The sequence below is a fragment of the Carassius auratus genome, unplaced genomic scaffold (genome assembly GCF_003368295.1).
Source record: "Carassius auratus strain Wakin unplaced genomic scaffold, ASM336829v1 scaf_tig00000492, whole genome shotgun sequence".
NCBI lineage: Eukaryota > Metazoa > Chordata > Actinopteri > Cypriniformes > Cyprinidae > Carassius > Carassius auratus.
This window is the reverse complement of record NW_020523304.1, coordinates 96,355-240,533: the sequence shown is the minus strand read 5'-3', so window position 1 is coordinate 240,533 and position 144,179 is coordinate 96,355. Positions and strand designations below refer to the sequence as shown.

The window sequence follows — 144,179 nt, the reverse complement described above, 5'->3', positions numbered from 1 at the left end:
CTTGAAAGATGGAGCAGTTCCCTCTTTGTCTGGAGAAGGCGTTGTTTATGGACCACAACCGGTAAGTGTATTTTATTATTTAAGTTGGTGCATTTAACAGTTTCTGTAACTTATTACACTAAGGGCAAGGCTGTTAGGTTTGTTAACTAGATGTTAGGGCTGTGCAAATAATTGAATGCAATTTTCATGCGCATATCGTCAGTAAAAATGCTCCTGTGATTATAAGTACATCTCCAGCACGTGCGTTCAGATCAGGATTGCCAGGTTTTCAAAACAAATCCTGCCCACTTGCTTCTCAAAACTAGTCCAATCGCTTTTCCAGGAGGTCAGCCTGCGCTCAGCTGCTGTCGAATCACAACACAGGAACCGCTGGCCCAATCAGAACTCGTTACGTATTTCTGAAGGAGGGACTTCATAGAACAAGGAAGTCTTCAGCCCGTTTTTATGACAGTGAAAACAGCGGTAGAAAGATAAGTGATTTGTGTAAAAAATTCTGTGTTTTTACATGCGAAACATGAACACGTGTTATATTGCACACTGTAAACACAATCAAAGCTTCAAAAAAAAAAAAAAACATGAAAAACTGGACCTTTAAGATCCTGATTCTTAGGCATTTCCTAGGAAAAACATTTTGGAAAATGTAATGAAACGTCTCTTATGAATGTTCAAGGTTAGGTTTGATTATCCAGATTTTAAGGCAATCTATTTGCAATTTGCATAAATTGGCATTTATACTTTAAAGAAAATTTTATGCAGCAAACTATTTTGAAGCAGAGATGATGTTCACTGACTGGTACACACAAAGGCATGTCAAGCCGCAGTTAAGGCTTGTCGTGACCTATGAAAATAAATTGGGGGTTGGAAAAGGACATATTACCAAAATGTAAAAACCCCTTTCAGTTTTTAATTTTAATAATATTTATCTCTAGAAGTATCCATATATGACGGACCTCAAGCAGCTGTTAGTACTCAAACAACGAGATGTACTTGAAAGTACTTGTAATCTCAAAGTCAACTATACCACAAGACAAGACTGTTGTCTAGCAGGAAAAGGTCACCCATGTGAACGCTCGTCAGCCGCTATGCTAATATTGTGCCAAATGTTTTGAGGTCTTACCCAACAAGAACTTCATAAAGGTCAGGCCGCATCTAGACATCCTCAGCATTTCGTCGTCTTAACCAAATGCCAGCAAAACACATTTCTGATTATAACATGAGATTATGACAACATCAAAACATGCAAATAAAAAAAGGGTAGAAGAAACTCACATTACTTTTAGATTGTGTAGGACATCTTGTAATCTAGGCGAATGTCAGGATATATGTGTGGAAAAAGTCACTCACTTTCCTGGCAAATGTTCAAGGTTTTTAGCACTTACAGTACATCAGCATATGCACACAAAGTAGCACACTTGAGTGAAGAGGAGCAGAAGAAGTCATGAAGTGCTTTTGTTCTCTATACTGCTGAAAATGGTAATGAATTCAACCCTCTGTCTGTCTGCCTTGTACTGCAATCCTCAAGTCTGAACCGTAAATCTGTCTGAAGAATATGCTGCTGACCTTCGAAAGAACTTGAAAAAATCAGGAAACTATGGAAAGTTGAAGTGGACAGTTTTCATGTATCATAAGAGTCTCTCAGTTAGTATATATACTTGATTATGGAGGAAGGTGTGTAATAATTCAGGGTACATCCTTTTTATTTTTATCTCATTGTAAAATAATGTAGCTACTGATTCACTTCAGGAGACAAGCAATAATTTATTTTTTGGCAGAATGCAATGTTGATGTGATTTATTATTTATTTCGGTAGTTATTTAGTTGTTGCAGATGCATAATAACTTCTCCTATTCTAGTTTAATCTAGAGACCACCATACAAGTAACCCACTAAAATGTATCTTTATTTGTGCATCTGAATCACCCAAACTAAAGCCAATTATTTGCCAATCAATTTATTCCTGTGATGGAAAAAGTTGAATTTTCAGCATCATTACTCCAGTCTTCCATGTCACGTTGTAATACAATGATTTAATGCATGAGTAACATGCATTTGGTGTAATTTAGATACATTTAATGCCATAAATAAATAAAACAAACAACAAAAATTTGTCCTTTTTTATCAGGACAGAACGTTTTTCAAAGTTTTTCATTGTAGTTATCAAGAAAAGTAAATGTTTTTTAATCATCCATCTAAAAAATATATATATTTTTTTTACGAATTTTAGTTTCATAACTCCAATTAGGTTTTATAACTAATTATTAATCATGCATGCAGCACACAATGTCTCAAATGTTGAAAATGGTGTCCTAATAATAAAAGTGTGCATACAGTGGAACACCTTTTTGCAAACTGTTTTTCACAGAAGAGAACAAAATCCAGATTTTTGAAGTAAATAATACATTTCAAGGCCATTAGAAAGACTTATCAGCTTGGCAGTGTGCTAGCTGTCCTCCCTGTTTATGAGCAGAGAGAGCACTTAGTGACTGTGCCACTTTGAAACCTTTTCAGTATCCCTTCTGGCCTGGTTGTCCTTCATTACTCTCAGAAAGACACTCAAACCGACAGACATCAGGAAAGATAAGTATGCACGCAAATGCACACATTTATTTTTTTCTGTTCTTATTAGTAATGATCTCTGTTCCCCTTCTTTGTAATTTATTGACTGTTCCAAGCACACACACACACACCCTTTTCTTTACTCTCCATCTTTAAGTGTTTCTTTCCTTTTTTTTATTTTTGCACTTGGTTTTATGTGTGCAAGGTTGTGAAGTAAGAATTTTGGCAACTTAGTCCATAAAGCCCTAATTTCACACTCTTACACTTTTCCCCCATCATGCCTTTTTGTGTGAGCGAACAGCTCTAATGAGGAAGGTACCATGCTAAGTGCACATTCACTGAACCATTCATGACCTACTGTGCGTCCAGCACCAGCTGCACATAAATTCTGGCAGGACACCTACACCTGCTGGGTCTTACACAACATTTCCAGAGGGCAGAGCTGGATACTGCAATTGGAATTCTAAAGGCTGTTAATGTACATCTGTGTCCATATTGCTGCTCTTGAATTTCAATCAAACAATGCAGTAGGACAACAGAACCCTTCAAATATAAGAGTTCTAAAAGTCTGAAAGGTTGCAAATAAGAAAAGATCATGAAAACTCCTTGCAAAGAAAAATGGACCATTGACAGTTGAAAGGTTTTGGCTATTTTCTTAAGTTCCTAAGGCTGAAGTGTATAATTTCTGTGCCAGTAGTCACCAAACAGTATTTATTTGCTTGTTTATTTTAGCACTGTCAAATGATTAATCGCTATTAATTGCATTCAAAATAAAGGTTTTTCTTCACATAATACATGTGTATTGTGTACATTTGTTATGTGTATATAAATGTACATACAGTAAATATTTTGAAAATATTTACGTGTATTTACACACACACACACACACACACACATATATATATATATATATATATATATATATATATATATATATATATATATATATATATATATACACAGTATACTCCATATTTTATATAAATATATTGATCATATAAAAATAACATATTTTCTTACACACTCATTTAAAAGCACTTTTATTTATTTATTTATTTCATTCATTAAAATTTTATTCAAATGATGATGATAATAATAATAATAATAATGTTCTTTTATAATTTGAACAATGCCTGTTCATTCTTTGTATCTTTACTTCAGCAATAAAATATGGAATACATTTAAAATGTAAAAAGCAGTAGCTGAAAGCTTAATGAAATCAATAACATCATGCACAAATGTGAAAACTGGTAATTGTGAAAGACAGGAATCTGTGATAAGTATAAACACCTATACAAATGCAAAGACAAGTAATGAGAAAACAGTAATTAAAGGCTTAAATAGAAGCCCAGTTTGGTCTGACCAGATGTTTCTCTGCTGGATGTAAGAATTAAGTGCTCAGATTCATTTTAGAGGACACAAATCCAATCAGAACTATTACCTAATCAAACAGAGACAAATACGTCCCATTACCCATTATATTTGGTCGTCTTAGAACAGCACACAAACAGCTAAGACAAATTGTTTAGACGTGAGCAACATCAGCAAGGAAAAAACTTGCCTCTGGAAATGACAGTTTTCACATCAGAGTAGTTTAATCGCTGAAAGGGTTTTATCCTGCCACACGTTGTATCATTACACAGGGTCTCGTCTGTCCCTACTTCACTTGTATTGACACTGTAATGTGGATCTTATCTGCAGTAATGGGATTCACAGACAGATACACATATGAGAACTAGTCTGCAATTAACATCTGACCTCAATCAGCTCTTATAGTTCTGAAAGCTGATCTGCAGCTATATGCAACAGCAACAGAAGCAGCTCAATGACCATCTTAAACAAAAGCCGAATCCCATTACTAGAGATTCAGTGTTCCAAAGGGGACAATCCCTTCTCCTATTGACCTGCAAAGGCCAGAATTGGAACCTATGTGGTATAAAATTGAATACATCCCATATACATCAATTGAATTGTAATGCATTTTCCTCTATATGCCGCAAATAAAACATCCCTGCCGTCTCTAGCCCCACAATCAGAGGGGTGTTTGTCAAGCAAGTGCTGTGGGAGAGGCAGCCAATCATAGAAGGCCTCCAAGTAGAAGCATAGGTTATCCGCAAGACATCTCTGCAGTGTGAATTGATTTAAGGGTAGACTGGAGGTTAATTAAAAAGGCGAGACAAGGGCAGAGAGAGGAGAGAGGAAGGAAGATGTCTGTGTGTGTATTTGTGTGACTGACATTATGCTGGCAGGACTATCAGGCCGGTTGGCAGCGAGCAGTGAACACAAAGCCCAACAAAATATTTGCCATTGCATATCATTTTTTTGAGATGCGCCTGTATATATATATATATATATATATATATATATATATATATATAACTTATCTGTCCATAAAGCCTATAATTAAGTTATTCATATTAAGTCATGGTCATTTTGTAGCCATTTTTTTAACCCAAGCAAAGACTCTGCCGTTCTGGAAAATGGTGGTGCTAGAGACTAAATGGTTCTTGATGGTTTTACACCAAATTCTTCAGTTTAATTTTTAATACTTTTGAAGTGTCTTTTCCTCTCCACCTGTATTTTTTTCTGACCTCGCTGACCCAATGGGCATTTTGCTGTCCAATGGCCATCTCTTTACTTTGCAATTTCTTAGTTAAACCTCTTTTTTGCCTAATTTTATCATTAAAAGAAAACAAGCCAAATAATTATGCACACCTGATTATAAGGAGTTTTTCACTTCCAGCCTTGTGGACAATTATATATCACTTATAAATAATTAAATGAAAAATCAATAGTAGCTATAAAGATTGAGGTGGTTTGGAATTGGTAAAATTTGATTGGAATAAATGTCATCAGAATATCAATGTGCCTAATAATCATGCATGCGGTATATACATATCCACAAAAATATATGCAATGTGCATATAGAAATCTGCATCTCAGGTCCCTAAAAAGTAATATGGAGTCTTTTTTTTGTCTTCTTTACATAATGTGTCTTTTTATTTCTTATATCAAAACATACATTAGCTTAATCCATATCAAATGGACAGGGATCTCAAAATGTGAGGAAAGTCAGCATGAAAGGTTTCTAAGTGCCAAAAGCCAAACAAAATAATATTAGACACAGTCAAATTTCCCTAATACCCAAAGCGTTTTGTTCGATGACTTAAGACGGGCCTAAATCATTAGCATGTATTATTTCCTGCTGTTATAATGAGTTTGAACAAATGAACTGAAAATGTTTTAATCATAATGTATTCTTGCTCAAATGTGGGGTTTTTTAAACACTTTGTGTCACCATCATTTTAAGAAACCCAGTAGCCTACATATTGTTCAGTCCTGCTTAATGATATAGGGCCAAGTACACAAGATGCATTTTATCTTGGATTGAATGGCCATCTGCCATCTGGCCTTGCGCAGAGGGTTGTAACAGTTCAGATCATGTCCTGTGCGCAGGCATTGATTTCAGCTGATGGGATCAATTGTATGAAGCCACTGCCACTTTGTCTTCATTGCAGGAGACTCAGAGGGACAGCTGTGTTTGTGAGTTATTCTACACTAGCAGCTGACATTGCCTTTGCCTGCATGTAGTCAAGCTGAATGTCAACATCTGAATGCGCGACATCTTGCGGTTATTGACTCGGGTATCCTGAGCACACCGGAGCATAACCTCAGATTTCGATACTTATTACCTGTCAGCCAGCGGCTGCTTTCTTTTTCTATGCTTGATTTCATTTGATTCGGCCCCTGCGGTCAGCTACTCCTGTATCTATTTGTCTTTGTTTTCTGCTGCCAGAGAACCCTCTGCAGGGTCACTGAGTTTGTAAGCTATCTTAAAGCTGAGAGTCTTAAACACTACTGCTGAACACTGAGAGCTTTGGAGCCAAAGTACTGCAATTAAAGTCCAAATGTGCTGCTAAGAGTGCATTTTTTATATAATTAAGGATTTCAAATAAATATTATACTGATGCCATTTACTAAAAAAGGTAGTTAATGTTATAATGATATAATGAATCTGACTGGGATTAATTTTTAGCGAATGAAGCACATTGGTTAAAAGTTTGGGGTGTTGAAATTTTAATTCAGTAAGGGTGCATTAAATTGAATAAAGGTGACAGTAAACAAATTGGTTGTTACAAAAAAAGTTTATATTTCAAATAATTGCTGTTCTTTTTAAGAATCGACAGAAATATTAATAACTGCTTGAGCACCAAATCAGTATATCAGAATGATTTCTGAAGCATCATGTGACACTGAAGACTCAAGTAATAAATTAAAATGTATTGCAAGAATATATTCAATTTCAAACATTTTCAAATAGAACAAATGTTATAAGTAAGGAACGTACATATATGATATATATGAGAACATATAGAATATATATTCTCAACAATCTCAAACGTTTGAGCAGAAGTGATTAGGAATAAGCTTTAAATTGCTCTACCAGGGCAAAACATAATTAAAAAAGAATGTTAACAAATTACTTCAATAAGTTTTTCTTTTAACTCTTCCTGAGGGTAGCACTTTTTCGAGGCCAGCGCATCCATGCATTTCAGACATTATACATGCACTGCCAGGGGATTGTTTATTAAATGCCATTTTGCTTTATTTTTATTTTAAATAATTCATGTAGCAAGCGAGGTTAAGCCAGGCTAGTTCTAGCCACCGATGAAAACACGACACAGCACAAGCCTCCGACCCTGGTGATGTCAAAAGCATCAAAGCATGTCAAAAAGTATTTATTTCTTTGTGGCCAAGATGATTTTGTAGCCAAGCGTCTTGCTTTGATGCCACTCGACAGACACAAGGTGGGCGCTGGAAAGATTTTCTGCCCTGCCGATTTCCACATCGCATTTCCTGTAACCCATGCTGCCGACCCTGTCTCTGTCAATCTTGCCAGCGGTGGAGCGCTGGCATGTTTCTTCCCGCTGCGCTTGATCATGATGGCAGACCGCTTATGCAACCCATGATGCACGGCCGCGCTGCTGCTGTTGCTGTCAGCCAGGAAATCAATTTGCCTGGTGTTTCAGCAAACTACCCCATCACCTCTGCGCCAATGCCTTTCTTTTGTGTTCATTTCACATATCTCTTTTTTTGATCCGTTAGCTTAGATGCCTCTCTCATTCCCTCTTCTGAGAGAAATTCTCAAATTATGCTTTAGTTCCAGACTGGTTTCTAAAGATTGTTGTGTAGGTGTATCTGATTTGCTAAACCCAGACATTTTGATTCTTTCACACATATTTTGTGAGAAAGAGTCGCCGCAGGCATTAAAGTGTCACCGATCGATCTGGGTGGTTCCTGCAGGGCAATGGCATAGATTTGGCCACCTGTTTCCCGTCCGACTCTGAAGCAGGTGAGAGACACATGCAGCAGGTGAACAAGAGCATTGCCAGGACAGACATGCAAAAAGAAATCCTCCTTTGAATTTAGGAACCGTGTTCGTGACATTTATTTGACCCCAGGCAGAGTATTACTGGCCGTGGTGACCTTTCCTTTTTGGTCTGAAGGATAAGATTTTCATCTTTCATTATGTGACAGCTCTCTGGTGAGATGTAGACATCTTTTGTCACAAAAGGAACATGCAGGACCTGCCCTTTAAATGTACTCTATATTTGCATAGGACTCATATCTTGCTAAGCTCCTTGGATAATCAGTCCATTTTTATTTCAAAAGTTCTAAAAAATATAATAATTTTGACTAAAATGTAAAAAAATGATGTATGTTCACATGAGATAAAATCTTGAGTTATCAGTGCTCTAGAAGAAACTTCAGTTTCATTCACTTGCCTCATCTGTTGGCCACCCTTTTGAGATCACATGACCTGTTGAATACTAAAACAAACATACAACATTTTTTATTGCACCTTTGAATAATACAAAATGTTCCTGAATTATCACCTCATACACTGAAATAAGTTAAATATAAATATTTTTTAGAAAAATGTCAAAACTAAACAAAAAGACAAAAGCATACCATTTAAAAAACTAAAATCAAAATTAAAATGTAACCCAAAAAAAAAAAAAGCAAAAAGTAAAAGTTAATTCAAACATTAACAAAATAAGCGAGGAATTAAATTACTGAATTCAAATGAGTTTAATCTAAAATTATTACCAAAACAAAAGTATAAATCTAAACAGACATTAAAAAGTGCAAAGGCACATAAAAAAAGGAATTCAAAACATTAAAACAATAATTAAAGAGTAACCGATGAAGGGCCATTGAATTGATACCCTAAAAGCTAATGCATTATTTTTCAACAAACCTGGAGCTACTTCTCAGCTGTGAGTTCACTGAAAAATAACTGCACACCTTGTAATGTTCATCAACCAATTAAAATCAAGAATTCAACAGGTATAATATATAACAAGACAAAAATTATTTAGATCAAATCATCATAAAAATGAATTTAGTCATCATACTTAATGAGTTACAATTCTTCCTGTGAATTTTTCTGCTGCTGTCCTTCTCCTCCCAATCAGGTCTGAGCGAGTCAGCTGGGGTGGAGACCTTTTACAGATCATGTAAAACATGCTTCATATGCATGCAATGCACAGATGAACTGCACACATCATCCGGTGTGCCAGCACCATTCACAGTCCTGTTCTATTATTCATGTCCGTGTTCCAGAATATTCGGTGCTCGAGGGAAGAAATCAATTAACGTTTAGGGCAATAGGAGAGACATTGCCCAGCTTGAGAAATGGAAATGATTCCAAAGGTTTGATGGGTGAAACCCCCTGGCACAGTCACAGTTATGCTTTTTCATGTTTGCTTGTGTTTGCCATTCATCTGTGTGACAAAAACAAAAATGAGTTTCACAAATCATGTCTGTCTCTAATTTGTATAATTGCTTTACCTGTGCTTGCAACACATAATTAAAAAAAAATCTTTTGGTTTTGATGTTAATGTGCAATATGTTTTCTTGCATGAACAGAAGATTCATGCATATTTTTTCTGCACTAGACATAAGGCAGCTTGTGAAGTAAATACCTTGCAGTTCAAAAAAGCCTTGAAAAGAGGCAATTTTCTGCTTGGCTGTAATGAATAACATCTGGCTATGGGTCACCGCCACTGTTTTGAATATTAGAGGGTAGCCAAAAGCCAGGACAAAGACTGCTCATGCAGGTTGTTGATGCATGCAAAACAGGTTTGATTCAATTATGTGAGGAACTCAGGAGGAGGCTGACAGATGGAAAGAAAGACTCTACTACACTTGGCATGCTAACAAATAAAGAAAATAATATACAACCAAGCCAACACAAGCCAAATGAAAAGAGCTCATTGCACACACGCACACAAGAAAACGTTTTTGGTTAATGGAGTACAGTGTGATTATTCCTTTGAATAAAAGTTTGGGTAACACTGTTCTATTGTTTTACATCTTTACAACAAAACAAATTATTTTGCCTCAAAGTGATACTTTATTTAAACAAATGCCACACTTTTATGTTCAGTTATCCAATACTATGGCATTCATACATTTTAAAGTATTGTTTAAGTGGCTTAGAAAATGGAGCATTCTCTGAACTGCGTGTAAAATCTTCACTTTGGAAGCATCATTACTGCATTTCCATATTTTTAACAAAAAGTGGAACTTTTAAACAACAAATGGCTGAGAATCTCTGTAGCTGCTATCCAGCTAGTGCCACACAGGTTTAGGTTTTCTCTTTCTGGGCTCAAGTGTGTGCTCAGCAGCTCTTGACATTATGTCGGCTTTGAGAGGGTAATTTCACACTGTGGATAAATCAGATAACTTTCTGGCACTGCTAAAATAAAAGATTTGACACACCGAATAGAGGTATATGAGCAAGAACACGAGAGAGCTTCCTCTCAATTTATTTTTAGCTCCATTTCCCATCCTCATAATCTTTTACACTTCAGCCATGGAGAGGGTTTCTCTTGACCACAATGTTACAATGTGATTAACGGAAGGGTCTTAACATTACTAGTGGCACACTGACATAATTAATAAGAATTGCTGCTGATATCCCATTATGGCATAGCATATGATGCTGTATGTAATTTCAGAAAAATCCTGGACCTTATCATTCAAACCTACTCCTACTTCTGAATTATATGCAACAATTTACAAACATTTATGAATACATACATATATATATATATACATACATACATACATATATATATATATATATATATATATATATATATATATATATATATATATATACACATAAAAGCTGTCCTTGATTTATAAATAGTTTGCTTTCAATTTTCCTTAATCCCTCCCTGTCTAGTTTATACTAATCTGAATGATGTCTAAAACTTTGTATTATGAGCACTGTGTTTATTTGCCTTTTTATGAAGAATCACTTGTTGTATTAATCAATTTTAAGCCGCTTTGGATAACAGCATTTGTTAAATAAATAAATAAATGTAATCACAGAAATCATTTCTGACTTCCAGCCCCTCATAAAAGATGGGCACTGGTAAAACCTCTATTAGAATCTAATGAAAAAATGCAATTTACTATAGTTTTTTTTTTCTTTTAGCAGACTGCATGGCTGATTGTGAATTGCCATCATCATTTGAGAAAAATGCTTTTTGGGCATCAGGTCATGCTAAGCAAAACTTTGGCCTTCCCTAAAGAAAGTCTATTAGCTGTTAAGCACTTAAATGTACTAAAGTTATGGCAGATATCTGAAAAATAAGGCTATTCATCATCATGTGCTGAGTATACTGAGTATAATCTCTTTTAAAATGGGATGTTGTGTCAAACAAGGCTCGTGAATTTTTAATATTGATGTATCCTTTGCATTGCACAAATGTTTCTTTTTAATGGCAAAGGTTTCTTTAATTAAAGTGTTTTCCACAAAAAGAAAAATGGCTCTTTTAAGAACTGTTCACTCAACAGGTTCTTTAGGGAACCAAAAAATGCCATTCTATGAAACCCCCTTTTATTGAGCACATAATACAAATATTCACATATTAAAGCTGTGAAACCAGGTCAGCTCTCATAAACACAGGCATATTATAATGCATATAACAGTTCTCTGACTCACAATCTTTGCCATTTCCAGCATGTTCCATGACCCAAATATGATAACCGCTTTATTTGTTGGAGAAATTCATAAACAATGCAGCCTTGGAGGGGATGAGACAAGAGCTCATGAAATTCAAACTACATCACCATAATGATTCACAGAGCTGATCCAAAGCTCAGAAAACCATGACTGACACTTCAAAAAAACATCAGAGGACTATGAAAGAACAAAATCAATCAGTGTAGTTTACAAAAACAAAAACATTTTTTAAATACTTTGAGTAATTAATTTGTCTGTTAACAAGATTTGTTGTGGGTTTTAACATGTTATGCTGAGAGTCAAGCTCTTGAGTATCCTCTAATCCACTAAAGGGTCCAATTAAACCAGTGAGACTCTCACTGTCACTAGAGGAAAGAGAGCAAACACACAATGCTAAACTCTTATTTGGAGCAGCTATCAGGAGCCATTACTGATGTCATGCTGGCTGCCTTTTTCAAGTCCGCAGTGCTCAGTCGACACACACTTTTGCTTTTGCTCAGAATGCTCTCCTAAACGCAGAACCTCCCCCATGCCGGAGGTGAAGTTAGGACTCCCACCGTATCAGGTTCCAATCAGTTCTCACAGCAGGCCTCTTTTCACCAGCTCCAATTCATATTGCTTTCATGCAGAGATGCTGCACTGAATGCTTTTAACTTTTATAAGAGGCAGTAATATCTCACCTGTGCATATCATGATCTATCTCTTAAGGTACCATGTTTTATATCGATTTTCACTTAATTGGAGTTTTAACATCTTATCTCTGTTTTTTTTTTACTAGAAACCACTTAGATTACACAGCATTGATTTTTTTAAGCTTATAATGTTGCCCACTTCGATTGAAGAGCTCCATGAAGGAAATGCTAGAAACGAGGCTTCAATAAACAGTTTGCCACATGAGGAACAAAAGGAACATGAATGGAAATGCAAGAAGTTGCGACTTTCATTTGTGTACCAAACATTTACAGTATAGCGAAAATACATTTTACCAGCAGAAGATCAAAACATGACTTCAGAGGTCACACAAGCTTCTCAAGTAATTTTGCAAGAGTATTACAGTTTGCTTGCAATAGTAAGACAACGCAAATAAATGCTATAAACAAGACCAGCTGCAATTTAGTATGCAAATATTACAGTTATTGGTTAGATACTGGATACTAATTCAATTTCATTATGATTATTAAACATCAGAATTATTATTAAACATCAGTATACATGGGTTCTGGTTTTCCTTGCTGTAGTAGATACACATTATCACCTTATGTGTTCATTGAGAATGTTATGTTCCTTGCGCATGTTCAAGGTCTCTTTCCTTCAGTTTGTGCTGTTTCCGAATGAACAAGCTGTTTCTATCAGTGTTCTCATGCTCTGTGTTCACAATACCAGCAGCGAGGAGAAGCGCAGAGTGAGAGCGTCCTGTCCCAGACATTTTCTGACTGACATTGTCTGTAAATTAAAAGCCTGGTCCATTTATCTCCTGTCAGCAGCAACCTTCAGATCTGACTGGACGTGAGTTTAGAGAAAGTGTGACAGCTGAACGCTGTGGGATAAATATCAGATCCAAATTTTATTTCTTTTTACATTCTATCTCAGCAAGGGATAAGAACTTGAGAACTAGCTGAGCTATTGGTTCAATCTGCAATGTACCTATAATTTTTTTGTATTGATTTTGTGCTGTTGTGCCGCTCAGTCTGACTTGGCAGTGATGTTGTTTTGGTGACCTCCTGCCATCCAGATACAGACATCCTTCCAGCCATCGATCACCACAACAGCTTATATGACATTTGTACTGTGAACTACAAGATATAATGTCACGTTTAATGTGCACTCCCAAAACTACCTAGATATGACATTCTTTAAGATTGTTATTCTTATTATTTTCAATAGATTATCTACAAAAAGGCAAGTATGAAACATATGTGCATTTAAATGCAAGCGGCTATGCTAATTCCCCACTCTTTATCTGCTTCTGTTTGTCTCAGTGTCTCAGTATGAACAAGTGTCTAGATAAACCGGAGCGAGCAAACAGATAAAGCTAAACAGGAGACCACAAAAGTCCACACCAAGATAACAGGCTCTGCACACCTTTGGTTTCCAAACTATTCAAAAGTGTCTCACTGTCAGGTGTGACATGCCAGCTAGAAGGAAAAGGTCTGATAACATCGACAGCAGACCCAAAAGGGCAGCAAGCACATAAAGGGCTGTGGTGGAACATGTACAGCTGCTGCCAGGTTATTCTGGTCACAGATCACCCACAGAGAAGCAGCGCAATACATTACATGCATAAAAAGAGAAAGGCTCCAGTCTAACGACAAGCGCACACTGAATGCTGAATGATTTTAATGATTTTGCACAGGCTTTTAAAAAACACATTATGGCTTCAGAATCCATGAAAATTTAATAAAATTACATTTTCTTGGTTGACAATCAGGTGAAACAGAATTCAAATAGAACACATGGATACTGTGAATATTTCTAAATTACAAATTAATTGCAAATTATAAAATGCATACATGGCTGGCTTTGATTGGTCAATATGGTGTTCTAAATGTCCTAAAATCCATGATATGACATAAACATCTGTGAAAAGAATCTGTATTTGCTGTATAGTAATGTCACAACCCATTGGACATAGTTGTGTTTTCATTCCCTATGTGCTCTGTGACCTAGTTTGTCGTCTGTGTTTGATTGTGTCATTTTCAGGTGTGAGTTGTTAATTATCTTCATTAGCTTCTGTACTTATAGTCCAGTCTGTTCCATTAGTCTTTGTCCAGTATTGAATGTAGATGCTGCAGATGTAGATGCCATCTTTGTTTAACTATTTGCCTAGGTTTGCCCAGTTTGGTTACTGACATGTTCTAATAGATTATTAAAATGACTACTTGTTGAACCCACTGTTTCATCTGTCCAGAATATGAGGAAGATGGACCACAGATGACTGGACTCTATACATTTCTTAAGCCTGTGTGGAAAGCAGCATCAGTGTTTTCAAGTAGGATGCACAGCAGAACAATGAGATCAAAACATCCCTAATCCTGATCATCTGTTATCCGCTGTTCATTCACAGGACATCTTCCCCGTAGCTATCATTCACTCCTGTCCTGTGATCTTATATAAGGTGCTCTTACATAATCCAGTGTGCCTGATTACATAAGGTGTAGAGATAACTTTTAAACAGTCTCAGAACCACCATAAATAACACGCACCTCTCTGTCACAGACCTGCTCTCAAAAGCCTCTATTGAAGCAAAGCTATTTGGACTCTCTTAGTGGATCTGGTGGTGGGTTGGTATCAGTGGAAAATGAATGAAAATATTTTCACCCTATAAACTGGCGCTGAGTGAAGGTTTTAAGAGGCATGGATTTGCTAGTCACGACTTGCACTGTAAAAGCATTACAATTCTCTGTTATACAGCCACGCTTGACCAAATGTCTCAATGTTTCAGATGAATGCTTCTGTCAGATATCGTTTTCACAGAATATAAAAAATAAATAAATAAAAAATCCTTGAAAGAGCACTTTGCCGTATACTCAAGACTTAAAAATGTATTGATGTCATTGCTTTATATAATACAATCAAACCAAGTGCCATTTCTTCTAAAGAAAATCAACACAAGCAAACATTTAAAGCAAATAAAATGTTTCAGCTGCTAAATCGATAGACCTGTAGCACAAAATATAGACAAAAAGTATTTGGACATTTTCTTGTTGTCAAATGAGAGAGAGGAATAGTTCATGTGATAAACTACACCAGCGTGAAATTTTTAACCATTTTTATGAACCGCAGGTTTTGTCATTAAGCCAGTAGGTGGCTGTCTGTAAGGGTGAATCATTCATTCAACAGATTCATTCAAAAAGCTGATTCATGAATGAATGAATCAAGTGATCTTTTCATTGAATCATTCAGTCAAACAATCCGTTCAAAAGCGCTGATGCATTCAGTGCTGCTAGCAGACAAAACTGTTACTTTTGTCGTCAGTTTGTTTTCAACTATTTGCGTGGTGAGTCAAAAACCAAAACATCAACTGTCAATTATACTATTAAGTTCTTGTTTATGGAACTGTTCAAAGTAACATCACCCTCGCAAGCACGCTGTTTTCCTTATATTGGTTTTGTAAGGCATATTATTCAGTAAGCAACTGACCCACAATGTAAAAAAAAAAAAAAAAAAAAAAAAAAAAAATTATGCTGATAATATAATACAAAATCTACAAAGACATGCTGCCACTTATAGGGACCAGGATCACTCTACAATCAGGAAGAATCATTACTCTTGATTACCTTTCTTAAAAATCAGATGCTGAGAGGATAATAACTACACGGCAACTTTGGAGACTATCCATCCATCCATCCATCCACCCATCCACCCATCCATCAGATAGATAGATAGATAGATAGATAGATAGATAGATAGATAGATAGATAGATAGTATATACATACTGTACATGTAAGATCAGTAAGATTTTTTATGTTTTTTAAGAAGTCTCTTCTGCACATCATGACTGCATTTATTTGATAAAAAAGTGTAGTATTCTTGTGAAATACTATAACGTTTAAAAAAATTTTAATATACTTTAAAATGTAATTTATTGTTTTATTTTGAATAAACTCTGTTCTTTAAAATTTGTATTTATTAAGGAAAAATCACAGGTTCAAAAAAATAGTCTAAAGACTAATAAATTATATGTTGATTATTTACATATAGAGAACAATTATTCTATATTGTCATTTATATTTTACAACATTACTGTATTTACTGCATTTTTGAGCATAAGAGACTAATTTAAAAATCTTCTGGTGTAAATATACAATATAAGAAAGCTCTGATTTATTATTCGTATTATTGTTTCCACGGAGTCATCTGAGGACACTACAGAGAATTATGTGAGAATGCAGATAAACAATCACTTTTACAAGCTGTTTCTTCAGCATAATAAATATGGCAATGTTTGCCTCCAAGTCAAAGATATGAAGCTGTGAGGATGAGGGTTTAAATTCTCACTGACTGAGGAGAATGAGCGGGTCACTGGAAAGTTACTGCTCACAGACATCTTTTTTTCCATCGTGTTGCCTTTAAGCTTCAAGCTAAGCTACTCCATGGAGGTCTCAACCTGCAACCTGCCGGCCACATTTACAGCTGTTTTAAAACACCAAATTGCCAGTTTCCCGCAAATTTCCCAGTTTCCTCTGTAAATATTTCCATTAACCGATCAGAAGCAGTGCAGAGCGACTGTCACTAGTTTAATGTGGTGTGTAACAGGGTTTGAACACATCCATTATGTACACGTGCAGCTGGAGTGCTCATGCTGAGACACTCCCGAGATCGTCTCTGCCCACCGCTTTGTTCAAAAAGCCGATGGGCGAGAATAGCGGTGGACGCTCTGTCTAATTGGAGTTTAATTATAGCCCATCTAGGTGTTAGGGGAGACCTTCACTGGCAGTCCCCAACCAGTATTGACTGGCGACGGGGTTGCCTTGGCAACGGGGCAATCAAAGAGCAAGGCTGATGAATGGTGAACGTCTGTTTGAGAGTAAAGCTGTGGTCCAGAGCATTCTTGCATGGGGATATTCACACACATGCACACATTACACCCTTGGGAGATTTGTGAGAGGATTTCATACTGATTAACACTATATGATTTCCTTTACGGTCAGTGCATGAAATTAATGATAGGGATATCTTCAGATTTGTGTATTGACATACCAAAACACACTATTAACAGACCTTATGCTTAATAATCATTGTAACACCGCTGTAACAGATCTGTTTGTATGCACAAATCTCCGTTGGTGCTGAAAGAGATGTTGTCAACATAATTACAATAAAAAAGCATCGTATTGTCATTATAATCACAGATTGTTAGAACAATCTAGCTATACATGGTCAAATATCAGCTAGTAAACAACCAAACATGATTGTAACAGCCTGGACATTTTTCAATTTGCTCTGTTTTGACATTTTAATGTCATTTGTTTCCATGGTGATCCTTGTAATGATAGCTCAAACAAAAAGATGCAGGAACTGGTTTTTCTACGTCAAGCTCTCTCCTTTGGATTACTTCCTTTTGGACGATGGGGGAAACAGAGACATAAAAATTGATTTTTTTTATTTTTGAAAATGGAAAAACAATTAGTACATTCAGGTAATTATGTCAATTACTAGAATAAAATATGGCGTTTTGCTTCTGTAATGGCTGTGCTATCAAATTGGTCACAAGTACAATAATAACTGCTGGTATAGGAAGTGGTTTTAAATGAATCAGGAAAATATGCATTTTTCACTCAGATTTTATTCATTTATTTTGATATGCTGAGTTGTATTATAAATGAGAGTACACTTGACTTTGGCTATTACATTATAGGACATATTGTAATAAAATTGTATTTTAAAAATTATCCTGAATACACACATTCACATAAAGTAAAAAAAAATCAGACCTTGCTGTTTCAGGAAAAGAAATTGCTTGGAAGAAGCATACTACCAAACAATCGCTATTGGGCATTTTAAATCAGAATGTGACTGATTAGACATGCAATACAAGAACTGTTATGCGAGAAGTGACTCTTTTATGAATAATGACTTTCCAGGGGGTGTCTGGAGGGTTAGCCATGCGGAGGTAATCACTCAGAACAGCCCAGTATGAGGCTCTCACTAACCTCCACTCATCTTTAGACCAGTCTATGTGTATGCGTATGAATATGTGGTTGTGTGTGAAAAACGACCAGAAATTTTTTAAGCGTGTTGTTGAATGTGTGCTTATATCGAGGTTCTCTATTGATAGAAAAGCAGTTATTCTGAAAGGACAACTAATATGCCTTTGCTGATGTATTTACAGTTTTTCTGGCATGTGCATTCAATGTATTATTGCCTTTTTTGTCACTGAATTAGTACCTGGATGCTAGAGAAACACAGAAAAAAGATAATTGTAAGCAGTGGCTTCGATTTAATGGGGTTCTCTTTTACAATCAGGATTCTTGGGCAATGACCCATTACACAGATGAAGAATTAATTTAACCTTTAAAGGAATGAGAAGTGATGTAGCAAATTATACATGTGGCCCTAGGATACTGTCTGTTAAGCATGTGATTAAAGGAAAACAACAGCTTCTAATTAGTGGTCCATCAGTGGCGGGAGAAACAAGGAGTCTATTTTAACTTGGTTAAAGGTCAGCTTTAAAAGTCACGCTTTTTTGAACCGCAAAATGGCTTAAATTAATATTTTATCCAAAATAAAAATTTTTGGATATTTACTTGCCATCAGCTCATCCAAGATCTAGATGAGTTTGTTTCTTCATTGGAACAAACTTGGAGAAATTTAGAATTCAATCACTTGATCACCAATGGATCCTCTGCAGTGAACTGATATATAATTTCTGTTCTGATGAAAAAAACTAATTCATCTATAACCTGAGGGTGAGCACATTTTTAAATCAAATGTTTCTGATTCTGCATGACAAATGTAAACATGTATTAACTGTATACTTTGTTCAAAAACTACATATTCTATTGCTGCTAACAAGCTACAACACAACAACATGTGAGGACATGTATTAGGAGAAAAAAAAAGTAGTTGGAAAAGTGACAGAAGCAGAATTGGTAAGATAAATCATAAATTCAAAAAACTACTGTAGTTCATAAACCCAATAAAACTTTTGTGTAAATGCTTGAAATCTGCCAACATTTTAGAATCAGTCCTTGCCCATTGTTTTATGTTTTATCTCCCAAATAGTCTTTAATGTCATGAAAATAAATCTAAGTGATATATCCGCCATTGTGAGAGTGTGATATTTTCTCTGTAAACAAGGAGCTATTTGAATGAGTAATTTGGGTTTCTGCATCTTCCTACTGCTAATGGAGGTTTTTGGACATGTGAGCCATGGGAGCATCTGTACTTAATGGCGTGCCATAGGAACCGTGCCACTGAAATGCTAATAGACATCACTTATCATAATATACTCATTATTTTATATTAAGCTATGGAAGCAACACACACTGTTTAATGCTGTATAAATACAGTGTTTTGACTGATCTATTGAACCAGCCATTCTGCTCTTACATGTGCCAAATGGTGTTAGCGCAAAATAAAACCAGAAGCTGCAATAATCTCTATATCCATCAACATTCAATTAATTTCTTTTATTACTGAGAACAATGTACATACTATAAAATGTAGATGATTTTATTTTCTTTCTCTTCTCTCTTTTACTTTATACTGTCACTTCTGGTATAAATATAAGTCCACAATCCAAAGTAACACTTCCTTCCTTTTGTTGTCCTCCCACATCACAATCCACTGTCATTGTTTAGAACTATTCACTGCAGAGGATCCACTGGTGAGCAAGAGATGTAATGCTAAATTTCTCAAAACATGTTTTGATAAGGAAACAAACTCATCTACATTTTGAATGGCTTGAGGGTGATATATTTTCTGCAAATTTTAGTTTTAGGGTGATCTATTCCTAAAATGTGGAGAGATACCTGCATTTATCTATGTTGATATGAGAAACATATTTGTAATGCTACATTTATTACATTAATTTTGCACAATAACATTAATCTGAAATTTATCCAGCACAAGAGTGGTTCTAGCTGTAAGTACTGCATTTTCTAATTACGTTTCAGCACCATGGACAGCTCCTATCGCTAGCACACTGAGGAGGCTTCACAAATTAATAACATGCTACTTAAGCCTGGGAGTAAATACTGTTTGATGACAAGCTTTTTCACGGTTGTCATTCCAGGAAAGAGACATTCCCAGCGCATGGCACGCACTCACCTCTAAAAAACCTGGTCAACTTTTTCTAGCATTATACTGTTATCTTACTCAATAAATGGAATGGCAGAAAAATATGGACACATACAAATAAAACAGAAGCAAGATCTGATGCATCGTATGATGTGATTTAAATTTTTCCTTTCTCTTTGGAGTGTTACAAGTTCTTGGTGCTTAATGCAGATCTGTAAAGTTGCAAAGACAACAGTCTCAAATCCAAAGAGATATTCTCTGTCAAAGTTAAAACTCCCATAAAACGCCTTGTTTAAACATGCCCCCAACATATCTACATCACAATTGAGGAAATTTTTGTATAATGCCGCCCAAATGTTCACAAAGAAAGAAAGTGTGGTTTCAGTAACCAGGTAAGTGTTGAAGCAGCCATGTCAAGGAGATGCTGTCTGTATAGGCGAAAGCAAAAGCAGTTTATTTGGCTTTCCAACAGTATATGCATATAGGAATCTTTAAGATCACTTAAAACAGAACAGCAATGCATTTATGGACAACCGTTTCGTGAACCTAGGAGAGGAGGTATTTCTGACTTTTCTATGACAATCTGGCTCTTCTGAATCAGCTACTGTAAGAATGTTTTGTCATTTGTTGAAGTATTTGCTATTGACCGTTCAAATGCGGAGTGGAGTCAGCTGTCTTAACCATCTGCGGATTGCGTACTGCAAACACATACGAGCTTCATCACGGTGTCTGTTACGCCACTCTGTTCCCCTTTCAGGCTTGAACTGATGGTAAAACTAAGGACATCATTAAAGTTCTTTATATTTATTTTGAAAGAAGAAGCTCGCGATTATGGAAACGGGCATTATATTTCAGATGAGTGTTTTCGGTGTTCTGCCAGTCACAATGCACTGGGTCAGTTGGCCAATCAGAGCAGACTGAGTTTGTCGTAAGGAGAAACTTTATAGAAAACGACGTGTTTGCTGGGCATAGAGGACCTACAATAATGTACAGTATTTGAAAAATAATGTGTTTTTTGAACATTAACCTGTTAAATGTCACCCCGTCCCGTATACGGGACGCCTACGTTGACTATACTACAATCAAATTTAATCTAATCTTGACAAACTATATATCGTTGGAAAGGTCTAAGACTCCCAAATATATATTTTACCAATATTTTTTGTTAAAAATTATGTCGGAAAAGTAATAGATTAATTTATGACAAGAGTGCACCCTCAGAAATCTACATTACAAAAGGAGCTTTGACCTTTGTTTAAAAAATAAGACTTCCTCGTTGCCTTTTTCTCTATCACATTTTAGAAATCATCAGAAGTTATATATCACTTGAAAACATAAAATCTCAAAATTCATCCTTTAAAACCCATTTTAAAATCAGACATTGCATTACCATGTAAATGGCACATCAAAATCATGTTACAAAATGTTTTCAGTCATGAATTATAAAAATGTAGGTTTGTATCATGCACATTCAAGTCTATCTTCAAAATCGTGAGTGACAGTTATCAGGTTTAAAGCATGTCAACATATTCCATTACACCAAATACACGAAATAATGATCTTTAAAAAACATAATATGACCACTTTAATGTTAAAATAATAATAATAATAACAATAGACTGCACAGACATCTTTAATTATTGTCATTAATTCAGAATATATTTGTATAATAAATCTGCCCCACGCTAGGTCAGTCAGGGTTTGAGTGAACCCAGAAACTTGTTCTGTATCCATTCTGCCTGTATAAATCACCCAGGCAAAATATGCGCATCTGTTTAGTATGAGACAAGCGCATTTTCTGAAGCCGATAGCCTCACAGGGCAAAGCCACATACACATGGGTCTGCATGAGGATGATGCCTCAACTGCTCCCCGGTTTGCATTTGGTTGTCAAGGAGATTGTCAGACTCTATGAGAAAACCCGAGCCAAGCACATAGCGTTCTCTTATCATCAGACATGCATTTCCAGACCTCTTTTGTTCTATTAAACAAAATGTCTACTCATATTTGACTTGTTTTCTACATCTGAAAACACGTTAACATTTGGAAACTCCTTTTCATTGATAACGGAATGCTTTGTAAAATAAAGTAAATAATAATAATACAAAATACTTCCAACAAACTATTACACAAGACTTTAATAACTTTAAAGAAGAGCATGATGTAAATATAGGTAAAGTTAAGAATCACTTAAAACAATGAAACTGAAATAAGTAATAGAAATCGTTAATCTTATTAAAAACTCTAATAAAAATGATTCCATATTCTTATGTCACATATACATATATTTTTGTATGCATTATATATTATATGAACAAAGATATGCATATCTAATGTTTACATGCAATGTTTATTTCATGAATATCACTAGACTGTATTATTTATTTCAAGAAAGTTATTTAAAGTGGTCATACTTCACATTTATTATTTTATACACTGCTTTACATCTTCATCTTAAGTTTGAAAGATACGGACAACACTTGGTAATAACTATAAGCAATATATTATATACAATGTCAGCTCAGTCTCTGTCTTTTTGCTAAGAAGAAAATGCATGTTCTATTGGAAGAATTTAAATAATGAGAACATAATGTATATTTGTGCCCTGTTTATGATCCTCCCTCTCTAGACAACGCGTGTCTCCTATTGGGCAGTGTAGAAATGCCCCTACAATGTTCCACCGTGGCAGACAATCTGGTGCGCCTTTGCGCGGAGGACATGGACTTGGACGCACCATTCTCTTTCCATTCCCTTACGCATCAGCTGCACTCCCCAGCTCACATGGTGCCCCAATGAACCCTCATCCTCACGCACCGTCCAACATACGATGGATTAACAAAAAAGAGATGAATGTCCGCACAGAGGACGGCATCAGCCTGTGCCAAAGGGCTCTCCAAATAGTGACGGAGCTGTGTCTTGCCGGGCACGTCGACCGGGAGAAATGCGCGGATATATTTCCACTGGAGAGCAACATACCAGGTAAAGGAAGTTCAGGTAAATTTAACTTTAAAAAATGTTTTATTATCCTCTCACAAACATATTCCCATGAACTCTGGTTAACGAGTTAAGGAGACTTTTTCTAAGCACGAGTGCGCGGAGTTAGTATACTGAAAGTTTGAAAAGTTCGTTCACGGGCATAGAAACTTACTTTATATTCATAACATTATCTGAAATAAAAACGGTTCCACTTGTTGATTACCAGTGCGCAACAAGTGTGAAAATGGCAGCTGAGTTCGTTGTCTCAGTTTTATTTCACTGGGCGGCAGGTACAAAAGCTACAAGGTAGCTACATCTTTTTTATACCCTTTTCCCCTAAGCGGTACATATTAGTACCTGAAGGGTACATATTAGTATACGTTTTCATAGGGTTCCGCCACACTTTTTTTATGATTGTGTACAATTATAATCGTCAAACGTTTTGTATTGCGTGAAAAAACTCGCGTGTACCACACGTCGACAATGCACATAAACCTGCATGTTTGTTTTTTTTTTGTTAATGTTTATTTAGCCCTGTAGTCCAGAGCAAATCAAAATGAAATACAAAACTACAAGTTGCATGGGTTTACAGCTAACAAAACGTCAGACAGTAAAGAATGTGCTTCGAACAGTGAGGACCAATGTGCGTGATATATTCACAGTAAAGTATGGCCAAGAGTGCATTGGAAGATAGAAATCAAATTACACTATGACATGCTTATGCAAATGATATAAATATATTTTTAAAGTCATTTTCCTATATTTTTTAGTGTCCATGTATGAGAGTGAGTCCATCCCTGAATCTCATTTCTAATTGGTTAGTCGCACCATTAGTATGGTGGTAAAACTCGATCCATTAAACAGCAATCAACTATAATTATGTGCTGCATTGTGCAGTCCATTAAGCAGCTGAAACTCTTGCACCTGTTGGACACGTATGAAAGTTCAACAGTGCCACTTTTTGCATCTTAAATTGACATTACGAGATATTTAACATTTAAAAAAAATAGCTCATTAATGCCTATGAAAGGACTGTTTTTAATCTTTGGACCACCAAACCGGGGAGCAAAATGACTCTGCTGATCTCTGCTTTACTAAACAAGCACATTTCAGTCTTCTTTTTTCTTATACCTTGCCCTCTCATTCTTTTCTTTTTCTCTCTCCCTCTTTCTCCTGTTTGTCTGTCATGCATCATTTATTATTGCTGGTCTTTGTCTGTCTCCATCTGGTGTTCATTTATCTCTTTCTCCTATCCTCGTCTCTTTTCTCCCTCACCTTCTGTTCTTTACGATCTTCTCAACACACTCTCCTTCCAATCTGGCCTCTTTTTCTGCACTCTCTCTTCTTCTTGTTGCCTGTAGACATCTCTGTAAGTCTCCTAGCTCTGGTCGTAGGTTTCTGTGGCTCGCCCTTTTGGTAGTCTCTCTCTTTGTCTTTTGGAAGCTGTGCTGGCCCATTTGGAGAAGCAAGGCGCTCTCATCCAATGCTGACAGCTATCCGCTGGGGGTGCATCCCGAGGCCCCCCCAGCCCCGGCCCCGACTCCGGTGTCTCGTTCTGTTTCAACTCATCCAGAGACCAATGCAATTGGAAATGTGGGAAGGCAGCCATCGCACATCCAGCACGAGGATGAGGAGGATAAGAAGAGGAAGGTACCAGAAGTAAAGGTCAATGGACGGAGCTCGGTTAAGATTTTGGAGGCGGCCATGAAGATCAGCCAGACGTTGCCAGACATCCCTGCTGAGGTGCAGCAGGCTCTGCGTGACCGTCTGAGCAAGCAGGCCAAAATCCAGAGGCAGACAACTGAACCTACCTCATCCTCCAGGTGATACACACATCTGAATGCCAAACAAATGATAAATTACAGTACACGGAGATCTCTCTCTCTCTCTCTCTCTCTCTCTCTCTATCCCTCTCCCTCTCTCTCTCTCTCTCTCTCTCTCTCTCTCTCTCTATATATATATATATATATGCACTGTAAGTCGCTTTGGATAAAAGCATTTGCTAAATACATAAATAACTAAATAATGATCAAATGATTGTTAGAAAAAATTTATAATATTAGTAAAAAATAATATTGGCATACTACATATATACTAGTTTACTATGTACAAAGGAATTCATGTATAAAATTTGTATATCACAACTTTTATTTTGACATATTTACCCTGTTGATAGGTGATGTCTCATGGTTACTACATACGCCCATTAATCATTACAGTTCACCAATCAGAGCCCTAGAGTCACATCGCCATGGCAACAGCATTAAACGTCCCCAGCAATTAAACAATCAGCTCTTCTTCTCTTTGTTTCATGCGGCTCCGTGTTTAAAGGAAGCAGGGATGTAATTAGTGTTGCCACACAATAGAGCTGACATGCTGCGACTGTTTGTCCGACTGGGGAAGTGAGGAACAGCTGTGCTCGGTTCCTTATGGAATCCGCTACTGACAAGCAACAGAATTGTTATTAAAAACTACAACATGGTGTAACAATAAGGTGTCCTTATAAATCGCACAATGACGAAGTGCATGAAAAGGCCAGGAGAAGTTACTCAAAGGGCATTGTGAAAGACTAGTTGACTGGACTTGGGTTGACACATTTTTTTCTTGTTTTCCTATTCTTCTGTCATTTCTTTAAATATTACCTTATCTGGAGTAAGAGGTGATAAAAGAATCAAAGAAACAATAAATAAATAACCAGATACTGTATGCTTTGAGATAGTTGCAAACCATGTTCAAAAGACTTTAAAATAGGCTAAATGTGACGCTATTTTCTTTGAAATGGTCATTTCATGCTATACCATCAATTGAAATTAACAAATTGAGCAGAACTGCTTTGGAGAAGCTAGTTCATCTATTTCTTATGAGTGAATGCACTATTGTTTTAAATCATTTAGTTTTTAGGGAAGAAACTGAAGATATATATATAACTGCTATTATTATATAACTTATTGTTTTACAGTGACTCAAATGAAGATTTCTAATATATGATTCACAGTCACAACACATTAGGTGCAGTAATAAATTCTATATTTTTTTTCCACATACCAAGCAAAAATATCCATTACATTTTTTTATATTTAATATTTAATATTGTAATATTTAAGATGGAATTCAGTTCCATTTCTATAGTCCTAAAGGGCTCGTGAACTCTGTCCGGTGTTTGTTAGTTTTTGTTTTTTTTGTACTGTGCTCTGAGGTCTACTTATAATGTTATCAAGATTTTTACATAAAAAAGCATAATAGTTTATTAGAAATAAGCTATTTTCTGTCCTGTTACTAACCCCTCTCATCAGAATGCATAGGCATGGCTGACTATTTTACCATGGTCTGGAATTTCATTAAAAATAAAGTTAATCCACTGCCTTCAATATAAGCTGTTTTTAGAGTAATGACGAAGTTTTGAATTCGGAAACTTACAGGAAGTTTATATAATACATTGACCTCTTATATATCAAATGATAAAGGGGATTTTGTTTTCTCAGTTCATGACCCCTTTAAAAATTGTAACTGAATTACTTTATGCATAATTAATTTAATTGCATGAGCATATTACACATTCCTGCAAAAAACGAACTTACTTTTGCTGTAAAATGATAAAACACTCTTATTAGATAGCTTGCATAAACTAAAATCCAAAATATAATGAGTAGAGAGGAAAATTTTATTTCACGTGTAGCAATCAGTCATCAGTGTAGAGTGCAACAGGTAACAGACGTGTCTGTGAAAAACAGGAATTTAATATTTCCTCTACAATCGCTTATATGGGAGAGTACAAACACAAATTAAAATCTGGCACTGGCTCACAGGTTCATTCATTATGGTTGGCAAGATGTTTCAGAAACATTGCCATCAAACACTGGATGGCACTTTGAAAAAAGTGCTCTTCAAAACATCAGAAGACAGAAGTTAATTACTCTGTCTACAATTTATCATTGCATTGTGATTGGATGATTGTGCAAACTGCAAGACATGATGTGCAGCAAATGTGCAGGTGACAGACAAGTGATGGACAAAATAGAGAGAGAAAGAGAGATTGACAGTCATTATGAGATCACGTGAGAAAAACTGCAAAAACAATTCTGTGGAAACACACAATCTGGTAAATATTATGATTAATATATCACAAATTTGTTAATGATATAATCCATCACTTTTTTGGTATCATGCTGTCATTGTCATTTGTTTGTTGTCATCGTCTTAAAGGTGCTATAGTTGCTAGGAAACACCGAGGATAAGTAGAGAAATATGATTTCCTCACAGGAGCCAAAATGAGGTTTTCTATAGTAAAAAGATCCCGACCTAACTATTGTTAATAAATTATTGTGAAGTCTAGAATATAAAGGGTTCTAAAAATTAAATTGCGGTACTTAAGTGGTTGTTTTCCAGTGCTAGGGAATAATTAAGTAAAAGGAACCTTTGCATTAAAGGATAATTAGTCAAAAATATGATTTTGCTGGAAAGTAACTTACACTCAGACCTTCCAAGTTGTAGATGAGTCATACCCCCCCCCCCCAATTAGAACAGATAACAGAAATGTAGCATTACATCACAGTCTCACCGATGGATCATCTGCATTGAATGGGTGCCATCAGTATGAGAGTCCCAACAGCTGATAAAAACATTGCAATAAATGTAATTTTATTAATAAGATTCGGGAGGAGCGCGTCAGAGACTTAGCCCAACCAACACAGGTGGACCATAATCAAGTAATCAGTCCCATAGTATAAATATCGCTGACTTACCTCTATCCATTGACGGTTTATCAGCATCCCTCCTCCACCCCATCTCCTCACTTCAAGTTCACTTTATAAATAGACGGGGAAGGGGGGTACTCTAAGTTCGGGCCATTCCCGAGCTCGGAGCCCTTCCCCGGACAGCACGCCAAATACGCATACCATACCTCAGCTAATTATATGCAAGCGTGAACTAGTGAAACATCCTGATCAGCAAAAAAAACGCTTGTTTGCAATTGAACAAATCCACTAAAAAATAATTACCCTTCTTATCTCATAATATTTATTTTTCTTGTGGAAAAGTCATCTTGTCTGAATCAAGAGAGAAATATGCACAAATCACAAACATTCAGCTTTTAACTTCAAAAATAGTTTAACTGATGGACTTGAGTTTACATTATTGCGTTGTTTTCATCAGCTGTTGGAACTTTCATTCTGACGGCACCCATTTAATGCAGAACTTCCAATATACATAAATATTTTGTAACGACTTCTCTTTTCACAGGCACAATTCTTTCCGCCGACACCTGCCACGGCAGAAGAATGTGACCAGTGTGGACTTCACCATGGACGCTCTACCTGTGCGCCAGTCTTCTGCAGTCAGTATCGGTCGTATCAAACCTGAGCTGTACAAGCAGAAGTCTGTGGACTCTGAAGAGGGCGCCAAGGAGCCAGTAGAGACGTGTGGCAAGCTGAGCTTTGCCCTCAGCTACGACTACGAGGAACAAGCTCTAGTGGTTCGCATTCTAAAGGCTCTGGAACTGCCTGCTAAAGACTTCACGGGCACCTCCGACCCCTACGTGAAGATCTACCTGCTTCCAGAGCGCAAAAAGAAGTTTCAGACGAGGGTCCACCGCAAGACGCTCAACCCCATGTTCGACGAGACGTTCCGCTTCCCTGTGGAGTACAGTGAGCTGTGCAATCGCAAGCTACACTTCAGCGTTTACGACTTTGACCGCTTTACGAGTCATGACATGATCGGAGAGGTGGTGGTCGATAACCTGTTTGAGCTGTCTGACCTATCACGTGAAGCTGTGGTTTGGAAGGACATCCTTGCAGCCACTACAGTAAGTACAGTGCGTACAGAAAAGCAAAGGTCATAACCAGTACTATCCTCAGATCCCTCATTGAGACCAGATTTCTGGCAGGTTTGAATTTTTGGATTCATTTTAAAGGTAGCAATCATGATGCATAATTTAAATGTGTATTTATGGGAAGTAGAATTTTAATTAAAGAATGTTTGTCAAGAATTTGTTGAATGGTGGCTAGGCAAAGATTTGTTTAAAAGATGAATGAACGAATGAACGAACAGAAATACAAGGACAACTGTATTCACTAACTGGTTACATACCTCTGCTTCAATCAAAGGAAATCTGACTGCACAAATGTGAAGGTCTTATTAACGGATAGATTGATCTGTTATGTAAAGCCAGGTGTCAGCAAGGGCTCATCTCCAACCTGACTCACCCTTTCAGGGCACCCACGTACCCCTTCCAAAAATAGATCCAATTGCCAGTTTCCAGAGCCACAGGAAGCATGATTATCAAGTCAGAGCCTTCAAACGTCAGCCATGACTAATCCAACAGGTGTGAAATGGAGTTTGTCCTATACCGTCCCACTGACTACAGAGTAGAGGAAGAAATGGTAAGGTCTCTGCACACTGAGTTTAAAATTTTTGTATGCATATTCCTAAAAATTGGTCACACACAGAAACTTAGCTGACTGAGTCAAATGTGTATTAATTAATATGTTGCGGAAAAATATTGCAAAACTACACTACATGGAGTCTTCAAGCAGAAGTAGAGTTCCCATTCAGGAGCATTGGGATCATCCCGGGTGATTCAAAGTTTACTTCAGGATGTCAGTGGCTCCGTTTGATGCTTTGCTAGCGATACATATTAAAGCCACATATTAAAAAAAGCCCACCATTTTCTGTGAACCCAGTGTGCAAGGATTGTTACGGTGCTTTGTGCTGCAAGACAAAGTAGACAAACTTAACAATCGCCTTTCTGGATTTTGGCGTTTGCTTGTATGGTGGCTCTGAGCTGTCAAAACACATCTGAAAATGCTTGCTACAGATGCAAAAAAAAGAAGAAAAATGAACTAGATCCGGATTTTTTATGACTGACAAAAAATTTGGAGGGATTGCGTAAAAGTGATTATAATAACGTGAGTTCGTATTTATTTTTTAATGTGCAAAAATTTCGTACAAAAACAATCTTTACCGGCAGTATACATTTATGACAGTTACCATATATATATATATATATATATATATATATATATATATATATATATATATATATAATTATTATTATTTATTTTTTTTACTTTCTTTTTAGGTTCCTTAGTCAGATTGGCCCTCATGATAATGAAGCCTACTCATTATGTCTCAGATACATTTTTTATTTTAGTTCACCTTAAAATGAAAATTCATAATTTACTTACTCTTTAAAATCTGTATGACTTTCTTTCTTCTGCAGAGTATGGATTGTATTTTAAAGATTGTCACAACAGTTTTTGTTTACAGAACAGTTACTATACCATTCAATGGGATCCAAAAATATCCTCTTTTTTATTTCACGATTAAAGTCATATAGGTTTGGAGTGACATGAATAAATAATATATATATATTTTTTTTATTAACTATCACTAATAGTTAGCACTTGAATAATATTGAGGTATTTAGCCTTATGATGAGCATACTAGCAATCTGAAAGAAAAAAAAAAGTTATAAAGATTGGGCAAAGAAAAATGTTTTGGTACTTAGTTCAGAATCTATGATTTCTCACATCACCTGAAACATTAAACCCTAGTTTAAGTGGTAATATGCACACAGGTTTGACTTTATATATTATTACATAGATACTGACTTGTTAAACTGCTAGATGATCTGTAGAGGTGAAAGGCATCATTCGTCACACTCACCTCACTAACAGTGAGTGACTCAGAAGCATTTAACAATGCAGTGTATGGAGGTGCATATGGGCCCGAGCATATTGGGGGGCCAGCCGAGCTGAGGGGAACTTTTAATTGAAACGAGGAAATGAATTTCCCTGCAATTTCCCTGAATTTCTCTTGTCCAACAGTTTATCAGAATTACCGAGACAGGAGCCCATCTCTTTTTTCTCTCTCTCTTCCACATTACACAGCTGCTGTTGCAGCCATTAAAATAGTTCAGTTTTGGTTTTTAATGGCAAAGTGGTAATATTTCTTTGCATTTTTTTTATTAATTTCATTTAGAAGTATGTTTGGAACATTTTATGTTTGTTAAATTAAGGTTTTTGTTTTCTAAAGGAACAACCAAGTGGCTGGCAGCAGACAGTGAGTTGAGTGTATGTTTGATCAATTTAGCCTTTTCAAATCAATACGTCGACATAAATCACTTTGTGCATTTCACAGTATTAATTAAAATTGTTTATCTAGATAAATGTGCATATCCATTCGTTTGTGCTGAGAGTGGAAGCTGAATTGCACTTTGAAGGAGATAGGAGGTGCATGTGCGATAACTAGCATTTTTTTTAATAACACTGGAAGCTTTAAATATGACATCATTTTTAATACCCCATTTGAAACTGGAAAGTCATCCGTCATACTTCACATTTAACATATAAAACAGCAATAAAATGTAGACTTATTGACGTTTTTTAAAAAAATTTGACATTAGTTTGTATTAAATTGTTCAGATTCGTTCATGCCCACATTCAAATATTCATGTTTATTTCGTGCTGCAAATATTAAAGAGGAAAATATAACTGATTCATATGCCCCTTGAACTGAGGAGAATTATCTTACAAAACATTAAAGAGAAAACACATTTATTGTTTGCATTTTATCATAAAATTGACAGAAGCACAAAGCTGAGATTATTGGGTGGCTTGCATGCCACAAATAAGGAATGGACTTGAAAACTTTAAATAGAATTTCCAAGCATTCAGCCTATACCGTAAAACAGTGTGTGAATAGTAACGTTTAACGTAACGTTATTTAAACGTTAACAATAGGGAAAATCAACAATAGGGCCCAAGTTAAGTGTTGAAGTTTGGGTGGTGGTGGGGTGGGGATTTGCATATGGCCCTGGGGTTTACTTGCTATGCCACTTGTCCCGTTGCCTTCTGCTTCAAAGACAAAGTGAATGGTGACAGTTTCATTTTGTTCACCATAGAGAGAAATCTGTGGTGACTCATTCCTGTTTGGGAAACGCAATCTCCTCCTCCTACTTGTTAGATGCATCAGTCTCTTTAGGGCTCATTAATTTCCTGATTGTGTTTGTTGTCAGCATATTTATTCATTTCCCTGTTGTTTGCTCGACCGGGATGCACATTTCTGTGCCTGTCAAATCACTTCTGTTGTGTTTTGCTAACATTTGGATTGCTCTCATGCTATTTCCTTCTCATTCTCTTCACTGACTATTGCTTTGCCTCATAGCTACAAGACAGAAGTATTGATGTTTGGGCTTGGAAAGGCGGTGGAGAGACTTCGACTTATTGTGCTCCGTTATGAGAGCATGAAAACTGCCCTTTAGGGACAAAAACTGACTCTCAGAACCAGACCCGCTGCTCTTAGGCCCCTGACTGCGGAAAGAAGCTAGTAACTCTCAATTCCTAAAACAGTCAGAGCCATAGATTGCAGCCTTGCTCTGTTACACTTCCGACTGCACATTGAAACCCTATGTTTTATCTTAAGCTGACATGAGAAGGTCTAATTTTGTACATTGCTACTGTGGCACAATGCCATTTCAGATCTGGAGGAGAGGAAATTGGCCAGCCAAAACAGGAAGGGTATTATTGCCCCAAAAAGATTTGTGGATTTCTTTGGACACGAACACTGATAGGAGACGTGACTCTAGAACTAGCCCGTGGCTCTCTGTATTCAACAGTTGTGCTGTGGATAACAAGAGCAGTCAGAGGAGGGGATAGGACGTGACAGAAATGGGTTTTGACATCATATTACAACAGAGTAGGTACCACATCCTCATCTGATATATAATCTGTGTTGATCTTGTCAATTACAGACAACAGTGTTTCTAAACAAACTTTTTTTTTATTAGATTTTCTTTTTTTTATTAGATTTAAAATAAAAAAAATATGATTACTATAATGAAATGTGCCTCATGATAATGACAATTAACATGTACAATATTGTTGGCAAAAAATTCTAGATTATTTTTTCTCAAATGGTTTGGAATTCACTTTATAGAATGATAAAAAATTGTAAATTATACCTAATTAACAAAAAATTATTAAATATTTGGTTTCATTTTGCACTTTCTTGGTAACTAAACCATTATTTTTATTGACTAAATGTACTTTACCATTGAAAAGTTTGGAGTCACCATGACTTTTATTTAGTAAGAATGCTTTAAACTGATCAAAAGTGACAGCAAATACATTTACATTGTTACAAAAGGTTTTTGTTCCAAACAAATGCTGCTGTTTTGCCATCAACTGTTTTTGATAAAAGAAGAGATATATTTCCGCACCACATCAGCATATTAGAATAATTTCTGAAGGATCATGTGACACTGAAGACTGGAATAATGATACTGAAAATTAAGCTGTCAGCACAGGGATAAATTACATTTAAAATATATATTAAAACAGAAACCAGTTATTTTAAATTGAAATAATATTTTACTGTTTTGCGGTATTAAATTAATTCAGACTTAGTGAGCATAAGAGACATCTTTCAAAAACATTAAAATTACCCTAATCTTCTGAACTTTAGATTGCCATTGTAGAGTAAAACTGAATTAAAGTAAATCAATATGATGAAATATTATTTAAACAATAAAAAACCACCAGACAAAAACTCAGTGATCAATGGTATTGGGAAAATGCATTGCTTTGGAAGGCTAGAAAACAGGCATGTGGTACACCTGAAATTTAAACAGTACAACAGTGGTTAAATATGTATGTATCTCCCCATTACGCAATCAGTATTTAATCTTTACTTGGACAGATTAATCACTATCTTTAGCTGCCTTTGAGAGAATAATGGCTGTCTTATTCCAGGAGTGAGAGGCTGTAAATACCAAAATACATACTGGCCTTTTAGAATAATCTTTACCGCCTCTGCAAAGCTAATAAAGGTCAGGGAAGCTAGATTTGTCTCATTCAAAACTGAGTTATTTAATCGCAACAAAACCAGCCACCCAAACTATACTTCCCACAGTAACACTTTCTCACACACAAACACAAACACAGCCTTTATGAAAGTCTTAAAGTCTTTCTGGAAAAGCTTTCTTTCTTAGAAATCATATTTCTTTGTCACTGAGTTTTTTTTTTCCCTGAAGTTTTTTTTATAGACATATCCTCTCTCTAGATTTAATATAGAAAAGGGATGTGTTTAAACCTGATGAGCAAACATTAGTCCAATATCTCACAAAGCTATGTTGTTGATGGCGAGGCAAATAAAAGTCTATTTGGAGAGTCAGTCAATAAGGATTTTGTTTGCAGTCGCATCAAGTGCTCTCTAGAGATGCTCTCAAGCGAAAAATAATCTTACAATATATGCTGAAGATCCTGCAGACCATTTTATAAATCATTTTTAATGCTATTTTAGGACACTGATGTGCAGACATTACTTCTCTCAGCATCCGACTATCCAAAGTTTTCTATCAGATATACAATATCTCAATATTTTTCTTCTCAATATCCTTCTCTCTCTTTCTTTTTTTTTCTTTCAGGAGAGTGTTGATCTGGGTGAAATTATGTATTCCCTTTGCTATCTTCCCACGGCTGGTCGCATGACCCTCACCGTAATCAAGTGTCGCAATCTGAAAGCCATGGACATTACCGGCTACTCTGGTCAGTGTTAACCCTTATTTCCTGTCCCTCACAATTTTACCATCTTTAGGCTCATGTTTATCTCCAGCATACCCCAAAGCATTTGCTTGGCAGTTTCCAGTAATCCAAAAGTTTTGTTAGTTTAGATTAACTAGGATTTGAGTTAAAGGGGAAATCAGACACCCTTTTCCCACAAATTGAAATTATTCATTAGGGTCTTCGAATGAAAAATTCACTTTTACATGTACTTTGAACTGAAACTTGGCAGTGTTATTATTTTTATTATTGTCCTATATTTTATGTAGACAGAAACTGCTGAAACCTTAAGTAGCATTTGTATTTGTATTTAAACTTGCACAAAAAAAAATGTCACTGGTATCAAATAAATTATATACGGTTTGTAAATACAAAAATATATTGTAGAAAAATACAGTAAAATGAATCCAATTAAACTATTGGCAGACGCTTCCTTCCCCAGTCAATCGGAAGAAATTAATTGCATTTTGTTTATGCCTGAGTCTCTGCAAACCCAAAATGATATACAATTTTTCATTTCATGCATGTTATTAAGTTTAAAATTTGTTTATTTATGAGTTCTCATGAGAGCGGGAAAAGTCATCAACAGACACATCAATGCTAAGCATGTTTTGTGAGATATTAAAATGCCTGTGGGCTCTTGGCATATCGCAAGCAGAACGTGTTAAGAGAGCTTAACAGGAAAAATAACAATTATAACACTATGTGGAAAAACCTTTTTAGTCATATTTCAGATCCGAAAAGCTCCAAACACATTCACCTTGCTTCTTTCCACAGATCCATACGTTAAAGTCTCCCTCATATGTGATGGTCGGAGACTGAAGAAGCGGAAGACGACAACCAAAAAGAACACACTCAACCCTGTCTATAATGAGGCCATCATTTTTGACATCCCTCCTGAGAATGTGGAGCAGGTCAGCCTGTCCATAATGGTGATGGATTACGACAGGTCAGTCCCTGCTGCTTCAGATAATTTTAAAAAACAATAAGCATGCTGAAAATAACTTATTCTGACATGATGATATTTATGATTGTGGTTACAATATTAATTCAGATAGCATGCAAGCAAACCACTTATGCTTGGCAACTCTTACTGAAATATTTGTAACAGTAATGTAGATACTTATAAAACTCTGCTCCGCTGTGTAATTAAGGGCAGATTATGCTATCAAAACATTGTTCAACCATCAGAAGTAAAATATATATGTAGGTGGATGTGGGAGCATTTATCCAAAGGTCCTGTTGATCAAGTATGATTGCTTTTATTTCAACTGGTTTCCTTAGTCTTTTTAACTGGATCGAAAATGCACATCCTTCCTGTCATAAAATGTCATGGGAAGATAGTAAACCACTAAAATAAAGTCTTATGTTTTGTTTCTCTTTCAGAGTTGGACACAATGAAGTGATAGGAGTATGCAGGACAGGGCCGGATGCAGAGGGTCTTGGAAGGGACCACTGGAACGAGATGCTGGCTTATCCACGCAAGCCCATCACCCACTGGCATGCACTTTGTGAGGTGAGAAACTAGAAAGTGGAGCAGAAAGCCAGACCCAGCTTGCACTTTCCCAATAGTAAAGATGTTGCATTATGTAGTTTTTATGCCTTGCAAAATGTAAACATTTGGATTTGCGGGATTTATTGATTAATGATTTATTATTATCCAATTTTGTCAAAATGATTTTTTTATGTCAAATTAATTACATATTTATATATTTTCACTGGGCCCAATGCAATCTTTTAAATATCATTTACACATTATTATGTTTTTACACCTATGTGTTGCTAAAAAAATTACATAAAAAATGTACGGTGGGACCAGTACAAATGTTGACAGGGTGGTAAAAATGTGAACTATTGAAGAAAAATAACAATGACAACTTTATGTAACAGTGTTATGTAGATTGAGCCTTGATATAGTGCTTTTTGGCTAATTCTGATCCATTTGCCAAGTGTATTTAAGTATAATATTTCCTAAACTACTCTGTTGTTATGTTTTGGTCTCATCCGTCCCTGCAGTGGCCTGGAAGAGCATCCAGTTTTGAGAGTCAAGGATCATGTCCATCCCCAAAACCTCCACAGACCCCATAACACCCTGGAACACAAATCTAATGGCAAAACATATTTGGTTTGTATAATTAATAGGGTATATTTTTCTCTAGTTTTAGCTTGTTGCATTTTTCTTTGGCAAAGAATTAAACATGACTGGTATGCCTGCTACAGACACAATCGAGTTTCCACATCTCACAGTTTCTTTGACATTTTGCTGGTGCTGAGTTTATGAGCTCCTAAAACAATAGTTTTCAGGTCACTTTGAAGCTGACAGTGAAATAATGTGAAGTCTCTTGCTGTTTGACAGTATAATGATGACATGTCAGTTTACAGACACATGAAATGATAGTGCTTATCCTGTCATATTCTTGAACATTTCAGATACATATTCCCCTGTCTGGTGAAAACATTTGACAAATATGATGCAGGGTTTGGGGAGTGAAAAAAAGAGGTGTTTGAATAAGAAATCAAGACTGGTTTGGTATGCAAAACCTTCATGCAATCATGTGATCAAATGGAAAACAATGGAGATGTCAGCATTGTTACAATTATTTATAAAGAATCTGGTTCTCTTTAAATTTTGATGACTTTAAAATTGATATAAAACAATTATTTATATCAACCAAGACAACTGGATGTCAAAAGTATAAATCTTTGTGTTTTATCTAATTTGAGACAGGATGGATATTTCATTTATCACCAAGACTCAGAGAGGCAATTATGAAGGAGAAAGCATATTCAAAGCATGTTTACTGTACGTACAAACTGAATCTATTTACTCATTAAAAAGCTTTCTAAAGACTCTTTATTTTAATAAAACTGTTGTAGCATACTGATTTAAAGGTATTTAAATGTATTGTAATTTGATTATATTAACATTTAATGATGTGCTCATTATACTTGAACATTGTTCAAGTTGTTAAATAAACGGAAAATATTACAATAATTCAATATTGATGTAAAAAAAAAGAGCACAAAATACAAAATATATCAAGCAGGAGGTCACTAAAGGCTAACAGCTGTCATAACATACCAAAATGTAATTATAATTAGCCATTTTTTTTAAAACCGATTATTTTTTTCTTAGCTAGCATGTGCTGAAAATTATGGTCAAATGGAACATCTAGAGTAGCCAAATGATGTAGCATGTTTTATTATAGTTGTTTTTGAAGACAAAAATACGTACATACATTCATTTCAACTCTCTTCAAATTTATGAAACACTTGCCTAATATTAAATTCTCAAATCTAAAAACAATCATCCCACTCCTCAGTGTTTGAACAACTAGAGAAGTAAATTGACTTTTAATGGTGTCTGGCACCCTCACAAAGTTACACAAAGTTGTGTGTAAATATGTTAGAAATGATTCCATCATGTGAATATTAGCAAAATCTACCACATGCAGATCCATCTTCAGATGAATATATAGCATCTAAAGCAATTAAAGTGATTGAAACATCGTTTTCTGCATAAAGAGAGGTGAAGCACTGCCAACCACACAAACGTTAAGTACAATGGAAAAATTGCTCAGTGGTAATTTAAAATGGATGGACAATAGAGAAGCCTTGATTTACTTTTTTTTTTAATGAATTTTGTCTGTTGATTAGTATCCATGTAGTTGAGTTTTGTTATGTAAGAGAATTAGTATTCATTGTGTGAAATCATCCAGCATCTAATCAGTCGGTATGCAAATAATATGGTACATCATGGTAATTTCACACCTAGGGCCTCATTTCTAAAATGTTGCACAGAAACCATCCTAAATGTGACCTTACAATCATCTCTCAAATATGCATACGTGTGATTCATAGAATGAATGTACACACAGAAAACGCATGTACGCCTCTCTTTCAGATGTGAAATCGTGAAAACTTGCACGCAACTGATTGCTTTCAGCTCGCTGCCTTGTAAACGACTCCTAGTCAATGTCATTAACATATAAAAGATCACCATTCATCATCCTAGTCCTTTCATTTAGAACAGTGAGCCGGAAGAACATCTTACATTTACAAAAACCGGCAAGTGTGTACTTCTGCTCAGACCCTGACGTTACACTAAGCACTTTTCCACATCAAAGGAAGTTTTTACAAATATGAGCTTTGGCGTGGATTTAAGCGTATGTATATTCTAAGATTAAATCTGTGCATACAGACACTTTATAAATGAGGCCCCTAATGTTTTAAAGCTGGACCCTGACAATTGTGTTTTCTGAGTATATTCTGGTGTGTCCATTAAGTAATAATGCAATCATGGCAATTACACAAATGGCTGTGTACTGTTATCTTTCATTTGCACAAGACAGTTTCTGCCCCAGAGCTCGGTCGGCGTGATAGAACAAAGATGTAGTATTCTTGTAGCATGCTCATACCAGTATATTAGATATTGTTTAGAAATGTATACAAATATTATTTCTGAAAGGAATTATTTTTTATTTCATTTAACTTTGCCAGATTTCTTCGAATTGTTATGTTGTGAAAGTGCATTTCTATGGATTGTTTGGTGATTGGTTTGTACTATGGGCTTGTGATCTTGAATAACTTTATACACAGATTGCATATATTGTGTTATGGCCTCTAAAAATTGTAAAACTGTTTTGGTTAGCACTCAACTTGCTAAGATAACTTCTTGTTCTTGCTATTAATGAACTGCTTCTCGGTGATTCTTTGTCATTCTTGCACCGGACTAAAATGATCGCTATACATGTAGTCATGATGTGTACAGTTTGTGATAACTTTTGTAAGAAAAAAAACAAAAATGCACTAAATATTTGAAATACGATTTTACTGGATGTTTCAAATGTATTTTAACTAAATAAATTCTGAATTGTCGAAGTGTATTTTACAATTACTCAGTTTTTCATAGCTCAAAGTTTAAACTTAAAAAAAATCATGACAGATTTCACATAAAATGATGTTGTACACATACAGTAGATAGTATTATAGTTTTATGAGTATTTTTATAAGTTGACTTTTATAAGTTTTTTTTTTTTTGGTTATCATTTTAACAGTTTTTTCACTTAAATTGCATAATATTCTAATTACTCAAATATTCTATTACAGAATATCCTATTATATCCCTTACTATAGAATAAATGTTAACTCAAAATGACACGGACACTTTGAAACATTTTTAATTTGCCAATTTCAGAAAAAGCAACTATGGGTAAAGTAGAAAACGGTACGGTAAAAATGATACCGTATCTTCTGAGAGATGATGGACGTCTTTCAGAGAGCAGGAACTGAGTGAGAAAGCTCTGTATGCTGCACTGTACCAATTTTTCAGACAATTTACTTAATGGCATCACACTGTTCAGATGTAATAAGGCTTTCTCTGATATTTAATACATAATGACACAGACAGAGGGAAAGACAGCAAGAGCACCAGAAAGAAATACCTCAAGCTTATTAAGAAAAGCAAGAAATTTAACGGTTTGTCAAAGTGTCTCATATTTTATAATATTTAAGTGAAAAATGCTTTTACAATATGTTGAAAAGCCCCTATTTGGTCTCTTATTTTGCTGAAATCACTATAAAAAAAAATTCAAAATGTAATCGCTGAAAAGAAGCAGCTGTGAACTATTCATGTTCAGATAACGTGTTTGACCCACATCAATACTGCATTTAACAAGAGACCAGAGCCAAACGGCTAAAAGAGAAAAGAGAGGTACCAGTGACATGATGCAAGTATTGAAGAATAAAAACCAAGCTTAACACAAAAGGAGATGTGGTTGAATGAGGCAGAGCTTTCTATCTTACCTCTGAGCCTCGGACTGCTAAAAGGTGCCTCATCAAAAGCCTGGCACACCTAAAAAAATCTTGATCGTGCTGACAGGCAACTGCTATTTCCTTCATCTCTGCGGATATCAAAGAGTCGTCTGCCTCAAAGGCTTGCAGTCTCCTCAGTCTGCTGGGGAGGGATATGGCAGGAAACCAGTTGGTACTAATGTTGAGCTTACATCTTGTTATCATGAGCCATGAACTGCCAAAGGCCTAGATTCCAGAGGCAAGTTCGTTTAACACATTTAAGCCGTTTTTCAGCCCGATAAGTGGAACAGGACTGAGTCAGCCAGTCATCGTCGCAAAATAAACCCTGATACAGTGAGCAAGAGAGGATTTGTATAATCCCCAATGGGTTTGTTATGTGAAAAACACTTCAATGTTTTTAAACAATTTTCACTCAGAAATGTTACAAATTATTACAAAGAACTGGCAAGAAATACTTTTGAAGTAGGAAGGCTGAAATTAGATTTTCTTGTATAAAATACTCCAATGGCCTTTTTTATTATTAGTTTATTATACAAGAAAAAAATAGCATGCCATTTACTGTCAGTCAAATATGTGGTTTAGCATTATTATACAAAAATACTTAAATACATAATGCCATGATTGAGAAGAGAACATTTTGTACTTCAAGAAAAGTGGAAAAGTGGAAGAATTTTCAAGAAAAATAAAATGTGAAGTAATTTTCCATATTGATTTTTCAGATGTTTAACATGTGATTTTTTTTTTTTTTTTTTTTTTTTAAGGTTTAAAGGATATATCTGTGAACATAGCAAATCCTGGTAGAATATTACCTTTTAAATATTTCTATGTATTATTACAATGTAATAACATGATAATACAATGTTTTGCTGTAATGTACAGCATTATTAGTTCCTATATGCATTACTATCACTTTGACCTCTGTACTGTAAAAATATAAAATAATGCAAGCTTTTAGCTCCAGGAATATCAAGTCACATCCCAAGCTACACTACAAATATTGGTTGTCATTCTTCTTCTATAACACAATGCAGGTTTGGAAAGGTAGACACAATATGTCTGATAGACCTCTCCAGACTGAAAATAGCACATCACTGCTCAATAAAACCAACAATGTATGAAATACAAGCAAGTCTCCGTCAATTATTCTAACAGCAATCAGGAATAAAGCATTAGAGAAAGCATTTCAAGCTACCGTCCTTCCAACGCCCCACTGGCTTCCATTATACAGGAATGATTGGACATCTGAGTGGTCAAAGCCTGCATGCTGTTTGCATGTTATGAAATCTACAGTGCATTTAGTCTCCTTAGATAGAGGCTACAGGGCCAGCGTGTGTGAATGGGTTCACCTTGTCAGTTTAATTGTTGAACTGTCACTCACAACAAGGCAACAAGGGTCCATGTATTTCCCATCGGGCTGACGTCTGACATGTTCTCCATTCTAGCCATTTCTGTTGACTAATGCAAGACGTGATGAAAGCCTCATGATTGTGAACAACTTGTGCTTTTCTGATGTCTGAGAAACTAGCAGAAAGTTGAGCTGACCTGAAGCTGTACAATCTTCGACTGCAATTTCTGTTGCTCTCAAATGGTTTGGGTTTCTCATTCTTGCCATGTAAACACCAATTTGCATTTATCCTTGTTACTTACACATCTAAACTTGTAGCCTCTTTCTATAAACATTCACAGCTAATTTTTAAGTGAATTAATCCTCGCACATGGATTTTAGCTCTGCTGTAAACCAATCCTGTCCTATATCTGTCGCTCTGCCCATTTTTGATTTTGCATTAGCACTATCCTGATCAGTGTGAGCCAGAGGTTATTCTGTGATATATGAGTGTTGTCATGTTGAGGGGATGTAGTGGACAGGGAGCTCATCTCTCCATTATGAGGGTCATCACAGTCACCCTGCAATGCTTCACAGACATTGTGGTTCATGGCTTGATCAAGCAGCTGCCAAGATGATTTGAATGCTGAAACCCAACTAAAAATTGTGGATTGAATAATAAGCATGAGGATAGGTAGCAATGATTTACTTCTAACAGCTCTGGTTAACATGTGAACACAATGCTTCCATATGGATCTGACTCATAAACACTGCACGTCTCCTTCTGTAATCATCAGCTAGAAGCTGTCATGTCATTTGAAGGTTTAATTATTAGAGGGCATCACACTTCTGCTGCTTATATTTCACACATTCTGGATGAGTACCCACAGTCAATGTGCCCTATCTGACTGCGTTTCCTGCACTGACATACGTGAAAAGAAAATGAAGTTCTATACTTCAGTTACTATCTAGAAACGTCAATCTAAATGTGCAAAAATATGCTCAAATAAGCATGAAATGGCTGCATAATGACAAAAAGCATGTTAAAAATGCACAACAAAATATATATAATTTTTCAATATGCATGTCTATTCGGTACACACACATTCTTCTAAAAGCATATTAAAGCATTTTTGTTAAATTAAAATTTAGCTAAGTATAATTTTTCAATATACGTTTTACAAAATATACATTTGACTGCTTAAGAGAATCTCTATTATTCATCTTAATGAGCATTATGCAGTTTGTTGTAAATAACTTAATTCATTACTGTCTTTATTTCTTAAAAGGCTGTTGAGAGCCCTCTCGCATACAAAGCACAGCGCCGACTTTCCAAGCTACTGACAGAGGTGCCGGCGGTGGATGTGTATTGATATGAGGAACCAGAAATAGACATCTTGCCCCTTGGATCAGAGAACAGAAATCATCTTTCATTAGAGCTCTGTTGCCTGATATCCTTTGACACACTCACACACACACACATACACACACACTCACACACGCGCAGACACACACACACACACACACACACACACACACACACACACACAGACATTTGTTTTTGTGAAAAGTGGGGACATCCCATAGGCATAATGGTTTTTATACTGTACAAACTGTATATTCTATCACCCTTCACCAACCCTACGCTTAACCCTAACCCTTAAATTATGTTCTAATAAAGCAGATACATTTTTCAAGACACTTCCTATTTATTTAGCATGTGTCCTATCCAGTGATGCTTGAAACTCTCTAGGATTAGTGACAGCATCCACTTCTTGTGTTATGACAGCATTCCTATTATTTAAAGATCTCCAGCTCTAACTCCCTGGAATTATACCTTTGGGTTTGACTCACAATCACTTCATACTCGTGGCACTAAACCTGTGTTTTAATCCAAGCTCCATACATCGCATTCGTTCATTCAGCGTGGTGTTGGATTTAAGCATGATTGTCTATTCCTGTTACAGAGCCTAATTTATGGATGTTATATCGTAAATCGCCAGCGAGAACAGAGAAACGTGACAGTGAATTTTTATGTTGACATTCATTACAATGATCAATGGGGAGCAAGCCATTATGGTTACTTTCTATCTATTATTATACAGACTTGTGTCTTTCTCCTGCTTTCTGCACACACTGTACAGCTCTCATTAGCTCATAAATGACCTATACACATAAAACACCAAATGGCCATATTTCCTTATACATTTTGACCTCATCCATTTTTAAAGGAACTTTTACTATACTGATTAATGGTGGGCAGGAATTCTAGATAGACAGAATAATAGAACAGACAATTGTTATGTTGGTATTTCAGTTAGCCATTAAACATGAAGCACACACGGCTGAACGGATAATCACTTTACTAGTTCTCTCACTCACTCACACGCATGCGTAAAACAGCAGGCAAAACTTAACCCCTTCGTAACCCCCGAAAACCTAATGGTAGAACACAACATTTCCCCCCCCTTTCAAAGAACAAAACTGTGCTCTCTTAAGCTGTAACCATAGGAAATTACCAAACACCTAAGCATTAAACTCTGTGATAAAGTCCTTTAGGTATGCGGGACGAGCTCTTGCTCGAATCGGCCGACTCTCAGTTACTGTTGACTGCGGCACTGCTTGGCCCTCCTGATTCCCATCAGGCAGTGGATAAAGAGGTTGAGGCCCCACAGCTGGTGGAGATTGATGCGGGACCACCCTGACAGGGGAACCTTGATGCACTCGGCCTGCCCGTGGTTGTACTGGCAGCGGTGGCGGTGGTGCAAAAACCGAGCTGTGTGTTGGCCCTCCACTAAGCTCCTTTGTTTGTGAGCACATGTGTGAGTTGAAAGGGTTTGGCACTTTCCGCAGTCTGCTAGCATTCCAGCGAGAACCATCGCTCAACAAGAATGTGGCAGGCCCTAACTGACAATCCACCTGGAGGGGTTCAGACCAAAACGATGCCATTTTATTGCTACGGTGTGGTCTCCGGACCCGAACCCAGTCTAGAACTGTTATATTACTAGGTTTGGCCTTGTGTCTTCTGTCAAAGTTGGCCTTCATTCGCTTCTGGTTTGAAGTTACAGCAGCTTTGGCTGCTGCCCAGGTGCCGTCTGAGGCTGTAGCTGACAATTCCTGTGGTCTCAGTCTGTCCAATGGCAAGTCCATCTCTCGGCCAAGCATAAGCAGAGCAGGAGAGGCCTGAGTGGTGGTGTGCTGGCTAGCTCTGTAATGCATAAGCGTTAAGTTGAGTGCTGTTTGGAATGTATACCCCTGGGCCTGGTGTGCACGAATGCCATTCTTAAGGCTTTGATTGAATCTTTCAACCCCACCATTTGCCTGGGGATGGTAGAGTGCGGCACGGAAATGCTTAATTCCTTTACTGCACAGGAAATTGGAGAAGTCTGCAGAGGTAAACTGCGGCCCATTGTCAGTAGTGATGGCACGGGGCATGCCCCAGCGAGCGAACAGACTCTCCAGTATCTGAGTGATGGTCTGTGTGGTAACTGTCCCGGCTGGTATTACCTCAGGCCATTTAGAATGGAGATCATACACGACCACCAGAAAGCGCTGATGGTGGGGAACGCCATGGCCATGAATTTCCCCACAGATGTCAAGTTGAAGGTGCTCCCATGGGTGAGATGGCCATGGAACAGGCTGCAAAGGGGGTGAGACCGGTTGTCCAGTCTTTCCACTGAGTAGACATGGTTCACAATCTCTGACTAGTCCTTCAATGTCACGATCAATGCCTGGCCACCAAACCAGGTCCCGGCATCTTTGCTTAACCTTTACAATACCCAAGTGCCCCTCATGCGCCATTGATAAGACACGTGCGCGCAGGCAGCGTGGCACCACTGTACACAGGCCTCTAGAGACACACACATCGCCCCAACATGACAGTTCATTTTGTATTTTAGCAAAAGGTTTTAGCTCCTCGGGCACCCGTGCTGGCCATCCTGAGCGTATGTATGTGCGCAGTGTTGTAAGTGTGGGGTCACACTTGGACTCCCTCTGCAACTGCTCCAAGGAGACCGATTCTTGCAGAGGTGTGTGAAGCATCTGAATGAGGTCTGACTCCATGTCATAATTTCCTGGCGAGGCTGCTGGTGTGGGTGCCTCAATTGATCGAGATAGCAGATCAGCAACAACGTTGTCCCTCCCTGGCGTGAACTTGAGTTGATAGTCATACTGCCTTAGACGCTCACCCCATCTGTGCAGACGCAGGGGTTTATGACCTGAGCCAGAGGCCGACAAGAGTGTGGTCAGAGCCTGATGGTCCGTGCGGAGAGTGAAATGCCGACCATAGAGAAAGAAATGCCATCGTTCAGTTGCCCAGACACAAGCAAGGGCCTCACGTTCACCTACAGAGTAGCGCTGTTCAGTGGGTGTCAAAGCTCTGGAGGCAAATGCTATAGGTCTTTCCACTCCATGCTGCATCTGCGACAGCACTGCTCCCAGTGCCTGTGTAGAGGCATCGCAGGTGACGATAGGCTGACTATCAGGATTGAAGTGAGCTAAGACAGGAGGAGTGGTAAGCTGGGACTTTAGTGTTCTGACGGCCTCGGAGCATGCACTAGTCCAGTTCCATGGCTCTTCTTTCTTTAGTAACTGGCGAAGGGGTGCCGTGGTTTGGGAGTACTGAGGCAAGAAACGAAGGTAATAGGCCGTCATGCCAAGAAATGAGGCCACCTGTGAGGAAGAGGTGGGCTCTGGGATTCTGTGTATCGCCTCAATATTTGACTGAAGAGGGGCGATGCCCCTAGACGTGAGGCGGTACCCAACAAAGTCTATGGCTGAGGCTGCAAAGTGCATTTCTCTCCATTTAATGTAAGGTTATGTGCCATGAGAGCACTGGCCACCCTGCTGAGACGGTCGTTATGGGTCTGGACATCTGGCGCATGGACTACTATATCATCCAGGAATACTCCAACTCCGGGAATTCCAGCCAAAATGGTGGTCATTACCTTTTGAAAGCAGCTGGGGGCGGAGCTTAGGCCAAACGGCATACGAGTATATCGAAATACCCCAGCGTGTGTGACGAATGCTGTGAGATCTCTGCTAGAAGGGTGAAGTGGCACCTGCAGATAACCTTGGCGCAGGTCCAGTTTTGAGAAGACTGTTGAACCATAGAAGTAAGCAGTGAGCTCCTCAGCTGTGGGTAAGGGGTACTTATCTGGGATAACCGCCTTATTTACAGAGCGCAGGTCGACACATACTCGTATTCCTCCTGATTTTTTTTTGCAATGACCAGGTTAGAAATCCAGGGAGATGCATTGACCGGCTCAATAATTCCCATGTCCAGTATCATTTGAAGCTCCGCAGTAACTTCTTCCCGCAGGGCTAGGGGAATTCTGCGCAGGGGCTGTATGACCGGCGGCACAACAGGGTCAACCAAAGGCCTATGGGTGAATGTTGTAAGGCAGCCCAGTCCGTCGAACAGTGATGGCCATCTCTGTTGCCAGGTGGAGGTGACATGGTGGATATCAGAGCCCTTTTCATCTCGAAGTGTGAATCCCAAGCTTGTAAATAGATCAAGTCCAAGAAGGTTGGCTCCCCGCTCAGTAATGTAGAAGGGAAATGATGGCAGATGTTTAGAGCCATAACGTACTGAGACCCGTAGAACGCCGAGCATCACAATCTTAGAGCTGTCATAACCACAGAGGGAAGTGCAGGGTTGTTGTAATGGCAGATGTGAGAAAAACTTGTGATACGTACTGGCATTAAGCAACGATGCCGCTGCTCCCGTATCCATCAGGAGTGGAAGGCTTACCTCCTCCAGCAGCACAGTACACGTCCTAAAAGCTACCTGGCCAGATGATACATGCCTTATCTCAGTGTAGTCGTTACGGACAGGTGAGAGTCTCCTCCGTGCTGCTTGTGTAGCAGGAGCTGACCGGCAAACTTTGGCAAAGTGATTTTTTTTAAGACACTTCCTGCATGTCTGTCCACGTGCAGGGCAATTTTGGGCTTTTGAATTGTGCAAACTGGAGCCACAGTTGCCACAGAAGCTCAAACTGCGTTGGTTTCTCTGTAATTGTGCAAGCTGCACTGGAAAACCTTCATTGCTATCTGCAGTCTTTTCTGTGGGTAAATGGCAGTGGCCTGAATGGCAGGAAGATCGCAACTGTTGCGTGGAAACGTCCACAGGGAGGCGCGCGTCAGCAAGTAGTGTTGAGCATTCCAGAGCAGCCTCCACTTGCTGTGCAATTACAACTGCTTGGTTTAGTGTCAATTCGTCAGGTTCTAATAACAGTTTTTCTCGAGTCTTGTCACATAGTATGCCTTCAATAAACTGATCACGAACAATCTGATCTTGAAGTGTCCCATAATTGCATGAGCGCGCCATGTCACGCAGATTAGTCACGTAATCTTGCACGGACTCACCCGGTCGCTGAAGACGCTTGCGTAGTTTATATCGGCGGAGTATGACTCGCTGTTGGCCCGTGAAGTGGCGTGCGAGAAGAGCAACCGCTTCCTCATACGTCTCAGCTTCGCCGAGAGCGCGATATATTCTCTGTCCCTCCGCCCCGAGGCAGTGACGAAGCAGAGCGATTTTCCTCCGATCTGGTATGTCAACATAGTCCATGGCCTCGAGGTACACCGTGAAGCCATCGATCCAGCTCGCCCATGGAATAGGCGGTTCACCAGGCACGGGAAGAAAAGGGGCCGGCGGTGGTAAGCTAAACTCAGCCATCTTTGTCGCCAATGTTATGTTGGTATTTCAGTTAGCCATTAAACATGAAGCACACACGGCTGAACGGATAATCACTTTACTAGTTCTCTCACTCACTCACACGCATGCGTAAAACAGCAGGCAAAACTTAACCCCTTCGTAACCCCCGAAAACCTAATGGTAGAACACAACAACAATGACACACACAGATGGACAGATGGATGAAACAAACAAATGATGGAGGGAAGGAGGGAGGGAGGGACAGAAATAATGACAGAGCAAATTAACAAATCAATAAATAAACTAACTAAGGATAGATGGGTGAATAAATTAATAATGGATCTAATATAAATATATAGACAGACAGACAGAAAGAAAGAAAGAACAAAAGACAGAAAGAAAGACAGGTGGATTGAGAAAAAATTGATAGACACAGGAAAAAAAAGACAGACAAATTGATGGATAGACGGACACAAATAGAATGTTTTGTGTAAATTGTCCAGCGGCACTCAGTAACTAAGTTCTGTCCATAGGAGATGTTATTTCTATGAATGAGTGTCCAGACGCCCACTCCACACATCATGAGTCATTGACTGAAACTTGGTGTTCTCAGAGTCAGTGGGTGCCGCCAACTGTGCACTGTTAGATCACTGAACTGTGAGACATAACCCGAGTCGACTCTTACAGACATGTACACCAAAACACACGCTAATATCAATGCTGCAGCTGAAGAGGTAAATTAAAATATCATTTGTTCATGATTAATCTTAAGACTTTGCAGTTTTTCCCTCCTTCTTTGAAAAATAAACAATGACACAAAAGTTCACCCCCCCATATTTATATATATATATATATATATATATATATATATATATATATATATATATATATATATATATATATATATATATATATATATATATAAAACACTAAATTACATCATTATTGTACATCCTTAATTCTCAGCCATTGGTGCATTGATTTACATTACAGATCAATCAGAACTTTCCATTCTCTTCAAATTCTTAAATTTATCTTTAGTCTCATCTAAACTAAGAAAAAGCAGGTGATTCTGGGGCTTGAAACTGTATTTAGCAAATATCTGCAATATGCACTAAAGTGAGACTGCTCACCATCTGGCTCATAATTATTGGCTATTTAACAGCAGGCAAAACATCTGTGGTCAGAGTCTGATGTCCATTACAGGAAGCCAAGGCTCTGCTGTTGGCTTGAGCATTGAAAGGCTTGAAATATGAGAATAAGGATCATCGAGGGGGCGGTAGATTGATGCCCGCATGGTCGGGCTAAAGCTGCTTGATACCGTCGGCTAGGCACAGGTCCCATCTCAATTTAGTGAGCAGTGGAGATAAGCCTGCCAGTGCTGTGTGCTAAACCGATCTATCCATCCTGGTGTCAATAGAGTGATAGGAAGCTGGAGGGTTACAGGAATATCTTGCTTAAATAGTAACATTTGGTATGGTAGCGAGGTGCAACAAACCCTCCTCCAATATAAGACGGCACAAGAATTACACCTGCCTCCATATAGAATAGTTCACTCAAAAATGATAATTTGCTGGAAATGTATTCACCCTCAGGCCATCCAAAAAGTTTGTTTCTATCTATCTATCTATCTATCTATCTATCTATCTATCTATCTATCTATCTATCTATCTATCTATCTATCTATCTATCTATCTATCTATCTATCTATCTATCTATCTATCTATCTAATAACTGGCTGGGAAGTTTCAGAGAATGTTTGAGCTGCAGTAAAGATAGTTTTGGGGGTTGCTTATTGTGGACTTGGCCTCCTGCAGTCTCTATGGAAACCCCCGTCTGCTTCTGCAGTCTCTGTAAGAATTTAATCGGTATACCTGCGTTCCCACGGTGACCAGACAGCAGATAAAGCTGGTGTCAGTCACAGCTGTTCTTTGAGAACACAACTTTTATTGCCGGAGAACATTTGTGATTTAATTGCTTGTGAGTAACACTTCGCATTACAACACCATCCAGCTGAACTGCAATGAATAGACCAGTGATTAATATGAGCACAATATCTGTACTGTGGAGCAAAGAGGTGAATTTTTCTCATCTCTGGGCCATTGGTTACAGCAGAGCAGTATGACCTAGCAAGGCCCTAATTTGATGATCCATAGCAACTGAATGAATACGTACTGATGAAAGCCAAAATGTAAATTAAGAACTGGATAATTTAGCTGTTGTTGTTTTTACTTATATTTTAAGAAAAAGGATGGATATGAGACAGACAGAGATAGAGACATCACACATATTTAAGTAGTCTAGATCTCCTCAATCACACGTTTCCACCTTGTGATCAAAATGTGAACTGCAGTTGAAAGTGTGCATCATGCAACCTCGTCTAACCTCAGTTTGTTCCTGCTGGTCCCCTTGGTCACTTTCAAGCATGACATACTGATAAATTGTATATTCATTAAGATAAATATGGTACAAGATTTAGGTTTTGGGGTTTAACCATATCCATTAGCACAATATTATTTAAATGACACAAAACAATAATACAACATTCAAAGTGTGATAAATTGCATTTTAGAGAGAGGCCGCTGGTTTAGGCTGCTTGAACAACTTGAAACCGGCATCACAGCAAAGCATCAGATTTTCAATTAAAAATTTTTCGACTACTTCATAAATCCAGTCCCTGAGCAGACATTGACTGTTTTAATTACACTGAAAAAAAAAAGTTTCACCACTCCAGTCCTAATAAATAAATAAACAAACCATCCAACAAAAATCTTAAGATAAAGGCCTTTTCCTCATTGTGTACTGAGTCCAAAAAAAGGCAACACACTAGCAGACTTTTCAATTTATGATGGGATTACTAATGACAAAACTAATAATGGCTATCAGAACAGGAATAATGTTACTTGATTAACGTTACCAACATATTATCAACTCTTAAAATGTGCTTAGATAGGTCATAGCTTACATTTTCCTTTAATAAGGATTATAAATTGAAGGTAATGGGAATAATCTTTTTAATGTTCCTGAAATAAGGTTTTATTGAAAAAAAATTTGTTACGCTTGCCGGAGTCTACAAACTCAGCTCATAAACAATCAATTAAGTCACAAATGAGCGCATGGGCGCTTGTATGATAAAAAAAAAAAAAAAGATGGGTCAAAATGATAATTTTTTCTTTTATACTAAAATCAATAGGAGATTAAGTACAGATCATTTTCCATGAAGATATTTTGTAAATTTCCTACCGTAAATATATTAAAACTTAGTAATATGCATTGCTAAGGACTTCATTTTGACAGCATTAAAGATTCTTTTCATTTTATTTAATTTTTTACCCAGAATTCAGATTTTCAAATAGCCTAGTTGTATCTCGGCTAAATATTTTTCGATCCTAACAAACCATACATCAATGAAAGTTGTATTCAACTTTCAGATGACGTACCAATCTCAGTTTCAGAAAATGTATCCCTATGACTGGGTTTGTGGTCCAGGGTCACATTTGACCATTTGTTTTGAAGTATATTAAACATTGGCCCCATTTATATTACTGCATGTTATTTACTAATTCAGCCTCAAGGTTTTTTTTTTTTTTTTTATCAAATGAAATTTAAAAATAAAACTGCAAGAATGATTTACAATAAAGAAATGAAGATAAATCTGTAAATTTTGCAATATCTTCTGAATTTAGTCTACATATGCACCAGATGGTGACTACTTTAGCTGAAATTGCATGTGACGTAAAAAATTATTTGTTTTAGATGGAACATAAAATATGTCTGATTGAAACACCATGACACTCACCCCTTACAGCTCTCACATTTTGTTCACAAACAATGTTATCATAATTCTTCAGTGTTTTTTTTTTTTTTTTTTTTAGTACAGCAGATGCATATTATGCAAATATGTGTCATGCCAAAACAAACATTAAAAAACTAGGTTGTAAAAATAACCTTCTCTCATGGTTGAGGCGTCATCATAGGTCTCAATCATACAATATGTCCAAAAATACAACATCACTCTCGCTAAACTAGGACTAAGTTATATTTTCTGTCCTATTTCATATTTATTTTATAATGATTGTTTTAGTATGGAAAATTCTCACAATTCAGTCTATCGGTGTTGACATTCTTCTGGAGCCTGCTGGTCCATTTTGTCCATAAATGAAAACCAATAAATTATTGACTTCTAAACAAACATAGTGGTGGATTTTGATGTGAGATGACAACAAGGGATAGACTCTCATTCTGACGGCACCCATTCACTGCAAAGGATCCAATGGCGGGCAAGTGAAGTAACGCTAAGTTCATCAAATCATTTCCAATGAAGAAACAAATGCATTTACATCTTGGATAGCCTGATAGTGTGTATTTTTATTTTGGGTGAACTTTTACTTTACTAAGACAGTTCAGAAATGCTGAGTAGGATATCTTGTTGAAACCTCCCCCACAGACTAACACCTGTGTACTCTCCTCTGACCCTGACTGCAGCTTGCACAAACACAGTGATGTGGTTTTCACTGTTGAATTCTGTGGTTAAAAGCAGGAAGCCTAACAGGATTAACATATCTTTAACTCTAACAGTCAAAAAAGACATGTAGAATCATTAGACTTGTCAGCACTGTAAAAAAAAAAAAAAACAGATAAAGACAAATACCTTCAGCTATAAATTCATAATTTTGGCTATTTACAACAACATTATAAAATGTTTTAATATTAATTATAAAGGTGATCACTTCAACAGACTCACCCCTCTGAGTGAAGAGACTGTCTGTTAGTGGATCTGTGCTGAATCTCTTCATAAACAGCATCAGTCGTCGTCCTGTGTCTCCTCTTAGAGAGAGCTGTGAGTGTAGACAGACAAACCTGCTGTCAGTTCACAACACATGACTGATCACACACTGAATAAGACACAATATGACAGTCTCTGGATCTCTCCTACCTCTCCTCATCACTCTGTTCTGCTGAATCAGTATAAGCAGTGGCACTAAGAGCAGTAAGAGCACAACTCCCAGAACAATCACAAGCACTGGGGGGACGGAGAGAGTTTGTGGAGGAGAGACTGATGTTGAGCGCACTGGAGGAGAAACTGGAGGAGAAGCTGATGTTGTTGTGGCAGGAGAAGTGGACACTGACAAATCTGGCAAATCTGTCAAACAAACAAACACATTCAAAATTATGATTGATAAAACTGCCTAAAATTAATTATATTTGTTTGTGTTTTCCTGTGACCTGCACTTTGTTGGAGCAGTCAGTGTTGTTTTTTCGGAGAGAGAGGACAGTCCCACAACCCAGCTGCCTGCAGACCACCTGAGGAGCAACCCTTGCCTCCACTCAGTCTGAGACTAACATCATCTAAAATATACACAGCATACATCAAGAGACTCATCAGTTATCATGTAACAGACAATTTACAATTGTATGGTGAAGAAAAACCAATTAATAATTTTATATTAATCTTACTATTAAAACTTGAACACTGTCTTTGGTAAGGAGATGCTGAGTATGTTAGATGACTCTTTGAAGACTCGTGATTTTCTTTCATTTAGAACATGTGAAATTAAAACTTTTAACTCAATTTCAAATTGGCAAATAAACATTTATGAAAACGAAATAAATAAATAAAAACGAATGAATGTATTATTTTTATTTACTAGAAAAAAAATACAAAAAAATGAATAAAATCATTATTAATCATTAAATGAATTCTTACCAGAGCAAGTGATATTGGCCATCTCAGTATCGTAACAGTTGTTCTGGCTTATTATAATACTGGAATTCCAGATAAATGAGCTATCAAAAAGAATTGTGTAAAACTCAGTAGCCCTATGGAATTATGACATTAGAACAAATCATATGAATATGATAAGTATGAACAGTATTTGCATAACACTAAATTGAAAAATACACTTATAATTATTTTTTTTTATTTTTATTTAATTGTATTTATTCATCTTGGGTTTCATCAAAAACATCTTAATTTGTAAAGAATTTTCATCAAAAACATTGAGTAAATGACAGAATTTTCATTTTTGGGTGAACTGCCATCCCGTAACCAGGGTTGGGGGTAACACATTACAAGTAATGCCAGTTATGTAATCAGATTACTTTTTTTCAGGTAACTTGTAAAGTAACGCATTACTTAATTTACATTAAAATATCAGAGTTTCTTTTCAAAAAAGTGATGCCAGTTACTTTGTTTTCCCATTCATTGACTGGCAAGTCTCCTGTCCCCATATTGGGAGAAATCGGAAGTACAGAGGTGTTGTGTGCTCTGTGTGTTCATGATGTAGTTCTAGACTAAATGTAAATGTGCATTAATTCATCCCACTCACCAGAAAATTAAATAAATACAATAAAATAAACAAATAAAAAGATTTAGTATTCATCAAAATGAATTAAAACAGTGAAATGCAAGCTCAGCATATGTAAACTTCCAATAATTAAATGTTAAATAACACAAATGTATCTAATCCCATTTTATTAACTAATGTCTTTGTTGCTGATCTTTGATGATCCAGTTCAACCAAACTAACAAGCAACGACGACTTTAGGTAAATTAACAGTAGTGCTTCATGTGTTTTTTTTTTTTTTTACTGGCCTGTCAAACACACACATTAAAATAAACTCTTAAGTTACAATGAATATTATTATGCATACGTATGTACATTTAATGAAGATAGCATCAGCAACAGCATCAGCAACATCAAATATGTGATAAACGCATTCATAATTACATTATTATTATTATTATTATTATTATACTATATTGAGAAGACTATATTTGATGACAACAACAAATATATTATAATATAATTATATATAATAAGAAGCCCATGATTATTATTTTTTTTATGTTTTTTTTTTTTGTTTTAGCTTCTACAGCCTATAATTACTTTGAATATTATTATGCAGATATAATACATTTATTATTATTCACAACAAGTACAAGTACATTTACAGATTAATTTCAGTGATAGGAAAAGATGTGGTTTTGTGAGAGCTGAGAATGAACTACAGACCAGAGCATAATAATAATAATATCTACATGCGCATTAATGCACACACACACACACACACACACACACACACACACACACACACACACACACACACACACACACACACACACACACACACACACACACACACACACACACACACATATATATATATATATATATATATATATATATATATATATATATATATATATATATATATATATATATATATATATATATATATATATATATATATATATATATATATATATATTGGGATATATGATAAGTGGTTATACATTCAAAAGGCAATGTGAGGAAAAAGTGCTGTTAAATGTTGAAGACTGGACTGATAGAAATTGACAAAAAAAAAAAACTGAATTCATACAATTACAGTACATACAAAAAAATTAAGTGTTAGGATTTTTTTTTCTTTTTAATTGCTAAGTATACAGGATAAACATTTTAAAATGGGATTACAAAATCAGTACAATTTGTAAAACCTCTGGAAATAGAAATTTCATTTAATTTTGAAAAGGCCAGAAAGATAAACTTAAATAAAGTTTGTAGCTAAAGTTAATTGATTTAGTTCATATTATACAAAATGTAATGAACAATTGAATTGCAGCTAACACATACGGTTCATAAGACCACAAACACTTTCAAAGTATTTGAGGCAGTGGGTGCTTTCAGTTATTCAGTCGCTTCATGTTTTCTTTGCAGCAACACCACATCATCATAGTCTGTTATTAGAAAACAAAAGCAAATTAATGCATCGATATATGCTTTTAAAAAAGTATTACAATTAACTCATCAATTTTGTCAGTGAAGTTAAATGAGCAACTGTGACCACAACAATTCAATACATAAAGCAATTCTGTTTCAAAAACAAAACAAAAACAAAAACAAAACAAAAAAAAAAAAACAATACAAATTTCAATTTAAAGGGTTATTTCACCCAATAATCAAAATTATGTCATTAATAACTCACCCTTATGTCGTTCCAAACCCGTGAGAGCTCCATTCACCTTCAGAACACAGTTTAAGATATTTTAGATTTACTCCAAGAGCTCTCAGTCCCTCCACTGAAGCTGTGTGTACGGTCCGTCCATGTCCAGAAAGGTAAGAAAAACATCTTCAAAATAGTCCATGTGACATCAGAGTGTCAGTTAGAATTTTCTGAAGCATTGAAAATAAATTTTGGTCCAAAAATAGCAAAAACTACGACTTTATTCAGCATTGTCTTCTCTTCCGGGTCTATTGTGAGATTTCGAAACACTGCAGTGTAGTGATATCCAGTTCCAGAATGAATCACTCGATGTAACTGGATCTTCTTGAACCAGTTCACTAAATCGAACTGAATCGTTTTAAACGGTTTGCGTCTCCAATAAGCATTAATCCACAAATGACTTAAGCTGTTAACTTTTTTAATGTGGCTGACACTCCCTCTGAGTTCAAACAAACCAATATCCCGGAGTAATTCATTTACTCAAACAGTACACTGACTGAACTGCTGTGAAGAGAGAACTGAAGATGAACACAGAGCCGAGCCAGATAATGAACGAAAGATTGACTCGTTCACAGACTAAATCTAATATATCTTAAACTGTGTTCCGAAGATAAACGGAGGTCTCACTGGTTTGGAACAACATAAGGGTGAGTTATTAATGACACAATTTTGATTATTGGGTGTACTAACACTTTAAGGTTAAATAAGTGACAATAATGTACCAAACATATCACTCACATATTCCCTGACATTCTTCAGATTATCATACTTCACCCCTAACACCCTCTGTAAATAAAAATGTGTCTATTATTAAATAAACAAGTTTATATACTGTATATGTATGCAACTATAATTTGAAGAAAAACGAAAGAAAAAACATAACATGTTTGTATGAACTAGGATGAAATTTGACACCCCCTACCTGCTTTATTATTGTAAAACTGTGGTACAATGAAGACATCATCATAGTTTTCTGGTAATTCATCTACAGCAAAACAATGACAAATGCAATGCATTCATTAAATGTACAAAAACTGGATGCATATTCCTAATTAAAATGAATATAAATCAAATGTTAAAACTTGTAGAAATAATTATAAAGAATAATATTAACCTGTACCATGATAATGTCTCAATCCAACAGTAATTATGTCATCATAATCTTCAGGTGTGACTTGTTGCTCTTCTAAATTAGCTAATGGAAAAGACAGTAAAACAGAGGCCCAGTATTTATTTAAAGTATTTATTCATTTAAAGGGTCATATGACACGATTTCATGTTTTCCTTTCTTTTTGGAGTGTAACAAGCTCTTGGTGCACAAAAAAGATCTACAATGTTGCAAAGACCAAAGTCTCAAAACCAAAGGGATATTCTTTATCACAGTTAAGGCTCTGCCACGCCCCCCTAAAACAGCTCATTCAAACTCGCCCACATCACTACGTCACTGTGTGGAAATATTTGCGTAATGCTTCCCAAATGTTCACACAAAGAAAGAAGGCATGGTTTCAGCAACCACAGTTAGTGTTGAAGCAGCCATGTCAGGGAGATGCTCTGTGTATCTAGGAGAAAGCACTTTATTTGGCCTTCTGAAAGTATATGCATTTAGGAATCTTTAAGATTACTTACAACAGAACATCAACGCATTTTATGGATGACCGTTTCGTGAACCCAGGAGAGGAAGTAATTTTGATTTTGCTAAGACAATCTGCCTTTTCTGAATCAGTAACTGTGAGAATGTTTTGTCTTTAGTTTAAGTATTTGCTATTGACTGTTCAAATGTGTTTTGCCCGTTGTGTGTATGTTTGTGTGTGTGCGCGCAAGCATGCGCATGGATATGTGTGTGTGTGTGTGTGTGTGAGAGAGAGAGAGAGAGAGAGAGAATAGGACAAGATCACATACAGTGGAGTTAGCTGTCTTAACTGTCCGTGGCTTGTGTTCTGCAAACACATACGAGCTTCATCACTGTGTCTGTAAAGTGACTCTGTTGCCCTTTCGGGCTTGAACTGATGGTAAAACTAAGGACATAATTAAGCTCTTATTTTATTTAATTAAGCAATTTTAAATAATACACAAAAAAGTCCCACAAATGAATCAATGTGATTTACTCTACTCACCCCTCTGAAAGAAATTATGACCCAGTTGGCCTCAACACATCACACACTATGACACTTACTCACCCCTCTGAGTGAAAAGACCATGTCTGTTTATGGGTCTCCGCTGAAGCTCCTCATAAACTGCCTCAATCTTCATCTTGTGTCTCCTCTTAGAGAGAGCTGTGAGTGTAGACAGACAAACCTGCTGTCAGTTCACAACACATGACTGATCACACACTGAATAAGACACAATATGACAGTCTCTGGATCTCTCCTACCTCTCCTCATCACTCTGTTCTGCTGAATCAGTATAAGCAGTGGCACTAAGAGCAGTAAGAGCACAACTCCCAGAACAATCACAAGCACTGGGGGGACGGAGAGAGTTTGTGGAGGAGAGACTGATGTTGAGCGCACTGGAGGAGAAACTGGAGGAGAAACTGATGTTGTTGTGGCAGGAGTAGAGGACACTGATTCATCTGTAAAATCTGTGAAAAGAGAAAGACATTAATACTCACGTAAATTAGTGATTTATATAAACTAATATTATTAGCACTAAAATTTTCAAATATTTCTCAGTGATTGATGTGACCTGCACAAGTGAGTCCAGCGTGCTCTTTGTGGGAGCAGTCAGTGTGGTTTTTCAGGGAGAGAGGACAGTCCCACAGGTGAATCTCATTCCCTCTGCACTCGACTCTGTTCATCCACACAACACCTTCACCAGCACCAAAGACTGAATTCCCATCAGCCCTCAGTGCTGCTCCACAACCCAGCTGCCTGCAGACCACCTGAGCATCACTGATGTCCCACTGATCATCACAGACTGAGCCCCACACAGCGTTATGATACACCTCCAGCCTCCCAGAGCACAGGCCCTTACCTCCACTCAGTCTGACAGCTAGGCGTTCTAAATTATTTAGACAAGACAGCACATTCATCACCAGCAGATTATTGTTAGAATAGCAGCAACACTGGATGAGATCAAATGCCCAAAAAACACAATTACATTAATACAGTACATTAGGGGTGGACCAACGTCTGTGCTGGAAAGCCACAGTCCTACAGAGTTTAGCTCCAAGCCTCCGACCCTGATGAAACACACCTGAACCTACTAATAAAGGTTTAAGGGTTACTAAAAAGCTAAAGGCAGGTGAGTTTATTTGTATTTTTTTTTTTCAGCTAAATTCTGCAGGACTGTGGCACTTAACATTGACCATTGACATACAGCATGAGTGCTAAGATATTCTATGTCATCAAATTAACTTACCTGAACTCTGTCTCTGGTGGGGAAATGTGGACCAAGTCAGATAGCTTTGAGGGGACACATGACTTTTCTGTTCTGGAATTAACATAACATAACGATATGATATGATATGATATGATATGATATGATATGATATGATATGATATGATATGATATGATATGATATGATATGATATGATATGATATGATATGATATGATATGATATGATATGATATGATATGATACGATACGATACGATATGATACGATACGATACGATACGATACGATACGATACGGATACGATACGATACGATACGATACGATACGATACGATACAATACAATACAATACAATACAATACAATACAATACAATATAATATAATATAATATAATACAATATAATATAGTTGAAAGCTTTAATCTGACTGGCTGATGATGCGTTCTAAGGTGGGCACTTATTTTCAGGGAAATGCATGGTGAACGTAGCCCTGAAGAATAGGCCTATAATTGTTTTTTTTTTAGATGGCTGATGTTTTCATCTTTTTATGGCACAAATTGAGCACAAACAAAAGGATTTAAACTCCATGTAAATTATAGAAAGAAAGAAAGAAAGAAAGAAAGAAACAGAAAAATAAAGATGTCACTGCTGCAAGGTTTCTGTAATGGCACAAACCAGCACAAATCGAGCACAAATGAACGGCACTGGTTCATTTGGAGAGTATGAAAAATCTGGAGAGATTTGGACAGCAGGGAGTGGAGAGGAACATCATTGCCCCAAATTCTGTTTGTTACTTCTAAAAAGGGAAAACATATTTTATGTTTTTATTTCAATGGCACACACCAGCACAAATCGAGCACAAAAAAATTACAATGGTTTTGTGCGAATTAGATGAAAACAATTGTTTATTTTTAAGGAAATAAAATCTATAAAGCATTTGTATCTAACACAAACAAGCAGAGAGCAAGCGAACTGTGCTGATTTGGAACGATTTGGGCAACATGGGGTCACATGGTCAAAAAAACAATGTTTAATATCTCAAACACCAAACCAATTAGCACAAACGGATTGCATAGCATAGTTTGGTGATTATTTCTTTTCTTTTATTTTCTTTTCTTTTCTTTTCTATGCCAACTTCACGGAGGTTAAAGTAGTGCACAAAGAAAAAGAAAAAAAAATCACAAAGAAAAATTTCAAACAAAATTAAAAAAGAAAAAGTGCACTTTCAATTCCTAGATCCCCCTTCCTCAAATCTTACCCTGCAGGTCCAATGCACTGCAGAGTTTAGCTCCAAACCTGATTAAAATCACCTGTCTGCCATTTTCGAACGATCCCAAAGACATTGGCTGCATCCGAAAACTTAGGCAGGTGACTTGCTGCCTCGCTGTCTTATCAGGCAACGACTTTGCAGGCAGCGTTTTTGCATGAAGGCACCTCACGAAACTGATTTCAGACAGGCTTCTGAGGCAGTGTAATGGTTTAATGATCTACAGCAAAACATAGAGAGCTTTGGTGATAACTAAGTGAATATTTCATTACTGCAATATTGATTTGCAATATTTCTAGAAATGACATCAAAAGTGGAAAACGTTGATCAGAAACATACATTTACACACAAACTGACCACCGACCGCAACTTTCAGACGCCATCTTTCTTTTGTTTGCTTAACTCTCACAGAATGTAATGCACAGGATTGTGGGATATCAAAGGCAGCGAAGGATACATCTATGCTGCCTTAAAAAATCGGCCAGATGAAGGCATCTCAGGAGACAGGAAGTGAAGCTAACATTGAATTTGGACATGCCTTGATGCCTCACGACCTTGAAATGCGTCCTCCGAAGGCAGCATTTTTCAGTTTTCGGATGCATCCATTGATTGACACTGATTAGCATGCTCAGGTGTGTTTGATTAGGGTTAGCGCTAAACTCTGCAGGAAAGTGGATCTCGAGGTCCAGATTTGAGGATCCCTGTCCTAGATGATGCACTTAAAAGGGTTATCAGATTCCCATTTTCCACAAAATTATATGATTCTTTAGGGTCCTAATGAAAAGTCTATAACATGGTTAAAATTTCTCAATGGTAGAAAAAATCAGCTCTGTCTTTAGCGCACTGTTCTACTCAATGTTGCTTTAAATGCTAATGAGCTCTGTTCACCCCGCCCATCTCTTCCGTGGGGTGACAAGCCATTCTCACGATACTGTTTACTTTAGCCGTGAAACTTACTTACTAGCATAGTATAGGAAAGGTGATTTGCAAAGATTCAATGAACAACAAAATTTGCATCTAACGACCCTTTTAAATAACCAAAAAATGAATGTTGTGAAATGTTGGACACTTCATGGAATCCGAGGTACCACAAGAAAAATTGAAGATGAAGATCTAAGTGCACGTGAAGGAGTATAAATCTGGAGAAGTTGAGTAAGGTATTGTGGTGCAAGATTATGAAGTGCCTTATAAGTGAGTAGCAAGATTTTGAATTCAACTCTATATTTTACTGGAAGACCGGAGAAATGTGATCAGTATAAGGTGTTCTAGAGAGAACACGAGCTGCAGAATTCTGAACCAATTGAAGCTTATTCAGCAATTTGGAGGGAATACCTGTGAAAAGAGCATTGCAGTAGTCTATACGTGAGGTGACTAGTGCGTGCACTGCAGTATTATTATTTGAAAGAAATGGACCTGAGAGGAAGGACAGATTGCAGTATTATCAATGTGTAAAGAGAAACAATTAGATTTAGACACAACAGATCTAGTGCCAACAAGCAGAGCCTCAGTTTTATTGCCATTTAATTTCAAGAAGTTTGCTGAAAGCCAGTCTTTAATTTCAGCTAAACAGCTTGACAAAGATGGCGGAGGAAAAGAACCGGTAGGTTTGGCAGACAGGTAAAGTTGGGTGTCATCCGCATAACAGTGAAAATGAATACCATATTTCCTTAAAATATTACCAAGAGGGAGCATATATATATGGAAGAGAAGTGGGCCCAAAACAGAACCTTGGGGAACACCAGTGGTGACTGTAGATAGTCTTGAACCAAAACCTTTTAATTGAATACGCTGACTGCGTCCAGATAGATATGAAGTAAACCAAGACAGAGCAGTGCCAGTAATACCAATGGAAGCTAATCTGTCAAGAAGTACGCTATGTGAGACAGTATCAAAGGCAGCGCTCAAGTCAAGAAGGACAATATATATAAATATATTGTATATTGTGCCATTTGGGATGCAGCTCTACTCACAATAGTGTTCTAAGTACAAAAATCAGACAAATACCTTGACACATATCATCTGATTGATGTCTTGAGATGTGGTAACTGTAGTATAAGTGGAATAATTGAATCCGGTTCGCGTGTTGGCCGCATCACCACTTTAATTTTCTAGTAAATCAACAGCCCATCGTCAGATATTCCTTAAAAATTACCTGAACAGGTGATTGTGGCCACTTCATCCCCTTTGCAGTCATTCTGTCCCCAGGCTAAAGATGGACAGTGCCACAGACTTGAATCATGTGGTCGACATGTAACTTTATCCAGCCAGTTAGGAGCTGATTTCAGTCTTGGTGTAGAAGCAGACAAAAGACCAGATCTTCCACAGTTCAGCTCTTGACAGATCAGACTCACTGTGTCTCTGTCCATCTGGTTCCAGCACACATTACCCCAGGATCCATTGTAGAAAACCTCCACATTCCCTTCACAGCCCTCAGATAACCTGACCTCTTTAAACTCTAGATGGAAACATATATACTCAGCTTTCACCCAAACTAATTTTTTACAACCACTGAAGAATTACACATGGGTGGCTAAAATACTCCAATGCAATGTTTTGACCCAAACAAAATTAGCAGTTTATTAAAGATGTGTGCTGTTATTTTATCTTTTTTTTTTAACACCAGCACATAGTTTGTCGAGATGTGTGCTCACTACTTTAGATTTTTTTTTTTTTTTACACAACTGTCTACCTGAGCACACGACTCCAACATCCTCCTTGTGATTACAGTCATGTTTTCCCCAGCCTGATGAAGAGCAGCTCCACAGGGACGTCTCATTCCCCTCACACTCCACCTCATCCAGCCATATGTGTCCAGAACCAGGACCAAACCAGGCTGGTACCTGCTGGTTACTGAGGGCCACTCCACACTGCAGCTGTCTGCACACCACATGGGCATCTTTAATATCCCAGGAGTCATCACACACTGTCCCCCATGAGCCGCTGTGAAAAACCTCCAGCCTCCCTGCACAGTCTCCCCCAGAACCCACCAGCCTGATGGACCCTCGACCTGATATTCAGAGACAGAAAAACACATTATTGATCATGAAAATCTGGAAAATCTTTGCAGATGTTGTTCTTCTCACCAAGGCAGGTGATGTACAGCTGTTGTGTGGAGCTGCAGTTGAGAGTTTGTGGAGAGCTGCAGTTCCCCAGATGAGCTTCACTCCCAGAGCACTGGAAGCCCGTCACACACTCATGACTGTGTTCAGGACTGGATGAAGAGGAGCCGTAGAAGTTCAGCACAGAGCCACAGCCCAGCTGTCTGCAGACCACAGAGGATTCAGTGAGACTCCAGGAGTCCAGCAGAACTCTCCTCCAGACCTGATGGAGGAAAACTTCCAGCTCCCCCTCACACTGTCTTTCTCCAGACAACCGCACCAGTCCATCATGAAGAGCCAGTGAGGAATCTGAAATGTGTTAAAATGTAATGAGATTTAAAAATACATACATTAAAATACATTAAATATTTTTCAGTAACTAAACACTTTCAGCGTCTAATAGGTTTACCAGAGCAGATGACTCCAACATCTCGTCTGTGAGAACATTCAGCTCGACTCCATGAAGAGATGGAACATTCTGAGAGTTTTGTTTCATTCCCGTCACAATCAAACACATCAGCCCAGATTTCACCACTTCCCTCTCCAAACCAGTCTGATCCCACAACAGTCACAGCAATCCCACAATTCAGCTGTCTACAGAGGACACTGGCAGCTCTAGTATCCCAGCATGCATCACACATTGTGCCCCACCAAGTAATGAACTTAAGCTCAACTCTTCCAGAACAAGAGTCTGAGCCGTTTACCAGTCTGAGATCTGTGTAACCTGCGCAAATAACTTTAGTCACTACATGGCCCATTAGAAAAATATTTTCTTTACGTGTGTAGAATAATGTAAAGAGGGTTCATATTATTACTTAGTCATTCGGTAACAATGTAGAAAATAATTTGGGGGAAAATATTTTGTAATATAATACATTTAAGACAGAATATCTTACATCTAAGACACAAAGTATCAAAAACAAAGGAAAAAACACTTAATCGTTAAATGTGGGTAAACCAATCAGGAGCTATTTGCACTAGTTTGAAAGTAAAAAACAAACAACCAGGAACATGGGGAAAAATGGGTACAAAAAAAAAAAAAAAAAGTGAAAGCATGAAAAACTGACCAATACATTCAACAACAAAAGAAGTAAAGGAAACACGTGCACTATTTATACACAATAACAAGACCTGGAGAGCCTGATCAAGAAAAATCCAATAAACAAATGGACTACAAAATACACAGGAAATTACATAAAAGTTCAGATATGAAACAAGGGACATTTAATGTAAACACTTTACCAGAACAATTAAGGAATATGTTGTCACTGGCACAGGTGTGTTTGCGTGATGATACTGAACAGAATGAAATCTGAGATTCATTTCCTCTGCACTGTATCTCTTGTGTCCACATCTGAGCGTCTCCTTTGTCAAAAGCAGCTGCTCCCAGCACCTGTACAGGAGCCCCACAGTCCAGCTCTCTACACACAACCTCTGCATCCTGCTGGTCAAAGATAGCGTCACACACTGACATCCACGTCTGATTATGAAGTATCTCTAACCTCCCAGAGCAGAGGTGAGGTCCATTAACAAGTCGAGAAGGTGTATGGCCTGTTTAAATTACATGAAGCACAGCGCACAGTATACAAAACACGTTGGCAATTTAACACCTATAATAACAATACAGATATGTTGATGTTTCACGTAAATCTTTTTTATTTTTGCATAAACAAGTGGAAAAAAACAAACAGTGTAATTATTTGAAGTACAACACTATTTACCTGAACAAATAACCCCAGCATCCATACTGTGAGTACAGACATGTATGCTCCATCCTGATGACCCACAGTTCTTCAATGCTGACTCGGATCCAGCACATAAAATAGTATTCACCCAGATCGGTCCTGATCCCGGTCCAAAATGAGCATCACTCACAGCATCTACAGGTTCTCCACAGTCCAGCTCTCTACACACCACTGCAGCATCAGCCAAATCCCAGAAATCATGACACACTGTTCCCCACTGACCTCTGTGAAGAACCTCCACTCTACCAGCACAGCGACTGTTACCACCAACCAATCTCACATTTTTTTTATCTAGGTGACAGAAGAAATAGAGAAAGATTACACGTAAAGTTATATATATACTTTCATATTATTTTAACTCTTACCAGCACACATAAGTTTCTGGTCATTGTCATGTGAACAGTTGTGTTTGTGTGAGGTTGAACTAGGACAGATGTGAATCTGAGATTCATTTCCTCTGCACTGAATCTCTTGTGTCCACATCTGAGTGTCTCCTTTGTCCAAAGCAGCTGCTCCCAGCACCTGTACAGGAGCCCCACAGTCCAGCTCTCTACACACAACCTCTGCATTCTGCTGGTCAAAAGCAGCGTCACACACTGTGTACCATGTGTTCCCATAAGAAACCTCCAATCTTCCAGAGCAGCGAGAATTTCCAACAAGTCTGACACCTTAGGTAGCAAACGATAAATTCTAAAAACAGCCTGACAATACTTTCATAAACTTAAATATCTACATTCTGGATCCAGATTCATGTCATTAGTTGTCTACCACAAATTTTCATTTTTTTATATTAAAATGAATCAAAGTAAAATAATTAAGTAGTTAATTTAAAGGGGCAGTTCATCCAAAAATTAAAATTCTATCATTCACTCACCACCATATTAATTAAAATGTATATATATATATATAAAAAAAAAAAAATTCCAATGGAACACAATGGAACACACAATATATATAAGCCTGAATGCACTGTAAGCCACTTCGTCTGCTAAATGTGTAAATAAAAAAGGTGGGGTTTAAAGCGGCTCACCTGAGCAGATGACCCCTGCATCTTTAGAGTGATCACAGTCATAAAAACCCCACTCTACTGATCCACAGAACTTCAGTGTAGACTCTGATCCAGTACATAACATAATACGACTCCAGATTGGTCCTGATCCTTGTCCAAAGTAAGCAGAACCCAGAGCATCTACAGGTTCTCCACAGTCCAGCTCTCTACACACCACTGCAGCTTCGGTCATATCCCAGTCCTCTTGACACACTGTTCCCCACTGACCTCTATGAAGAACTTCTACTCTACCAGCACATGAATTGTTACCACCAACCAACCTTACTTTCATATTTTCTATATAATGAATAGCAAGAAAGAAAAAAAAGAAACAGATGTGGACAAAGGGAATGCATAATGCAAACAGAAAAAATCCCTACAGTAAAAATGTAAATTTATTCTACATTTAGGGGAATTAAATTAATTTTAATTTTACATTTAACAAAAATAAATTGCTCAAACCTGCACACACAAGTCCAATATTATTTTCATGAGAACAATTGTTTTCATATGATGGTGATTTTGGACAGAGGTGAATCTGAGACTCATTTCCTCTGCACTGAATCTCTTGTGTCCACATCTGAGTGTCTCCTTTGTCAAAAGCAGCTGCTCCCAGCACCTGTACAGGAGCCCCACAGTCCAGCTCTCTACACACAACCTCTGCATCCTGCTGGTCAAAGACAGCGTCACACACTGACATCCACGTCTGATCATGAAGTATCTCTAACCTCCCAGAGCAGCGAGAACCTCCAACCAGTCTGACTTCTGAAAGAACATAAAAATAACATCATTTAAATTAGGGAACAAAACCAATTTTATGATATTATATTTTCTTCATTAATTATTAATCATTTTAAATGCCACTGTTTGTTGAGATAAAATGTAAAAAAATTGATAAAATTATAAAATGATAAAAAATTGATAAAATGTACACATATTTAAAAATATTTTAAGTGGAAATTTATTCACCCCCATGGAATTCACAAAAAAACACAAACATACAAGATAATGCAACTTTTACAATAGAATGGTTATGATGTATTTTTGTGATCACTAATTCTCATGTCAGTTTTATGTCCCAAGTTCGATAGCTCTGCCAGCTGTTTTTCTATAATAATACAAAACTTTGAACTTACCTGAACAAATAACTTGAGCACTCTTATCAAGACACTCATCATGAACACTTGATTGCATGGATCCACATTTCTTAAGAGTAGACTCTGATCCATTACACATTGCATTTTTTATTAAGATGGGTCCTGAACCAAGCCCAAAATGAGCATCACCCAGAGCATCTACAGGTTCTCCACAGTCCAGTTCTCTACACACCACTGCAGCATCAGCCAAATCCCAGCCAACATCACACACTGTTCCCCACTGACCTCTGTGAAGAACCTCCACTCTACCAGCACAGCGACTGGAACCATTTACCAATCTCACATTTCTTTTGTCTGTGAGTGTGTGTGTGTGTGTGTGTGAGGGAGAGAGAGAGAGAGAGAGAGATTAGCATTGTGTATTACACAAACTTTGACCATTTGATCATTTTTTTTTAAATATAATTATTTGTACTAAATAACATTTAGCATTGAACATATAGCATAATAACACTGTCATTTTAAAAGTTAATGTCTCTCTTTTTATTAGTAAAAGACAAACACATTTTCTTGTCCCCCTTGAAAAATTTGATTATTATAGTCCATATTTTTTTCCATTTTGTTTTTATCTAGTGTAAACAGCAATTTTGATGAGCATAATGTAACAATGCATCCACTGAAATAAAAAATAAACATACAGTATGCAATCCGATAACCTATTTGAAAACCTCAAGTCAAACTATTTTGGTAGAGCTGAAGGAATCACATTCTGTAACTTTCAGATTTTAGAAAGCTGGATTTTGATATAGCCTCAACCAAAATATTTTCTGCTACTACTGTCACCGCTGTTTCCGGTGGACAAGACCACAGGAAACAGATGATTCTTCTGCCAATCTGACTTTGCTGTAACCTGGAATTTAACTACTGGTTTCATCTGGTCAGAGGAGAACTGCTCCCCCAACTGAGCCTGGTTTCTCCCAAGGTTTTTTCTCCATTCTGTCACCGATGGAGTCAGTTGCAACTATTTAAAACTATGTCAAACATCATCATTTAAACTATACTGTTTTCCCTCGAGTTGACTGCAAATGAAACTGACCTACTGAAAATGAATCACTGTAGCATCTATGGCAATAAAGTTCTTATTTGTTGCTTAATGATTTGGACTTTAACTCAGAAACTGTCAAAAGGGAGATAAAGGAAATATTTTGACATTTTGAAATCTTACCAGCACACAGCAAACCGATGTTGTGGTCTCGTGAACAGTAGTTTTCATGTGATGGTGATGTTGGACAGAGGTGTATCTGAGACTCATTTCCTCTGCACTGAATCTCTTGTGTCCACATCTGAGCGTCTCCTTTGTCAAAAGCAGCTGCTCCCAGCACCTGTACAGGAGCCCCACAGTCCAGCTCTCTACACACAACCTCTGCATCCTGCTGGTCAAAGACAGCGTCACACACTGACATCCACGTCTGATCATGAAGTATCTCTAACCTCCCAGAGCAGCGAGAACCTTCAACCAGCCTGTCTTCTGAATAAGAAAAAAAAATGCCATAGCTATATATTCATTCATTCATTTAACAGATTATGAATTGTCAAACAAATGTTATTTTTAATCGTTGAATGACTAAATAATGAGAATCAAAATGTTAACAAAGCAAGCATCTTAATAATAAAAAAAAACATATGTATTAGAAAGCAATATGAAAAGCACAAAACATACATAAATATAACCTAAAATATGAAATATACTTTACCTGAGCAGATGACCCCAGCAACTTTAGAATGATCACAGTTGTGTTTATCCCATCCCAATGAACCACAGTTCTTCAGTGTAGATTCTGATCCAGTACACATGACATAACTCATCCAGACTGGTCCTGATCCTGGTCCAAAATGAGCATTATACAGAGCATCTACAGGTTCTCCACAGTCCAGCTCTCTACACACCACTGCAGCATCTTTAAGATCCCAGAAATCATCACACACTGTTCCCCACTGACCTCTGTGAAGAACCTCCACTCTACCAGCACAGTGACTGTGACCACCAACCAACCTCACATTCACATAAGCTAAATATTGAGCAGAAAGAATAAAGATTAAGTAACTGAAGAGAGTCTGAGGGAACTATTTATTCCTTATAAATTTGCATTGTTTGAAAGACAGGTGTATTCTGTGATGTCGGGGATGTGTATTATTAATATTATTATTTTTTCTGTTTGGTTTTTTTCACAAAAAAAATGTGTGCTCACAGTCGAATTTTCTTGGGATCTATACATACAAAATTAGTTTTCTCCCCTTTTTTTGTGGTATGAATTTAACAAAAGCCATTTCAAAGTATTATAAACAGAATACTGTTTAATCACGGGGAAAACAAAGTTTCACCTTTGATTACACTTACTAAAAATGTATGCATTTACATGAAACCACTTACATAACTTTATCACGCATAGAAACTACAGTGTTCAAACTGTCAATTTCATCGTCAGTCAACCCAAGCGACTGACATGTTAATGTATGGTTATATAGTACAATGACATTTGACAATTTTTATTTTTTTTTTTGCACTGTGAGAATTAAGCAGAGATCTACTAAAAACATGACAGGGAAAAAAATTTTAATAATGCATGCCACTACGGGTTTCATAAATAAATAAACCCGATTAAATATTAATATTTTAGTCATTACAAGACACCACATTACATTAAAGCATAATTGATTATATATATATATATAAAACACAATATTCAGAGAATGTCTAAAACAGTTTTATCTTTTTCTATTCCTTGTCTACTCACCAGCTGTAGTGTGTATTACATCTACAGACAGTAAAATGAGTGTCAGGCATCTCCCCATCATCCTCATCCTCAGCATGATTAACTCAACACCCAGTGTACAAGCTCCTCCGCTCTGAAGATACAGAAGTACAGGCATCCTCTCAAGCCCCCTTAATGAGAGAGAAAGAGGCCCAACACCCCCTAATCACACTCGCTATTACCTTATTAGACACAACAGAGGAAATCATCAAACAACTTCAGTGACAAATCAGAGGACGCTTTTCTGATTTTCTCCATATATATCAAAATAGTAAGTGTTGATGAACTCCTCCTCCTTCTCAAGACACATTTTATATATAAGTAGGCAGGAAACTCTGCAGTTTATTTACCGCATCAAAGCCCAACACCTGCAGAGACTAGATAAACAACTAACTGAAAATGGCCTAAAAATGTCTTTTAATGTACACATATGTTAGCATGATATTAACACGTAATAAATTCAAAACAAAATAAACTATTTTTTTAAGTACCCTTTTTTAAGCCTCTTGCTGTGTAATCTTTCATCTCAATCTCAAAACAATTGCTGAGACTAAAGTGACATTTACTCAAATTGCACAAAATTGGTTTCTTTCAGGTGACCCACAAAAACCATAATTGTCAGAGTTAAGATAAACGTCTTGTTCACCTTGTGACCAGCAGAGAGAGCTGCTGTGCTACATTTCTGCTGAAGTATTGCACATTGATTCATGGACAAAAACTTCTCTAAGTTTTAGTGCTTCTTGTCCAGAATGTCTGGACAGTATGGACCAGATTTAGCCATTCAATTTGAGAAAAATAAGTACAAATATAGTGGTTGTCAAAAAAGGTTTTTCTCATGAAATGGCGTGCAGAACTCACTTTTGTATATTTATCATCACTGACATTTACAAGCGTGAATATATCAACTCACGATTATCTGTGCATTAATTAAGTATGAATAATGCATTTTTGTGCCACCATATTGTAAAGTGTTACCCAAAAGTTAACAATACTAGCAACCTGAAAAATGGAACAATAGGGGCACTTTAAAAAGCTGAGATTACATATTGGGTTCTCTTTCGAGGGACCTTGAGAAGGGAGCGAGACGCTGCGTTGCTTTGTCATACTTCCACCATGCCTGAGGCCAATTTACAGTACTTCAGCCAATCAGAAACTGTTGCTGTCTGGTCTAGGCCTCCTTTATTGCATCCATGATATTCTGTCAATGTTTGTAGTCATATTGTTAGCTATGTGACAACACAAATAGTTAGAACAAGTAATAATAATAAAAAAAAAGTATCCCATGTTTACAATTAAATATACTGCTGTACTGCCTATTCTTCTGCCAGAGGTCCTAAACATCTTGTTTAGATACATGAAATCATGGATCCAATTAAATTCCAACATATAAAACATTTAAAACTGACTCGGTCCATACTAGAAGGGCTTATAGTGGGCTATTGTTGGATCTTTCAGCAGGACAAAGATCCACAAACAAACCTCAAAATCAAAACAAACGTGGAACCAACATGGAGCAGTGAATCTGAAGGATCTGGATTGAATCTGGATGAAGGAAAGGTCTCTGATCTCTTGTCAGATGTTCTCCAAACTTATCAGCCATTATAGGAGACAATGCAGAGCTGCTATTTGGCAAAAGGAGGTTGCAAAAAGTACTGAATAAAGGAGTATGATTTTGGCCAATGTGTATTAGAGAAAAACATTTATTTCATTAAGGGATTTCTGTCCCATTTTAAGTTCTTATTCTCCAGTGAAAGACTAGATTTTTGTATTTTTTTTTTTTTAAATAAAAGATCAAAAGGATTAATGATACAGATTTATTTTCACAGAAGCCTTGATCATATTTACCATATGCATTTTGAGCACAACTGTAAATGTCTTTTATTAATTACAAAAGACATACTTTACATTCCACATTTAATGACAAAAGTAGTATGCATTTTGACTCCCACACAGCATCATCAGTTATCAAGACAAGTCAAGAGCATTTTTTTTTACAGATTTCACAACTTCAAGATGAGTTTAATTATCTGAAAATGTTTAAGACATCATGACACAATATGTATAATAATAATCTAAAATACACAATAGATGTAATTTTTTATAATATAATTAAAATGCACAAGTTATACATGCATATTTTAATAATCTTAATTACGAAAGAAATAAACCTGTAGCAAGATGTCTCAGTATATAAGTGACCATAATTCTCTGGTATGATTTGTTGCACTTCAAAAAGAGTTAAAAAGAGTTATTGTCACTGATGGAGATTTAAGTACAAAATGTAAACATCGGTGGAATGCAGATAAAACATTAAACTTAAACTCTCTGGACCCTTGGTTGTGCTTTCAGTTATACAGTTTCTCCATGTTTTCCAGGCTCCTCCCCCACATCATCATAGTCTGGAAAACAAGATTCAAATTAAATTAGCTAAAATGAGCAGAGCAATTCATCATTTAAAGACTAATTGCAAACACTAAATAAAATAAAGATTCAGTGTATGGTATAAAAAGTTCAAATGGTGTTTAATTATGTCACTCATACATTACTTTACATTTTTCATATCATCATACTCCACTAAAACATGCTCTGATATAAATGTCGCTAATATTAAATTGTCTTTGCCAATATAATTTCAAGAAAACGGAAGGAAAATTATTCTAATTTAGCAAGGAATATTTTAAAATCCTTACCTGTTTGAACATTGAAGAACTGCTGTACAGTGACGACATCATCATAGTTTTCTGATAATTCTTCTTCAGTTAAATAATAGAAAATAAAATGCATTCATTAAAAGTACACAATTTGGAGAGGCACAGATTGCAATATCCTTAGCCGATTCCAATTTCCATTTTTTTCTGTACCGATTTTGCCAATTCTAATTTTCTAAGAACTACAAGCAATTCAACAAAAAAAAAAAAAAAAAAAAAATTATATATATATATATATATATATATATATATATATATATATATATATATATATATATATATATATATATATATATATATATATATATATATATATATTTATTTTTTTTTTTTTTTTTTTTTTTTTTTTTTTTTTAACAAAGGAATACAGTACTGTGTAAAAATTTTTTAAGGCAGTCATTTCTATCTTTTGCTGTAGTGTGTCAGTAATAAATATCAGTTTACATTTCCAAACATTATTTTTGCTATTAAATTTAATAACCCAGTGAGACTTTTGTTTGCACAAGGAGTCTGACAGCACCCATGCTCCACACAGAGATCTGATCTCATCATCATCCAGTCTGTCTGGAATAACATGAAGAAACAGAACAAACTGAGAGAGACTAATCCAGAAGAACCGTGGCAATGTCTACAAAACACTTCAAGAAACCTGCAAAGCTATAGTACTGCCTTCAAAAATAATGCTATAAATATATTTTATTAATGAACTTATATTAACTTAACTAAATTAAATCAACATTTGATTTCAGGTATCTTAGCAGGTTGGTTTCTTGAAGTGTCTTGGAGACATGTTTTTGTATGCGTTTAATTATGCTGGTTGAGTACCCACTTTAAACTACATTGTGCAACAATATTATTGCTTAAATTTCCTAATGAAATGAACAGAATTTTAAATTGGAGACTTTGTTTTATATCAAAAGTAACAAAGTAAGAAAACATAGGCTATTGCAATTTATTGGAAGGTGTTCAGTCATCAACTGAAAATAGCATAGACCAAACTCCCTTTTTACAAGATGCAATATTGGTCATGGGTGTCCCCAGGATGTGATTGTGAAGTTTCAGTAAAAAATTGTCCAAAAGATCATGTTATAACAGCTCTAAAATGTCATTTTTGGGGTGCGTCTAAATGTATCACTCTAAATGCAAATGAGCTGCATATTCCTGCCCCGTCTCCAGAAGACATTTTTGGTGGCCAAGTTTCAGTGTTTCCATAGTTGTATTTGTTATTGATGTTTTAATCAGGCTTCTTGTCCGGTCAGGCAAGTAAATTTCTCTCTTATAAAAAAACAAAACAACAACAGAAAAAAAAACTACTTGTCCCAGACAAGCATTGATACATTAATCGAGCCCCATGGTTTAGTTTGGCCTTGCACATATTATGAATTCAGAACTTTGTGTTTTCTCCACTCACAGTGAAGAACTTTCAGGACTATGTTGTTTACGGATGAATGTGAGCGTAACTGTAATGTCAAAATGGAAAATCTTGGAATCGGCAAGACGTGAGACTGGCCATTTACTGGTAAGGGACAATCACGCGGAATATCAGCTGATTCCGATCCCTGGCCGGTCAATCTCTAGTTCACTTGTACTATTAGAAATCAAATAAACAGTGTTTAAATGTAGAAATAAATAACAGATTTAAACCTGTAGCATGATGTCTCCCACCAGCAGTGATCGCGTCATCATAATCCTCTGGTGTCATTTGTTGCTCTTTTAAATTATGCAGTAGAAAAGAAAAAATGAGCAGAGACTAAGTGCACAGTTCATAAGCCAGACAGGTAATTTAATTAAGTTAATTTCACTGACCTTTTGTGGTGGTGATGTCATTATAGTAGTCAGGGGTGACTCCTACTGAAGAGTTTGCTAAAAATAAATTGTCGATAAATTGTAATTGTTAATAATTAAATTTAACATGCATTTTTTTTTAGAATATGCTTGTGCCTTCTAACCTGAAATAAGTTTATCAACATCTTCATACCCAGAATGCTGTTCTTTAGAAAGGACACTTCCTGTTATTAGGGAATTAAAACCATCAGACACATGATCACAATCATAAATCATCCTAAATCCCCAATACTTTTGGATCATAAAGGCTAACACTAACTATATATAATTTCAATGCACAAAACATCCCTCAAAGGAATCAGAGTGATTTACTCTACTCACCCCTCTGAATAAAGAGATCACCCTGTTGATCTCAACACACCAGACACTATAACACTTACTCACCCCTCTGAGTGAGGAGACTATGTCTATTAGTGGGTCTCCGCTGAAGCTCTTCATAAACGGCCTCAGTCTTCATCCTGTGTCTCCTCTTAGAGAGAGCTGTGAGTGTAGACAGACAAACCTGCTGTCAGTTCACAACACATGACTGATCACACACTGAATAAGACACAATATGACAGTCTCTGGATCTCTCCTACCTCTCCTCATCACTCTGTTCTGCTGAATCAGTATAAGCAGTGGCACTAAGAGCAGTAAGAGCACAACTCCCAGAACAATCACAAGCACTGGGGGGACGGAGAGAGTTTGTGGAGGAGAGACTGATGTTGAGCGCACTGGAGGAGAAACTGGAGGAGAAGCTGATGTTGTTGTGGCAGGAGTAGAGGACACTGAAACATCTGGCAATATAAAATTATTTAATTGATAAATTATTTAAATACACAAATATTACTTAGCGCTAAACTGATAAAATAAATAATATTTCTCTGTGATTGTTGCGACCTGCACAGGTGAGTCCAGCGTGCTCTTTCTTGGAGCAGTCAGTGTGGTTTTTGAGGGAGAGAGGACAGTCCCACAGGTGAATCTCATTCCCTCTGCACTCGACTCTGTTCATCCACACAACACCTTCACCAGCACCAAAGACTGAATTCCCATCAGCCCTCAGTGCTGCTCCACAACCCAGCTGCCTGCAGACCACCTGAGCATCGCTGATGTCCCACTGATCATCACAGACTGAGCCCCACACAGCGTTATGATACACCTCCAGCCTCCCAGAGCACCGGCCCTTACCTCCACTCAGTCTGAGAGGAACATGATCTACAGTAAAACACACACAGACAGAACAACAATGTGTGGTCAGGCGTTTACAACATGCAGAGATAAAATCCCGTCATTGTCCCCAGAAAAACAAATACATTACATAGGCTGTTATGATGCTATTTTCCTCAAAGTTAAACTTACCTGAACACTGTTTCTGGTGGGGAGATGAGGACCATGTCAGATAGCTTCGAGGGGACTCATGGCTTTTATGTTCTGTAATCAGTTCATTAATTTATACATCAATACATAGGCCTATATATTATCAGTTTTAAACTCTATCTTGCTCTTTCTCTCTCTACACACACACACACACACACACACACACACATATACAGTACACTGAACAAAAAGATCTAAGACTTTTTCTATGTACACAAAAGGCCTATTTCTCTCAAATATTGTTCACAAATCGGTTGAAATCTGTGTTAGTGAGCACTTCCCCTTTGCCAAGATATCCATCTACCTCACAGGTGTGGCATATCAAGATGCTGATTAAGATAGCATGATTATTCCACGAGTGTGCCTTAGGCTGGCCACATTAAAAGGCCACTCTAAAATGTGTAGTTTTACTATATTGGGGGGTCTGAAAATCAGTCAGTATCCGGTGTACATTTTAGATTGGCCTTTTATAGTGGAATTTTTTGAAAAAAGCTGATTTGGAAAATGGTCCTTCTCATTAGGGATAAATTCCCCTTCACTGTAACCTTGAAGCATTTTTAATTATTCAGTTGTAAAAGCAGATTGTAGTTTCTGTAGTACTTGTATAACAATTCGAATGTATTTCACATCTAAAAGAAAGGCTACATCCACAGCTTTTCCAAGACTTGGGCCAGGCACTTTTAAATGGCAGTATCGGAGCCGATACCAATCCAGAATATCAGATCGTTGCATCCCTACAAAATAGTGCTTGTGGTTTTGGTATATATTTAATCTTGAATTTTTTTTTTTTTTTTTGCATCAGTTTTACCTGAGCAGTTGATTTTGGTGACTTCATCTTCATTGCAGTCATTCTGTCCCCAGGGTGAAGATGGACATTGCCACAGATTTGAATCATGTGGTCGACATGTTACTTTATCCAGCCAGTTAGGAGCTGATTTTACTCTTGGTGTAGAAGCAGACAAAACACCAGATCTTCCACAGTTCAGCTCTTGACAGATCAGACTGACTGTGTCTCTGTCCATCTGGTTCCAGCACACATTACCCCAGGATCCATTGTAGAAAACCTCCACATTCCCTTCACAGCCCTCAGTTAACCTGATCTCTTTAAAATCTTAAAGGAAATGAAAACAAATATCAATTTAAAATCCTTTTTTTTTTTAATTAATTATACAGCAGTCTAGTTTTTACCTGAGCACACGACTCCTACATCCTCCTTGCGATTACAGTCATGTTTTCCCCAGCCTGAAGAAGAGCAGCTCCACAGGGACGTCTCATTCCCCTCACACTCCACCTCATCCAGCCATATGTGTCCAGAACCAGGACCAAACCAGGCTGGTACCTGCTGGTTACTGAGGGCCACTCCACACTGCAGCTGTCTGCACACCACATGGGCATCTTTAATATCCCAGGAGTCATCACACACTGTCCCCCATGAGCCGCTGTGAAAAACCTCCAGCCTCCCTGCACAGTCTCCCCCAGAACCCACCAGCCTGATGGATCCACGACCTGATATTCAGAGACAGAAAAACACATTATTCATCACTAACAACTGAAGAATCTGTCCAGATGTTGTTGTTCTCACCAAGGCAGGTGATGTACAGTTGTTGTGTGGAGCTGCAGTTGAGAGTTTGTGGAGAGCTGCAGTTCCCCAGATGAGCTTCACTCCCAGAGCACTGGAAGCCCGTCACACACTCATGACTGTGTTCAGGACTAGATGAAGTGGAGCTGTAGAAGTTCAGCACAGAGCCACAGCCCAGCTGTCTGCAGACCACAGAGGATTCAGTGAGACTCCAGGAGTCCAGCAGAACTCTCCTCCAGACCTGATGGAAGAAAACTTCCAGCTCCCCCTCACACTGTCTCTCTCCAGACAACCGCACCAGACCATCATGAAGAGCCAGAGAGGAATCTGAGGAGATGAGGAATTTTACGAATATGTTGAAAGATATTGCAGTATGTATTCAACATTTTTGCTTAATAAAATCCTCTCACCAGAGCAGATGACTCCAACATCTCGTCTGTGCGAACATTCAGCTCGACTCCATGAAGAGATGGAACATTCTGAGAGTTTTGTTTCATTCCCGTCACAATCAAACACATCAGCCCAGATTTCACCACTTCCCTCTCCAAACCAGTCTGATCCCACAACAGACACAGCAATCCCACAATTCAGCTGTCTACAGAGGACACTGGCAGCTCTCATATCCCAGCATGCATCACACACTGTGCCCCACTCATTGAGGAACTGAAGCTCCACTCTTCCAGAACAAGAGTCTGAACCGTTCATCAGTTTGACTTTTGTATAACCTGAATATAAAAGTCAAAATATAATGCTATAATGCTGCAGAAGATATAATATATCAAATATAAAGAAAGAGTCACTGAATATTGATATTTTACCAGAACATATCATGTCCACGTTATTGTCACTGGTGCAGTTGTGATTGTATGTTGACACTGAACAGAATGAAATATGAGACTCATTTCCTCTACACTGAATCTCTTGTGTCCACATCTGAGCGTCTCCTTTGTCAAAAGCAGCTGCTCCCAGCACCTGTACAGGAGCTCCACAGTCCAGCTCTCTACACACAACCTCTGCATCCTGCTGGTCAAAGACAGCGTCACACACTGACATCCACGTCTGATCATGAAGTATCTCTAACCTCCCAGCACACAGATGAGGTCCAGCAGCAAGTCTGGAGTGTGTGTTACCTGTTTGTATTGCAAAAAGTAGTGCTTGACATTGATCATGGATGAATTATTGAATTCACTGTGAAGATGCAGTAAAACAATCACAGATAGATAGATAGATAGATAGATAGATAGATAGATAGATAGATAGATAGATAGATAGATAGATAGATAGATAGATAGATAGATAGATAGATAGATAGATAGATAGATAGATAGATAGATAGATAGATAGATAGATAGATGTGTTATTCACCTGAGCAGATGACACCAGCATCATTATTATGAGTGCAGACAGGTTTATTCCATCCTGCTGATCCACAGTTCTTCAGTGTAGACTCTGTTCCTTTACATAATACAACACTTATCCAGATTGGTCCTGATCCTTGCCCAAAATGAGAATTGATCAAAGCATCTACAGGTTCTCCACAGTCCAGCTCTCTACACACCACTGCAGCAGCAGGCATATCCCAGCTATCATCACACACTGTTCCCCACTGACCTCTGTGAAGAACCTCCACTCTACCAGCACAGCGACTGTGACCACCAACCAACCTCACATTCATTGCATCTAAGAGAGAGGGGAATACAAAGGATGAGAGAAATAAAATTAACAAAAATCCTTCAGTTTAGTTATTTTTATCCTCAGGGGTGTAACTACCAATGTGAGCAATCAGTTAAATGTTGACCTGTTCTTCAAACAAACCTATTTTATCAGTTTATTAAACTTAAAATACAAATCATATGGAAACGTTTTGGGGCCATTTTTATAAACTGAATGCTATAATGAAACCCAGTAGTGCACAGATAACCACAGATGGCTTTTGGATCTCTTATAAAAATTGTACGTACTTAATCTGCACTTTAAAAGAAGAGATAAATTGCATTAATGCCTAATTTTACTGATCTCATCAGCTGCTTCTTATTTACAGCTGTATCTCATTCATGGTGATTACTTGAATACTTTAGAAAACTGGGTCAATGATTATTAATTTATCCTAAATGTAGAATTAAGCAATATATTAAGCAATATATTAAGCAAAATACAACATTTCAGAATAAATAAACATGATAAACAAAAACATTCAGTTTTACATTTTTGAAAAGATGCCTTGAGAGCACCAATTTGGCCAATACGGTAGGCTACAACACAATATTACAGGATTATACAGTATATTATGTATCTTGAATTAATTCTTGTAAAATGGGGTGAGGTTGTTGGGCTGTCAGGGGACCACCAAGTATTTTTACACTGGGTGTCATACAACCCAAGTTAAACTACTGATTACTCTCATGGTAATCCAACTCTTACCAGCACACAGAAGACCCTGGTGATCATCACGAGAACAGTCCTGATTCTGTGATAACACTGGACACAAGTTAATCTGAGATTCATTTCCTCTGCACTGAATCTCTTGTGTCCACATCTGAGCATCTCCTTTGTCAAAAGCAGCTGGTCCCAGCACCTGTACAGGAGCTCCACAGTCCAGCTCTCTACACACAACCTCTGCATCCTGCTGGTCAAAGACATCGTCACACACTGACATCCACGTCTGATCATGAAGTATCTCCAACCTCCCAGAGCAGCGAGATCCTCCAACCAACCTGACACCTTAAGAAGTGAGAGCAATAAATTACAGAAAATTAAAATCTAAAATAAATCAAAAACGATAATAACTTTGTACAATATAATATTTTTTAAGTCTTATTACCAATGCTTACAGATCAATATTTTATGTACATTCAGATAATTGAAAAATCTTATGGAACATTAATATATATATAGTAATGTACATAAACTACTGATATAGGATGAACATCAGGCTATACATTCTTTGTTACTGATATAAAGTAAATTATTAGAAATAATATCATTAGTGGTTGACCATAGTTGGTACACCCATGGACATCCACAGTCAATTTACTGAGAAGAAAAAAAAAGAAAAAAGAAGAAGCTCAACTCTGATTCTAGCAGTAAGAATGCATTTATTTATCATATGATTTATGAAAAAAAGTGTTTAGTGGTCTTGGGCTGATACAACAAGATCTTCTGAATTATTGATTTAGTCGGATCTGGATAAGAGTATATTATTGTGGCATCATCTATTGCATATTTACCCACCACTACATTTTCTGTAAAAATAAATGAGCATTGGTTTATCCTGGTTAATGTCATGAACTCTTCCAGTATCAGTTGGCAGTTTATGCAGATAATCCAGCTCTATGAGATTAGTCGATCATTAAATCACCACTTCTGAGATTCTTTTTGTTGTTCAAATAAAATTTGTATAAAATTTGGGACTAAAAATAAAAGGAATGGATATCATTAGTGCTCCACATGCCTTTTTTTATATTTAGAAAGACACTGAACTTAGCAACCCACCTGAGCAGATAACGGCAGCACCTTTATCTTGATTACAGTCATAGAAAACTGAATCTACTGTTCCACAGTTTTTCAGTCTAGATTCTGATCCAGTACAAAATGCAATTTTCATCCAGATTTTTCCTGATCCTGGTCCAAAATCAGCACCATCCAAAGCATCTACAGGTTCTCCACAGTCCAGCTCTCCACACACCACTGCAGCATCAGCCATATCCCAACCAAGACTACACACTGTTCCCCACTGACCTCTGTGAAGAACCTCCACTCTACCAGCACAGCGACTGTGACCACCAACCAACCTCACATTCACATGGTCTATATATTGAAAACAGAAGAATAAATATGTATAAACAGAGAGAAATAGAGTTGTGAGGGCAGAATCAGACAAAGAGAGGAATAAAACATACAGAGCGTCATATTTTTTGACATTTTACTGATCTAAAATAAATCTGCTCTAACCTGCACACATCAGTTCAACACTGTTGTCATGAGAGCAGTTGTTTTTGTCTGATGGTGATGTTGGACAGAGGTGAATCTGAGACTCATTTCCTCTGCACTGAATCTCTTGTGTCCACATCTGAGTGTCTCCTTTGTCAAAAGCAGCTGCTCCCAGCACCTGTACAGGAGCCCCACAGTCCAGCTCTCTACACACAACCTCTGCATCCTGCTGGTCAAAGACAGCATCACACACTGACATCCACGTCTGATCATGAAGTATCTCTAACCTCCCAGAGCAGCGAGATCCTCCAACCAGCCTGACTTCTAAAAAAAAAAAGGTAAGAAAAAATAAAAACACTTAGAATGAATGACTGAAAACATACATTACTTTTTTCTTTTTAATAAATGAAGTTTTAGGTTACCTGAACAGATGACTCCAGCACTCTTACCATGACACACACCATTAAAATCACATGTGGTTGATCCACACTTTTTCAATGTGGACTCAGAACCAGTACACATTGCACCACTCATCCAGATTGGTCCAGATCCGGGTCCAGCTTCAACATCAGTCAGAGCATCTACAGGTTCTCCACAGTCCAGTTCTCTACACACCACTGCAGCATCAGCCAAATCCCAGCCATAACCACACACTGTTCCCCACTGACCTCTATAAAGAATCTCCACTCTACCAGCACAGCGACTGTGACCACCCACCAACCTCACATTCACACGGTCTGTATATTGAACAGAGAAAATGAAAAGAGAGAGAGAGAGAGAGAGAGAGAGCATATTGTGACTTATTATAAGATTATATTGTAATTGTAGATGCATGTGAGAGAAAAAAAAAAATAAATAAATAAAATTCAAGGACACTCATCAAAATTAAATACATTTTGCCTCTGAATTGTCAACACATACCAGTGCACAGTAGTGCAATGCTGTTTTGATTTGAACAGTTGTATTTTGGTGTAAATCTGAATGACGTTGGACACATATGAATCTGAGATTCATTTCCTCTGCACTGAATCTCTTGTGTCCACATCTGAGCGTCTCCTTTGTCAAAAGCAGCTGCTCCCAGCACCTGTACAGGAGCCCCACAGTCCAGCTCTCTACACACAACCTCTGCATCCTGCTGGTCAAAGACAGCATCACACACTGACATCCACGTCTGATCATGAAGTATCTCTAACCTCCCAGAGCAGCGAGAACCTCCAACCAGTCTGGCTTCTAAGAAGACACAGATAATGCCACAGATAATGTTGTTTCATCCCAATTGAGCATGACTTTATACAATGAAGAAAAAAACTTAACGGGACTTGATCCCTAAACAAGCTACAGAAGATATGCAATTATGTACTGTATGTGGCTGCTTTCTTTTACATATTATTATTCTGTCCCAAACAAACATTATGGTAACCTGAACTAGGATGACTATAATAATAAAAAAAAAAAAAAAAAAAAAAAAAGTTATATATATATATATATATATATATATATATATATATATATATATATATATATATATAAAATAAAATAAAAACCCTCAAAAAACAAATTTCTGCATGTTGGAACAAATGAAAAAAATCGTTAAATTATTTAGCCCAAACAAACATTATTTCTCATGCCCATTGAAACTGGAGGCACGTGCACCCTCAGATTTTTGAGCCAAGTGGATTTTGAATGCAGCTTCCAAAAGACAAAAAAATATATATAAATAACGGTTTGATTATATTTTTCAGTGCTTCACATAACCAGCTACTAAATTCAGATCTGCATGGTTGGCACTGAGCCAGAGACAGATGAGTTTTTATAGCACTGTGCATTATAACTAATCACTCTCGATTTTGTTGAGTTTATGAATGCAATGACCAATCAGAGGCATTCAGATGAGTCATCGCTGAAACACTCGTCAGTGTGCGTGCACTAACTGACTAAATTCTGCTCTCCGTCGAATTCTCTAATCAGAAACAATAAAGTGCAGATGTGCGTACAAATGTAAAAGATTAATTTCAAAAGTGTAAGCAGCTTCAGTAAATATAATGGGAGTTTTTGTGCTTCAACTCTGGCTAGATAAATGTTTTTTGCTTTATTTCTGTCAAAGTAAATGAAAGTGTTATAATTAGTTGCTCACAATGTTTTTATTATTATTATTATTAAATTCACATTAAATGCAAAGTCAGTCGTATTTAAAATATTTTATGGCATGACACCCTTATTTGGTACAAACATGATCTTTAAAGGTACAAAATGCATTTACGTACACATATTTCATGATATACTGTAGTTAACATGTTTAGGAATATTAAAAAAATTTTTTTTACATTTATAACTATGAATGAGCATCATTATTTTGATGCTAAATGTCACTGGTTATTGATGCACACAGGTGGAATAAATGCATTTACACATGAATAAGATTACATGATAAGATACATTTACTCTTTGTATACTCAACTGTATAAAAAAAATAAAAATAAGAACTGACAGATGGACATTTTATATTTTATAGTCTTTATTACTGAGTCAATCCATCTCAAGTGAACTAGGTAACTTGACCATTTCTTTTATTTTATTTTATTTTATTTTATCTCTTTGCGCTACACAAAAGACACCCTCTGTGGTTAAATCAAGTAAAAATATATATTATATGAGTATATAAGTATATGATAAATGCACATAAATGCAGCCTATGCAATCATAAGAAACTTGAAATAAGACAATAAAACATTTAAAAATCATAATGGTTCCAAACTGTTGACAAGTAATTTATTAAAATGTAAATGCTTTAACATTAAAATTAGCTCCACTTTCACAACAGTCTCATTTCACCACTGCTACAGCCTGTCATGCTGGGATGTGTTTCTTTTTTAATTTAACACACACTCAGAGTTGCCATTGACCACTAATTGTCTTGCATGTATCCAATTAAAGGATTGTTTGTTTGTAATTTCATAAAAATCTGTAAACATCGCTGCATTATTTCCAACGCAACTTTCTGAGGACTGTGTTGAAATCCAAAAAAATTCCTTGAGTTTTCTGAGGAGTCAAGGTTAGGGTTAAGGGATAGAAAATGTACACTATAAATACCATTAGAGTCCCAGTAAACCTGATATACAGTATGTGTGTGTAGGAAAGAGAGAATACTAAGAGGTACTCTGAAAAAAACTCTCAAAAGCTTATTCCAACCTTCCTTGAACTGTGCGAAAAGGATCAAATCCTGGTGTTACTGGAAGAGTGCTTTTAAGCATTTAATAACTCATAATTCAGTTCCATTTAACCCCTTGGTAAAAGCATTGGAGGCTTGGCTGTTAGGGCCTCGAGTTATGCTCACTTTCGGATATTCTTTTTCAGAACAAATGTTGCTCTAAAAGTGGGCAGTCAAACACACTGGTGCATTTGCTCTTAGCTCGTGGTACGCAGTGATTGTCAAATACTCAGTAAATAAACAGAAGAATCTGAAAAATCAACTAAATATTTACAAAAAAAAATTGTTTATAAAAACACTAATAAGCTAACACTGAAATCGAGTAAAAGTTTACAGTAAAACTATTGAAAGTGCTTTTTTCCCAAAACCTTACTCAAGTTAATGTAATGAAAATAATTAACCTTTGCATGTATCTGAAGTATAATTTAAAAAATTGACAAAAATGATTAAATGAACCCCATTGTTTTTAGTAAAGAGGAACATGTGTTCCTCAGTGATGACAAGGTTTGGGACTTTTTACCTGAGCAGATGACTCCGGCATCTCTAGTATGATTGCAATAATCTTTACCCCATGCCCCTGATATACAGTACTTCAATGTGGATTCTGAACCAACACATCTGACATGAGTCATCCAGATTGCTCCTGATCCTTGACCAAAGTGTGCATCACCCAGAGCATCTACAGGTTCTCCACAGTCCAGCTCTCTACACACCACTGCAGCATCAGCCAAATCCCAGTCATCATCACACACTGTTCCCCACTGACCTCTGTGAAGAACCTCCACTCTACCAGCACAGCGACTGTGACCACCAACCAACCTCACATTCACACTGTCTGTATATTGAACAGAGAAAATGAAAGAGAGAGAGAGAGAGCATATTGTGACTTATTATATGATTATATTGTAATTTAAAACATCACACTATAATAAAAATATTTAAAGCAAGTAATTTATAAACACAATATTTCAGAAAGTAACTCTAGTAACAGTAATGTCTAAAAGGCTCCAACGTCTATTTTTTAATGCTGTACTTACCAGCTGTTATTAGTATTATAACTGAAGACAGTAAAATGAGTGTCAGGTATCTCCCCATCATCATCATCCTCAGCATGATTAACTCAACACCCAGTGTACAAGCTTCTCTGCTCTGATGATACAGAAGTACAGGCATCCTCTCAGCCCCCTTAATGAGAGAGAAAGAGACCCAACACCCTCCAATCACACTCGCTATTACCTTATTAGACACAACAGAGGAAATCATCAAACAACGTCAGTGACAAATCAGAGGACGCTTTTCTGACATTCACCATGTATAAATATATACATCAAAACTGTCAGTGCTGATGAACTCCTCCTCCCATACATCAAGACGCCTGACTGAGGGGATGCACACACACACACACACACACACACAGAGAGAGATAAATATAAGACATACAGGAGGCAGGAAACTCTCCAGTTTATTTACAGCATCAAAGCCAAACACCTGCAGAGACGAGATAAAAGCACTGATAAATAACTGCAAATGTCCTAAAAATGTTTATTAGTGTATACATCTGCTAGCATGACATTAACACTTACCAAACATATTCAAAAATGAATAATACAATTTATTTAAATAAACAAATAGATAAAAAATTTGATTAATAAATATTTAGCTTAAATTTGTATTTAAAAAGAATTCCTGTAACCAAAGTGAAATTTACCTAATTCCACAAGTGGTTTCAGATGGCCCACAAAAACCATAATTCTCATTGAGGGAAGATGAGCATGTTGTTCACCTTGTGGCCAGCAGAGAGAGTTCAGCGTGCTCATTGTCTGCTACAGCATTCTGTACCATACATTCATCGTTTCTGAGTACTATAAAATATGAACCTGAGCTTTTGTCTTCAAGAATCTGTATGCGAAACTATGCTGTCCTAAAGCTACTTAAAAGAATACACTTGCCACACTTAAAAAAAAAAAAAAAATAGATGACTAAATTACACTCCTACTTGAAAGACAGTGAATAACTCTCAGGGCACTGGCATATTATGGCAAACCATCCAAATAACATCCAACAAACAATTTTTAACCTCCTTTCAGTGACATTTACATGCCATCGACAGAAAAGCAGTAATGATATAATAATCAGATGTGTTTTAACCATCTGTTACTAGATATTGCTCAATTATCAGTTTAAGAAGTTAAAGGAGCCGTATGTAGGATTGTGGCCTAAACTGGTACTGCAATCACTATAAAAATACTGTAGAGCGGTGTATCCCCTCCCCCTACCCCCTGACTCCAGATTGCCAGATGAGCTGCAGGATTCAGCAGAAACGTAGGCTGCTTCAATTAGCTTCTAATGGTAAGTGACGAACAGACGTACACAGTAAGTTTTTTTTTTCTATTAATTATGTTTATGCTTTATGAGAGATATTTTGATAAGTAATTATGTATTTAAAAAATGTACTAATTGTCATTAGTTAAATATAATCGTAAAGATGTATGCTCGTATGTGACAGTATAATCATAAAGATTTATGCTTGTGTGTGACAGTATAATCGTAAAGATGTATACTCATACGTGACAGACAGAACGGTAACTGCACATCTTCACTGACATTCCTTGAATTATCATACTCCTCCAGATCTCTCTCTGATATAAAAGTGTCAGTCATTAATTACTACAATTAATTAAACAAAATCTCACACTGCACTTCAAAATACACAAATATATAACAATATAAAACATAAAAACTCAGTCTATATAATTTATATAACATTATAATGAACTATAGTAAAAGAAAAGAAAAACACTGTACCAGTCTATTTAATAAAGTAAAATATGAAACTCACACCTGATTTATTATTGGAGAGCTGTCTAATGATGACAACATCATCATAGCTTTCTGAAATGTCACCTGCAACCAAAATAAAATGTGACAAGAGACATAACTTATAAAAATTATAATAGAAATATCCCTTATACATGCATCTTCAAATATTAAAAATAGTCATTAAAGAAATAAACCTTTAGCATGATGCGTCAGTCCAACAGTGATTACATCATCAAAAAAAATTTAAAACATTAAATCACATAAACACATGGTGTTACACCAGGGATCTCCAACCCTGCTCCTGTAGAGCTACCATCCTGCAGACTTCAGTTCCAACCCTGCTCCAACACACTGGCCAGTAATTATCATGTAGCCCTGAACACTTTGATTAGCTGGTTCAGTTGTGGTTGGAGCTGAAATTTGCAGGACAGTATCTCTACAGAAGCAGGGTTGGAAACCCCTGCATTACACCAAACACACAATATAATGTTCTCTTTAGCAACATCATACAACCTCGTTAAATAAATATTAAAGGGGGGGGGGGGGGTGAAATGTTCATTTTCACTCAATATCCTGTTAATCTTGAGTACCTGTAGAGAAGTACTGCATCCTTCCTAGCTCCAAAAAGTCTTTAGTTTTATTATATTCATAAGAGAAAGATAGTCTGTACCGATTTTTCCCGGAAAAACACGAGCGCCTGGAGGCGTGATGTGTGGGCGGAGCTAAAGAATCACAGCGCCAGTAGGCTTTTGTGTTGAGCGCGTCTGGAAGCTGTGACACCGTGAGGACAAAACCAACCAAAACAAACCATGGCTAACAGTCAGATTCAGCCGTATATTTATGATCCAGAATCAGATCCCGAGGCTGAAATTTAACAAGAGCAGCATCAGCAACGACGTCTCTATGTGGTATGTACTGAAACTGTATATATTTGCTTAGCGGTTTTGGAAAATGACTAAGTTCCACTTTGTCATCTTTTTTTTTTTTTAAGCTGTACATGTGGAAAGTTTGATGACAACATCGCATGTTGTTTACTTGATGTGCTTACACGCCGATAGCTAAGTTAACAACACAGAGATATTTGAAGCAGAAGCAGAGATATTTTTACTCACCGCATGCGGTTCCAACACACGATCGTGACCCTTTTTCGTTGGGACTGCATTATCCTTAAGAAATAAACGATGTGCAAATCCGGCGTCAAACTGGGCTTTGTTTGTAAAACAAGCATCTTTGAAATGCAGGGAACAAACAAAAACACTTGCACAACTCCGCTGATGCTCTGTAAAAATAAACTCCATCCACGGGTCCCTTAATGCTGTTTCTCTTTTGGTAATCTGTGCAGGGTTGTCTTGCCCTGGCAACCAAAAAAACACTCCTTTTGTGACATTTCGCGACGCTCTCGCTCTGATCAGTGAAGTCTGTTGTGCTCTCAGGGCTCTGCTATACGGGAGCGCGCGCTCTTCCGGCAGAAGTGCGTCAGGACCCATATAAGGAAATTCCGCTCCATATAACGTTACACAGAGCCATACTCGAAAAAAAACTTTCCGAAACTTGTGACAAACCGGAAGTAGTATTTTTGGAACAGAAATACTCCTTCAAACGTACAACTTAATTTTTGAAACTTTGTCCATGTTTAGCATGGGAATCCAACTCTTTAACAGTGTAAAAAACTCAGTATGCATGAAATAGCATTTCACATGACATGGTATAACAAGAATATCTATGAGAAGAGTTCTTTCAGTCTGCTGTAGTCTTTTCCTCATTATTTTTTTTTCTTTGTATTCTACTATAACAACAATGAAGGGGAAAAAACTAAAACAAACAAACGTAGACAACTGCACATCTGTGGTCTGACCTCCTGATTTCATTTACAATAGGCTATATACTGTACCATGAATAATTTACGAAGAATCTCTTGTTTTAGTCCCCAAATCCTCACATCTCTTTCCACAGGTTTGTTTTCACAAGGATGCTTTAAAATGATATAGTAATAATCCCGCCTTTTCACTTCTAATCCTATCAGTTGTGTTTATTAAAAATGATTCTAAAGAAAAAATAAATACAATATTTGTTATCTGTTAAAATGTCAAAAAGTATTTGGAAATATGATCACTCGCTAATAATAATTACCGTAACATTTAATTACCGCAAGGCCACGTATGTATTAATACAGTAGGACTAAGCTTGGAATTACGACATTAGAACAAAACATATGAATATGATAATACAGTAGATGCATAACACTAAATTGATCAATATTCTCTTATAAGTATATATATATATATATATATATATATATATATATATATATATATATATATATATATATATATATATATATATATATATATATATATATAATTCATTAAATGTTTTTTTATTATTATTAATGTTTGTATTAAACCCTGACCATTACTTTATTTGTTATTATTGCAGGCTTATTTTCTGAATGTAAGCTTTTTAAATTTTCAAACTTGGTGCTTAATGAAAACTATGGTGCATTTACAAAATAAGGTGATTTTGTTCACCCATCTATGCACATGTACATTTGTGTGGAGACAATAGAATTAGGTCAGTAAATTTCTGTGGCTGTCAGTTTCTGAAAAAAAAAAAAAAAAAAAAAATTCAGCTGCCTCATTCAGACTGGTCCATGATTAGTTTTTATACATCAAAAGTGAATATGTGATGAAGGTGCTTTGAAAAGTTTAAAGACTGGGCTGGTGGAAATTAATTGGTAATAATAATAATAATAATAATAATAATAATAATAATAATAATAATAATAATGATGATAAATTATAACACAATTACAGTACATACACATTGATTAAGTGTTAGTAATTTTATTTCTTTCTTTATTTTTTTCTCAAATTGCTAAGTATACATGATAGAAAGGTTACAATGGGATTACAAAATCAATATAATTTGTAAAAAACCTCTGGAAATAGATTTTTATTTTATTTTAAAAAGGCCATAAAGAAAAATCTTTTTTTTTTTTTTTTTTGGCTAAAGGTAATTGATTTAGTTCATAATATACAAAATGTAATGAACAATTGGATTGCAGTGAACACATACAGTAGTATATAAGACCACAAACACTTCCAAAGTATTTGAGGCAGTGGGTGCTTTCAGTTATTCAGTCCCTTCATGTTTTCTTTGCAGCAACACCACATCATCATAGTCTGTTATTAGAAAACAAAAGCAAATTAATGCATCGATATATGCTTTTAAAAAAGTATTACAATTAACACATCAATATTGGCAGTGAAGTTAAATGAGCAACTGTGACCACAAAAGTTCATTACATAAAGCAATTATAAAAGCTCCAAAATTCAGTTGAAGGTTAAAAAAAGTGCCAATAACATACCAAACATGTCACTCACATATTCCCTGACATTTTTCAGATTATCATACTTCACCCCTAACACCCTCTGATAATATAAATGTGTCTGTTATGAAATACACAAGTTTACATACTGTATGCGCAAATATACAAAAGAAAAAACTTAACATATTTGTGTGAACTTGGATAAAACTTGACACCCCCTACCTGCTTTATCATTGTAAAACTGTGGTACAATGATGACATCATCATAGTTTTCTGGTAAGTCATCTACAGCAAAACAATGACAAATGCAATGCATTCATTAAATGTACAAAAACTGGAAGCATATGCCTAGTTAAAATGCATATAAATCAAATGTTAAAACTTGTAGAATTAATTATAAAAAATAAAAATATTAACCTGTACCATGATAATGTCTCAATCCAACAGTAATTATATCATCATAATTTTCAGGTGTGACTTGTTGCTCTTCTAAATGAGTTAATAGAAAATACAGTATAAACATTGCTTTTAATTCAGTGTAATCAGTTCCTGCTGGGCTTTTAGTGGTGGTGACATCATTATTGTAGTTAGGTGTGACTTCTAGTGGAGAACTTGCTTAAAACAACAGATGAAAAAAAAAAGGCAATCTTATCTTATCTGTGTTCTGAATGGTTTATATAACTATGCTTAGATAACTAAAAACATGAAATTAACAAGTTAAGTTAATATACATCAATTTCTGTACATAGCAAGTAACATCATATTTCAGTCCTCTAACCTTGTCTTTTCTAATCTAAGTAAAAATGTAATAAAATTGAATCTAAACTTTTGAACTATTGAAACTTTTTACTTTTTTTTCTTCTTCTTTGTTGGACTATTTGAATTGAGTTAAGGACTGAACTTTTTTTCTTTTTTTCCCCCAAAATTTTTTTAATGATGTGAAATTAAATATTTAAATTTTGTGTATTTTTAAGTAACATTCTTTGACTTGAAAAGGCACAATCTACTTTTATGAGTGTGTTATTTAACAAATGCTTTTGTGTTATTGTGTTGTGTGTCGGTGGCTTTGTTTGTACTCTATCTTGAGTTTATCTGGGAAACAAAAAATAAATATATAAATAAAGCTAAAATATAGAACTATTTTGACGACGAATTTTGGTCTTGTCTGGTGCCTAAAAAATAAAAATAAATAAAATTAAAGTTATTTAAAGGGGTCATATGATTAATTTTTTCCTTTCTTTTTGGATTGTTATAAGCTCTTAATGCATGAAGAAGATCAGTAAAGTTACTAGTCTCAAAGACTAGTCTCAAATCCAAATAGATATTATTTATCAAAGTTAAGGCTCTGCCACGCCCCCCTAAAACGGCTCATTCAAACTCCCCCACATGTCTACGTCACTGTGTGGAAATATTTGTGTAAAACCACCCAAATATTCACACAAAGAGAGAAGGTGTGGTTTCAGTAACCGTAGTTAGTGTTGAAGCAGCCATGTCAGGGAGATGCTCTGTGTATCTAGATGAAAGCAAAAGCACTTTATTTGGCCTTCTGAAAGTAGATGCATTTAAGAATCTTTAAGGTTACTTACAGAACAGCAACACATTTTATGGATGACCGTTTTGTGAAAATTAAAGAGGAAGTAGTTTGGTCTAATTTGGACACTTTCACAGTCAAAAATCTGCCAAAATCACCAATTTTAAATTACAATTTCAAATAACACACACACACACACACACACAAAAACAGTCCCACGAATGAATTAATATATTTTACTCCACTCACCCCTCTAAATAAATGTATGACTCAATTGATCTCCATAAATCAGACTCCATGATACTTACTCACCCCTCTGAGTGAAGAGACTGTGTCTGTTTGTTGGTCCCTGCTGAACCTCTTCATACACGGCTTCAGTCTTCATCCTGTGTCTCCTCTTAGAGAGAGCTGTGAGTGTAGACAGACAAACCTGCTGTCAGTTCACAACGCATGACTGATCACACACTGAATAAGACACAATATGACAGTCTCTGGATCTCTCCTACCTCTCCTCATCACTCTGTTCTGCTGAATCAGTATAAGCAGTGGCACTAAGAGCAGTAAGAGCACAACTCCCAGAACAATCACAAGCACTGGGGGACGGAGAGAGTTTGTGGAGAAGAGACTGATGTTGAGCGCACGGGAGGAGAAACTGGAGGAGAAGCTGATGTTGTTGTGGCAGGAGAAGAGGACACTGACAAATCTGGCAAAATCATTAAAATTATGATTTTCAGGAATACACAAGTATAATATGCTCTAAATTATCTAAACTTGAAAAATAATTTGTAATATGATATGTAATATATATATATATATATATATATATATATATATATATATATATATATATATATATATATATATATATATATATATATATATATATATTTATATATATATATATATATACACTTTTTCTTGTCTTTTTCTTTTTTTTTGTCTTTGTTTTTGCAGTGACCTGCACAGGTGAGTCCAGCGTGCTCTTTGTGGGAGCAGTCAGTGTGGTTTTTCAGGGAGAGAGGACAGTCCCACAGGTGTATCTCATTCCCTCTGCACTCGACTCTGTTCATCCACACAACACCTTCACCAGCACCAAAGACTGAATTCCCATCAGCCCTCAGTGCTGCTCCACAACCCAGCTGCCTGCAGACCACCTGAGCATCGCTGATGTCCCACTGATCATCACAGACTGAGCCCCACACAGCGTTATGATACACCTCCAGCCTCCCAGAGCACCGGCCCTTACCTCCACTCAGTCTGAGAGGAACATGATCTTAAATAAACATGACAAAAAAAAAAAAAAAAACATTTTACCTCATTTTACATTCAGCAGATTATTGTATGAAGAGCAGCGCCTTCACAGGAGAGCACCATGTGTGTGATCCTGAGATTAAATCCTGCTGGTGCCACATACTAGAACATCATTACCATGATTTTATGTTTGTTTTCATTAAATAAGCATACCTGAACACTGTTTCTGATGGGGAGATGTGGAGCATGTCAGATAGCTTCTAGGAGACTCAGGACTCTCCTGTTCTGAAATCACAAATTCATCAATATTTTATTATTTCTATTCTATGCATCTTCTCTTTTTGTATGATTACTCTTGTAATGTTTAGTGATGGAATTCTACCTAAGCAGACAATTTTGACCACCTCATCTTTACCACAGTCATTTTGTCCCCAAGATAAAGATGGACACTGCCATAGATTTGAATCATGTGGTCGACATTTTACTTTATCCAGCCAGTTAGGAGCTGATTCTACTCTTGGTGAAGAATCAGACAAAACACCAGATCTTCCACAGTTCAGCTCTTGACAGATCAGACTCACTGTGTCTCTGTCCATCTGGTTCCAGCACACATTACCCCAGGATCCATTGTAGAAAACCTCCACATTCCCTTCACAGCCCTCAGTTAATCTGATCTCTTTAAATTCTGGATGGAAATTAAGAAAAGTACATTTTAAATTGCAAAACAAAAAATCGGAACATTATGGACAAGTATTGTCAAAATTATTAAAACTTCGTATTTAATTTCAATGTAAAAATAGAGCAGCATGTTTACCTGAGCACACGACTCCAACATCCTCCCTGTGCTGACAGTCATGTTTTCCCCAGCCTGAAGAAGAGCAGCTCCACAGGGACGTCTCATTCCCCTCACACTCCACCTCATCCAGCCATATGTGTCCAGAACCAGGACCAAACCAGGCTGGTACCTGCTGGTTACTGAGGGCCACTCCACACTGCAGCTGTCTGCACACCACATGGGCATCTTTAATATCCCAGGAGTCATCACACACTGTCCCCCATGAGCCGCTGTGAAAAACCTCCAGCCTCCCTGCACAGTCTCCCCCAGAACCCACCAGCCTGATGGACCCTCGACCTGATATTCAGAGAAACAAAAACACATTACTGATCACGAACAACTGAATAATCTGTCCAGATGTTGTTGTTCTCACCAAGGCAGGTGATGTACAGCTGTTGTGTGGAGCTGCAGTTGAGAGTTTGTGGAGAGCTGCAGTTCCCCAGATGAGCTTCACTCCCAGAGCACTGGAAGCCCGTCACACACTCATGACTGTGTTCAGGACTGGATGAAGAGGAGCCGTAGAAGTTCAGCACAGAGCCACAGTCCAGCTGTCTGCAGACCACAGAGGATTCAGTGAGACTCCAGGAGTCCAGCAGAACTCTCCTCCAGACCTGATGGAGGAAAACTTCCAGCTCCCCCTCACACTGTCTCTCTCCAGACAACCGCACCAGTCCATCATGAAGAGCCAGAGAGGAACCTAGAGAGAAGTGATGTTCTATTAAAATAAAAACAAGAATTGTGTGTAACACTTTAAAACAACTTTCATTAACATATCATTAAACATTTTATATAATGCTTAACAATTCATGTAATTATGTATTCACATATCAGAAATATGAGATAAAAATGTTCATTAAACATTACCTAAGCATAACAGATCATTATTTTGATGTAAATAAAAATTCTTAGAAACATAATTAAACTTTAAATTCATATTAACATGCATTAAAAATAATTCAAATGATTTTGACAAATGGCTTACAATGAGTAAACACTTCATTAATAAATCATTAAAAAACATTATATAATGGCTAATGGGTAATTAGGCAAAAATGTCATTAAACTTTCAAATTATATGCTCATGCATTATTTTTAAGAATTTTCATTTACATGAAATGATGATATGTTTTTCAATAGCTAGTGTTCATTAGTTAACGTCAACAAACACACTATCTCATGTTTCTAGCTATTTGAACATATATTAACTAATTATCTGTTAAGCATAATAATGTTTGTTATTTATTTTTTGATTAAAGTAATTTAAAGCATGCTGAATTAGCTTTCAGACATGACCGCTTTAGCAAGTTACTGTATTTTGAGTTAATGAAACAAGTTCCCCTTTGAACGTTCACTCTAGTTATGTATGGAAAAACTCATTTTTTTTCATTCTGCTAAAGCCTGAATTGTTCACGTTTGTTTATGTGCACAAACCAATGGCACTTCAGCCCGCCAGAAGGGGCAGGGCCAACCACTATATAAATTGGCCCGTAGCACCATTCATGGGATTATTCTTCTATGAGTGACAAGAGTGACGACTGCTCTTCTCTTCGGTAGGTAACATATTTTTATTAGTGCGGGCATGGAATATGAATGAGTTAGAGGCACTTTTGAACAACATGTTCTCTTCCCATGCAGTGATTGGCCTGCCTGATATTTGACAAAGTAAAGTGGAGGGTATGTTAAATTATTTAGATCCCTATGGGCATTCAAAAAAAGGTATATATATAATTTAACTTTTGTTCTCTTTTGGTGTATTTTAGCTTTGCAAGGGCGGCATGCTCTGTGACATGGTCTAGCCTCGACATTGCTGTTTTACTTTGGTTTTTCTTATCGTTTATTTCCTTGGTCTCTTTTATGTGAGAACTGCTGTTTTTGTTTATTATTATTATTATTAGTAGTAGTAGTAGTAGTAGTAGTAGTAGTTTTTGCTGTTAATTTGGAGATTTATTTTGTATTTTTCTTGAGTTTCTTGGTGGCTATCTATTTATTATTGGTTTTGTTGAGAGTCTATTTAACTTTGTGATGTGTGGTGTATTAATATTGTTTTTTTTTTTGTTTTTTTTTTGGTAATTATTTATTTTGTTTCTTTTTTTTTGGAGCAGTGTGATCCAGAGTGAGTGGACTATCTGGTGTGGAGCGACAATCCCACCCCATGTTTTTACTAAAGTGTGGGGTGTAGGTTCTTTGCCGTGCAATTTCACTAAAGTGTGTGGGTGCTTGTGAGATTTCATTCACAGTGGGGCTGTTTTAATGGTTATAATGCTCAATGCTTGGCCTGCCCACTTTCGGGGAAACCCCGGCTCAGTTAGTAGAGATATTTTTTTTGACCTAATTGATTAATTGTCTTACTTGTCATAGCTTTGTGTCACTTGTTGTCATTTTACTGTTTGCTATCACCATGGTCTCGGTTTTATTTATAATTGAATAAAGCTTAATTTGATATGTATCCACGTCTCATGGTTCAGGTGATTTTGTTGGAGTGAACGAGCTTGCGTACCTTTTTGTTGATTGGTATTTTCCCAGATGTTTAGCTAGGGGTGGTGTAGTCACTAGTACTAGTGATTAATTTATTCTAAGCATATACTCTTTTATGCCACATACATATTATGCCACATAGATGCAGAAAATCATGCTACATTTCATCATGAAATCAGGTTACCCAACAACAAATTGTTGGCTTTTTTACAAATGGGAATACAACAAACTCATGACAATATTTTACATTCAAGCTACCCATAAAATGTATAGTGAAAAGTACTTTAAAAGCATCTGGAATGTAATAAAAAATTTTTTTAAAGTATTAAGTATAAAGCCTTTACTAAATGGATAATAATAAAAAAATAGGATAATAAATAATTCACATATCAGACAAAATTGCTTAGCAGCAAGTTTTAAAGGGGGGATGAAATACTCGTTTTCACGCAATATCCTGTTAATCTTGAGTACCTATAGAGTAGTACTGCATCCTTCATAACTCCAAAAAGTCTTTAGTTTTATTATATTTATAAGAGAAAGATAGTCTTTACCGTTTTTTCCCGGAAAAACACGAGCGCTTGGAGGCGTAATGTGTGGGCGGAGCTAAAGAATAATGAGCGCGACTAGGCTTTTGCGTTGAGAGCGCTAGAAACTGTGACATTACCGTGAGGAACAAACCATCATCCAAAACAAACCATGGCTAACAGTCAGATTCAGCGTATATGATCCAGAATCAGATCCCGAGGCTGAAATTGAACAAGAGCAGCAGCAGCAACGATTACAGCAGGACGTCTCTATGTATTGAAACTGTATATATTTGCTTAGCGGTTTTGGAAAATGACTAAGTTCCACTTTATGTCGTTTTTTTTTTTTTTTTTTTTTTTTTTAAGGTGTACATTCGGAAAGTGCAGTTTTATGCCAACATCGCATGTTGTTTACTTGATGTGCATACGCGCCGATAGCTAAGTTAACAACACAGAGATATTTGAAGCAGTTTTACACACCACCTGCGGTTCCAACACACAATCGTGACCCTTTTTCGTTGGGACTGCATTATCCTTAATAAATAAATGATATGCAAATCTGGCGTCAAACTGGGCACATCTTCGAAATGCAGGGAACAAACAAAAACACTTGCATAACTCCATTGATGCTCTGTAAAAATAAAGTCCATCCACTGGTCCCTTAATGCTGTTTCTTTTGGGGGGGGGTAATCTGTGCAGGGTTGTCTTGCCCTGGCAACCAAAAACACACTTTTGTGACTTCAAACGTACAACTTAATTTTTGAAACTTTGTCCATATTTAGCATGGGAATCCAACTCTTTAACAGTGTAAAAAACTCATTATGCATGAAATAGCATATATATATGTGTTTGGGAAGTCGTGGCCTTATGGTTAGACAGTCGGACTCCCAATCGAAAGGTTGTGAGTTCGAAGTCCCAGGCCGGCAGGAATTGTGGGTGGGGGGAGTGCATGTACAGTTCTCTCTCCACCTTCAATACCATGACTTAGGTGTCCTTGAGCAAGGCATCGAACCCCCAACTGCTCCCCGGGCGCCTCAGCATAAATGGCTGCCCACTGCTCCGGGTGTGTGTTCACAGTGTGTGTGTATGTGCACTTTGGATGGGTTAAATGCAGAGCATGAATTCTGAATGTCACTTCACTTTCACTCACTATATACATACATAAACAGAGAGAGACAGAGAGAGAGAGAGAGAGATTTTCAGTAGCATAATGCTCCCAGAGTCAAATAGGTTTACCAGAGCAGATGACTCCAACATCTCGTCTGTGAGAACATTCAGCTCGACTCCATGAAGAGATGGAACATTCTGAGAGTTTTGTTTCATTCCCGTCACAATCAAACACATCAGCCCAGATTTCACCACTTCCCTCTCCAAACCAGTCTGATCCCACAACAGATGCAGCAATCCCACAATTCAGCTGTCTACAGAGGACACTGGCAGCTCTCATATCCCAGCATGCATCACACACCGTGCCCCCCTTTTTGAGGAACCGAAGCTCTACTCTTCCAGAACAAGAGTCTGAACCATTCATTAGTTTGGCCTCTGTGTAACCTGAATTAAGAACAGAGAAGTTAAAATTAAGTATAATGAAGCTGAAGCAGAAAATATAGTGTATCAAATATAAATGAAGAGACACTTCAATATTGATTATTTACCAGAACATATCAGTCCAACAATGTTGTCGCTGATGCAGTTGTGTTTGTTTGATGAGGATATTGAACAGAATGAAATCTGGGATTCATTTCCACTGCACTGAATCTCTTGTGTCCACATCTGAGTGTCTCCTTTTCCAAAAGCAGCTGCTCCCAGCACCTGTACAGGAGCCCCACAGCCCAGCTCTCTACACACAACCTCTGCATCCTGCTGGTCAAAAGCAGCATCACACACTGAAACCCACATATTATTATGGAAGATTTCTATCCTCCCAGAGCACAGGTGAGATCCATTAATGAGTCTGGAAGGTTTATGACCTGTTTATATAACATCAATGACAATGCACAGTAGACAAAAACAAATGTTTGATAGTTAAATACCATAACAAAACAAACATTTACAGTTTCCAAACAAAACATTATTTATGTCACAACCAATACATGGGCGAGAAGTTAAATTACTCACCTGAACAGATGACACCAGCATCAAAATTGTGAGTACACGCATGTATGCTCCATCCTGCTGACCCACAGTTTTTCAGTGTAGACTCTAATCCATTGCAAAAAACAACATACATCCAGATGGGTCCTGATCCTGGTCCAAAATGGGCACCACTGAGAGCATCTACAGGTTCTCCACAGTCCAGCTCTCTACAAACCATTGCAGCTTCAGACATATCCCAGCCATGATCACACACTGTTCCCCACTGACCTCTGTGAAGAACCTCCACTCTACCAGCACAGCGACTGTTGCCATCAACCAACCTCACATTCTTTTTATCTAAGTGACAGAAAAATACAAAGTGAAACTGTTGGAGAGTTTCTATAAGTTCTATAAGCCCTGGTCGAGTGTGCTCTCACTTCCAAGGTGAATGGTAAGCCTCTGGTCTGATAAGTCATGAAAATTGCATCCACAAGCCTTGTAAAGCTTTGATGTCCCCCAGAACAAACAAAGCACGTACAGACAATCTGAAACTCTGTGTGCACAAAATAGATGTGCAGGGCTCACACTAGGCACAATAGAGACTGGTTCTCTCTCATCAGAAAGCATATATTGCAGGGTCACCACTTTGTCCCTAAAGGAAGCAGTGGGAACCTTGGGTCTTGCAGATTCCCCATCCTCTTGACAAAAGTGAGCACTCACAGGAAGACTGTCTTCATAGAGAGGGCACTAAGTTCCAAATTGAGTGCCAAATTATGCCCTACCCATGAGAAATCAGATCGCTTGTGAGCTCTGAGAACCAGGTTGCTCTTTTCCCAGCTAACCTCATGTCCCAGTCAGGCAAGGTACTTGAAAACCATGTCCCTGTTTGCATATGTCTGCTCTCGAGAGAAAACTGACATTAGCCAGTTATAGAGAAAGTTGAGATTGTGTATGCCCACTTCCCTCGAGTGGGCAAGGTCAGCCTCTGTTGTTTTGGTAAGATGCAAGGTGGCATGGACAGCCTAAAGGGGAGAACCTTGTACTTGTATGCCTATACCTCAAAGGAGAAACCAAAGTAGCAGTCAGCCTTGGATGTATTGAGTCATGAGAGAACACATACTTCAGGTCTCTTGCTGTGAACCAATCCCAGTATCTGACACATGTTAACATGTGTTTCAGGTTGAACATTTTGAATAGGAGCCTGTGAAGGGCCTGATTCAGCACCATAAAATCCAGAATTGGTCTGAGCCCCATACCCGTCCCACATACAATGAAATAGGGGCTGTAAACCCATTCTTCATCTCAGCTGGGGGACGGGCTTATTGTCCTTCATTCTTTCCTCATACTGAGATAAAGAGAATATTAATGTACACGGGCATCCGCCTGATTAATTGAATTGCATCGCCGAGTGGATTTTAAGATCTTTCAAAGACTGACGTATATGGGAATAGAGTGTTCAAGTCAGACCTGGCACATCAAAATGTGAGCATTACGTGCCTTAAGATTTGAACTTGGCTAAACTAGGGGAGAATGGGAAAATAACATTTTGTAAAGATGTGTGTGTACATATACAAGAATGCCATCAGGCAAAAAAAAAAAAAAAAAGATCTTTCAAAAAATTTTCCCAAGCTATTTATTGCACAGTGCTCAGTGGAAATTGAGGTAATAGTATTTACAATATTTACAGGAAAATAAGGTAAGCAACATAACAATGAAAAAACAAATAGAAAGGTGGGGGGGGGGAGCACGAGGGATGCGCGGGACAGCCAGGATCTTTAAACTGGGTGTGGTGAGATGATTGGACAACGTGGACCAGAGCATCAACTTCTGGAATGATGAGTGACAGACTGGTGGGCCAATGGAATATGGAACACATACAAACAAACTACACACAAACCTTACGCAACTTACATATGCAGCAGCAGAAATGAAGCTTGTCTAGTCAGCAAGTCCCTCCTTCCTGGGTCGCTCATCTCTGGACCACTTTGAAAAATTAACAGGATTCTTAGTAGTCTAATAATGAGCTGGTGGTGCGACCTTCCCGCAAGCAAATTGCTGTTATTCAGGCTTGACTGCTGGTCCAGGCTTTCATGGAACCGGTGCAGTCCTCACAGGGGGCTGTCCCTCACAATGAGCAGATGGAAGTTGCTGTCTTAGGGGTAGAGGTATGGAACCAGAATGACAAGGAAGTATTTGTCTGCTTTTTAACTGTCAAGAATTTCTGAGCACAGGAATCAACCTGTGAAATGGGGGCTTCGAGAAACCACCCTTCGCATGAACGGAAGAGAGAGGTTCACACCCAAAAACCAATCATTCAGCCAAAATTGTTTAGGACAGGGTGAAGGATTCTACTCAAACCTGATGCTCTCTGCTGCCCAGATAAACACTGCCGTAATCTCAGCATCAGCCTAAGACTAGTACACAGCAACCAGAAGTGCTGATGTAGTTAAGTCAATCAAATCCAGACTGATGCAGGTTCTCAAACTCATTTAGAATCTCTACTGGAGAACACATGTGGTTAGAGTAATGAGATGTCCACAGGAATTCATCCGGTGGAACTGCTCCTGTAACATCTCTTTGCTTTGCTTCAGTGCTCTCATTGAGGCTTTTCACCCAGAAGTAGAAGGACCAGTATGACTTGTGGTCTTTTAAAAAGAAACACGAGCCACAAGCACAACGTGCCAATAGCCATGTCCTCACAAGAAGGAAATAAACCATACAGTAAGTTATAGCTACTGTATATAGCCATAGCATGAGTGAGGCCCAAACACTGAGCACAGAAATCTTGCCTGTCAGAGGATGAGATGTATAAACTGCAACCAGTAGGACAGATGGAAAGGCATGGTGTGCAATACAATACGACTGCGAATGCTCTTTTAAAGAAATTGTTCTTTTAGAGGAAATTTGCTCTCAAGGATCACCTTTGAAGAACCCAGGGACACTCTCACTACACTTATCTGTATATGAGAAAGGGAGGGACCACTGCCTGTGACATAGATCCATCTACAAGCTTTTGGAAAGGTGAATGAAGTGCTGCTTGTAAAGGACACTGCATTGTCTCAGAAGAACAAAATGACTGAGCAAATGCCACACTGTCCTATTTATACCTGGATATCTGGGGCGTGGCCAGCTATGCAAATTTTGCTTGCCAATTTCATTGACCTTTTTTTTGATAATGTCAGAGTTAACGGGGCTCCCAAGTGTGACCCTCTGGTGATGGAACTTCATGTATTCATTCACAATTATCATTGTCTCGACTATTGAACTAGGAAGCTGATTGAAATGCCCCCTGTTAGTAAAAGGTATGATATTGCTCTCATGTGATTTTAACTCGCCAGCACAGAACAACCCCTGGTAATTATCATGCAAACATTTGTTTTCATGAAAGGATGTTGGGCAGAGGTGAATCTGAGATTCATTTCCTCTGCACTGAATCTCTTGTGTCCACATCTGAGCGTCTCCTTTGTCAAAAGCAGCTGCTCCCAGCACCTGTACAGGAGCCCCACAGTCCAGCTCTCTACACACAACCTCTGCATCCTGCTGGTCAAAGACAGTGTCACACACTGACATCCAAGTCTGATTATGAAGTATCTCAACTCTCCCAGAGCAACTGGAGGTTCCAATAAGTCTGACACCTGAAGTATTAAGAAATAGGAAGGAAGTAAGTGTGCAAGATTTTAAAAACGCTTAAGGGCAGTGCCCTTAACACATACTAAATACACACTATCTGGAATACTGCTCCTGAGCAGTATTTAAGGCTTAGTGTATCCCATCATGCATCGTGTTCTGGAAATAAATCGTGAGACCTCGGTTCATCTTCGGAAGACAGTTTAAGATATTTTAGATTTAGTCCGAGAGCTTTCTGCCCCTCCATTGAAAGAGTGTGAACGGTATACTGTCCATGTCCAGAAAGATAAGAAAAACATCATCAAAGTAGTCCATGTGACATCAGAGGGTTAGTTAGAATTTGTTGAAAATGTATTTGGAAATATATTTTGGTCCAAAAATAACAAAAACGAAGACTTTGTCTTCTCTTCCGGGTCTGTTGTGAGCTCGTTAACTGCAGTGTAGTGATATTCAGTTCGTGAACGAATCACTCGATGTAACCGGTTCTTCTTGGACCAGTTCACCAAATCGAACTGAGTCGTTTGAAACGGTTTGCGTCTCCAATATGCATTAATCCACAAATGACTTAAGCTGTTAACTTTTTTAATGTGACTGACACTCCCTCTGAGTGCTGAGACCACAGAGGAAAACCCGTACTGTAGGTGGAAGAGAGCAGAGGTTGTGATGAAAGGATACGAGAGGAGGAATCAGCGGTGAGCATGAAGGCAGCGTGACAGAAAATTGAAGTAATGATCTGAGAAATGTGGAGTAACCAGGCGGTTGCCAGTGGTGCTGTTTTGTGTTAGGATGAGGTCTAGCTTATTGCCTGCTTTGTGTGTCGCAGGGGTGTGCTGTTTCATGAAGTCAAGTGAGGCCAGAAAAGTTAGGAAGTCAGTCACTCAAGGTTTGATTTAGGTGGATTTTAAAGTCACCAAGAACTACAAGATTATTATTAAGTTATTATTATTATTATTATTATTTATTATACATATTTCAAAGCAAAGCATTTTTTAGGATATTTTGAATATGACAGTAGAGTCACTTTGAACACTTTTAAAAGCTCTAAAAGTATTTAAAAGGTCGAAAAAACATTTTCACTGTCTTATAATATGCATTTATTTTTTACCTTATTTGCTCAGCAATTACTTTTTCCAACCCATTTTTTCCATATATATATATACATATATATACATATATATATATATATATATATATATATATATATATATATATATATATATATATATATATATATATATATATATATATATATATATATATATATATATATATAATAGAGCACTTTTCAGTCATGGAAATGTATCAGTCTTACCTGAGCAGGTTATTTTTGTGATTTCATCATCACTGCAGTCATTCTGTCACCAGGGGGAAGATGGACACAGATTTGAATCATGTGGTTGACATGTAACTTTATCCAGCCATTTATGAGCTGATTTCAGTCTTGGTGTTAATGCATACAAATCACCAGATCTTCCACAGTTCAGCACTTGACAGATCAGACTCACTGTGTCTCTGTCCATCTGGTTTCAACACAAATGCTCTTTGTTCTATGATCTGAATGAGCAATCAATAAATCTCAACTTCAGTAGGCTAACATGATTTATTTTTGAACATTTATTTTTTTTATTTGGTTAAAACAAATATGGCAAATATGTTCAGATGACATGATGATGATGACAGACGACTGAGGTACCCTTGAGCAAGGCACTGAACCTCCAACCTCCCAGGCGCCGCAGCACAAATGGCTGCCCACTGCTACGGGTGTGCGTTCACGGTGTGTGAGTGTGTTCCCTGCAGTATGTGTGCACTTTGGATGGGTTAAATGCAGAGCATGAAATCTGAGTATGGGTCACCATACTTGGCTGTATGTCATTTGTCAATTATCAATCAACTTGGAATTTTATGTTTCAAGCAGAGATGCTGATAGAGAGGCAAAAGTTTCATGCCGCTTTAATAAAGAAATACATTTTCAGAAACTTTGTCATTATACATTATTGATGTCTAAATAAAATGTGAGAAAATCATTTTTATTATTATTATTATTTTATTTTTATTTTTTTGCTAAATTAATAAAAGATAAATGCACTTAAAATAAATTTACAAAAAGAGTTTTGTGCAATAATCTTTCATTTCAAAAGTATATAAAAACATGTTGATCCTTTTGTCTAGAAGGGGTAGAGGTTATCACAGAAATGCAAGCTTATGAGAGAACAAATTAAACACCCTGTCTGTTTTATGAATTTATTCTCTATTTTTTTTTCCAGTTTATTTGCTGGATGTTTTGAATTGATGTCCATGTTTAAATGTAATTGATTTGGCATATTCAACACTTTTAAGTGTAGAGCACTTCAGAGATAACAAAATGTGAGGCAGTGGATGTAGTCACTAACTCAAACTGTCCCTCCCAGTTTTCGTGGTTCTTCCCTCAATTAATCATTGTCTGCTGTTTGAAAACAAGAACAAATGTTTTCATTGCATTAGCATTTTTAGCTAATAAAACTAGACACATTCAGAGTGACGTAAAGCAAAATAACCTATCAAAACAAATCTTGCACATCTTCGCTAAAATTTGTCACATTGCCATATTCTTCCTGACCACCCTATGATATAAATGTGTCATTTATTAAATAAATAGACAAGAAAATAATAATTCACAAAACTCAATACATTATATGAAAACTATAATATAATAATGAAGTCTATGAAATGTATAATTTAACACTATAATAAACTATAACAAAAGAAAAGGAAAACACTGTACCAGACTATTTAAGTTAACTTTGTGATGAACACCTGCTTGATTAATGTAAAACTGCCTTACAATGACAACATCATCATAGCTTTCTGAAGCGTCATCTGAAACACAATAAAGAATAATAAAATGTGACAACCAAATTACACATAATATACATGCATAGTCAAATAATATTTATAATGAAATAAATAAACCTTTAGCAGGACGTCTCAAGTCAACAGTGATTATATCATCATAATTATCGGGTGTGATATGTTGCTCTTCTAAAAGGGTTAAAAGCAAAAGAGGAAAAAAACAAACAAACAAATAAGTTCAAGGCCAAAGTAGGTTAACTAACTAAAGTTAATTAAGTGAAATCTTGTAATCGGTTAAAAATTCACTGACCTGTTGGGCCTGTAGTGGTAGTGATGTCATTATAGTAGTCAGGTGATACTCCAATATAATAATAATAAATAAATAAAATACAATGAACATTAAAAATGACAGAAAAAAAAAGTAATTATATGTATTATATTTACATTGGAAATTTTGTTTGTAATTTTTATATTCAAGATATATAACATTGAATAATATTAACTTTTTTAGTACTTTTTTTGTTTTGTTTAGTTAATTTCACGTTTTGTATGTAACATTTTTACATGTCATCTCTCTAACCTGAAAGAAACTCATCATCCGCATCTTCATACCCAGAGTACTGCTCTTCAGAAATCACACTTCCTGTTATTGGGAAGCAGAATCTTAAAAATGTTTACAATCAAAAACATTTGGGTAACATAACACTAACCCTATGTAATTTCAAATGACACACACACAAGGTCTCAAAAATGAATCAGCGTGATTTACTCCACTCACCCCTCTGAGTGAAAAGACCATGACTATTAATGGGTCTCCGCTGAATCTCCTCATAAACGGCTTCAGTCATCGTCCTGTGTCTCCTCTTAGAGAGAGCTGTGAGTGTAGACAGACAAACCTGCTGTCAGTTCACAACACATGACTGATCACACACTGAATAAGACACAATATGACAGTCTCTGGATCTCTCCTACCTCTCCTCATCACTCTGTTCTGCTGAATCAGTATAAGCAGTGGCACTAAGAGCAGTAAGAGCACAACTCCCAGAACAATCACAAGCACTGGGGGGACGGAAAGAGTTTGTGGAGGAGAGACTGATGTTGAGCGCACTGGAGGATAAACTGGAGGAGAGACTGATGTTGTTGTGGCAGAGGACACTGACAAATCTGTAAAATCTGCCAAACACATTCAAAATCATCCAGTCATGATTGTCTTAATATGAGCTAAAATTAATAATAATAAAAAAAAAAAATTGTGACCTTCACAGGTGATTCCAGCGTGCTCTTTCTTGGAGCAGTCAGTGTGGTTTTTCAGGGAGAGAGGACAGTCCCACAGGTGAATCTCATTCCCTCTGCACTCGACTCTGTTCATCCACACAACACCTTCACCAGCACCAAAGACTGAATTCCCATCAGCCCTCAGTGCTGCTCCACAACCCAGCTGCCTGCAGACCACCTGAGCATCGCTGATGTCCCACTGATCATCACAGACTGAGCCCCACACAGAGTTATGATACACCTCCAGCCTCCCAGAGCACCGGCCCTTACCTCCACTCAGTCTGAGAGGAACATGATCTTAATTCAAAGACAAGATGACACATTTTTGGCCAACTGATGTATGTTAGAACAGTGCCAGATACATGCCTTGATATCAAATTGCACTATCAACATACATTGCATGTAGCTTTCATCATTTTATGCTCTCTGAGCATTACCTGAACACTGTCTCTGGTAGGAAGATGTAGAGCAAGTCAAATAACTACGAGGGGACTCATGACTCTCCTGTTCTGTAATTATAAATGAAGTGAATATGTTTTACACTTATATTTTTATTTTATATGGATTGCTGTTTTTTTCAGGCACATAATTTTGTCTGTATCAGTCTCACCTGAGCAGGTGATTTTGGCCACTTCATCTCCATCACAGTCATTTTTTCCCCATGGTAAAGATGGACATTGCCACAGGTTTGAGTCATGTGGTCGACATTTCACTTCATCCAACCAGTTAATAGCTGATTTCACTCTTGATACTGAATCAGAAAAATGACCAGATCTTCCACAGTTCAGCTCTTGACAGATCAGACTCGCTGTGTCTCTGTCCATCTGGTTCCAGCACACATTACCCCAGGATCCATTGTAGAAAACCTCCACATTCCCTTCACAGCCCTCAGTTAACCTGATCTCTTTAAAATCTTGAAGAAAATTTAAACTAATATTATTATAAAATCTTATAAAAAAAATCAAATTTAAGTTGATTTTAAAAAACAACAGTCTAATCCAGAAGTTTTCAACCTGTGGTCATCTGCCCCCTTGTGGGTCGCGGTGGTATTGCAGGTGGGCCGCTATATAATATGTGAGTGAAAGTGACATTCAGCCAAGTATGGTGACCCATACTCAGAATTCGTGCTCTGCATTTAACCCATCCGAAATGCACACACACACAGAGCAGTGAACACACACACATGCTGCGGCGCCCGGGGAGCAGTTGGGGGTTCGATGCCTTGCTCAATGGCACCTAAGTCGTGGTATTGAAGGTGGAGAGAGAGCTGTTCATGCACTACCCCCACCCACAATTCCGTCCGGCCCGAGACTAGAACTCACAACCCTTTGATTGGGGAGTCCAACCCTCTAACCATTAGGCCACGACTTCCCCCGACTTCCTATTGTTAACATATATAAAAATGTCTAACTCATAACATAATAACATCATTTCATATATATAATTAAATAACAAAAAATAAATATTAAACTGTAACTTTGTTTCCACTATTCGAGCTGGATGATTGGTTTAAGAATAAACCACCAATTTATATTATTGCTGCATATGCTACAGAACGACAAATTCAAACATGAATAAATGGCTGTCAACATGTTTGCTCCTGACTGCTTGTTCTGCTGACTGTCTATCTGCTGCCGAGCTCTGGCTGGATCTGGTTTTCCAGTTTTGCTGAGCGGTGCAGCCCGAGTTATTTTCTGTTAATTGCCAGTTCATTCTAGGGCTGTGCGATTAATGGAAATAGTCATAAAATCACGATTTGAGCATGCGCGATTTCTACATGGCTTTATAGCAAGATTTTCCGCGGCCCTGACCTCCCGCAGTATGCTATCCAATAATCCAATCAGAATGCAACAGAACAGAACAAAACAGACTGGGCATATGTCTAATTTAACACTTTGACAGAGTTGCAGCAGCTCTCTAAAAAGTTAACATTTAACACTAGTCAAGTAAGGATCAGAGCGTTCACACTGCACGCGGTAAAAGGCTAGAAATAAAAACGAGCGAAAATAATTAATATCTAGCACATGAGCATAGAGAGAGTTGTGAGTGCAGAGGACGCAGTTTAAGTGAGAGGAGACACGTTTTAAGTGTGAAAAACCTGGACACAAGTGTTATTTATATATTTTTAATTCCTTTTTTTCTTTTTTTTTCTTCTATACATTTTGTTACACATTTACTAGTGATTATTTTGACTTATGTCTGTTCTAGAGACGTTAAAACTTTTTGAAGAAAAATTTTCAGAGAAATCGCGAGTTTTTTTTTTTTTTTTTTTTGTCCATATCGCACAGCCCTAGTTCATTCAATAAATACAGTTAACAATCTAGTTCTGAATACTAAATTATTAACCCAACAATAGCGGGGTTGGTTAATTTTTTTGCAGTGGGCCGCGCAAACATATGTGTTTGGTTGTGTATGCCGCGAGCTGAAAAAGGCTGGGAATCACTGGTCTAATCTTCACCTGAGCACACGACTCCTACATCCTCCTTGTGATTACAGTCATGTTTTCCCCAGCCTGAAGAAGAGCAGCTCCACAGGGACGTCTCATTCCCCTCACACTTCACCTCATCCAGCCATATGTGTCCAGAACCAGGACCAAACCAGGCTGGTACCTGCTGGTTACTGAGGGCCACTCCACACTGCAGCTGTCTGCACACCACATGGGCATCTTTAATATCCCAGGAGTCATCACACACTGTCCCCCATGAGCCACTGTGAAAAACCTCCAGCCTCCCTGCACAGTCTCCCCCAGAACCCACCAGCCTGATGGACCCACGACCTGATATTCAGAGACAGAAAAACAACATTATTGATCGCTAACAACTGAAGAATCTGTCCAGATGTTGTTGTTCTCACCAAGGCAGGTGATGTACAGCTGTTGTGTGGAGCTGCAGTTGAGAGTTTGTGGAGAGCTGCAGTTCCCCAGATGAGCTTCACTCCCAGAGCACTGGAAGCCCGTCACACACTCATGACTGTGTTCAGGACTGGATGAAGAGGAGCCGTAGAAGTTCAGCACAGAGCCACAGTCCAGCTGTCTGCAGACCACAGAGGATTCAGTGAGACTCCAGGAGTCCAGCAGAACTCTCCTCCAGACCTGATGGATGAAAACTTCCAGCTCCCCCTCACACTGTCTCTCTCCAGACAACCGCACCAGACCATCATGAAGAGCCAGAGAGGAATCTGAGTGAAAGAGGTGTAATTTTATTAATATATTGCAAGGTAATTTATTACCTATTTTCAATAAAATCCTCTCACTAGAGCAGATGACTCCAACATCTCGTCTGTGAGAACATTCAGCTCGACTCCATGAAGAGATGGAACATTCTGAGAGTTTTGTTTCATTCCCGTCACAATCAAACACATCAGCCCAGATTTCACCACTTCCCTCTCCAAACCAGTCTGATCCCACAACAGACACAGCAATCCCACAATTCAGCTGTTTACAGAGGACACTGGCAGCTCTCATATCCCAGCATGCATCACACACTGTGCCCCACTCTTTGAGAAACTGAAGCTCCACTCTTCCAGAACAAGAGTCTGAGCCATTTACCAGTCTGAGATCAATGTATCCTGGACAAACATCTTTTGTCATTACGAGGCCAATTATTAAAACAATATCTATCATATAACATATGTTGATTGAGAATTTATTTTTTATTTTTTATGTGTGTCATGTAAAGAGGGGTCAAAAAATTACATCCATTCAGTTGCAACGCAGAAAAAATAACTTATTTGGATAACTTTTGCAATATAATTTATTTATAGGTTACCCAAAATGTAAAGTTCTTTCATCATTTACTCCCAAATGTGTATGAGTTTCTTCTGCTTAACACAAAAGAATTTATTTTGAAATATGATGGTAACCGAACAGTTGATGTTATTCACTAACTTCCATAGTACTTTGTTTTTCATTACAATGGATGTCAAGGTCTACCATCAACTGTTTGATTACCAACATACAGGATTAGAACAACTTCAGGGTGAGTAAATGATCAAAGATAATTTTCCTTTTTGGATGAACTATTACTTTAAGATTGATTATAGCAAATTACATTAAAAATAAATGAAGAGACACTGAATATTAAGTCTTTACCAGAACATTTAAGGCCAACGTTAATGTCACTGCTGCAGTTGTGATTGTGTGATGATATTGAACAAAATGAAATCTGAGACTCATTTCCTCTGCACTGAATCTCTTTTGTCCACATCTGAGCGTCTCCTTTGTCAAAAGCAGCTGCTCCCAGCACCTGTACAGGAGCCCCACAGTCCAGCTCTCTACACACAACCTCTGCATCCTGCTGGTCAAAGACAGCGCCACACACTGACATCCACGTCTGATCATGAAGTATCTCTAACCTCCCAGAGCACAGGTGAAATCCAGCAGCAAGTCTGGAAGCCTTATGACCTGTTTATATTGCATGAACCACAGTGCACAGTAGAAAAAAACACATAATACAGATATAACGCAGATAAAACAAAAAGTTTTCCACATAAAACACAATAACTCTTTGCATGAACACAAATTCATGGCCAAGAAATAAGGGAAAAAATACTTAATGCTTAGAAGTACAACATTATTTACCTGAACAGATGACCCCTGCATTTGAATTTTGAGTACAGACATTTATGCTCCATCCTGATGACCCACAGTTCTTCAGCGTGCACTCTGATCCAATACATAATGCACTAATCCAGATTGGTCCTGATCCTTGTCCAAAGTGATTATCAGTCAAAGCTTCTACAGGTTCTCCACAGTCCAGCTCTCTACACACCACTGCAGCATCAGTCATATCCCAGAATTCACCACACACTGTTCCCCACTGACCTCTGTGAAGAACCTCCACTCTACCAGCACAGCGACTGTTACCACCAACCAACCTCACATTCATTCTCTCTAAGTGACAGAAGAATACAAAGAGAGACTAGGAGTAAAAAGACGAATATTAAAAAGATATAACTCTCACTTTAATTTATTTCTTACCAGCACAGAACAGCTCCTGGAAGTTATCATCTGAACAATGGTTTTTATAAAGGGATGTTGGACAGAGGTGAATCTGAGACTCATTTCCTCTGCACTGAATCTCTTGTGTCCACATCTGAGCGTCTCCTTTGTCAAAAGCAGCTGCTCCCAGCACCTGTACAGGAGCCCCACAGTCCAGCTCTCTACACACAACCTCTGCATCCTGCTGGTCAAAGACAGCATCACACACTGACATCCACGTCTGATCATGAAGTATCTCTAACCTCCCAGAACAACTGGAGTTTCCAATAAGTCTGGTACCTGAAGTAGCAAGAGATAAAAAATTTGTCTATCCTACATGCATTTTGATTATGGGAGAATTCATTCTCATGTTAAACCAAATCCTTATGAATTCCTTTCTTTTCATGGAACACAGAGAGAGAATATTTAAAGAATATCCTGCCCAGTCTTTTCAATATGATGCAAGTGAATTAGGACTGGGTCTGTCAAAGCACCAAAAATAAATTAAATTCCATTTTAATGTAATTTTATAACAGAATGCACAAGCATCATACTAAGTTTCTTATTTTGATTCTTTATGGAGAAAAAAAAAACTACATACCTTGTGCTCTACAGAAGAAAGTCATTCTTGTTTGGTCTGGCATGAGGGTGAGTAAATAAAGAAGCCTATTCTAATTTTTTGTTTAACTACCCCTTTCAGACAGATGGATCATGTGTAATATAAAACAGAGTAGGCTTTGAAGCAGCTTACCCGAACAGATGACTCCTGCATCTTTAGTATGATCACAGATATATGTACCCCATTGTACTGATCCACAGTTCTTTAGTGTAGACTCTGATCCAGTACATAACTTGCGATTTGGCCAGATTGCTCCTGATCCTGATCCAAAATGAGCATCTACCACAACATCTACAGGTTCTCCACAGTCCAGCTCTCTACACACCACTGCAGCATCAGTCATATCAAAGTCAACACCACACACTGTTCCCCACTGACCTCTGTGAAGAACCTCCACTCTACCAGCACAACGACTGTGACCACCAACCAACCTCACTCTCATATTGTCTAAAACAGAGATAAGAAAAAAGGGCAACACTTTATTTTAAGGTACAACTATCACTATTAAGAATCCATTGACTATGACTTTTGCCTCAAACTCCTAATTAAAATAAAATAAAGGTACAGACAGAAGCAAAGAAAAAAGTAACACAAAAAGAAGACCAAACTATGAAAGTAACATTTATTTAAAGAAAACACTCAAACTACTACCTCATCAGTCATTTAAATAAAATAACTGCTCTCGAGCCCTTTGTCAGTTTAACCAGACAGAATAATTTTATATTTTATTATATAACTTTTTTTTACATTCCCTTATTGTATAGCTGTATTTTATATTTGATCTAGATTTTTAGGCTCTACTGTTAGTGTTATCTGTATGCACTGAGGGTCTTCGAGTAACAAAATTTTGATTCTCTGTATGTATGTACTGTATATGTGGAAGGATTGACAATAAAGCAGACTTGACAAACCTGCACACACTATTCCAACACTGTATTCATGTGAACAGCTGTGCTTGTGTGAGGAGTTAGTTGGACAGAAGTAAATCTGAGACTCATTTCCTCTACACTGAATCTCTTGTGTCCACATCTGAGTGTCTCCTTTGTCAAAAGCAGCTGCTCCCAGCACCTGTACAGGAGCCCCACAGTCCAGCTCTCTACACACAACCTCTGCATCCTGCTGGTCAAAGACAGCATCACACACTGACATCCACGTCTGATCATGAAGTATCTCTAACCTCCCAGAGCAGCGAGAACCTCCAACCAGCCTGACTTCTGAATAAGTAAACACATATCAACAAAATCATGCATTATTTTAAAGGTGAATAAGAAGATACTGGATGTCTGAACCTTCAAGGGCCTTTCCTAAATAGGCACCTGAGGTTAATTTGGGGTCTTGCAGAATTGCCACTGCTTGTGTATGCCAATGAGTTCCTCGGGGCCACTGGTTTTTCCATAGTTTTTGATCAGGTTTTTAGGTCAATTAACAGACAAGAAGGTGAAATAGTCACAGAATGAGTGCTTTTGGCACATCTGTTTTCTATAATACAAAACTTTTAACTTACCTGAACAAATGACTTGAGCACTCTTATCAAGACATTTGTCAGTCAATTTTATGAATCCACATTTCTTAAGTGTAGACTCTGATCCAGTACAGATTGCGATTTTCATTAAGACTGGTCTTGATCCTAGTCCAAAATGAGCATCACCCAGAGCATCTACAGGTTCTCCACAGTCCAGCTCTCTACACACCACTGCAGCATCAGCCAAATCCCAGCCATACCCACACACTGTTCCCCACTGACCTCTGTGAAGAACCTCCACTCTACCAGCACAGTAATTGGTACCATTTACCAATCTCACATTTATAATGTCTAGGAATATATGAAACACAAAATGGAAATAGAAAACTTAAGTGAAAATTAAAATGAAATAAATTAATAATAATAAAAAAATGTATAACACAAAAAAAAAATAATAATACTGTTTTTTTGTATTTTGCAGGTAACACCTACCAGCACACAGCAAACCAATATTTAACTCCTGAGAACAGTTGTTTTTGATTGATGTTGATTTTTGACAGAGGTGAATCTGAGACTCATTTCCTCTGCACTGAATCTCTTGTGTCCACATCTGAGTGTCTCCTTTGTCAAAAACAGCTGCTCCCAGCACCTGTACAGGAGCCCCACAGTCCAGCTCTCTACACACAACCTCTGCATCCTGCTGGTCAAAGACAGCGTCACACACTGACATCCACGTCTGATCATGAAGTATCTCCAACCTCCCAGAGCAGCGAGAACCTCCAACCAGCCTGACTTCTAAATAAAACAACACAAATAAACAAAATAAACAACAACAAATAAACATTCATTTACAGATACTCAAAATAGTGATAACTTACAACTTATGTAAGTATTTACAAACCAATATGCAAGCTCAAAAGTTTTACACAGATTTTACATAAGAGTAATACTTTACCTGAGCAGATGACACCAGCATCTTTATTATGATCACAGTTGTGTGTGCCCCATCCTCCTGACCCACAGTTCTTCAGTGTGGACTCTGATCCCCTACACTTAAGAAAACTTATCCAGATTCGTCCTGAACCTGGTCCAAAGTGAGCATCACCCAGAGCATCTACAGGTTCTCCACAGTCCAGCTCTCTACACACCACTGCAGCATCAGCCATATCCCAGTCATCATCACACACTGTTCCCCACTGACCTTTGTGAAGAACCTCCACTCTACCAGCACAGCGACTGTGACCACCAACCAACCTCACATTCAAACAATCTATATACTGAGCTAAAGCAATGGCAAAGAGATGATGGGATTAAAATGAGGGTGGAAGAGGAAGAGAAAAATGAATGCAAATGGTGGCAACTATACAAATGGAACACATAAGCTTTTAAATTTAATATATCTTTTTTTTTTTTTCTCATTCAGTGTATATCTTTATCCATAAGCTTTCATATCAATTAAGCACAAATCAATATAGGGAGAAATATTATAAAAATAACAAAAATGGTGCGTGTCTCTTTGGTATTCTGTAAATTACTAATAAATGATTAGTCATTATTTTCCATCACCTCATTATTATTATTATTATTATTATTATTATTATTATTATTATTATTATTATTACTACTACTACTATTATTTGAAATAGCACATTAGCTTGACTGTGCTCTAAGATATCTTCTGAAAATAACTTAATCTGTTTCATTTGTTATGTACTTACCAGCTGTGAAGAGTATTACAACTGCAGACAGTAAAATGAGTGTCAGACATCTCCACCTCATCGTAACCCTCAGCAGGATTAACTCAACACCCAGTGTACAAGCTTCTCCGCTCTGATGATGCAGAAGTACAGGCATCCTCTCAGCCCCCTTAATGAGAGAGAAAGAGGCCCAACACCCTCGAATCACACTCGCTATTACCTTATTAGACACAACAGAGGAAATCATCAAACAACTTCAGTGACAAATCAGAGGACGCTTTTCTGATTTTCTCCATATATATCAAGAACTCCTCCTCTCCATATACATCAAGACGCTTCACTGAGGGGATGCACACACACACACACGATACTTACAGGAGGCAGGAAACTCTCCAGTTTATTTTCAGCATCAAAGCCAAACACCTGCAGAGACGAGATAAAAGCATTGATAAATACCAGCATATATCCTAAAAATGTCTATTAGTGTTAGCACGACATTAAAAAATAATGAACTTAATTCAGTAAAAATAATAACATTGTAAAATGGATAAAAAATTATCTAATTTAACTAAATCCACAAGTGGATTCAGATGGCCCACAAAAACCATAACTTGCATTCAGTGAACACTAAGCAAGTTGTTCACTTTTGCTGCGTTTCCACAGGAACTTTACCCATTAACTAGGGACTTTGGGCTGGTACCTGGTGTGTTTCCACCACAGGAACTAGGAACTAAATAAAGTTCCGGGTAAAAAATGCCCCTCAGAAAGTCCCTGCTGGCGAGGTAGTACTTTTTCAAAGTTCTGGAACTTTCGGGGCGGGACTTGGGTGCTTAACATCCTGATTGGTTGAGTTCACGCAGCATTGATTGAGTTCAACCACCATTTATTCAGATAATTTTCAAAATATTACTGTTATTGTGTCATGAAATGTAATTTGAAAAATATTTCAGGCGGGAATGTAGTTGTTTAAAACTCAAATCTGTGGTTTATTTATAAAGACAGCGCCTATTTAAAAATGTGTTTTGCCGATCTCGGAGACGGTGAGCTCCACGCGATCAGTGGGAGGTCAGTGCTTATGTATCCGCCGAGAGCAGCCTCACCTCGGCTAGACCTTCTGATGTGTGCTGCTGGCTCTGATGTCTCTTTAGTGGTTAAACATAAAATGTAATTCATTTTGGGTAAATCTAACAGGAAATCTTTGGTCTGTATTCAATTTATCTATATGTTAAAATGTAATATTTTGTTTTATTGTAATGGCTGTATACATACACATATCCCTGAACTAAGTACAGTTCTGCAGCTGTTATTATGTTTAAATGAAAATGAAAGGAGGCAGTGGTATAGAATTACCGGATTTACTTCGTTGCGGACATCACACTCCCGTTTCGAAATGCACAAAATATGAACTACCGAGGATAAGTCCGAAATCAGCATACTCCGTATTGAGAAATGCGCCCAGTAGTAGACTGCACATCACCTACATCACCAGTCTATTTGCCTAATCTTCCTGGTACTTTACACCACGGTGGAAACGCAGAAAGCAACAGGTCTGGAGGGAAAAAAGTTATTGGGGAAAAAAAGTTCCTGGTGCAAATGTCATGGGTAATTTCAGTGGAAACGCAGCATTTCTGGCCAACAGAGTCTGTGAGGTTCATTTCTGCTTGCACTATACATCTTTCTTGAGTATTTTACAATATGGACCTGAGCTTTTGTTATCTTGTTCAAGTTCTGTATGTGAGACTAGGCAGTTTTTAAGCTATTCAGAAGAATACAATGTTTGCAACACTAACAAAACGACTCATGTTACACATGTAACCATGGTTCCCTGAGAATAGGTAATGAGGCGCTGCGTCCTCTAGAGGGCGCTATGGAAACGCTGTCAGCAAGGCCAGTGTCTGAAGCATGGATGAAATAACTACAATGAACTTGACATTGGCAGGTGGATGTATGAAAATGAGCTACTGCGGATATAACAGGGCACCTGTAGAACACATCATCCTCTTTTTTTTCATCTGAGGAGACACAGCATGATGCCTAAGCATGGCACAGAGTGTCTCGTTCCCTATTCTCAGGGAACCATGGTTACATGCATAACCTGAGACGTTCCCTTTTGAAGGGGAACTCCATGAAGTGTCCTCTAGAGGGTGCTATGGGAACTGTATACCAACACCTAAGGGCTAAGTGCCTAGGTAACTGTTTCCCCAAGTCAGGACTTGAGGAACAGCATCCCTACCAGTGAAACTGCTAGGCTTTTCGGCACACTCAAGCTCCAATCATCATAGACTAACTAACCCGCCAAAATCTGGAGCTCTAAGAGTGGAGGTTTCAGCATAAAGACTCTCTAAACCAAGAGGAGACCTCAACACACTCAACGCCAGAGGCAGTTAGCGAGGCTCAAAATAGAAGAGCCTACGTATCAATAGTAATGTCCAATTGGAGCTATGGAGAGTGGAGGCTTCAGCAGAATGACTCTCTTAAATGAGAGGAAACCTACACACTCAATCCTAGTTTGAGCTCTTAAGAGTGGAGGCCTCAGCATAACGACTCTCTAACTCTAACTCATACTCGTTTAGTGAGGCTCAAAAAAAGAGCCTACAAAACTCAATCACTGCCCATGACGGAGCTCTGAAGAGAGAAGGCCCCAGCAGAATGACTCCCTAAATTGAGAGGAAACCTATCACTGCTCAACCCTTGCCGGGGAGCTCTTAAAAGTCAAGGTCTCAGTATAATGACTCCCTAAAGCAAGAGAAGACCTGACACCACACATGCTAAGCAAAGTTAACAAGGCTCATAAATAGGAAGCCTGCATACCAAACTAAGCGGAACTCTGGAGAACAGAGGCTTCAGTAAAATGCCACACAACTCTCACCCAACAAAACCTACTTTTAATGAAACCTGGTTGCCAACCTTCAGACTGGATTCTAATCATTGGTCAGGCCACAGGTTTCCTTCCCTAAGTGCAGCTAGGAGGTTTGAGGAGGCGGGAGGGGGGCACCGTAAAGACAGAAGGAGGCTAACTAGGTACTAGTACCAGCCCCAGACGCCTTCTGCCCAAGAGCTTGTCTAGGCCAGAACTGTCCGTTTAGCTCCTTCCTTCTATTTCAGCACTCACGTCTCCTCTACGACTGACTCATCAGAGGTGGAGGACCACAAGTAGCTCCACTAGCCAGGTCCTTCCTCGTGCTTGGGGGCAGACGTAGACTGGCGGTGTATATAAGATTTATAGGCTGCTAAGCGCACTTTCGCCTCCCTGAATTTACCAATCACTGTCTCAACGGATGTGCAGGACAGTTCAGAGGGCGAAACCGGCGTATCGAGAAGAAAACTTTTGTCTCCCCGATGTTCGCCAGGTTCACCCACAGGTGCCTCTCCGTGGCCACCATAACCACCATTGACCTACCAATCATGGCAGCCATCTGCTTGGTGGCCCTGTTAGCCTGATCTGTGGTCCGGTGCACCCTGGTCTAGGTCCTTCAGCAAATCATCCTGGCACACCTGCAGTACAGCCATTGTATGCAAGACAGCACCTGCCTGACATGGTGCCCCGTATGCCCTACCATTCAGGCAAGATATTTCTTTCAGCAGCCTGGATGGCAGGGCCTGGAGCCTCCATCGTAGATGTTACCCCATCTGAGAGATAGCTCCCAAGCATCTCTTTGATAGGGTGCATCGACACATATACATGCTCTCGAAATTCACTCAGTTTTAGCATAACTAGTATGCTGACACTGATGGATATGGGATGAATTTGGTTTATCCTGTCTTTCTCTGTGTCTCAGTGCTTCCACTGCAGACCTAACCTAGCAGTAACATGCTCCATATCCTCCAGCAGTTCAACATAGGCAGGGCAGGCTGGCTGTGAAAGCTCTGAAGAATCCTCTTCACCTTTTCAGCCAAATCCTGCTCATGATGGCTAGAAGCCAGCAGAGCACTTCCTGCTGGATAAGAAGATTTGAGAGACAGCACATATTCCTCCCCCAGTTCGGCCTCGTCAGCCCGCGGTGAGTGTGGGAGATTAATCTCACCCTCGAACTCATCAGCGAGCTCCAGCTCCTTTCCCTCGAGAAAAGGGACAAATGAGAGCGGAGCTTCCTTAATGATAAACACTCACAACAAACACACTCTGTTTCCTCGAGAGCAGAGCGCGAGTGCTCCTCGCCCAAGCACATGACACAAAGGTTGTGTGCATTATCCGGTGTCAAATATCACGGACACAGATCTGCACACTTCCTAAAACACCTAAGATTAGACATTCCCCTTTACTTACCACTCACACTTCAGAACAAATGATCCTGAAGACAAAACAGAGGATGATGTGTTCTGCAGGTGCCCTTTTATATCCGCAGTCGCTCATTTGCTTAAGTCAAAAGCTTGTGCCTGCCACAGTCAAGTTCATTTTATATTATTTTATTCATGTTTCAGACACTGGCCATGCTGACAGTGTTCCCATAGTGCCCTCTAGAGGACGCAGCATGGCATTCCCTTTTGAAAGGGAACTGATTTTTCAGTGCAGAAAATGTCCATTCTACCTAACAGATGTCTGAAAAACTCTCTGGCCCTCACTTATGGCAAACAAACAAAAATGTTACCTTCTTACTAATAGCAAATGAGTCTGAACTCTGCCCTATAGAGCTATATGCTGTGCTGACACCATCTACAGAAAAACAATAATGACAGCATTGAATGTGCTCTCTCAAAACCTGTTATTGCTAGATTAGCGCAAGCAAGGAGAATATCTTCAAATATCAATTTAAGACAAAGTTTTAAAGGTAAATAATGTGGTTTCAGAAAACATAAGTTTTATTTCTTTGATTTAGTTTGTAAACCACTCTTGTTTGATTTTCAGGTCCAGAGTAAAATCCACCACAAAATTAAGTTCTAAAAATAATTCTATAATGAATGCATAATTGGCCTAGGTTTTTTTTTTTTTTTCAAAATTATGTATTCTATCAAATGCCCACTGTCCCCAAGGTGAAATGCCACTCTCTCATGAATGTGCATATGACAGTTAGCAGAATCTAGAAATTATTGTTTATAAAGTTTTAAATATAGATAGTTTTCCTATAAAATCTCATACATTAACTTCTGAAGGCCTTTATTTTTAAGTTATAGAAATAGCTATGATTGTAGCCTACTCTGAAAAGAAAGTCATATACACCAATGGCTTGGATGGCTTTAGGGTGAGTAAATCATGGGGTGAGTTAATTTTTCATTAGGGTGAACTATCGCTTTAAGTCTTCAGCTCAAGATTAGACATGTTATCATACTTTTACCAACACAAAACATTTTACAAACATTTTGAAAATACCTACCTGTTCACATGTAGCCTCAAGATGTTAAATAATGAACTTTAATTTACGAAAAACAAATTCGACCATGCATCAGCTAGATCTGGGGGATGTTTATTTAGGTTTAGCATCTCAAAATTTTGTTCATTTGATGGCAGGTCTCAAAAACTGCCCAATACAAGCAGGCCACATGACAAGACAGTTGAAAATATATGGCAGTAAGGGTCATCTTACAAAAAACACCAGAGGTTTCACTTAAATAAATAGTGTTTGTCATCAGGCCCATGCCCCTCTCACCAATACCCCCATCGACCCAGCTAAGAATGGTCTGTAACTGCTCTGATAAAGATTCCGTTAATCCGCTCCGTGTTTTCCTGCTAGCTCGAATCCGCAGTATCACTCACAATCTGTTCCCAGTGTCGTTGCATTAACAGGTAGATGCATTACAATTCACATTACAGTCAGTGGATGATTCCCTGAAACAGTAATTTGGTAGTTTGTTTTTGAATTTCTATCAGTAATGATTTTCTCTCAGTTTTATAGAAGTTATAACAACAAAATATCCAAGTTCTTAGAATTAGAATGTCCAAACAAATCATTGTAGCCGAGTAGATCTAATATAAATAGCATTTGCTGTTGTTTGCACCCTTTGTAGACAAACAAACAATGAATAAATAAACAAACAATCAGATATTTAAAAATAAAACCTTCACAAAGAAGACGACGAAGAGGAAGGGAGGCTGCTAAAGGCAGTTCAACATTGCAAACATGAATACAAAGCTCCAGCAAGCCAGCAGGTAAATCATCATAATTCTTGTATTTAAGTATATTTCCCATCATAAATTACTTGTCTCGATACTATTAATCTATAACCCATCATATTATATTACAACCATATTAATAGTAGGCCTATAAATAAAAACAGTTATACTGAAAATATTACAAATGTTCTAAACAAGTTGTTTATTAGTGTATAATATATTTTAATGTTGTAAAATATTAAATTAAAATTGTAATACTTTTTTTGGGGGGGGGGGATTTCTCTGAGACTTTACATGCCAGTTTTAAGTCTGGATGTCCTGTACAGAGTACATTCAGGGCTTTTCAGAGAGACCAAATGATTGGATGTTTCACCAGGACCCCTCCCTCTCATTGGTCTTCAAATATGTCTGAAATTAATTTAGTGACACTCTTATGGAAATATGACAATATTCTGTGATTATCATTTATATCTATTTTTTTAATTGTGTGTCATAAATCAACATCTCTGGAAAATGTTATGGGGTTTCAAATCAAAATATGACTTTTCTGTTATAAAAAAGAATGTTGAGGACACCGGGACTAAAGCATGTTTATTAAGCATTTTGGGAGACATAACACATTTATACGGAAAGAAATTATATTTCAATATTCTTTGAAATGTTATATAACATTATGAAAATCTTGTCAATTATTACTCCCTTTGTTACACTTCTTTTTTCATTACATGTTGCCCCAAACACATATTAATTAACCAAAAATGATTAAGCATAGAAAATACTTAGTCCCTTAAACCCTAGTCCTGATCCATAACCATCATATGTTAAATATAATTTATAATATTAAAACTGATTCTCTTCATCTGTGTTCATGACTATTTTAAGCAACATATTAAATTATATTAAGAGAATCAAAGGCAACTTAAAAAAAAAAAAAAAAAAAAAAAAAAACTTGATGAAATAAACAGAGGCAGCAGGTGTGGCCATTGAGTCATACAGCTCCTCCCTCACCGTTTGACCCCTCCCCCACATCATCATAGTCTGCATTAAAAAAATATATTATGATTACATCCAAGTTAATTTAATTTAAATCAGCAAATTACTAATATAATTATTTCAAAGTGTGTGTCTCTTAAAACAGGAGCTAATAAAGAATGAGACATGCAATTTATTCTTAATATTTAAAATAAATGTTGGAATCATAAGTCAATTAGGTTACCTAACAGGTTTATCACATCTTCAGTTATACTCCACACATCATCATATTCCTCCTGATCTTCCTCTTTACACATGTAAAAAAAAAAAAAAAAAAAGATAATTTAAATTTTTCTAATACACATTGAGCTTGTCATACAGTAGGTCCCTGTCACCTCATGACAGATTATTAGATTACACCTGATATAGCCATAATGATTCATGAATGGTATAAACACCAATATATCAAAGAAACAAATTTATTTACTTTAAAAAGTTAAGTGTGACTCACCTGTTGCACACTGAGAGCACTGTCCATTAATAATGACATCATCATAATTCTCTGGTGTGTCCACTACACACACATATACATTTTAAGCTCTTAAATGTAACATTAACATTAAAATTAAATTTTATTTTATCTGAACCAGCCTTCAACTTAAAGCAGCAGGATGTAAAAATCCATGAGAAAAATTATCCAAACATAAAATCACCTTTTTCAGTGGCATAGTTCTGTCTAGTAGTAATGACATCATAATATCCCTCTGGTGTGTTGTCTACAAATTTAACATAAAACTATTGTCGTTATGTGCGCAATATGCACATTATAGAAGTACACAGAGTGAACTACAACTGAAGTACAGAAGAGCACCAGCACCTGTCTCATGATCTGGTCTTGGTCCACCAGTGAAGATATCCTCATACAATCCTGTTGTGATCTCATTCACTCTCGCTGCAAAATCAAAATTATATATATTTAGTGAAAAAATTTTTTTATAACTTTTGTAAGTGAAACTTCCATACATTGTAGATTCATTACATCAAGTAAATTATTTCAAAAGTTTTTGTTTGTTTGTTTTAATTTTGATGATTAATATTTGATCTCAAAATATTAGAATATTTACATTTGGGTTTCTTTAAATGACCATCTCTACAGTAAATTCTGCGTATCTCTTATTGGTAACCACAATGATGAGGAAGACTGTTGACTTGACAATGTTCCAGAAGATGGGTGGCTGTTTACAGAGTGCTGTATCAAAGCATATTAAATTCAAAGTTGACTGGAAGGAAGAAATTGGGTAGCATAAGGTGCACAAACAACAGGGATGACCACAACCTTGAGAATACTGTCAAGCAAAGCTGAATCAAAAGCTTGGGAGAGCTTCACAAGTAGTGGACTGAAGCTGGAGTCAGTGCATCAAGAGTCACCAGACTCAGACGTCTTCAAGAAAAGGGCTACCAAGCCACTTCTGAAACAGAAACAATGATCCAAAGCAACTTACCTGGGCTGAGGAAGAACTGAAAAGAAATAGACTGTTGCTCGGTGGTCCAAAGTCCTCTTTTCAGATAAAAGTACCTTTAACATTTCTTTTGGCAATCAGGGTCTGGAGGAAGACTGAAGAAGCACAGATTCCAAGCTGCTTGTAGTCCAGTGTGAAGTTTCTGAACTCAGAGATGATTTAGGGTGCCATGAACTCAGATGGTGTTGCTCAATTGTGTTTTATCAAGTCCAAAGTCAATGCAGCCGTCTACCAGGAGATTTTGGAACACTTTATGCTTCCATTACTGACAAGCTTTATGTAGATTCTGATTTCTTTTGCAGCAGGACTTAGCACCTGCCCATATTGCCAAAACCCAATTTTCAAGTGGTTTGCTGACCATGATATTACTGTGCTTGATTGGACAGCCAACATGCCTGAACAATACAGAAGGGCTGAAGGCCGCTATTAACGAAACCTGGGATTCAATAGTGCCTCAGCAGTGCCTCAGCAGTGCCACAGACAGGCTGATAGCTTCCATGCCACACCTCAATGATGCTGTCATTTGTGCATAAGGAGCCCCAAAAATGTTTTGAGTGCATCAATGAACACACTTCAAAGAACTTGAGCCTTTCTGTTTTGCTAATACTTTTTTATTATTATTATTTATCTTAGGAAATATTATAATATTTTGAGATACTGGATCATTAATTTCCTGAAATTTCTAAATTTCACAGTTTAATGATTTTGTTAAAATCACCTCTCTAACCTGTGAGAAGCTCATCAGCATCTTCAGAGATGAGACTCCCTGTTAAAGCGGAGCAGAACAATCAGAAACATATATTTTTTTTATATTATTATTGCTATTATTTCATCTTGGTAGGATTCAACTGCAAGATGTTTTGAAAGTTAAGATCAACAACTTGATCCTTACTCAAGAATGAGGTGCCAAGCGGATTTCAACATAACAAGGGTAATTAGTACTGCATGTGCTAGCAATGGAGGAGAAGTAAACACTGTAGAGTCCCTTTGAATCAGTAAACGGTTACAGTTATGTTCTGTCATAATGCCTCACCTCTATGAGTTAATTGATTGTGTCTGTGATAAATTTCCTCATATACTGGCTCAGTCTGAGAATGAGTCCTGTGTAGTCCTGTGTACCAGTCAGAGAGAGCTGTGAGTGTAGACAGACAAACCTGCTGTCAGTTCACAAAACATGATTGATCAAACACTTAATAAGACACATTACAGTCTCTGGATCTCTCCTACCTCTCCTCATCACTCTGTTCTGCTGAATCAGTATAAACAGTGGCACTAAGAGCAGTAAGAGCACAACTACCAGAACAATCACAAGCACTGGGGGGACGGAGAGAGTTTGTGGAGGAGAGACTGATGTTGAGCGCACTGGAGGAGAAACTGGAGGAGAAGCTGATGTTGTGGCAGGAGTAGTGGACACTGAAACATCTGGCAAATTAAAAAATACAGAAATTATAATGATTTGATGCAAATGTTTGGAAATATAGAAATATTTTACACTTTAAAATGATGATATGAATATTATTCCACAGTGATTACTGTGACCTGCACATGTGAGTCCAGCGTGCTCTTTGTTGGAGCAGTCAGTGTGGTTTTTCAGGGAGAAAGGACAGTCCCACAGGTGAATCTCATTCCCTCGGCATTCTACTTTGTTCATCCACACAACACCTTCACCAGCACCAAAGACTGAATTCCCATCAGCCCTCAGTGCTGCTCCACAACCCAGCTGCCTGCAGACCACCTGAGCATCGCTGATGTCCCACTGATCATCACAGACTGAGCCCCACACAGCGTTATGATACACCTCCAGCCTCCCAGAGCACCGGCCCTTACCTCCACTCAGTCTGAGAGCAACATGATCTGAAACACACATCAATCAGCACTGAGCAGCTTCAGCACAACATTGTCATAAACCTCACGTTCTTTTCTGTATTATAAACTGGTTTAAATCCCTATGTTTATTCTGTTCTAGAGCCCTCAACTTCTCTCTGTGACGACTGAATTTTTTTATTTTTTTTTGGGTGGGTTACATTAAGATCCCATTCATTTTATCTGTATGATACTATATGATACAATATTAGAAGTAAAAAAAATAATTAATTAAACCATGAAAATAAAACCATAATTATTTTTAGGCCTAACCATGACCTTCTAGCCCTTATGAAAATAAGTGCACTAGAAATCAGGGACTTTAATTTGACAAACAGATCAGTGCTAAAAATGTATATTATTTGTTTCGTCTTTGTTAACCTTCCTTAAATTAAACATTTTTTAATCCCAGAGAAGCTTCCAAAAGGTGATTCATACTTTTGTAACAACTTGGTTAGAACATTGTAAATAATTTTATTATGGTGTTTCAATCTTCCTCCTCCCACCTACATCTAGTGCAAAAGTCAGCTGCTAGACTTCTCTCTGGGACCCACAAGAATGAGCCAGTGACTTTCATTTTATCTACACTGCACCAGTACCCTATTAAATACAGAACTGATTTGAAAATTATATTATTTGTTTATAAAGCCCTCAACAATTTAGCCTGTCAATACCAGTATGAGTATTGTTGTGTTTAAAATTTGGTAATCTCGTTTTTAATTTGATTTAATTTTATGATTATTTGTAAGTTTTACTCTATTCTGTAAAGCACTTTGGTCAACCTATGTTGTTTTTAAATGTGCTTTTATAAATAAATAATGTAATGGATTTTATAAAAAAAAAAAAAAAACAGTGAAGGAAGTTTAATTGCACATATAGTAAAAATGCTGTAATCAATGTTAGCAACCTATCAATGCAAAACAAATGACTGGCAGAAAGCACCTCAAATTTTTCTAATTGATGAAGTTTATTCTCAGTGGTTTACAGAGTCAAATGTATTCTATTGTCTTTGGTCAAGGGCTGTGACAGTATGAATAATGGAACTCATTACTATTATTTTCAAAGCTATATCAGCAATTCAGATTCATATGTGGAAAAAGTAATAAATATTTAAAACAATTTGTTGTCAAATAAACTTACTTGAGCACTTTCTCTGATAAGAAGATCCTGAACATGTCAGACGACTCCGAAGAGATTGTTGACTTTCCTCCTCTGAGATCATAATATGAACACGGTTTCATGAAAACAATTTAAAATAATTTATTCATTTCATGTTATTTCATGTAACCTTTATATTTACAGATAATCACTGAGTTTGAATGGTTAAAAAAATTTACCTGAGCAAGTGATTTTGGCCACTTCGTTATCACAATTAGTCTGTCCCCAGGGTGAAGATGGACAGTGCCATAAAGTGGAATCATGTCGTCGACATTTAAAATAATCCAGCCAGTTATGAGGCTTCAGTCCCTCTGAATAACCGGGTTCACTGCCAGATCTTCCACAGTTCAGCTCTTGACAGATCAGACTCGCTGTGTCTCTGTCCATCTGGTTGTAACACACATTTCCCCAGGATCCATTGTAGAAAACCTCCACATTCCCTTCACAGCCCTCAGTTAACCTGATCTCTTTAAACTCTAGATAGAAAAGATAGGGAATTAATAAAAAATAAATATTTTAGACCTTTTAAGGAATAAATAATTTTTTTGGAAAAAGAAACTGTATTTCACTACCAGACGATAAAACCATTTCAGTAATAAATAGATCAAATTTTTACAATTTGCAATTGTAAGATGCATGTCTTTTATTAAATAAAAAGAATCGAATCAGAGTCATTCATTTGAGAATTGTGTTCCACAATGAATATTCAGCAGACGCGTCGCACCTCGGAGTAAGATGAACTTTGTCTGAGTGTATAATATATTTATTATAATATTGCTAATAACAAGTCCCATTTATGGGTTATTAAAAGTCATTTAAATTATTGTTTACTGTTTACCTGAGCACACGACTCCTACATCCTCCTTCTGATTACAGTCATGTTTTCCCCAGCCTGAAGAAGAGCAGCTCCACAGGGACGTCTCATTCCCCTCACACTCCACCTCATCCAGCCATATGTGTCCAGAACCAGGACCAAACCAGGCTGGTACCTGCTGGTTACTGAGGGCCACTCCACACTGCAGCTGTCTGCACACCACATGGGCATCTTTAATATCCCAGGAGTCATCACACACTGTTCCCCATGAGCCGCTGTGAAAAACCTCCAGCCTCCCTGCACAGTCTCCCCCAGAACCCACCAGCCTGATGGACCCTCGACCTGATATTCATAGACAGAAAAACACATTATTGATCATGAAAATCTGGAAAATCTGGAAAATCTGTCCAGATGTTTTTGTTCTCACCAAGGCAGGTGATGTACAGCTGTTGTGTGGAGCTGCAGTTGAGAGTTTGTGGAGAGCTGCAGTTCCCCAGATGAGCTTCACTCCCAGAGCACTGGAAGCCCGTCACACACTCATGACTGTGTTCAGGACTGGATGAAGAGGAGCCATCGAAGTTCAGCACAGAGCCACAGCCCAGCTGTCTGCAGACCACAGAGGATTCAGTGAGACTCCAGGAGTCCAGCAGAACTCTCCTCCAGACCTGATGGATGAAAACTTCCAGCTCCCCCTCACACTGTCTCTCTCCAGACAACCGCACCAGACCATCATGAAGAGCCAGAGAGGAATCTGAGGAGATGTGATATTTTTCAAAGATGTTGCGAGTTATTGCATGTATTAAATTCTTTGCTCAATAAAATCCTCTCACCAGAGCAAATGACTCCAACATCTCGTCTGTGAGAACATTCAGCTCGACTCCATGAAGAGATGGAACATTCTGAGAGTTTTGTTTCATTCCCATCACAATCAAACACATCAGCCCAGATTTCACCAATTCCCTCTCCAAACCAGTCTGATCCCACAACAGACACAGCAATCCCACAATTCAGCTGTCTACAGAGGACACTGGCAGCTCTCATATCCCAGCATGCATCACACACTGTGCCCCATTTACTGAGATACTGATGTTCAACTCGACCAGAACAGGAGTCTGATCCATTTACCAGTCTGAGATCGGTGTGACCTTAATGAAGAACAATGTTTATTTAAAAACATTAATTTATTTTTTTTTTTCACAAAAAAGAAACAAACTGTGATTATCACAGTAAGTGGAAACTACAGTTCCATTACCAGAACATAACAGCCCAATGGCATTCTCATTGGTACAGTTGTGTTTAAAAGATGATGTTGGACAGAAAGAAATATAAGACTCATTTCCTCTGCACTGAATCTCTTGTGTCCACATCTGAGTATCTCCTTTGTCAAAAGCAGCTGCTCCCAGCACCTGTACAGGAGCCCCACAGTCCAGCTCTCTACACACAACCTCTGCATCCTGCTGGTCAAAGACAGCATCACACACTGTGTACTGTTTGTTGTCCTGAAGTATCTCTAATCTCCCAGAACACAGGTGAGGTCCATCAGTAAGTCTGGAATGTTTATGATCTGTTCATATTATATTTAATAAATTATACAAAAGAGACAAATCACAGTTATTTGCAGTGTACATGTTGAGCATATGAAAAATAGAACATGAATATCAGATTTACAGTTTGTGTCATTTTATGTCATTTATGACATTTTTCATAGTAAACAGTATACTATATAATTCACCTGAGCAGATGACTCCAGCATCATTATTATGAGTACATGTGTGCACTCCCCATCCTGCTGATCTACAGTTCTTCAATGTAGATTCCATTCCAGAACACAAAGCACTCATCCAGATCGGTCCTGATCCTGGTCCAAAATGAGCATCACTCAGAGCATCTACAGGTTCTCCACAGTCCAGCTCTCGACACACCACTGCAGCATCAGCCAAATCCCAGTCATCATCACACACTGTTCCCCACTGACCTCTGTGAAGAACCTCCACTCTACCAGCACAGCGACTATTACCACCACCAACCCGCACATTCATTGAATCTGAGAAAGAGTAACAGAAAGAGAGGAGCATGCAAATTTGTCATATTTAAAATAATGTACTACTGTATTATATACATACACAAGTATCTCTTCCTTTCTCTCTCTTAATACAGTTCTTACCTGCACACACCAATCTAACATTGTTGTCCTGTGAACAGTTGCTTTTGACTGATGCTGATGTTTGACATAGGTGAATCTGAGATTCATTTCCTCTGCACTGAATCTCTTGTGTCCACATCTGAGCGTCTCCTTTGTCAAAAGCAGCTGCTCCCAGCACCTGTACAGGAGCCCCACAGTCCAGCTCTCTACACACAACCTCTGCATCCTGCTGGTCAAAGACAGCATCACACACTGACATCCACGTCTGATCATGAAGTATCTCTAACCTCCCAGAGCAGCGAGATCCTCCAACCAGCCTGACTCCTGAAACACAGATAATTTAAATAATTTACTTGTGTATAATAAATATCCATTTTGTATACTTGATGTATAAAAGTAATGCATCTAACTAGCCTATTTGTTTTTTAATAACCACCAACTAGAATCTGCCAAATATTTTGGGTTTGTCTGTACAGTATATCAAACTAAATTATTTTAGTAGAGACTATTTTAGTGATGGTGAGGTACTGTACTGTGTGGAGCAGTTTACCTGAGCATCTGACTCCAGCATCTTCATTATGATCACAGTCACTTTTACTCCATCCTGATGTGCCACAGTTTTTCAGTGTAGACTCTGATCCAGTGCACACAGCATAACTTATCCAGATCGGTCCTATTCCTAGTCCAAAATGAGCATCACCCAGAGAATCTACAGGTTCTCCACAGTCCAGCTCTCTACACACCACTGCAGCATCAGCCATATCCCAGTCATCATCACACACTGTTCCCCACTGACCTCTGTGAAGAACCTCCACTCTACCAGCACAGCGACTGTTACCACCAACCAACCTCACATTTACACGGTCTGTATATTGAACAGAGAGAATGAGAAATGAAGAGACAGCGAGGAAAATAGAAAATCGGGAATTATAAATCAAACACATTATGGGAGGGAATTTTTTTTTAGTATTTTGGTAACATTACATTCTCAACCCAGGGATTTGAATCTAGAAAATAAATTAGCTCCAACCTGCACACACCAGTTCAACACTGTTTTCATGTTTGACTGATGGTGATGTTGGACAGAGGTGAATCTGAGACTCATTTCCTCTGAACTGAATCTCTTGTGTCCACATCTGAGCGTCTCCTTTGTCAAAAGCATCTGCTCCCAGCACCTGTACAGGAGCCCCACAGTCCAGCTCTCTACACACAACCTCTGCATCCTGCTGGTCAAAGACAGCATCACACACTGACATCCACGTCTGATTATGAAGTATCTCTAAGCTCCCAGAGCAGCGAGAACCTCCAACCAGCCTGACTTCTGAAAGCAAAAACAATTAATTGATTTATATATATAAAAAACCTTGGGTTTATAAAAACAATATTTTAGAAATTCCTCATATCATATTTCACATGAAAAACATTACACATTTTATATATTTGTATTGTATTCAGAATATATGAATAAAAAGCTTGGAAAAAAAACAACAACAGTAGACGTAAACAATAAACAAAGGTATCTTGCATACTGTAGGTTTATTCTTATTTATTGATTTAGCATACACTTGAACGAGATATGTTTGTGATTTTTATGTATACAATTCAAAAGTTTGTGGTCAAATTTATAAAAAATTACAGTAATGATACTCATAATGTTCCAACATACATACAACATACTTCAGTTAAAAGCAAGATTATTGAAAAGGAAATTTTTAATCAGGTGAACAAATAAAACTCAAATTGATGCCTGGACAATTTTCAATCTGGTTTCGGACCACATCACAGCAAAAAGACAGCACTCATTAAGATAATAAATTATATTTGCTTAAATTCTGATTCTGGAAAAATATCAGCGCTGGTACTAATAGATCTCAGTGTTAAGTTTGACACAGTCGATCAGAACACTTCTAGAGAGACTGGAAAACTGGGTCGGGATTTTTGGGATGGTTCTCAATTGGTTCGGGTCATACTTAGAAGTGAGAGGTTATTATGTGAGTCTAGGAGAGCATTAGTGGACGTCTATGACATGCGCAATCACATAAGGCTCAATTTTTGCACCGCTTTTGTTTCAAATGACTACCACACCATTGACTCCCTTTGCCAATGCATTGATGAAATTAACAGTTGGATGTGCAAGAACATTCTTCAGTTAAACATGCAAAAAAATTAAGTAATTGCATTTGGAAACAAAGATGAAGATCTCAAGGTAAATGCATACCTTGACTCTAGGGGTCCAAAAAAAAAAAATCAAGTCATGAATCTTGGTGTGATTCTGGATACACACCTTGTTTCAGTAATCATGTCAAAACAGTAATTAAGAATCAGAACACACAGAAGTGGTGTGCACATCACATGAACCCAAATTTGGGCCAGGTGCAAGACAACTGGATATGCAATCAATAAATACAAAAATGCAGTCTGCACACTGAAAAATACTGCTCCATACAAAAGTGTATTTAATTATTTACAAGGCAACGTTTCGACCCTCAGGTCTTCATCAGGCACAATCTCAATAAGTGAGGAACACCTTTAAATACATAACAGTAATTAAATCAGCATACTATCATCTAAAAAACATTGCAAGAATTATGTTTTGTTTCCAGTCAAGACTTGAAGAAACTTGTTCATGCCTTTATTACCAGCAGGGTGAACTATTGTAATGGTCTCCTCACTGACCTTCCCAAAAAGACCATTAGACAGCTGTCGCTCATCCAGAACGCTGCTGCCAGAATTTTGACTGGAACCAGAAAATCTGAGCATATCTCACCAGTCCTCAGGTCCTTGCACTGGCTTCCAGTTACATATAGGATTGTTTTTAAAGTACTTTTACTCATTTATAAACCACTCAATGACCTAAGACCTAAATACATACAAAAGACCTAACAGACCACTAAGAGCATTAGGATCGAGTCAGTTAGAAATACCAAGGGTTCAACACAAAACAAGAGAAGTCTCCTTTTAGCTATAATGCCTTCCGCAGTTGGAATCAGATTCCAGAAGAGATCAGATGTACTAAAACATTAGTCACATTTAAATGCAAACTCAAAACTCATCTGTTTAGCTGCACATTTATTGAATGAGCACTGTGCATTGTCAAAACTGATTGCACTATATTTTATGTATAATAATTTTCTATTCCTAACCAGAGGTGTCAAGTAACGAAGTACAAATACTTCGTTACTGTACTTAAGTAGAAATATGGTGTATCTATACTTTACTTGAGTAATTATTTTTCAGCCGACTTTTTACTTCTACTCCTTACATTTTCAGGCAAGTATCTCTACTTTCTACTCCTTACATTTTAAAAATAGCTTCGTTACTGCTATTTCATTTCGGCTTGTTTTCATTCCGGCTTGTCATCATTCAAAAAAAAAAAAAAAAAAACCTATCCAGATAAATCGCGCCATCCGGATGGAGTGAATTTGATTGTGGTTGGATGAGAAGTATAAACATATACCATTCCGACACCCTATTGGTCTGTACGCGATCCATCGCACCTGCACACATATCACATCACACTCCAGCAAGGACATAGCCAGTTTTGGGTTCGTTTATCAAAAAATATATTTCTTAAAGTAGGGTTGGGTATGGAACCGGTATCCGATCGCCTCAGAGTCAGTCCGCTTAAATTTCACATGAAACCAGCGTCAGACCGGTCTCCTCCCGTCTTTCAGCGCACTCTTCAATCCGCAGACCGCGGCGGCGCAGCGCATGCGCACTTAAACAAACAGAGGACACAAGGTATGTGTTTATCGATAGATTGTTAGAATATCCATATCTGTGCAGTTCTTTGTCATAAATACAGTTTACAAAAGGTCACAAGGTAGCAGTCAGTTTCTCATCTGTAAAGTTTTCGCTCATCACACCACAGCCGTTTCCTCCAGCGAAAATCTAGCCCTTAACACATATGAACGAACACATACTTTAATTACACTTACTTAAATATACTTAATTTAATCATACGTACTTTATACATACACTACTGTGCAAAAGTCTTAGACACGTTAGTATTTTCACTTAAAAGAATGGTGTTCGGACAGTTATTTATATATTTTGCTGTAGTGTGTCAATATAAAATATCAGTTTACATTTCCAAACATTCATTTTGCCGTTGTCAGCCTGCTTGTGCATTCAAAATCGCACTAGATTATTATAAAAATTAATGGCAAACTGATATTTCCTACTGACACACTACAGCAAAAGATATAAATAACTGGCTTAAAACCCTTTTTGGGGAGAAAATACTAATTTTTCCATAAGACTTTTGCACAGTACTGTATTTTAAAAATGACATTGTTGCTACTTTATAAAGAATGACCACAGTAATTCACAGAACTGATAAAAGACAGTGAAAGACAGCACTCATCTGAACTAAATATCAGAGTGAGTGACAGAGATACAGTAGAAACATTATGTGTGCTTTTGTATTAAATAATGACCCAGATTGTGAAATACATTTATTAGCCTTAGATTAAGGAAAGCACAACTTGGGAAATGAGAGCATCCAAGCTGAAAAGCTATGGATTTAATTTAAATATTTGTAATGTTCTTTAAAGTTATCCATAGTTTTTTTTTTTGTGGTTCTTTTTTTTAAAGTGTCGGTTCAGGCACCGTTTAGGAGCCGGTACCGTTTTAAAAGTATCGAAAAGGCACTGGACCCTACTTAAAAGTTATTATTTCTCACTGGCTCATTTACCAAATGAGTGCTTTTTCTTCGTCCTCCACAAATTAAGCTACTGTAGGTAGTTCGGTAGCGAGACGTTTGAATAAATTAGCGTTTTTGATTGACGATGCAATTGACAATGTTGTGATAAGTAGGCTATACCAACTTTGTAACTCGTTACCCCCCGAACACTGGACATAGCAGACGTATGTAGCAAATAAGGTATCAATCAAGAAGGTATCAGGATTATGACTTATTTTTCAGTTTTCGTTTTTGATTAATCACTTGGATTAATCATTCATTTTGACAGCACTATAATGTTTACTGTGAATAGACAACCATACAAGTGTAATTGTTACTAAGCCTGCACCAATGTTCTTGTCCATTGCCCTCGCAGATTCCTGCAGCTAATCATGGATGTACATAAACATTCCATTAAAGCTTATTGATGACAAGCCTCTGAAGTTTGACTTTTTGCACCATAACAATACTTATTGGCAACTAGTCATCATATCTCTAGTCCTTTAATGTATTTGCATTGTACTAAAGTGCGTTCATTTTAAATGGGCATATATGCAGCTGATGAAGACCTGAAGGTCGAAACGTTGCTTGATTAAATTCCTCTGGAGCAGTAGTTTTCAGTGTTCAGACTTCACTTCTTTATTTGTCTATTTCATTCAGTTGTCTTGCACCTGTGTCCTAATTGGATGTTTGGGATGTGCACACCATTTTTGTCTTTTCATATATGCGGCTGAAACAGGAAGCCTAGTGCATCCCAAATTTTTCAACATGAACATTTTAATATAACATTATAGTCATTATGGCCTATGGCCTTTAGAATTTTTTTTTTTTTTTTTGAGGAGGTGGGGTGGTGTACAATAGGCCCCTGTGGTGCGGCCTAAGCTTTTGTTCTTAATGGCATTTTTTTTACATTACTTTACTTACATTACTTTTACTTTTATACTTTAAGTAGTTTTTTAAACCAGTACTTTTACACTTTTACTTGAGTAAAAAGCTTGAGTTGATACTTCAACTTCTACAAAAGTCTTTTTAAACTCTAGTATCTATACTTCTACTTGAGTAATGAATGCCAGTACTTTTGACACCACTGTTCCTAACTGTTCATTTGAATCATTTTACATTTTTTTAAACTATTTGTTTTATTGTTTTATTTTATTTTATTTTATGCAAAGCAGTTTGAATAACCATTGTGTATGATATGTGCTATATACTGTAAATCAAGTCCTTGTCTTAAAAAAAATATATATGTTCAAAGAATCCAGAAAAAAAAAAAAAATCCAAACTTTTTATGGAGTTCGTGGGTGACACTTTCTGGTGATATTATTATGTTGAAGACTTGAGCAGTTTACCTGAGCAGATGACTCCAGCATCCCCAGTATGATCACAGTATTTTTTATTCCATCCTGTCGAGCCACACTTCTTCAATGTGGACTCTGTTCCAGTACATAAAACAATGCTCATCCAGATTGGTCCTGATCCTGGTCCAAAATGAGCATCACCCAGAGAATCTACAGGTTCTCCACAGTCCAGCTCTCTACACACCACTGCAGCATCAGCCAAATCCCAACCAACACCACACACTGTTCCCCACTGACCTCTGTGAAGAACCTCCACTCTACCAGCACAGCGACTGTGACCACCAACCAACCTCACATTCACACTGTCTGTATATTGAACGGAGAGAACAAAAAAAATGACAGTCTCATAATGTTAACAAATCACATCCTCATGAGAGGGAAAATGTTTATTTTGCTAACATCAAATTTTCAATCTGGAGATTTAAATCTGAAGAAGAAATTTATTCCAACCTGCACACATCAGTTCAACACTGTTTTCATATGAACAGTTGTGTTTGTCTGATGGTGATGCTGGACAGAGGTGAATCTGAGACTCATTTCCTCTGCACTGAATCTCTTGTGTCCACATCTGAGTGTCTCCTTTGTCAAAAGCAGCTGCTCCCAGCACCTGTACAGGAGCCCCACAGTCCAGCTCTCTACACACAACCTCTGCATCCTGCTGGTCAAAGACAGCGCCACACACTGACATCCACGTCTGATCATGAAGTATCTCTAACCTCCCAGAGCAGTGAGAACCTCCAACCAGCCTGACTTCTGAAAGAACACAGATGATCATTTTAATTTAAATAATTTACTGAAAATCCCTTTGTACACTTGATGTATAAAAGTAATATATCCACTAGCCTATTAGTTTTTATTTAACAACTATCTAATCATAAACCTATAAACAACAAATAAAAAATTGAAAAGCCTGAAAGAACACAGACATTTTAAAAGATTTTTGGAAACATAATCACTAAACATTTCATAATTGTATTTTAAAATCCAACAATAATCAATATATGTATATATATATATATATATATATATATATATATATATATATATATATATATATATATATATATATATATATATATATATATATATATATATGAAAAAAAAGATTGATATATTAGAATGAATTCAAAACGTAGACTGCAGCCATGGAAAAAATATAATAAATGATAAACACTGTTAATTATAATAGAACAGAACATATATTTTAAATAATAATAATAATAATAATAATAATAATAATAATAATAATAATAATAATAATAATAACAATAATAATAATATTGATAATAATAATAATAATAATTCAAATAGATACCATTTTACCATGATAAATTCAGCCCTTGCACACACAAGACTCGAATAAAAGACTAAAATAAAGTAAAATCACGTTACTGACCCAAAATTTTTGAGGATGTTATGGTGAGGCATGAAGCAGTTTACCTGAGCATCTGACTCCAGCATCTTTAGAATGATCACAGCTCGTTTTACCCCAACCTGTTGAGCCACAGATCTTCAGTGTCGATTCTGATCCAGTACACACAACATTACTCATCCAGATTGGTCCTGATCCCGGTCCAAAATGAGCATCACTCAGAGCATCTACAGGTTCTCCACAGTCCAGCTCTCTACAAACCACTGCAGCATCGGTCATATCCCAGAATTCACCACACACTGTTCCCCACTGACCTCTATGAAGAACCTCCACTCTACCAGCACAGCGACTGTGACCACCGGCTAACTTCACATTTACACTGACTTTTTGTGCAACAGATGTATGATAGACTGAGAGAATGAAGGAAAGCACCATTAGAAAACAAGAGAATGAGAAGTTTCAGAAATAACTTTTAAAATGCACAAAACATAAATAATGTGGCAATTAAGATGGTTTTCCTTCTTAACTAAAAGTATAAACCTACCAGCAGTGATGAGTTTTAGCAGTAACATCATCTTCAGACTCCTCATCATCTCCTTCATGCAGCACGACACACACTATTCCATCAGCTCAGAAGTTTCTCCCCTAAAGAGCCCCCTAAAGAGAAAAGCCCTAAAATGTACCAATCGTGCTCATCATTACCTTATTAGACAGAACAGAGGAAATCATCAAACAACTTCAGTGACAAATCAGAAGAGGCATTTCTAATTTTTACCATATATATCAAAAGAACGTCACCACTGAAAAGGACTCCTCCTCCTCCATATAGAGACATACACACACAGACACAGAGTGCCAGAGTCAAAAATAGTCACACATCATACGGGAGACATTAAAGAGAGGAAGCACACCAGGATATTTACAGAATCAACACCTGCTGAGATACAGAGACTGATAAATGCTTACTTTAAACATCATAACACATAGAAAAATACATTTAACTTTATATTTATTTATATTTGTCAAATATATGTCAAAGATATTATATATAATGTATATATATATATATATATATATATATATATATATATATATATATATGTATATATATATATATACTGTAGATATATAGATATATATACATATAGATACATATAAAAACAGTATATTTTTGGCTAAGGCCGAGTCCGTGGCTTGAATTTGTAGTTGTAGATTCCAGCAAGACTGGTGAAGACGAAGGCAGGAGTGGAATCTACCAAAAGAGAATGAAATATATATACACCCACTAACTGAATTATTTTTAGAGGAACCTTAAAAAAAAAAAAGTATATCATAGTTAATATGGATAAGATTAGCATGAAAATCAACATATTAAATTACATATACAGTAGAATAGATGGCTCAGAGATGCCATGGGGAATGTGGCTTGAGGAGCAAATGACAGACACAGTGGGGTTGGACTTAGGCCTCACATAGGCTTTTATTAACAAAAATAACCAAAAGAGGTAATATAAGTGTCCAAAGGGGATGATTGTCCAAAATAAACAGGGGATCTAGTGTCCTTGTCATCCTATGGAGTATGTGAAGGGCAGGTAGGGTTCAGGAAGTAAGGATCCAGGTAAGGAGCAGAGTCCGACAGCCGCACGCGCTCCCCTCTTCGGTCTGGGGTGCAAGGGGCAGCAGCTGCATCCATCTCACTGGCCACGGCGCTTGAAGGGAGTAGACAGCTCAGCATCCTGACCCGACAGCCGTGTAATGGGTGCTTTCCTCATTTGGACCGCGGGTCTGGCAGCTCACGTCTCTGGTGGCTCGGGAATCCATCTTAGCACCCTTCCTGGACCCACAAAGACACCAGTATGCATGCACAGGGAAGAGACTGGCCTCTTCAGTAGAGGCACACTTGGCATTTAAACAGTGACAGTGATGAGGCTCCAATCACATCAGGTGTGCCCCATAACATGCCACCAACCCCAACCCCCCAACCAGGCACCAAACCGTCAGAGTGAGCAGGGGTTCCTCTTCGGACAGTTCTTCCTCCCACTCTGCGCCAGAACAGGGACAGAGAAACCGGGTTTTGTTCGACAGCCTCAACCAACCACAGGGTAAATGACTATAGAAAACACCTCACTTACTCCTTTTGTGGCTGGGAGGCCATGTCCATCATTCCTCTGTCCCAGTCCGGGTTTTCGAGAACTGTTGCAAGCGAGAGGGAATGACATCACCAGGTGTTTCCCAACTGTGCTGTCCAGGCTCTGCCTTGCCCGCATTCTCCTCCAGTGTCACAGGAGGAGCAAATGACAGATGTAGTGGGGGTAGCGTCAGGCCTCGGAGAGGCTTTTATTAACAAAAATAACCAAAAGAGGGAATAGAAGTGTCCAAAGGGGAAAAGTGTCCAAAATAAACAGGGGATGTTGTGTCCTTGTTGTGCTGTAGGGTATATGAAGGGCAGGTAGGGTTCAAAAAGGAAGGCTCCAGGTAAAGGGCGAAGTCCAGCAGCCGCACAGGCTCCCAACTTTGGTCCGGGCAGCAGCTTCTTCTATTCGCTGCATCCATCTAGCTGGTCGTGACGCTTGAAGGGACTAGACAGCCGGCATCCTGACCCGACAGCCGTGTAATGGGTGCGGTCCTCACCTGGATCGTGGGTCCGGCATAGGGCTTTCAACGAATATTCTAAATTCGAATATTTATTCGAATAGAAAAAAGAAAAGTGAAAATTATTATTCAAATAAAAAACATTTGGAAAAAAACACCTGCGGTAGTAGAGGCGTGGTTGTCTGCTTTGCGAGTGGGCGCGCTTGCGCACCTGAGGGTTCAGGGACAGGTCACAGGAGTCACACTGTCTGGCAAAGAATCATTGCTGAAAGTTGACGTGTCTTCATGGAAGATGGCAGCAAGTGCAAAGCCCAACTCGACCGCAGCAGAGAAAGTGAGGTAATATTGTTGACCCGTGAGATAAAGTTGTATGCAAGCTTTTTAAGATACAGTTAGCATACCATTCGACCACTAGCAACATGAGGTCACATCTCAAAAATGCGCACCCAAATGAGCATGGCATAATTTGTGAAACTCCAGCTAAATAGTGCGTCTTGACACTTAACATTACTTTGCATCGCCCGCCACAAGCTCTTTGTCTGCAACACGACAAGAGGCCATAATGGATAAATTAATTTCGTTTCCGTTAATTAATCCCCCCCCCCCCCAAGCGACATCCTCATCATCACACACGATGCCGCTGCTAGCTTCCTCAACCAGTGGAAAAGATGCCTCCCATATACATTGTCCCCAATGAAATATTCAAATAATATAATTGTTGAAAACAGTCTTAAAATCTGCACCCATTGTTTTACCCCTCCATTTTAGACCGTGCTTACACCTCTTGGAGAGACCTTGGGTTAGCTTCTATTGCTGACCTTTCATCGATGGAGTTTTTGCCTCTTTCGTACAGTTGACTTCTCAGTTTAATATTTCCAAAAAACATTTTTTCAGATATCTACAAATTCGAGATTTTATACAAAAAAAATTTGTCAACTTTCCAAATGCACCTCTCCCTTCAGATTTAGACACCATTCTGGGGGTCGATCCTTGTACTAAAGGGTCTATTTATGAATTAGTGAATACAATTGTTCATTTGCAGTCTTCCTCTGATAATTTACGCCTTGTCTGGTCCCAAGACATCGGTACTGAGATTAACAAGGAAATATAGGGGGCAGTCCTGAACAGGGTTTGCATTTTGCCACGGAAGGAGCTAAAGTTAACAGATGTGAGATAAAAGATCAGCCTTGAGGAACTGATGCTCATGGCAAAGTTTAAATGACCAAGCAAAGAAAGCATGTCACGTTTAGTCACGGTACGTGCAGTTTTTCATTTGGGAGAGAAGCTTGCATTTTTACAGGGTAATGTACCCAGGAATTGATGGGCCCAGTGTTTTTTCATTAAAGAGGGAAACATTAACATCATTGAAAACCTGTTTGAGAGTGTCAAGTACCTGCTTTTGGGAAGAAGGAAAATCAATAAGCAAAAAAATCATCCAAAAGCAGACCAAAAAGTGCAGATGAGCTGAAGGCCAATGTCAAAGAAACCCTGGGTTCCATACCACCAAAGCAGTGTTAAAAACTGATCACCTCAATGATACACCAAATTGAGGCAGTAATTAAAGCAAAATGAGCCCCTACCAGATATTGAGGATATGTACAGTAAATGAACATACTTTCCAGAAGGCCAAGAATCGGTCTTATGGAGTTTTCTAATTTGTTGAGATAAAATATTGTGAATTGGTGGGTTTTTGTTAAATGTGAGCCAAAATCATCACAATGAAAAGAACCAAAGAGCCAAATAAATGCATATTTAAATTTCAAGTTCGTATTTCATCTATATGATCAGTTCAGTACTCTAGACAGCATAATTTAAGTTTGAAGTTATTTTTTCCTGTTTTAAAAGTAACACAGTACTGAGTTAACAAAAATATATTTATATATATTAATATATTTCAATGAAGTCAACAATATTTAAAAATTCTCTAAATTACAACCATAGCATAGACATACAGTACAGTGGAATGAACAGTGAGATGTTAAATTAGATATGACTTAAATATTTAATACTTGTTTATGTAATCTATTGATTGATTTTATCCTAAAATATTGTTCTTCAGCTATATTAAGAATAATTCGGGAATTGTTTGAGTAGACAAGGGCATATCATTTAGTAGGGACGCTAGAAACATGTTCCAATATCCAGCAACTACTAAACTGTCTTTAGCAATAAAAATAAATAAATACATTCCAAATTGTATAAGCAATTTTTGAATGCACGTCTAAACTTAATTCCTAGGAGGGGCACAGATCGGCAGAGTTTATCGCGGAGTTGAAAAAAATACTATTTGTGGGCCCAATATGTTAATTATGTGATCAAATGAAAATGAAATCCTGTGAAAGTGATTGACCTATGGAGCCTTGCTTGTAATGTCATAGTCAAGTATGATTAAATAGTATATATATATATATATATATATATATATATATATATATATATATATATATACACATATATATACACACACACACACACATACATATATATATATATATATATAACATTTACTATTTATATTGAAAAACCACGTCCATCAATCCATCCATTTTCCGAACCACTTCATCCTCTGTAGGGTCATGCTTGGCTGGAGCTATAGCATCTCTGTCCACAGAGGCAGGTGACATCTGA

General features: G+C 37.4%; 9 protein-coding genes, 2 long non-coding RNA genes and 1 pseudogene across 11 annotated transcripts; 1 reads left to right on the top strand and 11 right to left on the bottom strand.

Moving 5' to 3' along the window:
• The first annotated feature begins 23,012 nt into the window (after positions 1-23,012).
• Positions 23,013-39,676, top strand: LOC113069025 (synaptotagmin-10-like; annotated as a pseudogene).
• Positions 39,677-57,412: 17,736 nt separating this feature from the next.
• LOC113069027 (uncharacterized) lies at positions 57,413-57,863 on the bottom strand. The gene is made up of 3 exons (XR_003279646.1): positions 57,795-57,863; positions 57,597-57,659; positions 57,413-57,460 (listed from the first exon to the last, which is right to left on the bottom strand). It is a non-coding gene; the product is annotated as an uncharacterized LOC113069027 (long non-coding RNA).
• Positions 57,864-59,718: 1,855 nt separating this feature from the next.
• On the bottom strand, positions 59,719-64,803 carry LOC113069016 (scavenger receptor cysteine-rich type 1 protein M130-like). The gene is made up of 6 exons (XM_026242001.1): positions 64,761-64,803; positions 64,359-64,682; positions 63,965-64,282; positions 63,428-63,730; positions 60,032-60,103; positions 59,719-59,735 (listed from the first exon to the last, which is right to left on the bottom strand). The coding sequence occupies exons 1-6, from the start codon at positions 64,801-64,803 to the stop codon at positions 59,719-59,721; spliced, it is 1,077 nt and encodes a 358-aa protein (XP_026097786.1).
• A 1,065-nt stretch (positions 64,804-65,868) lies between these two features.
• On the bottom strand, positions 65,869-67,920 carry LOC113069015 (scavenger receptor cysteine-rich type 1 protein M130-like; the record flags this gene model as incomplete). The annotated part of the gene is made up of 4 exons (XM_026242000.1): positions 67,629-67,920; positions 67,149-67,463; positions 66,095-66,409; positions 65,869-65,924 (listed from the first exon to the last, which is right to left on the bottom strand). Coding segments are annotated over exons 1-4 (924 nt in total), but the record flags the coding sequence as incomplete, so codon positions are not given.
• A 5,326-nt stretch (positions 67,921-73,246) lies between these two features.
• LOC113069017 (antigen WC1.1-like) lies at positions 73,247-76,664 on the bottom strand. The gene is made up of 8 exons (XM_026242002.1): positions 76,506-76,664; positions 76,205-76,402; positions 76,011-76,106; positions 75,731-75,790; positions 75,588-75,644; positions 75,426-75,491; positions 73,764-73,826; positions 73,247-73,472 (listed from the first exon to the last, which is right to left on the bottom strand). Exons 1-8 carry the CDS (start codon positions 76,615-76,617, stop codon positions 73,423-73,425), a joined length of 702 nt encoding a protein of 233 aa, XP_026097787.1. The 5' UTR covers positions 76,618-76,664; the 3' UTR covers positions 73,247-73,422.
• Positions 76,665-77,417: 753 nt separating this feature from the next.
• LOC113069014 (scavenger receptor cysteine-rich type 1 protein M130-like) lies at positions 77,418-78,678 on the bottom strand. Its single transcript, XM_026241999.1, has 4 exons — positions 78,675-78,678; positions 78,171-78,488; positions 77,791-78,093; positions 77,418-77,446 (listed from the first exon to the last, which is right to left on the bottom strand). Exons 1-4 carry the CDS (start codon positions 78,676-78,678, stop codon positions 77,418-77,420), a joined length of 654 nt encoding a protein of 217 aa, XP_026097784.1.
• A 188-nt stretch (positions 78,679-78,866) lies between these two features.
• On the bottom strand, positions 78,867-86,240 carry LOC113069013 (deleted in malignant brain tumors 1 protein-like). Its single transcript, XM_026241997.1, has 7 exons — positions 86,220-86,240; positions 83,685-83,721; positions 80,983-81,282; positions 79,927-80,241; positions 79,380-79,691; positions 79,103-79,286; positions 78,867-78,888 (listed from the first exon to the last, which is right to left on the bottom strand). Exons 1-7 carry the CDS (start codon positions 86,238-86,240, stop codon positions 78,867-78,869), a joined length of 1,191 nt encoding a protein of 396 aa, XP_026097782.1.
• An 8,638-nt stretch (positions 86,241-94,878) lies between these two features.
• LOC113069012 (scavenger receptor cysteine-rich type 1 protein M130-like) lies at positions 94,879-107,843 on the bottom strand. Its single transcript, XM_026241996.1, has 9 exons — positions 107,774-107,843; positions 107,576-107,638; positions 100,828-100,896; positions 100,119-100,433; positions 99,818-100,014; positions 95,838-95,949; positions 95,444-95,761; positions 95,115-95,314; positions 94,879-94,914 (listed from the first exon to the last, which is right to left on the bottom strand). The coding sequence occupies exons 1-9, from the start codon at positions 107,841-107,843 to the stop codon at positions 94,879-94,881; spliced, it is 1,380 nt and encodes a 459-aa protein (XP_026097781.1).
• A 1,269-nt stretch (positions 107,844-109,112) lies between these two features.
• LOC113069018 (scavenger receptor cysteine-rich type 1 protein M130-like) lies at positions 109,113-111,259 on the bottom strand (the record flags this gene model as incomplete). The annotated part of the gene is made up of 3 exons (XM_026242003.1): positions 109,113-109,183; positions 110,729-111,046; positions 111,124-111,259. Coding segments are annotated over 3 exons (525 nt in total), but the record flags the coding sequence as incomplete, so codon positions are not given.
• A 1,359-nt stretch (positions 111,260-112,618) lies between these two features.
• Positions 112,619-122,623, bottom strand: LOC113069011 (scavenger receptor cysteine-rich type 1 protein M130-like). The gene is made up of 7 exons (XM_026241995.1): positions 122,612-122,623; positions 120,827-121,085; positions 116,285-116,452; positions 116,088-116,124; positions 113,249-113,511; positions 113,040-113,161; positions 112,619-112,672 (listed from the first exon to the last, which is right to left on the bottom strand). Exons 1-7 carry the CDS (start codon positions 122,621-122,623, stop codon positions 112,619-112,621), a joined length of 915 nt encoding a protein of 304 aa, XP_026097780.1.
• Positions 122,624-124,292: 1,669 nt separating this feature from the next.
• LOC113069024 (uncharacterized) lies at positions 124,293-125,002 on the bottom strand. Its single transcript, XR_003279645.1, has 4 exons — positions 124,925-125,002; positions 124,761-124,823; positions 124,559-124,621; positions 124,293-124,354 (listed from the first exon to the last, which is right to left on the bottom strand). It is a non-coding gene; the product is annotated as an uncharacterized LOC113069024 (long non-coding RNA).
• Positions 125,003-128,753: 3,751 nt separating this feature from the next.
• LOC113069009 (scavenger receptor cysteine-rich type 1 protein M130-like) lies at positions 128,754-132,122 on the bottom strand. Its single transcript, XM_026241994.1, has 7 exons — positions 132,096-132,122; positions 131,833-131,869; positions 131,378-131,446; positions 130,528-130,547; positions 129,830-129,968; positions 129,427-129,744; positions 128,754-129,064 (listed from the first exon to the last, which is right to left on the bottom strand). Exons 1-7 carry the CDS (start codon positions 132,120-132,122, stop codon positions 128,754-128,756), a joined length of 921 nt encoding a protein of 306 aa, XP_026097779.1.
• Between the last annotated feature and the right edge of the window lie 12,057 nt (positions 132,123-144,179).

Bases quoted from the DNA above. Each gene is read 5' to 3' on its own strand.
- LOC113069017 (XM_026242002.1), bottom strand. From the start codon at position 76,617: ATGAACAGAGTCGAGTGCAGAGGGAATGAGATTCACCTGTGGGACTGT. The intron at 76,107-76,204 runs GTAGGAGAGATC...CTACACTCACAG, and splicing joins GAACAGAGTGATGAGGAGAG to CTCTCTCTAAGAGGAGACAC. The intron at 73,473-73,763 runs GTAAGGATTTTA...CTTGTTTTCCAG, and splicing joins GTTCTTCAATGTTCAAACAG to ACTATGATGATGTGGGGGAG.
- LOC113069014 (XM_026241999.1), bottom strand. The intron at 78,094-78,170 runs GTAAAAACTAGA...ATTTCCTTTAAG, and splicing joins TGTAGGAGTCGTGTGCTCAG to ATTTTAAAGAGATCAGGTTA. The intron at 77,447-77,790 runs GTAAAACTGATG...CCACTATAAAAG, and splicing joins CACCAAAATCAACTGCTCAG to GCCAATCTAAAATGTACACC.
- LOC113069009 (XM_026241994.1), bottom strand. From the start codon at position 132,122: ATGAAGATGCTGGAGTCAGATGCTCAG. The intron at 129,969-130,527 runs GTAAATGGATCA...TTCGATGGCTCC, and splicing joins GTCACACCGATCTCAGACTG to TCTTCATCCAGTCCTGAACA. The intron at 129,065-129,426 runs GTAAACAGTAAA...TTTTCTATCTAG, and splicing joins TGTAGGAGTCGTGTGCTCAG to AGTTTAAAGAGATCAGGTTA.
- LOC113069016 (XM_026242001.1), bottom strand. From the start codon at position 64,803: ATGTTGGAGTCATCTGCTCTGGTAAACCTATTAGACGCTGAAA. The intron at 64,283-64,358 runs GTGAGAAGAACA...TCTGAATATCAG, and splicing joins GCTGTACATCACCTGCCTTG to GTCGAGGGTCCATCAGGCTG. The intron at 60,104-63,427 runs GTAATTTTTAAG...TGTTAATTCCAG, and splicing joins GGCCACAATCACCTGTTCAG to AACAGAAAAGTCATGTGTCC.
- LOC113069011 (XM_026241995.1), bottom strand. The intron at 116,125-116,284 runs GTAAAGTATTAC...TGTTTTATTTAG, and splicing joins TGCTGGTGTCATCTGCTCAG to AAGTCAGGCTGGTTGGAGGT. The intron at 113,162-113,248 runs GTAAGAAATAAA...TCTGTCACTTAG, and splicing joins CCAGGAGCTGTTCTGTGCTG to AGAGAATGAATGTGAGGTTG.
- LOC113069013 (XM_026241997.1), bottom strand. From the start codon at position 86,240: ATGCCGGAGTCATCTGCTCAG. The intron at 83,722-86,219 runs GTAAAAAGTCCC...GTGTCTTCTTAG, and splicing joins TGCCGGAGTCATCTGCTCAG to AAGCCAGACTGGTTGGAGGT. The intron at 79,692-79,926 runs GTGAATAACACA...CAATACAAACAG, and splicing joins TGCTGGTGTCATCTGCTCAG to GTAACACACACTCCAGACTT.
- LOC113069012 (XM_026241996.1), bottom strand. From the start codon at position 107,843: ATGACTGAAGCCGTTTATGAGGAGATTCAGCGGAGACCCATTAATAGT. The intron at 100,434-100,827 runs GTCAGTGGGGAA...TTATATAAACAG, and splicing joins AGTGGAGGTTCTTCACAGAG to GTCATAAACCTTCCAGACTC. The intron at 94,915-95,114 runs GTAAAATGTCGA...TTGTGATTTCAG, and splicing joins CTCCTAACTGGCTGGATAAA to AACAGGAGAGTCCTGAGTCT.